General features: G+C 38.9%; 4 protein-coding genes across 4 annotated transcripts; 2 read left to right on the top strand and 2 right to left on the bottom strand.

Moving 5' to 3' along the window:
- Positions 1–1,008: 1,008 nt before the first annotated feature.
- Positions 1,009–28,213, bottom strand: SMC6 (structural maintenance of chromosomes 6). Its single transcript, XM_054383515.1, has 26 exons — positions 28,087–28,213; positions 26,557–26,667; positions 25,651–25,756; positions 24,364–24,500; positions 23,834–23,895; positions 22,215–22,295; positions 20,678–20,779; positions 20,388–20,507; positions 20,189–20,287; positions 18,891–19,037; positions 18,421–18,509; positions 17,812–17,976; positions 16,655–16,833; positions 15,404–15,605; positions 15,156–15,270; positions 12,180–12,340; positions 10,364–10,499; positions 9,497–9,577; positions 8,726–8,896; positions 7,952–8,089; positions 7,012–7,157; positions 6,218–6,343; positions 4,591–4,696; positions 4,018–4,170; positions 2,187–2,284; positions 1,009–1,117 (listed from the first exon to the last, which is right to left on the bottom strand). The coding sequence occupies exons 1-26, from the start codon at positions 28,211–28,213 to the stop codon at positions 1,009–1,011; spliced, it is 3,267 nt and encodes a 1,088-aa protein (XP_054239490.1).
- A 10,662-nt stretch (positions 28,214–38,875) lies between these two features.
- Positions 38,876–53,543, top strand: GEN1 (GEN1 Holliday junction 5' flap endonuclease). The gene is made up of 13 exons (XM_054383731.1): positions 38,876–39,036; positions 40,712–40,898; positions 42,101–42,277; positions 43,220–43,330; positions 45,858–45,931; positions 46,444–46,535; positions 47,297–47,447; positions 47,565–47,601; positions 47,690–47,770; positions 49,262–49,392; positions 51,153–51,214; positions 51,733–51,876; positions 52,096–53,543. Exons 1-13 carry the CDS (start codon positions 38,876–38,878, stop codon positions 53,541–53,543), a joined length of 2,856 nt encoding a protein of 951 aa, XP_054239706.1.
- An 18,497-nt stretch (positions 53,544–72,040) lies between these two features.
- On the top strand, positions 72,041–72,556 carry MSGN1 (mesogenin 1). The gene has a single exon (XM_054383819.1). It carries the CDS (start codon positions 72,041–72,043, stop codon positions 72,554–72,556), a length of 516 nt encoding a protein of 171 aa, XP_054239794.1.
- Positions 72,557–78,646: 6,090 nt separating this feature from the next.
- On the bottom strand, positions 78,647–99,819 carry LOC128968775 (uncharacterized). Its single transcript, XM_054383357.1, has 22 exons — positions 99,753–99,819; positions 93,609–93,694; positions 88,658–88,735; positions 88,312–88,426; positions 87,622–87,749; positions 86,822–86,965; positions 86,089–86,172; positions 85,328–85,495; positions 85,163–85,259; positions 84,843–85,066; positions 83,752–83,905; positions 83,468–83,676; positions 83,267–83,384; positions 82,903–83,108; positions 82,362–82,479; positions 81,711–81,880; positions 80,925–80,998; positions 80,718–80,845; positions 79,780–79,969; positions 79,219–79,360; positions 78,858–78,954; positions 78,647–78,720 (listed from the first exon to the last, which is right to left on the bottom strand). Exons 1-22 carry the CDS (start codon positions 99,817–99,819, stop codon positions 78,647–78,649), a joined length of 2,871 nt encoding a protein of 956 aa, XP_054239332.1.
- Between the last annotated feature and the right edge of the window lie 21,224 nt (positions 99,820–121,043).

Here is a 121,043-nt window from a genome sequence, read left to right as displayed (position 1 = left end):
TTTATAGAGGAATTTCTACTTGGTAAATGACCGTAGAAACTGCAGAACTGTCGTCTGAAAAACATCAATGGCTTTTGTATCCCCATAACATAACCAGAAAACTATGTCTGATGGCTAAACTCTAAAAAGTGACAGTTTTAGAAGAGCTCCAAACAATTTCAAGTTCCTGGAGAAAGGAGAATAGAAGAGAAAGTTAATTTGGAGCAGTTTGAGGAATCTTGTTGTTCTTTTTCTCTCTTATCCCCAGGAAATGCTTGTATGAAGTGCAGCAAGTTTCTTTTAACTGTCCCAATATAGTCTCAGGGCAGGGAGGGAGGAGACAGGGACACCCAACAAAACACAGACCTACAATGCTGAACAGAAGTTGCTGTATTATTTTCCAAAGTTTTTAGTCCACTTCACTGCTTTATTTTGGAAGGACTTCTATCATTTCAGTTTGTTAGCTTACAGACTTAATCTATACCAAGAACTTAGGTTAATGGAATGAAGAATCTAAGTTGATAAAGCTACATCTTGGTAGGTTTTGTAAGCTCCTGTCCAAAGAAACTAAAAACTCTTCCCTATAAACTCCTTATGAAGAAATAGAAGTATTTTTCCTGCCCACAGAATATACTGCAAATAAATAAATAAAATCAGAGCTAGGAAGGAATCAGCATTTTTAACTCATTACCACAAGTATCAGTTCTCTCACATTTATTAAAATATTTAAAATTATAAAAATATATATTTCAGCTTTTCCAGAAGAAAAAACAGAACAAGTGAATAAAAGAAAAAACCAAAAATTACTAGGTGGTAGTTGAAAATATTAACTGAACATGTGCTTAGTTTTGCTCTGTACATATACAATAATTCTTAGGAATAATTAAAAATATTTTTAAAAATACAGGAATATCTTCTTTTCCTGAGAGTATCTAAGAAAAGATCCTTTCATCCAGCATCAAGAAGTAATAAACTTTACACACATTACACATTTCCCCTCAATATTATACCATATTCACACACAGATAATTAGTCATCTTCCTCTTGGTCATTGTTATGTCGGAAATTCAGTGTTTTTTGGCCTCTTTCAGGGTCTTGCATTCGGAGGATTCGAATACGGGAAGTTGAAGGCAGGGAACTAAAAAGAAAATGTGTAGCATTTAAACAGTGTTTCTTCACAAATTTTAATATTTCCATTGAATTCTTTCCATTACATGTTTTTTATATAACACCATGTTTTTTCTTTGACAGTTTTAAAAACCAGTTACATGGGTTGAAGTTCTGGCTTCTCTGAACAGATACTGGAGCCAGGCTTCAGTAAAAGCTTGAGATAAAGACAAACGAAGATTCCAGTCGTGTGATTTCTAACAACGAAGTTATCTTAATTATAGAAAGGGAACTTCTAAGAGAAACTCCAAATGAAATAACGATCAAATAGGGTTCATATTTAATCAATCACATCATGCTAAGAATGAGCAAGGTCACTAAACATACATTTATACAGGCTTCACCATTTATTTTAAGTCTATTTTCTCTGAAGGTGCCTTGGGATTCTTGTTAAATTAAATGTTTGCTGAGCATGCAAACGTAACAAAGTGTTAAGAAAACCAAGCTGCACTTGAATTATTGCACTTTTAAACAGTAACCATACAGAAAATTCCCATGCTTATTGAACACAGTTTCAGAAATTCCCCACAAAGCATTTCCACCTTCAGTAAGAAGAGAATACTATTCTACTTCTTAAGGATTTTAGTAAAGGAAGACAATGAAGAATAAATCAGCTTCATTTTGAAGACTGTTAATTATCCTCTGCAGGCCTCGCTGACTACATTGTACTCCATCTAATGACAAACATCTTGAAATTACTGTAGTATTAATAGAAAAAATTGAAAAATGCAGTCTTCTGCTGATTTTGGGAGGGGAGAGTGAGATACAGGGCTAGAAGCTAGCAGGAACCTACTTGACATAATAAAACCTTTCGAAAAGCTGTTCTACTTAATACGAACTGATTCAAGTCCCACTGAACTACCATACTAACAAGCAAAATATTTCCAGAACCATCATCAATGAACTGCTTAATTGTTGTTCTACTGCTACAAACAGCAAAATTTCTCCTTGTCTCATATATAATTTCTTTCAAATTATACTCCTTGGAATAGAACTTCCTTGTAATGCTTGTACCAGGAAATAAAACTCAATAGTATTACCTCATGCTCTGTGGGGTAAGCAAAATGAACTGTCGATGCTGCTGAGTGTCAGCCACCTTTAGAATCATATCCATTGCAATTCTTCTGTTAACCATGTCCTGAAGACAAAAGATTTATCAAGTAGCAATACTGACCGTGTTACTTCACTGGTGCATTATTGCACAATTTAGGACAAAAGCTTAAGAATAAATTAATTGGAAAACAACTTATTAAAAAAAACTACCAAAATTAATTAATATATGGTAAAACTTGGCTAAAGGAAAGTTTAATAAAAACTAAGCTGGGGAAACATTAGGGTCAAATTCTAAAAGCTACAAATTATAGTCTGGGAAATTCTTAAACTGTAAATTTTAGCATACATGGGCAACAGAAAGTTACTATCAGAACAACCACATGCTCCTCACATAGATTTTTTTATCAGCTTCGATATGCACTTCATACTTCTTACATTATTGCTATGCTGAGATGAAATATATTTCAGTAGAATAATGATTCCTATAAAATCCTGCCTCAAAATGATCTGAAACATTTAAGGACTTCATGAAACCTAAAATATTATGTATCTTGGTATTATTATAAATGTTATTATTATCATTACTACTTTGAATACAACCTTATGCATTGGCTTACTGACAAAGAGATATAGGGAAGCTATTATTAGCAGGGGTTAAAGGAAGCTCTGCCTTTATATATTGCTGCACATCAAACCAGGTGTCTTTTCAAATAAGCTAATGGGGCCCTCTTGTGTTGGGTCTCCAGGATTACATCAAAACTAGCTACAGAATGTGGAGACGCTAAATTTTGTATTTACTGGCACAGCAGTGGATGGATAACTTGCGTGGAATTATTTATAGAATAGATGACATGGAAATTCTCTGCAGAGCCCACAGTTCTGACAACCCTCCCTTTTCTGGGCAGATGGACACAATTCTGCACAGCTAACCTGTAAAAGAGGGCCTAAGCTTTGAAGTTGTCTGAAAAATGACAGTGGGACCACCTTAGGTGCATGCCTTCCCTTCTGAAATTCCTTAAATACAAAGTATATTATCGTTTTTTTCCCTCCAGGTCTGTGATTTACAGTAAATATATCACTGATGGGAAGGAACACCAAAGGCAAAATGAAATAATCCAGTATCATCACCTCTGTCTCACAGAACCAAATATTTTCTCAAACCTTAACATATTGCATATATTAATAACAACATAAAATTAAAATGTATTTTAAAATTGATTAGTTGCCTATCCAGGGAAGTTGTAGAAAAAGATGAGGTTTATCAGTTTCAGCTGGGATTAGTATTCATTATTCATTGTTCTGCACTTCAGCATCCTGGAAAGGTGAAGTATACAACAAGTTTCAGAGTCACAAGAGTGAACTCAATTGTTACTTTTGCTCTGAAAAAAACTCACATTGATCTCAAAACTAATAGAAACCAAGTACATGCTAAGCCCTGGACTAGCACAGCAATACACATAGGCAACCTCTAACAAGCACAATTGCTTGCAAAACTACTAAGAAGTTGTATTGTATTATTTTTGAGCAGAGCTAAGTTAAGGTTTAAGCACGTAAAATAACAGATGCTCACAACCCTGGGTACCAACTCCAGGAAGAGAACAAGCCTCAAAAATTCCTAAGCAAAGCTATCAAAGTACCTAACAGAAACCAGTTTGTTTTGTAGGATTTGGGTTTGGGGTTTGAGGGGGGGTTTATTTATTTAATATTTACTATGAACTGTAATGCTTTAAAATCTAATCAAATGCAAATAACAACCCAACTCTTTCACTAATTTATACATGTAAGAATGGCAAATATAGTTTAAAGTTTAAACTATACCATGTAGACATCAAATTCATCCAAACATCTGAAAGGAGATTCAGTAACAGACCACAGAGAAAGAATGAAACAAACTGTCGAGAAGGAACGTTCACCTCCTGATAAGGATCTCACATCATTAAGGACAGCTTTATCTTCCTCTCGAGGCTGAACCTTGAAATAAAAGCATCAGAGCACATTTTAAGCCCAAGATGGAGACTTCTCAACAGAGTAATTTTTACAGCAAGCAGATTACATGTCAACAGATAGAGATCATGTGAGAGAAATTTAGGCATTTCACTGTCATTCTGGAATGAGATGACTCTTAACCATTAAATAACAGATTTCAAGGATCATTGAAACCTTCTTCAGCACAGTAACATACATTGAACAGACTGAATGACTCTACCAGGGCTTTTGCACTCAATTCTTTAATTTTACTAGCTATTAAAAACATAAAAGCATTTAATAAACACCAGCTAGTGTAGTTCACAATTCATTCTACCCTCTCCAATACACGTTCTAGCAGCTGCTATTAATATATACGTAACTCATTACATATTATGATAATTTAAATAATATAAAATAACTTACAGTTATTGAAAGTGTCTCATTCTTGTGATCAAAAAGTATTTGTCCAGAGCAAGCTCGAGTACGTAATAAATGCTCAAAGTAGATTTTGCATCGTAAAGAAAGGAGCCTTAAATGAGTTAAATCAAGTAAACAAACAAACAAACATTAGGTGAGTAAGTTTAAAGATAACATGAAAAAGTGACAACAGGGTTGTTTTGTTTTTAATCAACAGTTCCATACCAAGGAATCACAGGGGCTGGAAGGGACCTCAAAAGATCAACTAGTCCAACCCCCCTGCCAGAGCAGGATCACCTATACCAGGTCACACAGGAATGCATCCAGGCGGGTTCTGAGTATCTCCAGAGAGGGAGACTCCACAACCCTCCTGGGCAGCCTGCTCCATCATAAACTTAAATATTAATCCCTGATGCATTATTCACATTTCCCCAAATCAATTTCACTCTTGAGCAGGTGACATATTGGAGAGAACCACTGACACAAAGTGCCAAGGTAAGAAATCCAGAGGCACAGGCTTTGTATTTTCTCATAGTTTGTTCTAATAGCCTGGAAGCATTTTACACCATTCTTCCACAACTTCAACAGAAAATGACTACAATCCCCTTCTTTCCTACCCAGTATTAGCACTGCACAGTAAGGATAGTAAAGATTTTACACAGACTTTGCTAGACTCCATAAATTAAACAGAGTTGACTATTAGTTTCTCTCCTGCATGCCCTTCACACCGAACTCCAGCATACAATTCTCAATAGACAATATCTCACAGTTCCTTCAAGAACTGTGGTTGTTTAACAAATCTTAGAGTGGGATTCATACTCAAATTTGGGCACGAGAAAAAAAGATTCCATTTGACATATATCAGCACCATAAGGCAAGCATCATATTCTGCAGGTAAATCTTAACCTAGCTACTATTTCTGTTCCTCCACTTAAAAAGGGTGAGATTCTCCTGATCATTACTCTTTGTCATGATCATACTGGCATCCCCTCCCATAAGCAGAGTCAACACAACTATCCCTCAATTTCTGCTGAAGGGAATGATAAATGATAAAGGACTGCACTGGCATACAGACCATCAGTCCTTTCAAAGGCCATCTGTGGTAGGTATAGGACGTTCTACAAGAGTGAAAACTATCAAACTGCAGAAACGGAACCAAGATCCTGACATTTTTCAGCACGGAGAAGAGGAAAAAGAGTGTTGGGCCCCCAATAAAAGCAGGTGAGCACAGCATCACTAATTGCATTCAACAAAAACGAATGACAGTCCAGATGATTTCAATGGCAGTATGTTGCTGGTATCTTACTGACCAAAACCAGCACTGAAATGGAAGCAGAAGTGCCTTGGATTAAATCATCATGGTGGTGGCCTTTGGTGTGGGGAAAAACAAACAAACAAAACCCCCAAAAAACCAGCCTCCACTGACCACATTACTTCTCCAGCTGTCAGTCCAGGCTGCCTCAGTAGTGGATCTGGGAGCAAGATTGCGTTAGAAAAAATTGCTGTCAATACCACTTTAAAGATCCTGCTCTCACAGGTCTGTCCTATAAATTTCACCCTGGAGTATGGGCACATGCTTACATCTACATGTTAAGTTTATATGAAAAATTAAGTTACAGTAAAATTAACTCACCTTAAAAACTGCTTATATATTTTGAATCTCTGTGACATTATTTCGTCCAGCAGCCTAATAAATCTCTTTAAATGCTTTACTTTACTGCTTGCATCCTTATACCTTTCCTTTGCATCATGAAATTGCCTGTTTTAGTTAACAGAAAGTCTAGGATTAACATGCATTACAATAAAATCAAGCTATTGTTGTAAATGCTGAAAATCACTTTGATAAAACATTCAAATAAAAGCTTTCTTGTGAGGATTTACATTAAAGTTAGAAATACTTGATAAGTAAATCACTATTCACAAATGAAAATTGGCCAAAAATTAAATTTTACTTCTATTTTTAATTCTTTCAAAAGGGACTGCTTACACCAAGAACTACCTATGATGGAGCTCCCTATGCTCAAGAATATCCAAGGAGAGCAGTTCTTTGAGATACACCAAGATCAAAACCTCAAGTAATTGCCTAATTTCTGCATTAGTTATTCGAACTAGAAGTACACTTAACGCTCATTGCATCCTATGACAAGTTATGCTCACACCAAGTAATCACAACTGGGATACCTCTAAACACTAAGAGGGTATTTGATTATTGGTAGTTTCATGTAGTACAGAAACCATTTAAAATCACTAGAGAATATTTCAATACTGCTATGCCTGAGCAATGAGCATAGTATGTTTCCACACCTTTGCTGATGGTTTAAGTACTAGAAACACATGTAAACGCATTGTGTGTAAACAAGAAAACTCTTCTTTCCCCTATCTTTTTCATCTTACTTGAACTACTTCAGACATTAAAAGATGCCTTACTGTATTATTTCTTCTCTGTTTCCATGGCGATCACTTTCAGAATGTATCCTCTCCCTCAAGCGATTCATTTCTGCATCAAGACTCTTAACAGTCCTGCTGACCTCTATGCGCTCCGGGTAGATTTGCCTAGCTTGTGCCATTTTTCCCTAAAGTAATATTGGAAACCCAATTAGTGGTTTCTTTAAAAAAAAAAAAAAAAAAAAAAAAAAAAAAAAAAAAAATCAAATCTGCTTAGTTCTCCCAACAAAATTTTTGCACTACAGAAAAACAAGGTCTCTGCACAAGAACAATGGTTTTGCATCATTCTTTGGGTACTTATCACAAGAAATCTAGTTATCATCAACAATTTCACTACCTACCTATAAATTTCGTAAGTCTGTTCAGTGCTAAGAACTATAGCCACCTGAGATCTTTAATAATTCACAGTTATTTAGCTAATACAGAGAAATAAGGAACAAAATTCACCATATATAAACAGGACAGTCTTCCAAAAGTCTTTGACAATGTGATTTCAGAGTTCGTTAATAAAGCTTCATTAGATAAGTCTTCAAAAGATCAGGTATGAGGTCTGTACAAGCAAAAATCCAGCATCAAAAAACTAAACAGCATTATCTGATTTAACTCATAGCACAAATTTTAAGTCCCTTTAATCTTTTCATTGCAAAACACAGAAGAAATAGTCCTAACTGGATGACTCCTAAGTCACCTGTCAAGACAGAAAAGTTCCTCTGCCAGATAAAAAAAAAAAAAGCCTTGATGAACACACACAAAATTATTTTAAATTGCTTTAGACAGATAGCTTAGGATCATAGCTGAGACAATACTCAGTGTAGCTAGGTATTAATATGGTCTCTACATTGTACAAGCATAAGGAGTCATTATTAAATATTAGAAGGATCATGACCATTTGACTTCAATAAAGAAAAAAACCCACACCTACCTCTAACTCTTTTTCTCTGGCAGCTAGTAATTCTTTCTGTCTTTTTACACGAGCTAAGTGTTCTTTTTGTTTGCTTTGATACTGCTGCAAACAATGTTTACTGTTTTCCACTTCTGAATCAGCTTGATTTAATTCATCCTGTTTGGAATAAATCAATGCGTGAGCTGTTTGGGGTAGATTCCTAAGCACCTCTTCTAATTATGTTGGTTTTAACAGGGTCTAATTTATTTTGTTTTCATTAAGACTACTCCTCCTAAAGTCCAGAAGCTTGAACAGTTGTTTATCAGAAAGTTTATACATAATTCTGCTAAGGACATTAAAAATGCTTGTAATATTCTTTAGCAATTATATCTTGAGAGGATGTTTTAATCTTTGGGAAAAAGCCTTCCTTTCTCCTAAAACTCCATTTATTTTTTTATACTACATTCCAGTGAACACTTGTAATGGCGGTGTGAAATCAGCCAGAACTCCATTTGTGTGGGAAGATTCAGTGTCCTGTTATACCTATTACACAGATTACAGCAACTTCTATACTACATAAATGTTGATACAGTTGAAGCAGTATCGTAGGTTTCCAGAGAAATAAAGAGGTATATAGACAATTTTCTTCTTCAACCCTGTCTACACTTAAACAATATCATCTTCAAAATCCTGCCAAGCCTATTTCTTGACATGCTTTAGATGCAATGTTCCATTTCCATGGAATGTTCCATTCCCCTTACCACACAAATTAAAAACACAGATTAAAAATACAGAATGAATTTTTACTTGTACCTTAATTGGACCAGCAATTTCTTCTACTTGATGGATTTTTTCTTTCATTTCTTCCAACTTATTTTCAGCTATGTGGAGAATATTTTTCAGTTCTTCCATTTTTCTGCTTTGTTGTTGCATGTCATTTTGTACAGATTCCATCTTAACTTTATTTTCTTGAGCTTCATCTTCCTGTCAAAATACATTAAAAAGAACAACAAAAGGAGATACACATTTGCACATTACTGCACAAGATTTTTATTTCATCACTATCAGGGCATAAGATTACAAGCAACAATCTGTAACTCTAATAAGAATACAAGCAGCTCAGTGTAATTCTCACTAAAGCCCAAAACAAAACTGACAGATCTTATAGAAGACCATGTAATCAAATTACAAAAAAGTGGAATTTCCTCATTAACTGACTGAAAATTAAGAGGACTTTATATTTGGGAGCTGTGATGAAAAGACTAAAACACTGGGATTTTGTGAAGACTTTGCCTAGCTGCGAAAAATATGTAAATCAAAGCTTTTTCATGATCAAACATGGCAATCAAAGTAGCATTGAAAGACAAATACCAAGTCAAAGAACAGCAATTTGTCCATAGTAGTGGTCAGAAAGTACAAACAAAGAAAAATTCAAAAAACTGTCAGGGGATGAGTTGAATCTGATGACGGATATTCAGTATCAGCTTTCAAATCATAGTTTCAGCTGGAGCAAAGTATCATGGGGCATAAAGTTCATGTTATAACATGAGTAGGTTCCTATTTCTGTTGGTAATCTATTTTTACCAGTATACGGATGTCCACTGAATGGTGTTCTTCCATATTTTCAAGATCTACTATTTCTGCATTTGTTGTTCTTATTTTTATCTGAAAACAACAAGAAAATAAGCACTCTTAAGCTTATCTAAAGAGAAGACAGAAAGCAAGGTATTTGGTCTTGTTTTAGTTTCATTGGTGCCTACAAAAACCAGAACTCTTCCAACTTACTACTTTTTATAAAACATTCTGAAAGTCACAGTAGTAACTTGATTTAAAATGCATGTATTTCCATTCAACAACAGATTAAAACATTTTATTTTTCAGTCAAATGTTTATATTCAGCAATTTGAGACCCTGTGCTGTTTCGTATTTGTAATTTACTGAGTATAACCTTACATAATGTGTTGTCTTATACTGCCTAACTGTAAACCATAAATATCTTACCTAGAAGAACTGGAAAACAAAGTAAAAAAGACTAATAGTTGTAAAATGGTTCATAAAGAAATTAAATGTAAGGAAACATAAAGGTGAAATATTCAATATATTAATAAGAGTTGAGAATATAAATCAAAAGCATAAAATGAAACAGTTCTGGGAATGAAGATATAAGGCTCAACAAATAAAGGAGCGGGAAGCAGGGAAGGAAGAGCAGAGTATCAAACACTGCAACAACTTCCTATTTGTGTCATCAGAAAGCAGTAGATATTTGTGAGATTTAGCACTAAGGCAAAAAGGAAACAACTGCATATGTTAGTATTGACGTGGCCTCCACGCTCTGTCCTAAAAGATGAACAAAAGTAAGGATAAACATTAACAACTATTATCCACTCAAAATACATTGTACAAGTCAAAATGAAATAAGGAAAGACTAATTTCTAAAAACTAACACTGTACCTGTAGTGCTTTTTGTCGTCGCTGATGACTCTGAAGATGACCTTCATTCTGCCTAATATCATTTTCAATGGAGTCAACACGTTGTTGAGATGCTGCCAGCTGTGCCCTTTTGCTTTCAATTTCTTTCTCCAAGTGACTTTTTAAACAAAGTGATATTGAGATCCATTATGCAGATATTATTTATTACACACACTGAGAAATACACAAGAATTAAACGCATGGAAGATAAATGCACTCACCTAAAAAAAAAAAAAAAAAGTATCTTTGATATATGCATTGGATGATTTTAACAATCAATAAACACCAAAACTCTACAGCAGAACTCATGTAATAATGAGCAGTTAGATGCTTGATGGTCCTAGTTCAATGCCTAATTAACAGACCAGGCACACAGCTTGAACTATCCCTATAACCTGAAAGCAATTTTCACAAACAGGCCAAATCTTTGAACTAAATAGCAGTGTTACTTCTAAAAAAATACTACTGCATCGTTGAAGAAAAAAAGTAAAACACTTTGACTAGGGAAAAACACTTCCAATCAGAGAGAAGATACATTAATAGAGATATGAAAAACGTATTTTATATAGTCTCTCTTACACATTTCCTTCCACAAAGGTGCTCATATCCAGAGATTTCCATAATTCATTTTTCACTTTGTGGCACAACTATTTGAAATGCAAAAAACATCCAAACTATCGTTATTACTATTCATAGATGCCAAAACTTTGATAGCATCTTTCACCCCTACAAAAGAAAGGGGAAGCTTAACTAACATTACAATTAAAAAAAAAAAACACCCACAAGTATTTAATCCAAATTTTGTTACAGATATGAACTGATTAAGTCTGATCCCAGATTCAGTGTTTAATAAATTATGTATACTATTCAAAATAAATGTGTCATTGCTTTAGGCTGAGTTCTGAACAGGAGGGAAGTAAGATATTTTTCGTTTTTAACGGGTCTGCATCATTCTCCCATAGCAATATTGGTAAAGAAATACCTTTAATACTTTGAAAGTTAAGATAAAATTTGAGTGAAGTTCATTATATACTGACATGCACAAAGTACAGTCAATTAGCGTATTTAAAACCTTTTGGCTTTACAGAAATATTTTTTAATACTCAATTCAATCCATGCCGTCAGCTATTAATACTAAAATTAAAATATTTACTTAATAGGTCTGTAACATGAACGAAGCTTTAAAGTAAAACTATTCTGTTGTTACCAATTCACTTGGTGCAGTTCATATTTGTAAACTTTAAACTGTGTTTAGTTTTTTAAACTGCCATTTTGAAAGTAATGAGAAGAAAAAAAACTGCAAAATAAAAGGAGGGGACAGGGTGGGAGAGGGAAGTTTAATCAGAAACACCTATTAAGTTTGAAGTCAAAAGCCTGAGAAAACACAGATGAACGTTTGAAATCAGCAGCATGTCTCAGCATAACTTTTGTTTGAATCATCAGGCTTCCTTTGCAGTAACCTATGATACCACTGCTCTGGTATTAGATTTTTAAAGAAACAGCTTTGATTCACGCTTTTTCAGCAAGTGTGAAATAAAAAGGAAGGTAGCTACACCTCCTGGAGTATTCAACCCAGAAAAACCCTGCTTGTTGGGCAAGATTGACATGCCCCAAGCTGAAAAAGATCAAGGTACAATGAGGTTTGAGTTTTGTACCTATCACAGGAAAGCACTGAAATAAATGTTTTCCAGAATTCTCAGAAAGAAAGTGGAAATCTCTAAAGAAAATAGAGAGACCGGAGAGCAGAGTACATGCAACAAGTGCACGTTTTACAAATACAGCACCATGAGATACTAACCTTATTTCTGCTTCAAGATCTTGGCTTAGAAACTTGGGTCTGAGGTAATTAGAAGAATAATACCGTCTTTCAAAGACTTGATCACCGTCAGCAGTGAATGCTTCTTTACAGTTTTTGGGGGGCTGATTGCACTGCATTACTTCACGAGCTTTACGGCTACTCTGAAAAATACAATGGCTTTAGCATACCAACAGTAAAGCAACCATAACTACAGGTATCAATTTAAAATTTGTCTAAAAGTTCTCATCCAGAAATTATTTCAATTCCTAACAAAAGCTGAGAAATACAGTAATGAAAGAATGTGAAGAAAGGTCACGAATCTGCTTCCTTATTCAACTAAGACTAAATTTATTTTCTCAAAAGCCCACACATTTAGTTTACCTGCTCATTTCTTTTATTCCATTATAAATTCATCTGCATTCTGAGTTCTGTAGTCTGATCAGTCCCTTATAATTTGCCATGAGAGAGAAAAATTTAAAACAAACAAACAAAAAACCACTATGCAAAAAGTCACTTTGCAAAGGTATAGTTGATTACCAAATGTGGAATGCACACATAGGAAACCATCTTCCAAAGCAACCTGTGAAATATGTCAAACAGCATTCTGTTAAAGTTTGGGGAAATGTGCTGGTGAAAAACCACTGCCAGTGCCAAGCTAAATGATCACTAGTGCCTTTGTCCAGGGCAGTAACAACATTATGAAAATCAGTGGTAAGGTTAGGGCAGAAAGAACAAAGTCAGCTTTCCTGCCATGAGAAAACCCTGAAAGTTCAGCCATTAGGCATCTGATTCAGGAGCAGCCACACTTGATAAACAATCAGTCAGCCCTGTACTACACAAAGCATAAACTGCCTCTTTTCCAGCAGCAATGTCAAAGGACAAACTGGGACAAGTGGTTTTGGAGAAAAACAAGATCCACAAAAAGCAAGCATTATTAGTTCTGATGCTTACAAAACAGAACATCATCTTAAAAAACAAAAACATAAAACCCCACCAACCCTTGCACCACCTCTCCCCTGCAAAAAGCCCCCCCAAAATCCACAAAAAAACCCAGTAATAAAATGGAAACAAAGAAGCAAACACCACATTCCCACCCCCAAAAAAAAAAAAAAACACAATAAAAAAACCCAAATCACCATAAACATCTTAGTTTTAGCTTTGAACCTCTTACCTATAATCTTATCTCTAGGATATCTTCAGTAGTAATAGAAAATTTTAAAAAAATCAACTAAGACCAGAAATCATGGAAGGAGAGAAAACAGTTCATTAACATGTTTCTATTGCGATGAAAAAAATAGGTTGCTGTCAAAATAGTATGCAATCTTAATTCAATACCCATTGCTAGTACCTCATTAAAATCCTACTTAAACTAAAAAATAGTGATCATCAGCTATTTTCGGATTCTATACACAACCATGTTTCTTAGCACTCTCATCTCAAGTGCTTTAACACTGCAGAGTCCAAAGGGGCTCTGTTGTTGTGGTAGGTGAAAAACACATTAGGCAGTCACTGCTAACAGGTGGCTGATAATTTCATGTAAAAGTGAATAGCTGAATATCCAAAAGGGAACTTTTGAACTCTCCAAGCACAAGCCTGCTACAACTACAAATGGTACCAACAGTTAACAGGGGCAACCAGTAGGGACTGGTTGCAAATTTTGGTAACACCTGGACCACAGAAAACTAATGTATTCTGAATCTGCCGATTAATAAAGAGACATGAGACAGAGACACCACTGAGGACGCTGATCACATGCACATGGATTATTTAGACTAAGAAACTAGAACACCTAGAAGGCCCAGAAAGGTGTTGGTGAACATCCCAGAAACACACAGAGAAAGATCTGTAGAGAAATCCCAAGGAATGCCCAGGGACCTTGATCAGTAAAGCCCTAAGAAGTATCTCTGAGCAGATGCACAACAGGAGCTGACAAGATTTTCTGCCTGTCCTTCCCTGACCAGCACTGATCTCCCTGCTGTGGACAGAAGCTGAGATGGCACTGAGCAGTACAAAGAAAGAAGTGTGTGGAAGAGCGAAAGCGTAACCTTGATGATTCTTGAATAAATCCCACTACCTAAATCCAGTAGAGAATGTCAGCTTACTCTGTCTCATCTATGATAGAAAACAGTGTTTAAAATAAGATAGCAACAGCTTATTGAACGCCAAGAAGGCCTTACTGGGGAGCCCTCCAGTGGTTAAGTACATGTGTGTACTGCACTGCAACTGGTAACTGAGACAGCAGGGGTCTGCTGAGCCATCTGACTCCTTACCTGTCTTCAGATGTGGGGAAAACGGCAACTAAAATAACATTGTATTTTTCTACCTCTTTTTTCCATTACAGACACTGTCAATGGGGATGTATCAAGAAAGGTTTGTCCAGCAGGTCTAGGGAAGTCGTTCTACCTCTCTACTCTGCCCTGCTGAGACCACACCTGGAATACTGTGTTCAGTTTTGGGCTCCGCAGTTCAAGAGAGACAGAGAACTGCTGGAGAGAATCCAACAGAGAGTCACAAGGATGATTAGGGGACTTGAGCATCTCCCCTATGAAGAAAGGCTGAGATCCCTGGAGCTATTTAGTCTGGAGAAGACTGAGAGGGGATCTCATAAATGTCTACAAATATCTGAGGGGTGGGTGTCGAGTGGAGGGGGCCAGGCTCTTTTCGGTGGTTCACAGTGGTAAGACAAGGAACAATGGGTTCAGACTTGAACATAGAAGATTTCAGCTCAACATGAGGGTGACAGAGTACTGGAACAGGCTGCCCAGGAGGGTTGTGGAGTCTCCTTCTCTGGAGACTTTCAAAACCCACCTGGATGCATTCCTGTGCGGACTACCTGAGGTGATCCTGCTCTGGCAGGGGGTTGGACTCAACAATCTCTTGAGGTCCCTTCCAACCTCTGATATACTGTGATACTGAGTGCAGGTATTGTATATGCTCCATATATAGAGAAAAATCCTTTTCTTTGAAGTCCCTTACTTTGATCAGCAGGATTGTTTCTATACTCCTCACATCAATCAGACAATTGGCAACCATTGGATGATCTATTTCCAGTGCTGTGAGAACCGATGGGAATTCTGGATGATAAACTGCTCTGAAGAAAATGAGAATAAACATCATTCATAAAGGTCACATCTTTAACAACAATGACAAAAAAATTATAAATAGTTCTTTTCAACGAATTTGAAACATTAAGGTTATGCAATAAAATTCAAAACATAACTTACCTGTGTCTAACATCATAAACCTTATTCTGAAATTTATTTACAATTATTTGAGGTCTAATTCCACGTGGGTAATGTTTTGACATCAGCTGCTGTAGAGTCCTTTCATCACTATGATTATCACAGCAAAATGCCTGAACTAGGCTCTTTAAACAAGATTCAACAGCCAAAGTCAGTTCAGCATCTTTTGGATGAATGAAAGCACCTAAATAAACATAAGGGGCAAGGCATTAGGAGCTGGATTCTGTAACAAAACATACAGAACATGCATTTTTACCCCACAGTTTTGTTTTGTTATTTTTTTTTAATCTAAAATAAACCCCTCTCACAAAGGAGAAAAAAAAAAATTATTTAAAAGTTAACTACAAGATAGCCCCATAACAATCTACCCTGAGAACAGAGACACACAATTTCTCTTCCTATAGAGATTCCTATACATATTCAGAGGCCAGCATTTTCTTCCAAGAGCTTCAGCAAATCTTTAACACTAACTTTCATTTAGGTATCAATTTTATGGCAGCCCAGCAGGAGTATATCAAGGAAACGACTGGTTATGAAAAATTGAATGCCTTAAGGGTGAAGGCAGAGGAACAACTACGCTGCAAGTTCAACAAACATGAAGATTTCCATTTTATCACCTGCCTTCAGTAGCACATGCGTTTGCACATTCTTAGCCTGCAGTGAATGCCCAGTACTTGCTCTTTACATTTACTGAAGCCATTACTATCATTCACAAACGGAAACAGCGGTCACTATCGGAGCCGGTAAAAAACTAACAAAAACAGGCATTACAAGAAAATCTCACTTGGCTCTGTCTGAGTTGCTCCATGCAAAACATCCCAATTTTGATAAGCCCACAAGTCAGTAATTGGGCATTTTGAATGAAAAATTGTCCAAGAGTCTGATAGTAGCAAGGAAAAAGCAGTCAAAGCACAGTAACCTGATGTCTAGAGGATACAGGAAGTCAGGGAGGTGCACTGAAAGTTCACTTATGTAACCATATAAAACGCCTTAACAAAAACAGCTGGAAAATGAGATAAACCAGTAGATGTTAGCTAGCTCATGTGATAACAAGGACAGAAGCAAAAGAACCTACCAAGATATAGCCTTTAGTCCAGGAAGCACAGAAAAAAAAGATACGTCTGAAGCTCCTTAAAGAATAAATAGTTTTTCTAAAAAGATCACTGTTTACACTAATAGCCATGCAATGAATTCCATGGGGGGAGTTTGTCCTTTTATAGCAGGCATTCTTACCTAAAGGTCCAAGAGGTTTGTGTTTAAAATGCCCTTGCTTATAGGCTGTTTCCACTGCTTCAAGAAATGCTGGTACATGTGGGCCAAATCTTTTCAAGGTATTCGTTTTACTTTCCTTCATCTCTCTCAGTTGTTTGTGCTTGGCATCCAGGGCTTGTTTTACATCACAGTCTTCTCTCCTAAGAGAACAGACCATTTTTCAGTGCTAACAGCTTATGAAGCCTTAATTTGTTTAAAATAAATTCTCATTTTTCAAGTACTGAAAGGACAGTATATCAAGACCTCAATGTACAGCAAGCTACATACATGCAAAAATATTTTTTATAACTTGAAGAAATATGAGACATAAAAAGAAAGAAAATTACTGCATTGCAACAGTTTAAGACTTTTTTTTTTTGTTTGTAAGAATTTATTTTATTTCTAAATACTTCAATTTCACTGTCTTCTACGAAGGTCTCCAATAGAACACAAAGTAGTTTGGTTACAGTACTTGATTATAGACATCTAAACTAATACATCAAGTAAGTGCAATAAGCAAAAATGATCTCTTAAACATTAAATTACAACATTGTCATAATCCCCTCTTGTAATCGTTGTTCAAGTTTAGGTTTCCACATGAAAGCCAAAGACTGCTTTGTTTTTCTTAGCTCGGGTAGGGACTAAATGGTTATTTCAAGCATTTCCTTCAAAGTCTTTATAAATCTGTCTTTAATTATAGATACAATAATTACCCCTAACTATAGCTATTTCTCTATACTATGTTTCATGTATTGTGACATCAGCATGTATTTGTGAATTAAACAACATGAAAAAATTTAAATGGCACCCCCTGCCCATAGGTGGTAAGAGAATAAAGTCAAAGGATGGAAGGAAGAAAGAAGTGCATTAAACTGACAGTATGGCCTTATAACAGGCTTTAAATGAGTAATACATTTCACCTTTAATGACAAAACTCTTGATTTTTTCAGAATTTTCTAAATTAAATTAAGTCATGCTGGGTCAAAGACAAAAGTTTAAAGTTTAGCAAGACCTAAGATAAATTGGGATGGTGTGGGAAATGAAGTCTTGTACCTCAGGGAACACAGGTACATAAGAGACAACAACCTGTTATACCTTCAAACAAAAGAAAACAAATATATTTAAAAAGTGTAACTTACTTAAGTCTCGCATGTTCTTCTTTACATTTATATATACTCTGCTGAAACTGATCTATCTGTTGACCAATCATTATTTCTTCATCATGGAATGCCTTTAACTGTTCCCTTAAGCATGTAATTTTCCTCTGTCTTTCCAATTTTTCAGGCTCTGAAGCCTGATTAGCACTAGAAAAGATCATACTCCATTATTTTAAAACCATACTGGCAATTCACAAGTGACATGAACTTTGCATTATCTAAACACATTTATGCAAGAGAACATTCGTTATCTGTGCATTTACAAGATCTGCAAAGCATAAATACAAATATGATATTTTTAATTTGTAATGACACATAACTCTCCCCAGTTACATTCCTATTAGATTTAGTTTATGGCATATTTGTTTTCCAACACCATGGAAGCTAGACAATATATATTAAAAAGCTTTTCTGCCCAATTATCCAAAACCTTGATATACAAAGCAGGATTATAAATATTTAACTAGACTCTCCTAAGGTTTAAATAAATGTTTTCTGTTACTGCAGATTCTTTCATTAATCAGAAAAGCTCACTCCCTGCACATCTAGATCTTAATAAATATACACCATAATCACTGTATCTGTCTTTACCTGCTTTTCAGTTCTTCAATCCGTTTACGTAGCTGTTCATCATCTTTTCCTAAGCGTTTTAACTCAGTTTTGAAACGATTATAAACTACCTATGAAGGAAATAGGGTTCACTAGTTTAGTAGAAGCAAGAAATAATTCCAAAAAGAACTACAGTTTTGAGTAAACAAACACTGAACTGTATCAAAACTGATAAAGATAACTTCAAGCATGTGAAAAAGAAAGGTACACACAATTAACTTGAATTGTATTTATTTTTTCCTAAGCTTAGCACTGTGTAAGCCTGTGTAAATATTTAAAGCCCATGGCCCCCAAAAGAAAAATTATTCAGAAGTCAGGCAAGAAACTACACCTGTTTTGAACTGCACTATGGATTCAGAAAACCTATACAGAGATGGAGAAGTACATGTGTGTAGCATGGACAAGATTGAAGCTTTAAATTGGTATGAGCTTTTAAAGTTCTTTTTGCATACCTCAGCTTCATTGACTGCTTTTCTTCTTGTCTGCACATCAGCCTTCAATGAAATACACTGAGGATGCAGAGCTTGTGCTTCTTCACTTATTGTCATTAATTTCTCTTGAATTGCTTTGTATTTTCCTTCTGCCTCATACACTTTTACCTTAGGTGCAAAAAGGGAATGACACAAAATTAGTGAAGCACAAATTCATTCAAAAGCTCTTAATGCTACAGAATGTCTTTAAAAAAAACTCTGTTCAACATGTCTCATTTATTAGTTTGGGGGGGGGCGATTTTTTTTGTTTGTTTGGGTTTTGGTTTTTGGGGGGTTTTGCTTGTTTGTTTTTTGGTGCTTGCTTTTTTTGTTGTTGTTGTTGGGTTTTTTTTGTTACAATTAATAAAGTCATTGTTACTAGACACATGATAAACCGAAACTTAACAATTAAAAAAATAATTCCTAAGGAAATCAGGAAACCAAATTACTACAAAATCTGTGAAGTAAACAGCCATCTTTTTTTCCAGCTCACAGCTTTCTCAGACACAGGGCTCTAAATACAGTAAGGCCAAGTACCATGATATGGAAAGTGAAAATGGTATGTGGACAATGTTCTTTCAACACTAGACAGGCATATCCAGTCATAAACTAAGAACATTTCAATTATAAAACAAAAAATATATCTTTTGAAAAATATTTTTAAACACAATCAATTAAAAATGAGTGACAATGCAGAAAGTTTGGAAGTAGTATAAAGAGACTGTAAAGCTCAAAATAATTATGTCTGGTATTTCTTTGAAAAAGGGGTATTTAATTTGTGAATCAATGTCTGCAAAATTATTCTTCCTTGCTACATACAGAAGTACCATCCAAAAAGCCTGTTAAATTTCAAGATGCCTGCTGCAGCTGGACACTGATCTTCTCCACAAGCAATGATATCCAATGAAACCTACACAACAGATCTGGAAAAGATGCTCCAGTCTTACGAAAACAGGCACTCAGGAAGCACTCTCAGCAAAAAAATACCTGAAATTACTGTTCGCAAATTCCTAGTCAAAATAATATAACCCCTATCTGCAACCAAAGTCTCATCAGGAAAACCACACACACATATCCCTTCTAAACACCAATTACCCAATTAAATGTGGAATGTAAACATTACTTGTAAGTTTTAGTTGGCTGAAAGGTGTATAAATGGGAATGTTCTTAGATGTTTCTGAAAAGCTAAGATAGCCACAAGCTATTGAAGTCAGTTTAAACATTTTTATTCTTGAGTCACGGAGACAAAACTGGTGACATAAGGTTTAAAACATACATACCTGGCATTCTTCTACCTTCTGAACAGATTTCTCTGCATTTTCTTCTTCAGTTCTGATACCTTCTTTGATTGGCTGCATTTCTTTTTCCATCTCACCTACCTTAATAGAAGCATTTATTAGCATGTCAGAATGTCCACAGCAGTGAGACTAAGTTAAACTACGTTTCATATCAGAAAACATATTTTAACAAGACATTTACCACTGCCCATGCCATTTTATGTTTCAAATCTTCCAGACGATTTCTCATGTCATTCACGAACGCAATGCTTTTGTAACGCTCCTTCTTCTCACAATACAGCTGCTGAAGTTCTTGAAGACGCTTAAAAATGAAAGAGGTTCAATTGTGAGTGCAAAAAGCTATGATATAATATGAAATCTTGAAAATATTTTGTTTCATGTCACTGAGATCTAAACAAATCAAAACTGCATACTTTAAATTCTACAGTTATTGCAGTGCCCAGATCTGTACTAATAATTAATTTTACATACCTCTACTCCTTGTTCTATTTGTATACGTGTATTTTCTTTAGTTTTTATAATAGATGTATAATCTTCTTTCATTTGTTCCAGCTGAGTTGCCTTCATAAAAAACTAAAAAGAAATAAAAATATGCAGATATCACATTCGTAAGTTTATCTAAGTGAACTCATCTCAACCTGCTGAATGATACCCCCAAAGTAAAATAACTACTGTTTCTTTTCTGAGTGAGAAACTAAATTAGCAGTGCCCTCTTTTTTTTTTTTTTTTTTAGATGAAGGTCTTTAAAGAACAGAAACTTCTAAAAATGTGGATAACTATTACAGTCAGAATGTGTTCTAAGTCTGGCTGGGATGGTGTTAAGTTTCTTCATAGCAGCTGTTATATTGGTATGTGTTTTAGATGTGACCTAAACAACGCTGTTAACACACTGATGTTTTAGCTGTCACCAAACAGTGTTTGCGCAGCGTCTTGGCCTCCTCTGCTTCTCACCCAGCCCTCCCAGTGAATACACCAGCAGGGTGGGCAACAGGTTGGAAGGGCATACAACCAGGCAGATGACCCCAACTAACCAAAGAGATATACCATCCTATAAAACATTGTCATCATATAACCCCAGTAGGAAGCCTAGTTTCACACAGCTGCTTGCTCACTGCCTGCTGTGGGATGGGGAAAGAAAATTGCAAAGGTAAAAGTGAGAATACTACTCTGTCGAGATAAAGGCAGTTTAACAGGCAACACAAGCAATGTGAAACAAGCAATTCATTTACTACTTCCTACTGGCAGAGAGATGTTCAGCCATCTCCAGCAAAACAGGAATACATCATATATAATGGGAAGACAAATGCCTGCCTGCCTTCTTCCCCCAGCTTTTTATTTCTGTCCATGACATCGTATGGGAAGGAATATCCCTTTGGTCAGTTGAGGTCAGCTGTCCCAGTTTCTCCTCCCAAATTCTTGTATACCACCAGTCTACTCACTGGTGGGGTGAGAAGCAAAAAGGCCTTTACTCTTTAAGTGCTGCTGAGTAACAATGAAAATATCCCTCTATTAACAGCATTGGTTTTAGCACAGTCTGAACGTAGTCCCATACTAGCTACCATGAAGAAAAATAACTCTTATGTCAGCCAAGATCAGCACAATCATGCTTAGCAATAAAAAGGGAGATGAGAGGGTTTAGAGGGGGATTTACCCATCTATTGTTCAGGAACTGGCCAGGCATCCGTCTACCCATGGGAGGCAGTGATTGATTGCCTTTGCATCTCTTGTTTTGTTTTGCTTTCTGTCTTTTTCTAGCTTTTCCTTCATTTTTAAAAACAATCATTTTCTCAACCCACAGATTCTCTTTTACTCCTCTTCTCCAATTCCAAGCAGGGGGCAGCAGAGAAGGGAAGTGAGTAGCTGTGGAGTGCTTAGCTGACTTAACTCACAACAGGCCATTAAGAATTCTGGTGGGGTTTTTTTTTTTTGCCTTTCTTCCAAACTTGACCTCCAAGATTTTAAATCAGTAATTTAATGCTTAATTGAAATGTTAAAGGATTTTTCTTACTTTGTACTTGTCACCTTCATTTTTAGACTGTAAAAAGTGCTTACTCATCTCTTGGGTTAAAACAGACACAGGATTATCTACCTGTAAAAATAGATTAAGTAAAAAAGTTTTCAGAGAAACGCATAACCGTGAGACTGAGCAAACCACCTCCCTGTTGCAGTCCCAGCAATTCAGAACAACTAAGGAAGTGTTTCCAGAATAACTGACTTAGAGAAAGACAGTGTCTGTTCTTTTCCATTAATTTAACAAGATCGTCATTTGAAATTCTGTCCAATGATGTTTAAATTTTCATTACTTAATTGATCAAAGCATTGTATTAAATGTAGTAGGTTGCCCCATATATATTTATGGAAGTTTCCACAAAATAAAATCAATACATACTAACAGAAGTCTGTATTATTTGAAAGGTTGAACATTTTAACCTTCATGAGCACTATCTCATCTTCTCTTCATCACTTAATCAGTAAAAACACTCAAACTTCTGCAATGGCAGGAGCTGAAATAATGACTGAGCCAAAAAGAAAGCTCCAGGTATGAAAGAAACATATGCACGCTAAGACTTTTGTTAACAGCATACATGATGTTCAACAAGGGCAAGTGTAAACTCCTGCATCTGGGAAGGAACAACCCCACACATCAGAACAAGTTAGGAGTTCACTGTGGCACTGTGTTTCAGACTCAAAAGTGATTAACTCTTTTTCTTCAATCCCCACAGTTCACCTGCTGGAATGAAGGTTTGCAAAGAAGAACCCAGGAATGCTGGTACACAAGCTCACAAAGAGCCAGCAACGTACCCTCATGGTCAAGAAGGCCAATGGTATTCTGGGGTGCATTTAGAAGAGTGTGGCCAGCAGGTTGAAGGAGGTTCTTCTGCCCCTCTACTCTGCACTGGTGAAGCCACACCTGGAGGATTGTATCCAATTTGGGGTTCCCCACTTCATGAGAGTCAGGAAACTACCAGAGGCAGCCCAAGGGAGAGCCACCAGGATGATTAGGAAACTGGAGCATCTCTCTTATGGGAACCGGCAGAGAGACCTGGGCCTTTTTAGCCTGGAGTAGAGAAGACTGAGAAGAGATCTCAAGGCTGATCAATAGCTAAAGGGTGGAAGTCATGATGATGAGGCTTGACTCTCTTCAGTGGTAGCCAGTGATAGGACAAGGGGCAATGGTGGCAAACCAGAACACAGGAGATTTCATGTTAACTTAAGGATAAACCTCTTGACTTTAAGAGTAATAGACCACTGGAACAGGCTACCCAGAATAGTTGCAGATGCTCCTCCTCTGGAGACTTTCAAAACCTGCCTGGATGCATTCCCGTGCAACCTAATCCGGGCGTACCTGCCTCAGCAGATCCCTTCCAACATTTACCATTCTGTGATTCTAGCATTCATGGCTCATAGATGATATCAAATATTTACCTGTCCGGGACAGAATCTTATTCTACATTGTATCAGGTATAAAATTCAATTTACTTCTGTTATTGCATTTGATCTTGAAAGAACACAAAGAAGTGAAGCGCTCTCATTTAATGAAATGGAACTTTAATTTTGATTTGAAGAATTATAACATTACATGCTGAGGTCTTAAATTGCACAGAATTTAAACATCTGTTTAATTACCTGTATATTAAAGTGATCCAGTATTCCTATGAGTTCCTCTTTCTTTGAGGAAATTAAGGTCCCTGAAGGTAAAAAAAAAAAAAAAAAAAAAAAAGGAAAAATACCAGTAGGTCCAAAAGAAAGAGACATACAATGCCCTAGACTTTTGTTTGGTCTAGCAGTTCTTAGTAAAACGTTAGATTAGTTTCATAACAGATTTAGTTCTAAATGAGAAACATTGTTTGGTTGGGGTTTTTTTATATTTTTGATCTATTTGCATTTGTACAGAACTACTTTTAATTAAAATCCCTCCTTGCCTCCTAAGTCCTTGGTGACTGAAATTACATAAATCAGCAAATTCAACAAAAACTCAAAAAGACTTTAAGTTCAGCCTCACCGCTTTTGATGTGCCAAAAAGTTCTTAGTTTGGACATCACCCTTGAAAGATGAATCAAATGGGAGTAAAGGATGTTTTTCATCAAGGCATTTAAAGCAATGAAAAAATATTTTAAAAGCTAGTAAGACTGAGACCAAAACAAATGACCACCAACCAGATTTGCTTTTCAGTTTATAACTTCTGCTTCCATCCAGATTAATGTGCTGATTCACAATAATAGAGCTACCATACACTTCTGGTTTAAACGCATCTCTGCCTTGGTTTCGCAAGGTAATGGAAATGTCTGCAGAACTAAAATAATAGAAAAGACAATTAAAGTTAGTTCTAAATCTATTAAATAAATAGAAGAACACTCTAATTTTCCACAACAATTGTCACAACTGGAAGTCAGTCATAGTACCAGTCAGGACAAAACACGTTTATTTTGTTTGAGCCAAAACAGCATCAGAGACACTTGGTTAGAAAGCTACCACACACTGGCCTGTCTCCATTTTCATGCTACAAGTAAATCATGATCCAAAGTCAAATAGCTGTGAGAGTAGATTTCCCTCACCTTCCCTTTCCAACTGAGTGCCCCCATCTTTAGCCTGCAGAATAAAGCTGGTTTTTTCTGCTGTCCCCAAACCCGCTTCTGTAGAAACCAGTCGCTTAGCTACAACCATCCCTAACCAAAGTAATCTATAGCAGAATGCCTAAGGCATTCTCCTACCAAAGATGTGATGTTATTTCAGATCTGAATTCAAACTTTCTGTTTTTCAAGTGACTGCCAAACTACCAGGTTATTACACAGAAAGTATATATTGTCAAGAATTTTACTCCAAGCACCTCTGAAAGAAAAAGCTTGAAGCTCTGAGTTAGAGCTTTATGTAAATATAAACCCTTAAACTTTCCCTCCCATCTTTTTACTGATTCCCTAAACGTGTTATCCCCACTCCTGCACCAGACACAAATCCACCTCCTGCATGTTTAATAATCCACCTGTATGTCAGGGTCTTTATACTGTATATACATTCATGTTATAAGAAAGAAAAGGAATTAACCTCACTGCTCACAGAATAATGGTAACCAGTTTCCTGTATCGTTTTCTTTCTTCTGTAGGATATTCAAATACATAAGATATACAAGATTGGAGCAATATTCAGGACATATCACTATGATAGCTAGTTCAGAGGTGGTAGTGTATTAGTGGTAATTTACTGGTGGTATTTCTAATGTGTTTTTCGTTTGGGGTATTTTTTTGTCTAAATACGATCTCTTCAGTATTATCCTTTTATTCAAACCTGGTAGATCCAACAAGAGAATAGGGAATATAAAGGTGAAGAGGAAACTGATTGGTTAACCTGAACCAATGATCACTAAACAAGAGGAAACTGATTGGATAACCTGACCCATGATCACTAAACAAGATGTTCAACCTTAAAACTAGAAGAGTTTTACTTACGGCTCTCCATCTTGTACAAACATTTTTAATGAGGAACCTCTATTAGTTGCAGTGGCTTTTCCACCAAGTCCAACAATAAGAGCAGTTAACACTGAACTTTTTCCACCTGTAACAAAAGCATTGAAGTTTTTTAAAAAGAAGCTCTTGCAACTCTTTATCCAGCTGACGCATACTACATATTTTCATTTGACCGTTATATATTCATATACTTCAAATCACAATTCTGTCTTTATTGAACAAACAAAATAGCAGTAACTCTAGAAAAATATCTGCCACTTACAAAGTCCTCCCTGCCCCCCCCAAAAAAACCAAACAGGCTGAGTCAAACTTCCATTGCTTCTATTTATCAACCTGCATTCAGCAAGATGTGCTTACATCAGGAGGAAAGAATCTCCCCTTCCTTACAAGCATACAAAAATCATGTATATGACAACAAAAAAATCAAGGACATATTACCGTGTACATAACTATCTGAAAGGTTTTAAGCTCTCTTTCAAAATTTACATTTAATTTTGAAATTTTCCCTCCAAAAGAAGTGAGCTTGCATAAAGAAGTATCACTCCCTTCTTCTGTAACAGTTGCTATATGACATATACTTGGATGGTTGCTGTGCATTTAATAATGAACACATGAGTATCTTCAGTGTAAATACAAATTAATGTACAATCTAGTCATGAAAGATTTACATTCACATTATCTTTTGAAAATCTCCAAATTTAAGATCTAAATTTTTCACCACCTTTGACCTACTGGGATAGACCTGTGTGGTTCTCAAGTCTAAAAGTAAATCTGTCTCTGCTGATAAAAGATGGCTTGCAATTCTTTTTCAAATAAAATAAACACTCTTCTAAATTATTCACAAAAGTATTCTTTGTTAAAAAAAAAAAAAATACAATTAATACTTACTTCCATTGTTTCCAACAATAAAATTGAGATTTGGTCCAAACTGAAAAGGCCCCAACATTGAATGGCACATAAAGTTCTTCAGCTGGATACTTTCAATTATCCCAACTTCCCCTGCAGTCTAAAGGATTAGCAATTAAAAGTGGTTTTATGTATGCACTTTAAAAAAGATAAACTATATCTCATTAAATATGAGAATTAAAATGACGGCATGATATAAAACAAACATTACAAGCTGAAAGGGAATCACAACTGTTTCATAACACCATGAGAAGTTGCTTGGTACAGAGCATTTATATAATAAAATAAAACAGTTAATAAAGATGATCTCTCACCAATAGTAACTTTCAGTTCTCCCCATAACTAATTTCAGATCAATGCAATATATGACATTCAGATCATAGATTGTATAGTGTTGTCAGAGCAGTAATAAAAAGCATCATAGGAAGACTTTTTTGTTATTTGCATAAATACTGTTTGGGACAATTTTTAGCATAGCTTTGAACAAGGGAAGCTAAATAAAGAATAGGGAAATCAAACTGAAAATGGGACAGCCCACTGTTCTACTGGTGAAGTATTGTTTTGACAGGAAACTATAGCTTTATTGCCAGTGCTTCAACTGCACTGTATTCTAAGAAAGCAAAGTCCTTGTGAAAAATAAACCAATGACACAAAACAGCTCCTGTTCAAGAAAAAGTGCTTCTGCATTCCAAAAGTCAACCATCTCTTACAGAAAGGAACAGAGTATTTCAGTTGGAGAGGACCTACCACGATCATCTGGTACAACTGCCTGACCAGTTGAGGGCTGACCAAAAATTAAAGCATGTTATTAATGGCATTGTTTAAATACCTCTTAAACACTAACAAGCCTGGGACATCAACCACCTCTCTGGAAAGGCTATTCCAGTGTTTGACCATCCTCTCATTAAATAAGCTTTTCCTAATGTCCAGTCCAAATGCACAAGGCAGTATAATACACAGGACAGCATTTTTAATCTCAGAAATTATTTTTTAAAAATCCTCCATCAAATTAGAATTCAAACAGAAAAAAATGGTATTCCCATTTATAAGTTTCTTTTCCATCAAAATATGCATTTCAAACACTGGATTTTTTTTGAGTCATTTGAAAGTGTAAGCTATGCAAAACAAATAACTATTTGGTGCTTCCTTTAGTAAATAACTTGGTTTTAAAATATTTTCTCTACTGAACACTAAACCAAACATACCATACTTCATAGAACATTTGTCACCTTTCATTAACAAATTTATAGGTATTCATTCTATAAAATCAGAATGGTTATTTTATAATCAGTTGTTACAACCACACAACCTAAAGAAACAAGGTAAGAATGAACTCATGCCCAAGTCCTCATTATAGACATGACCTCTAGTTCCTTATGTATTGGTTCCACTGAAGTTTGCATGCAAGATATTTATTTCAACATCAACTAAAGGCATAGAATCTTTTTGTATCAACTTTTTATTAACTCCACTCCCAATTTTTTAAACAACTTACCGACAGTGAGATAGCACCACTATCAGCTGATGTCTGTGACTCCTCTTCTTCATTAGACTCATCACTATGTTCATCTGTGTATTCTTGTCTTTGCTTTTTATGGGACCTAGGCTTTGAAATACTTTCTTCCTTTCTCTTACCCATGAGTACTGAAAAACAAAAGCAATGAAAGATTGTAAATTTCAGTCTCTGTGATGGTTTGAAACTGTCTTTTTAATTTTTTCCTTGCAAAGTTCAGAACAGAGAAAGTGAAAGAGTTTAAATAAGTCACTATTGGGTGTAAGAAAGCAAAATACTGATTGTTCTAAACACTTCCATTGGATAGATAGAAATGTTTAAGAACTATTACCCAAAACAAAGTGGGCACTCTGCACATTCTGCGTTCGGCAGTGGGGGCAGTTGCTGCGCTGTCTGGCTGCTGTTTCTTCTTCTCTTCTGGCTGAAGATAACACGTACTGACCTTGGCAGCTAAGTTAACAACTTTCTGCTCTAACCAACTCTGCTTCTCTGTCCAGGGGGGTCTGGGGGGAAGCTCCTGGGAGAGAGAGAGGCCCCTTTGGGAGGGTCCCCTTGGGGGGAAGCAAAGGGAGATCGGTTGTGCTTTTCTGTTGATTGTATATATTTGTGAATGTTGTCAATTTTGTATGTTTGTACATATTCATTGCATTTCATCATAGATTGTAGACTCTGCTTGTAAATACAGCCTTCATTTGCTTCCAGACTGGGCTAGCCTGGTTACTTGTTGGTTGGGGGGGGAGGAATTTCAGCTCACACCGACACAGTCTCCTAGCTGAAAATATACCTAGAGATAAGAGCACAGACATATCAATCTCCTTGCTTTGGTAAAAAGAAACACTAAGTTCATAGCACAGGTTGTAACAAGTACTTTTCCAGAACTGAAATCTCCATGAATTTAAGCCTAAGCTCAGTATGAAAAAGTTGCATTAGAACAAAAGAAACACAACTTCATTATGCTAATCAAGGTAAATTTGTCTAGTAACAAAACCAAACAACTTTGATTTTGTTTTCCTTGGTACATTACATTTTGAGGTATTTGCTAGAATTATTTTTGGTTAGTACTGGAAACGAAGATTAAGTTGTAAAAAGTACATTAAAAAAAAAAAAGTTACAGCCATTCACAGTCCAGGAGGTTCCTCCAGTGTCCTGATGATAACTTCTTGATGTAAGCAGTGGATAAACCAACTAGGAGAGGAGCGCTGCCGAATCTTATGCTCACTGACAAATGGGGTCTGGTGGAATTAAAAGTTGAGGGCAGCCTTGGCTGCAGCAACCATGAGATGGTAGAGTTCAGGATCTTGTGCAGCAGGAACAGAGTATCAAGCAGCACCAAACCCCTGCACTTCAGCAGGGCCAACTTCAGTGTTTTTAAGCAATTGATAGGGGAAATCCCATGGGAAAGGGAACTAGAAGGCAAACGGGCCCAAGATAGTTGATTAACATTCAAGGACCACTGCTTCCAAGCTCAAGATCAGAGCACCACCATTGGTAGGAAATCAACAAAAGGAGCCAGGAGACCTGCATAGTTAAACAGAGAACTACTGGGAAAACTCTAGCGGAAGAAGAGAGTCTACAGATCATGGAAGGAGGTGCTGGTCCCTAGGGAGAAATATAAGACCATTGCCAGAGATTGTAAGGAGGCCACTAGGAAAGAGATAAGGCCTCCTTGGAATTAAACCTTGCAAGAGCGGTCAGGAAAAGAAAGAGCCTTTTTAAATACATTGCAGACAAATCTAACACTAGAGGCAATGTAGGCCCACTGCTGAATGAGGTGGATGCTTTGGTGACAGAGGATACAAAGAAGGCAGAGCTACTGAATGCTTTCTCTGTCTCTGCATATACTGCTAGAGACTGTATTCTGGAGCCTCAGACCCCTGAGGCCACAGAGCAAGACAGGATAGAGGAGGAGTTTGCATTGGTTGATGAGGACTGGGTTAGGTAGGGATCAATTAAGCAATCTGGACATCCATAAACCCATGAGTCCTGATGGGATGCACTCACATGTGCTGATGGAGCTGGCAGAACTCATTGCTAGGCCACTTTCCATCATCTTTGGTAAGTCGTGGGGAACAGGAGAGTTGCCTGAGGACTGGAGCAAAACAGATGTCACTCCAGTCCTCACATAGAGGGCAAGGAGGATCCAGGTAACCATAAACTGTTCAGCCTCATCTCCATTCTTGAAAAAGTGATGGAGCAACTTATCCTTGGTGTTGTCTCCAGGCATATCTATGATAAGAAAGTCACTGAGAGCAGTCAGCATGGTTTTACCAAGAGGAAGTCATGTTTAACCAATCCAATAGCCTTTTATGAAGACACAACCACATAGATAAATGATGGTAGTGGGATGGATGTGGTTTACCTTTATCTCAGGAAAGCATCTGACACTGTCTCCCACAGCATCCTCATACCTAAACTGAGTAAGTGTGGTCTGGATGACCAGGTAGTGAGGTAGTAGTGAACTGGTTGAAGGAAGGAAGTCAAGTGAGTTGTGGTCAATGGGACAGAGTCTAGTTGGAGGTCTGCATCTAGTGTAGTCCCTCAGGGGTCAGTATTGGGATCAGTACTATTCAATATATTCATCGATGACTTGGATGATCATAGAATCATAGAATCAAGAAGGTTGGAAGAGACCTCAAGGATCATCGAGTCCAACCTGTCACCCTAAACCTCATGCCTATCTAAACCATGGCACCAAGTGCCACGTCCAATCCCCTCTTGAACACCTCTAGGGATGGTGACTCCACCACCTCCCTGGGCAGCACATTCCAATGGCCAACCACTCTCTCCGTGAAGAACTTTCTCCTCACCTCCAGCCTAAACCTCTCCTGGCACAGCTTGAGACTATGCCTTCTTGTTCTGGTGCTGGTTGCCTGGGAGAAGAGACCAAACCCCTCCTGGCTACAACCTCCCTTCAGGTAGTTGTAGACAGCAATGAGGTCTCCCCTGAGCCTTCTCTTCTCCAGGCTAAACAGTCCCAGCTCCCTCAGCCTCTCCTCACAGGGCTTGTGCTCAAGGCCTCTCCCCAGCCTCGTTGCCCTTCTCTGGACATGCTCCAGCAATTCAACATCTTTCCTAAACTGAGGGGCCCAGAACTGGACACAGTACCCAAGGTGTGGCCTAACCAGTGCTGTGTACAGAGGTACAATGACCTCCCTGCTCCTGCTGGCCACACTATGCCTGATGCAGGCCAGGATGCCATTGGCTCTCTTGGCCACCTGGGCACACTGCTGGCTCATGTTCAGGCGGCTCTCAACCAGTACCCCCAGGTCCCTTTCTGCCTGGCTGCTCTCCAGCCACTCTGACCCCAGCCTGTAGCTCTGCATGGGGTTGTTGTGGCCGAAGTGCAGCACCCGGCACTTGGACTTGTTGAATGCCATCATGTTGGACTCTGCCCATCTGTCCAGCCTGTCAAGGTTCCTCTGCAGAGCCCTTCTACCTTCTAAGAGATCAACACCTGCTCCCAGCTTGGTGTCATCTGCAAATTTACTGATGATGGACTCAATCCCCTCATCCAGATCATCAATAAAGATATTGAACAGGATGGGGCCCAGCACTGATCCCTGGGGGACACCACTAGTGCCTGGCTGCCAGCTGGACGTGGCACCATTCACCACTACTCTCTGGGCTCGGCCCTCCAGCCAGTTCCTAACCCAGCGCAGAGTGCTGCTGTCCAAGCCACAGGCTGCCAGCTTGGCCAGGAGTTTGCTGTGGGGGACAGTGTCAAAGGCCTTGCTGAAGTCCAGGTAGACTACATCAACAGCCTTTCCTACGTCCACCAGGCGGGTCACCTGATCATAGAAGGAGATCAGGTTGATGAGGCAGGACCTGCCCTTCCTAAATCCATGTTGGCTGGGCCTGATTCCTTGGCTATCCTTCAGGTGCACAGTGATTGCCCCCAAGACAATCTGATGATGGTCATTGTCAGCAAGTCTGATGCAAACGGGGGAGGAGTGCCTGACACACCAAATGGGAGGTGTTCTCCACATCTACTCCAGTCTGTTGAGAGCCCACCTGGAGTACTATGTCCAGCTCTTCAGTCTTCAGCACAAGAAGGACATGAACCTGCTTAAGTGGGTCCAGAGAAAGACCACAAAAATGATCAGAGGGCTGGAACACTTCTCCTATGAAGACAGGCTGAGACAGTTGAGGTTGCTTAGCCTGGATAAACCTCTGGGAAGACTTTATTGAAGCCTTTCAGTACTTTAAAGAGAGCCTACATGAAAGATGGGGACAGCCTTTCTATCAGCCTTTAGGATCTGTGGCAACAGGACAGGGGGCGATGGTTTTAAACTAGAAGAGGGGAGATTTAAACTAGATATAAGAAAGAAATTTTTTACAACGAGGGTAGTGAAACACTGAAATAGATATCCCTGAGAGATGGTTGAAGCTCCATTGCTGGAAACTTTCAAGGGCAGACTGGATGGGGGATACGAGCAACCTGATCTAGTTAACCTGTTCACTGCAGGAGAGTTGGACTAGGTGACCTTTTAAGGTCCCTCCCAACCCAAAACATTCTGTGATTCTAACCTGTCATTTCCATTTTACATAACACAGTTCAGTATCATACACATAGACACCAAGAAGTAAATACATTATTTCAGTTAACATTACCTTTTGGTATGCTACTTTCGGTTTCCTACATTAACATGTCTTTATGCTTCAACCACTCAAACCAGGAAATAGTCACTTGCATGCTCTTGGAATTTATCCATCACCCAAATGTGAAGCCAAGTATTCATTCAATCTGCTGTTGCACGGAAATTCTTTCTAGAAAGAAGGGGAAACAAAAGATTTAGGTGTTGTAAGGTCTGAACTAAAGATTAGGGCTACAAGTTCCATCACTATGCCACCTGGAAATTTAAGAAAAAGAGCGTGAATGGAAAACAGAACAAAGATGGAAGAAAATTCACTCATGCAATCTAAACATGATGAAGGCAAAGGACAGTAGTCTGCACCCCAGAACTCTTGAAAAGCTAGAATTGCAAACTGAACTTAACTGGAACAACAAGCAAACTTTATTGAAGTAGCCTCACAAGTATGACAAATACCAGGGGATACAATACCTACGCTGAATATAGAAAAGCCTGAAGAAAAGAGAACTTGAGTGCAGCAACAAGGAATCCTAAAAAGACATCACAAGAAGCAAAGCTTTACAAGCCAAAGGAAGAAATTATCAACACTAAAAAAAAAAAAAAACCCAAACCAAAACCACCCATAGAAACTGATAGACACATTTAAATTCTACCTTTAGATAGTCTTGATGTTTTTTGATGGAAAAATTTCTTTTTTTACATCAACTACTCCCAAAACACTTTAAGCAAGACACCCCTAATTTTTCTTCATTACATTTTTAATTGAAAAAAATATTTTTTCAGTCTCAGTACCATTTACCATAACTTTAACAACAGTTTGGAAATTCATGACAAATGAAAAGCAACTGATATCTCTGAAGGCTATTAAAAGGTAATCTCCAAATGTGCTGTATAAAACTATTAAGACTATTACATGCTATAATAGCAAAGTATTTACCATTAAATTATTAACATTTAAGTATATTAAAGTATACTTTAACATTAAAGTATAGGAAAATAGAAGCTGCATCCACTGGAACCAACATGAACTGATGCCCACTCATAGAATCATAGAACTTTTGAAGTTGGAGGAGACCTTTGAGATCATCACATCCACCTGTTCACCTGGAGCTCACAATCCCACAACTACCACTATACCACCAACACTGATGCATTGCACACTACATTTGCTTAAAGAGATAGTGATAAATAAGTAAGAAACGTACTCTATCATCTTATAATAATGAAAGAAGGTAACAATCACTACGTGTTGTACAGAAAAGGAACGTCTCAGAGAACATAAATCAGAACCCCAGCTTCATACCCAGCAGTGGAGTTCCATATTTTTTTGGGGGCTATCCAAGGCAGATGTCCCATGCTAGACTACATGGCTCTGACACTCACGAATCCTCTCCAAACATGGAGCAAACTTCTAAGTCTATACCACCCCGTTCAGACACTGGAAAAGCACTATCTGACCAACAGCTACACAGAGGGCAGCTTCACTTCCTCGATAGGGAGGGACAAAGGAAAGAGGGGGCAGAAATCCGCCGACCCCCCCTGTCCCTCCCACCAGCTCGCGCCACCAATCTCATGGTTGTTTGTTGCTTGGCCAACACTTTCTCCAGACGACATGACATGGGAGGACCTACTGACCTCTCAGAGAAGCGAAACTGGTCCCTTCGCAGCTAGAAAGCCCGAGTTGCACCCACTCCCCGGTCTTTACCCGCTTCCCCACAGTCTTCACAGCGCGGGAACCCTCAGGCGGAGCAGCCATGCTGGGCAACGGGTGACAAAAACCAGCTCCGACTGATAACGGGTCCTCACAAACACACCTGCGAAAGCCACCCCGGCGCGGGCAGGATAGGCGCGGCGGGGCTCCCAGTTCGGCACTACCCTGAAAAAGCGCGCCGGGGCGGGGAGGGACAACACTGCTAACCTGCAACCGATCGACCTCCCTCTCTTCCTCCCACTTCCAGAGAGCAAAGGCGCGCCCAGCCACCGCGACACTGTCCGCCAGGACCCCACACAGGCAGCCTACCCTTAAAGGTGCCTCTCCTTAATGTCGCAGCTGCCGGGGCCGTCACAACCGCCACAGGCTCAGTCTGGGAAGGTCCCGAACCCGCGCGGTGGGAGGGTTGGGCCAGGCAGCAACACAGCCACTCCGGTGCGACGGAAGAGCAGCGGCGGGCGCAGCGCCTGCGTGCTCCCGCTCCCCGGTCCAAGGGGGCCGTTTCCGTGCGCCCGCCATTTTCGAGAGGGCGGAGCAGCGGCTGAGTGGCCTCGGGGCTCTTTTCCCTCCCCTTCTCTCTATTGTGGGGGCCTTGGGAGTTAGTGGCTAGGCCTATTCGGTCCTCTCTGGGCGTCTCAAGACTCAAACCTCAAACGGGATGTAAGTTTCTATTAATCCCTCCCTGAAGGCTGAATCCTATTCGTCGGGGGCTTCAAGGTACCACGGTCTCGGCTCCATAGGTGTTCGCTCACCGGCAGGAAGGATCGGCGTTACGAGAGAGCAGCCCTCTTTCTGCCCCAAATCTCAGTGGGCAGGGAGAGCCCTCCGAAAGGCTGCTTGTGTTACAGTGGCTGCGCGAAACGTCTGTCTCTTGTCAGTGGTGCGTTGTATTTCTAATTTACATCAAGGCGGGAATTTTAAGTGCTTGTGTTCAAGGTGCGGATGCGTCTTGTTATTACGCTTTCAGGCAATTTCTCGGTTGTCTTTTCATCGTGACGGGGGTGAGGGGAGGAAAGAGGTTTCAGGTGCTCAGGTTCATTGGCAAATGGGTGCTGGGGTATCGCAGTAGTGCAGAGGCAGTGAGGGAGTTGTTAAAACCGTGTTTCGTGCGGTTCCTCCCCCCGCCACCCCTTTTCCGCATTTTATTGTTTTTAAAGGCTTCTGTGTGTTTTGGCTGTAGAAAAACAACAACGATAAAAAACCCCACAATTTGTAAAACTTAAAAGCTATATATAGCATGATGTTTTCAGTCATTTCTGAGTATGTAAAAAAAAAAACCACCATGTTCAGTCTCATGTTTTTGGAAATTAATCACTCTGAGCAGGTTGGAGGCTTGTGATGGATGAAGCTTCTCAATGAAATCTGAGTAGACTGATCACTCTTGTTAAAAGTAGTAGATCTGTTTGTATACAAGATCCAGACCTAAATATTTCACAGAATGTGCTCAGAACAGCAAAGACTGGTAGGTCTTACAGGCTTTCACAACTCAACCTTACATACATGTTGAGTGGCGATAAGGAAAGCTGTTCAAATAACAATACTTTATTATCTCACAATGGGGGAAAAAAAAGGGGTTGTTTGTGGGGGGGGTTGGTAGTTTTCAGAATGTTTATAGTTATATTTTCCTTATTATTTGTAATCATACAGAGTGTTACGTGTATATAGGGCATTTGTCTTTGCCGTTAATAATGAATTACTGTGTGACATTCCGTAACAGTATTTAGAAACCAACTAATGGCTTTTAAACAAAATTGTACTGCTGCAGACTGACAGGAACCAAGTGATAGCATGAAAAAAGACATCTCTTTTTTTGCTAAGTGATCTCATATTAAACCTCACTGAAGCTGAATACCACACTTGTCTTTTGAGATCCCCTGTGCATGAAAGAAGGTGATTATCCTGAACTTCAAGAAATTATGTATTTGTATGCTGTATTTGTATTTTTTAATTCATTTTATGTACTTGAAGTGTAACAACCACAAAAGTAATATACTATACCCTGTATGCATACAACTAAAATCAGGTTGAGTGATTTTAACAAAGAAATAGATTAAAAAAACATAATTTCTTTTGAAAGTACATCTTAACATGAGAACTCAGTCTAAAACCAACCCTAGACTGATTAAACAACCCTGAACTGATTAGCTGCCTTGCTTTGCAAAAGTTATAAAGGATAAAACAACACACCATACAAAGACAAGCTTGCAATGATGTGGATAAATGTGGAAGATTGCTGAATTTAACATACCCATGTTCACTAGAGGCCACACGGTGGCTTAGCTCCTCATATATCTGAAGCTGATCTTGGAGCACAGGTAGCTCACTCATCTAGTCGTGGTTTATTCAAAGGGAGGTGCATTTTATCATGAGTATACAGTAGTTTCAGAATCAGTGAGAAATACAAAACATTCCAGTTTTTATTTGATTTTTGTTTTCTAATATTGAGGGAGAGGGAAGAGTAGATAAATAAGCATGAGACAAACTGCAGGAATGGATTGGTATTGTGAGGAGGGAAAAGCAGACTGTTAGAAACTTTTTATAGAAATGGCAAAGTATGAAAACAAAAATAATGAAAAAAGAGAAGGAAAAAAATTAAATTAGGTAATGGGGTAGCGTGGAGAATAGAACTATATAAGTAAAGTTAAATAAGAGACAAATAAATATACCATGTAACAGGTGTATGTTTCCAATTCACATCTGTTATAGGTAGTGCCAGTCACACAATACCAAAATTAAAATAGTAAAAACACACTGTCTGGTGTATTTCTGCAATCATAGTATTATAAATGTTGAAATGTTTGTTGAACAGGATCTCTGAAGGCCATCAATGCCGATCCCTTGCTTAGAGGGAGACTTCCACCAGTATTGGATTGATAATGATTCTGCAGACTGATAATGATGTTGATATTGAAAATCTCCAAAAATGAAGATTCTGCAACCTCTGTGCAACCAGTGCTACAGTACCCTCTGTCTTTCAGTGATCTGGATGAGGATATTGAATGTACCCTCATTAAGTTAGCAGATGACAGCAAATTGGGCAGGAGTGTTAATCTGCTCAAGGGTAGAAAGGCTCTTGACAGAGGGATCTGGAAAGGCTGGATTGATGAGCTGAAGCCAATGGTATGAAGTTTAACAAGGCAAGTGCCAAATCCTACACTTGAGTCACAACAACCCCATGCAACACCACAGCCTTGGGGAAAAGAGGCTGAAAAGCTGCCTGGTGGAAAAGAACCTGAGGGTGTGGGCCAGTAGCCAGCTGAATATGAGCCAGCAGTGTGCCCAGGTGGCCAAAAAGGCCAGTGTCAGAAATAGTGTGGCCTTCAGGACTAGGGAAGTGATTGTCCCCTTGTACTTGGCACTGATGAGGCTGCACTTCGAATACTGTGTTCAGTTTTGGGCCTCTCACTACAAAAAGGACATTGAGGTGTGTTTTGAGTTTAGGCCCAGCAACAGCCAAGCCCCACACAGCTGCCCCCTCCACCCCTTCCCCCTGGTAGGATAGAAAGGAGAAATTGTGAGCAAAATGCAGTACAAAGAATGAGGGAACAGCAGGAATAATAGTAATGAAATAATATATAAAGGGAATTACATAAAACACAGACCCTACCCAGCCAAAGCTTGATGTGCACCAGCAACCTCCTTATATAGCAGGGATGATGTTATATTCTATCAAATATCCCACTGGCTGGTTCAGCTGGCTGTCCTGGATGTGCCCCCCTCTGAACTTCTTGTACAGAAGATTAACCTTATCTTAGAGAGACCCAGGACAAGATGCTGGAGCATGTCCAAAGGGGAAGGAGAAAGGCAGGCTTAGGGAAGACCATACTGCTTTTGTAGTAAGGTGGGAATCAGTCTATTCCCAAATAAGTGAAATGAAGAAACAGTCTCAATATGTGCCAGGGGAGGATTAGGTTGGATATTACAAAAATTCTTCACTGAAAGGGTTGTGAGGCACTGGAACAGACTACTCGGGAAAGAAGTGAGGTCACTACCCCTGGAGGTATTTAAAAAACTTGTGGTGCTGAGGGACATAGCTTAGGGTGGATGTGGTAGTCTTAGGTTAGTGGTGGGACTTGGTAATCTGGAAGATCTCTTCCAATAAAAACAATCTGGTGATTTTTCTCCTGAGGTCCAACTGGAATTTCCCAAACCAGTATCTGGCTGTTGGCCCTTCTTACGTCATCTTGGAATACTAAGGAAAGTTTTAATTCTGTTATCACTGTAAATATTCCCTAAGTGGTTTTAAGCTATTTCTGTATGAACAAAAGCATTTTGATGTGAATCCTCCCATTTCTGATCAGGAAGTGATTTCCTTGAGAGGTGTGATTTTTCTGTGTTTTTAAATCAGACTTGGATCGTGTGTATGTAACAGGCACATGAGCCTGGGAAATTAATGATTTTTTTAATGTTATATTCTGAAAGCATTTCATTTTGCTTGGTCTTCACAGTTAAAACTTTCATGCTGACGATAAAGAAGCTAGAACAATGGGAGTGAATAATCTGTGGCAAATCCTCGAGCCTGTGAGACAACCTGTCAACTTGAGCAGTCTTAAGGGAAAAACACTTGCTGTTGATTTAAGTCTATGGGTTTGTGAAGCACAGACTGTTAAAAAGATGATGGGAGTAGTTACCAAGCCACATTTGAGGTATGGTATCCATATAAATTACTGCAGCCAGAAGTCTTCTAGATGTCTAAGTTCGGTGTGATATTTACTCCAAATTTAAGACTACCTCTGAAATTTGTATGATCATGTTGTTTTCATTCTGCTGTTAGCTAAATACATATAGGGTTTGAAGTCATACTGGCTGAATTCAGCCTAATGCTCAGGTGCAAATAGCAGCTCTTGAGCCCAGGCTATCTGTCTTGAGGCCTCAGCTGTAGATAAGGATGAGGTGGATGTAAGCAGAATCACATTTGGTTTATTGTGGTGTTGCGCTGTGTCATACAGAGATTATTGGGGAACACTAATGCTTTAATTCCTGTATATATTTTGGAGGCTGTGTGGTAGAAGGTAATATGGGTGTTTGAAATATTTATTACAGCAGTTTGAATACTAGTCAACTCAAAGCATACTGAGAGTCATGCATGCTCCAGCCTGTTCTGGCTTATGAATTAAAATTCTAGTTAGACCCCATGTTGAACTAAATATGTTTAAATTATTCTTCAGGTTTATGAACAGCCTTGAAGAATATGTATATTTTTAATTTAAATTAATCACATACTCAAGGGGTGGGCAAGTATAGGCAGCTGTAATTTTTAAAGAGCTGTTTTCTGCAAATGATGCTGAAAAAAATGAAAATATAAAAATTTTCATAAATGACATGTTACTGCTTAACTCAAGAATACTGAGTTCCTAGATGCTGTTAGTCATTCCTGTGGCTTCTGCTGAATCCGTCTGATACGAAATATCACCATCTTCTGAGAATAATTTATTAAAATGTTATGGATAATTAACTATAAAACTTGAAGCATGACCAAAGTCATCACCCTGATAGGATGTTCTGTGTGCAATAGGATCAAAGTGTCAGCCCAGATCTCTTACACAGTCCTTCCCAAAAAAGACAAAGAGATTTCTACTGAAAACTAGATATTTTCAGGCAGTTGGAAATGAAATTATTTTTTGCTAAGTATTGTAGAGAAACTTACTGCAAGTGATTTATTTTTACATAATTTGTGAACATAGACCTATTTTCAAAAAATCAGCTTGTCCTTTCTTTTTATCGATAGCAAATACACAAAATTAAATCAAAAGTAATGGTCTTTACATTGATCCTCTCAGTCGAGGATGTATCAATGTTTGGTCTACTCCTCTTGAAAGATTGATCCTGGAATTACTGGAAAAAGTCCACCCATCAGTGATGCTGGCTGCATATGAAATAAATTGGCATGGTAATGGTATCAATGTGTCTATCTAGTACCACATTCAGTCACATCAAGATCTGATGTACTTGTATTGATAGATTCAGAATTGAAAATTTATATAAATGAATCAATGTGAATATATATTTGGAAGCAGGCTTTAGATAGTGAATGGTTTTTATTACGCCTGATACATTTTCTTATATCTTTGCACCTAAAAAAAAGGATCTTTCTCATCATTACGTGGTATTTTCTTGGGAATTTTGTAAAGCTTTACAAGTTCATAATGAAACAACTTCAACTGAATATAGGGATATAGATATGAGTTTTGGTAGCATGGGGTGAGGAAATAATAGGAGGAAAGAAAGCTAAGATAGTTCCTACTGTAGGCTGAGGAAAACATCTGAAGAAATCAGGCTTTGCTAATTCTGCAGCTTGTGGAATGCCTTGCTTTATTGCAGAAACCTATTTTTTCGGTTGTCTTTCTTAACATCAATGGGAATTAAACTAGTGTTTGTCATGGAAGGAGAAGCCCCAAAGTTGAAAGCAGGCACCATAAGTAAGAGGAATGAGATGCGCTATGGACCTTCAAAGAAAGTTGGAGCTGCAAGAACAGGGAGATCATTATTTAAAGCCATTTTAAAAGAGGTAAGTACTTGAGGGCTCTATTTCAATGTTTTTTAATGCAATAGGAAGAAATTTTAACTAAATTACATAAATGAACTTGAAATAATTAATAGTCTTCTACATAACAAATCTCAGCAGTATTTTGAGTTTTGAGGGAGCACATGCCTTTGAGATTGGACTTTACAGCATCTGTTAACTAGTGGTGTAGAAGAGGGACAATGTCATTTTGAATATTTTGTTTGTCTCATATGTTCCTCTGCATGTTACTCTGTAGTGAGATAGTCATAATTGAGTGTTTGTTACAGAAATCAAATTTTCTTGTTCTTTTGTACATGTTAGTTATGTATATGTACGTGTTTGTATATGTTTGTATATATTTGTTATATATATGTTGCTTTTCTTCTTTTCCTCCCCTAGGTTGGGGTATAAATGAAAACAGGAATGTGTTGTATACCTATGCAAGCCAAGCTAGCATGTTTTTCAGACCGAACTGGTTTTTGACCTAAGTTTACAGTTTGGTCAACTAGCTGAATAGCTAAGAGGATACACTTGTTGAAAACTTACTTAATTAAGCTAAAAAGATTCTATAGTTGCCTTGGTCAAAACAACTCTGATTGCAAAGACCTCCTATTCAGTAATTTTCTTCATTTGCTGCTGCAGATAGTTAACCATTTTTGTCTATTCAGAATTTTATGAAATAGAATTTATAGAAGCTCATGGCTTCAGTGAGTTCAATGTATTACCAATTCATGTTTTATTCTTAAATTCTAAAATAAATTATTTTCTTCTAAAATTTTTAAGAAGTGCATATGAGTATGTATCAGTATGCCAGCAGGCACACAGTACACTTGTTATTCTCAGAATCTGACATCTATTGAAAGTTGTCTGTGCTAGCTTGTAGTGGTAGTGTTGCTACTCAAATGAGCAGCATTGCTTCACAAAGATGAACATTCCTTCGTTACTCTACTTTCGAAGTGTAAAGAAGGAGTAACAAGTAAGCATGCTCTAATCAATCAAGTTGTGTAGATAATACATTGATCTTGGATATTTCTTCATACTGACACAGTAAATTTTTTCTCCTTAAGTAGTGCTTGTATTTAGTATTCTAATGGCAGTGTCACAATAGCAGGGTTTGTATACGCTTATGCCTGAAAAAAGGCATGCGAATAAGCTGATTCAATTCAGCACTCAATCTCGCTTTCCTTTTGGATTCCTTCTTTTAGTGTCTCGAACTGCTGGAGTGTTTAGGTGTCCCTTGGGTTCAAGCAGCTGGGGAAGCAGAAGCAATGTGTGCCTACCTAAATGCAAAAGGACTTGTTGATGGCTGTATTACCAATGATGGAGATGTCTTCTTATATGGTGCTCAAACAGTTTATAGGAACTTTGCCATGAATGCTAAGGTAATGTACTTCATCCCATTCTCACCTTATCTTTAGACTCTTTACCCAGAATGAAAATAGAAGGAAGGGACTTGAAACAATTACTTAGATACTTGCCCTCTATTAGTTTGGTTTGTTTAGAGTACTACATTTAAGGCAAGAATTTTTCATTTGATTCATTGGGAAATCTGTGCTGGATGTGAGAGTAAAGCTACTGAACTGAAGAACACTTGTGATTTTACTATCTATTTGTGGTATTCTGTGATGTGTAATACACATCTACTAGCAAACTTTTTTTTCCCTCCTGAACTTCAGTGAGGGTAATTGCTTTCTATCATTTACCATAAGGACATCTAGGAGTAGTCAGCTTCCTAGATCTAATAACAGCAGTTGCACACTTGCATCTTCCAGATATGTTTTATTATTAAGATATTTATAATTAATATTAACTTAATGACCTTGAGGTGAAGCGGTCATTTGGTAGGAATGCAGTTTTCCAGAAATGGTGAAAGCAATCTTGATTTCCTGTCGTATTTTAGTGCCTCTACCTTTCAGAGCTTCAGGTGTTCCTTTAGCTCATGTCTAATGTACTAGGTAACGTTTTTTTCGTTTTACTCATGTAGTACATTAAACAGTCACTAGTACTGGATAATGTTAGTTTTGCTGCTTTTTCTACAAATAGTGACTTACCTAATTTTATTTCATTATTCCATGCCTATACTTAAAACATTAAATTCCAGAATTTTAGTTATTCATGTGGTATCTATGAATTACATTATGAATATTAATTGCTGCTGCTTTGTTGTTTTTTTTTTTCCCTGTTGGACCACTGTTATGGGATAGACCCATTTCCTGCAGATGTGGATGAAAAGGGGTGGTCAAACAATCACAACTGAATGTAACATAGGTCAGTTCCTTCTCTGATTTTACAGAAGTAATATGCACGGTAATTTTCTTTTACAGGATCCACATCTTGACTGTTACACAATGTCGTCTATTAAGGAGAAGCTTGGTTGTGACAGAGAGTCTTTGATTGGGCTGGCCATTCTTCTGGGCTGTGATTATATTCCAAAGGTAGGCATTATAATTTTTTATTACTGTAATGGTTTAGTGGAAGGGCTAACCTATCTGTTTCCCGAACACAAAAGTGAGGGTAAGAGTAACACACACCACTCAGGGCTGTGATAAAGAGATCAGAGTTTAATATAACATGAGACATCATAATCACAATACATAATTACCTTAGCTAATTATCTAATCAATAATACAATACATGATTACCTTATCTTAGCCTATATGCAGAAGCAGTGCAGTGAAATACACAGGGGGAAAAAAAGCCAGTGTAAAACAGGAAACCCAAACCAGCAGCTACTCAGCTCCCACTCGTTCTGCTGCCATGCCTCCTGAGAGCTGTGCCCACCCGAGAACCCGGAACCCAGAAGCAGCAACTGGAACAGGAAGACTTCCATGTTGCAATCGGAACTTCAAACCCCATAACATTTTGCTTTCATTTTTTTGAAGCTGGCATGATTGCAGTACGGTATGAGTAACAGCAGCAGGTACGACTCAATCCATGACAATTACCAACTTACACTGTCTTGAAAAACAGAAAAATACACCAGGGGGTGACATGTGCATGCTGACAAAATTGTAATCAGTGCATGATTACTGAGATCTAGTTGAAGAAGATGCTTAATTAGTCACTGTAAATTTTGTTTGTGAAGGCTTAGAGATAATCAAAATGGTTTGTTAACATTAATCTTTTTAAAACTGTTATGTATTATTCCAGACTTTTTCTGTAATGGAGGTGAAGACAAATGTTTAGCTGTCGATTACATTGAGCAAAGATGTGAGAACTCGGATGTTGGTGAGGATGCTTTGTAGCCACTGGTGTATAAGTACATCCTGGGCAGAGCAGCTGTAGAAAATGAGAGAAACAACTTTGTCTAGTTTGGAAGACTTTAGTAGTGATGATTTTGAAATGTAGTTATTAACAACTCCAGTCCCCTTTACTTGTATCATTTGTAAATATATGTTACATGAAGAAATAGAAGTCACTATTTGTAAGTTTGTCTTATGAATGAAGTGAGAGGGATCTCATTCATTATTACTACTGGTTTGTTTTTTTCTGTAAGCTCTTGAATATTTTTTGAAACTTTGAACAGAAGCTGTTGCCATGACTATGTTAAATGGAAAGGAAGTGGGATGAAACTTGATTTCCATACAGTTTCTCATACAGTTGCTCCCATTCAAGCTTTCAGTGGATATCTACTTACCTTTAAGTCCAATTTGATACAACTGTCACTTTAAACAACTGATACTGCTGAAAGAGCAATTAGCTCTCATTATTTTTTTTTCTGAAAGACTTACTTCTGATATACAAATCTTTAAATAGTTGTTTATTACAAAGTAAATGTATAAAGAGAGAGGGAGTAAAAGTAAGTAGTGACTAATCAGTAGTTACTGTAATGGAACTAGCATGTGGCAGAATGCCAGGTTATTGCATAGTCCTGAAGTGACATGATTATGTAATGTTGGATAGGTCTTTTGAGTAACTGCAGCTCAGCAAAATGGATCATGATAGAAACTTCTAAGAAAAGTTGAATTACAAGAATGTGTTTGGAATGGGCATTGGCAGAATAAGTGAGAATACCACTCTATAATTGCACTTACTTTCTTCAATATGTGTCAAAATGATGCTTTCATTGGAGAAACTGAACATTTGACATCCTGAGTGTCTGGATGTAGTTCAGTGAGAACTTCCAATTGGTTTTGGATGTACATTTATCTCATATGTTTGCGTATATTCAGTTCAGCTATTACAACTGAATAAAAATAAGCTATAAATTTATTTATAATAATAATGTAGAAACACACTCAATGTAATCTTTATATTCAGCTGTACTGGTTCTTGCCAAAATGGGATAAGGATTGAAAGAAGAACTGGAACAGGAGGTTGCTCGGAGCCCTGTCCAAACTGACCTTGAACATTCCCAGGAATGGGGCATCTACTACCTCTCTGGACAACTTGTTCCATTGTTTCAACACCTGCATTTTAAAGAACTTATTCCTGATAGAAAAAGTCTACCATCTTTTAGTTTAAAACCATTACCCGCTGTGCTGTCTCTTCTATCTCTTAAATTCCAACCTTTTGACTGTAAAATTCAGATCTGTCTCCATCTTTCCAGGACAATTCTAAAAAGCTTCAGCTCTCTGGCATTAGCTGGCAAGAATGTTACCAGTATTTTATATTGTTATCCTTTTACCCTGTTGCAGGTAGGAAGAAGGAAAACAAAGCAAACAAAACCTCTTTTCCTGTTGTTTTCTACTTCCTTCTTTCTCTACCTTGTTTTATCGGAGCTGCTGTTGAGCTTAAGAACACTTTGTGCAGCTTGTGTGTTTACACAGGTAGCACACCTGTAGTCTTTCACCTTCTCTAGAACTTTAGAACTTGGCCAAAAATTATTTTTTACCAATTTATTCTCAAAATCTGTGATAATTTTTGTAATTTCTCCATATAATGTTATGAAAGTAGTTTTTGTGAAAATCTGAATACATTCTGTTTGTCATTAAATACTGTTTCATATTTCTGTCTGTGCAGGGTGTTCCAGGAGTTGGGAAGGAACAGGCTTTAAAGTTAATTGAGACTTTGCGTGGTCAAAACTTACTGCAAAGGTAAAGTGAAAATTGATGTTGCATGCTGAAGTACTTTGATTTTATTTAAAGACTTTCTAGTGTGTATTTCAGCTCCAATAAAACTTTTGTAATACTTTAACTTGAAGAGAGGGGGGAGATTACCACATTCCTTACTTGGTTTGCTAAATGAATTATGTGTTTTGCCAGGCAAGCTTCTTAACTGTTTTAAACATTAACTGGCTTCTGGCTCTTGAGCTAGCAGATGCGTGTTGGTGTATTGGAAGGGAAGTCACAAGGACTGATGAGAGGCTTTTGCTTATTTTTAATTGGGTTGTGGATCAGAACACAAGATACTAAATGCTTACTTCATTTGTTATCACAATGTGTGTGATAAAAGTAGAAATCCAACAACAATACAATGTCCTGTGAAGAAATCTAATTCATACATTAGAAAATTCTGTTTCTATGATTTATAAAAGAATTACTTTTCAGTGTTTTAAGTATGAAAACTAAAAATATTTCTTAATCCTTTTTTAATATCATCCTTTTAGGTTTGAGCAATGGAAAGAACAATTTCAGTATGATAATAATCCACTTCTGGTTGTTAAAAGAGCAATTCACTGTTCTGAGTGCCATCATCCAGGTCAGTGTGAGAAGGGCTGAAAAACCTAATTTAGTTTTTGTTCTGGGGATGGTTTTTTTGTTTGTTTGGGTTTTGATTATTTATGGATAGCATTAAAAACTGCTTTTCTTGCCATTCAGCTTCTGGGCTATCTTCACATTTTCAATATTGTGTATGTGTATATTTTTGCAGCTAGGGACTGCCTTTCTGCAAATGTAAAGCTAGTTGATACCAGATTGAATGTGCCTTTTTAAGATTTTCAGTAAAAAAAATATGCTGTACTGACAAGCAACTACTTATTTAGTTGTCTGAATTGGTCTTGCATCAAGAGGACTGAATATGTTAGCATTGTTGGGTTTTGCTGCAGTGTTTTCTTAAAAACAAATTAATCTTAAGGAATCTCATTTTGGTAGCATCTTTGATCAGTGAACTTGTTCAAACTCATTGGCTGGAGAAAGAAAAGCTTATTTCAGCTATGTTCCTTACGTGCACATGCTGGGTTGTCAGGACTATTTTTGTAGTTTAGGGGTAATAAAGTTTTCAGCATAAGGTGTGAAACTGTTGGGGGAAAGGTCTTCCAAAAAAAAAATGAAAGGTTGCTTATATTTGTCAGTTTTCACTGTAGATACACAAATACAGCTAATGCACTCAGATCTGCTTACAGCTACTGTTCACATCAGATTCATGTTTTCCTGATCTTTGTATTTGGACTGTTAGCTTTGTGTGTCTGGAGATTTCAGAAACCTCTTTTCACCTCACACTTTGTGTGTCTGCTTCTATAGGATCTTACAAGGAACATGAGCACAGTGGATGTCAGTTCTGCAAAAGCTCTAGATACTGCAAACCCAATGACTCCAAACACTGCTGCCCTTGTGAATGGCATCAGTTAGAACGAGTGAAACAAGCCAATGCAGTGGAGGACAATATCAGAAAGTAGGAATGTCTTGAAAATTAAACTGCTTTGCCTTGTGTTCATGTGCAGGGTGAGCATTTGAATTCTGTATTTTTCCCATTTGTGTTCAGTTCCTAACATCTTACTTTTACCTGCAGAAAAGCTAACAGTTGTGAGGGGTTTCCATTTTCTCAGGTATTTAAACTTTTTTTTTTTTAATCAATTAATTGAAAATTCAGTTTTCTGCCCTCTCTTAAACTGCCTATTTTTTGTTTTATCCAAGGTTATCCAAGAATTTCTTGTAAACAAGAATAAATTGATCAACATAAAGGAATATCAAAGGCCAAATTTATTGTCTTTTCAGGTATATAACAAAATACTGATTTTTTTTTTTTTTGCTGTGATAGCTTTGATTTTTGTTGGTTATTTTACTGGAAATAAGAATTAAGGAATCTTGCTATAACTTCTACCTCATTTTTTTTGAAAGGCTAAAATTGAATACTTTGAAAAATTTTAGTTGATGTAAATAGTTTTGTAGAAAAGCGGAAGAAAGAGAAATCAGAAAAAAGTTCACCTGGTTTGTTTTTCCACTAGAGTGCATTGCTGAGTGCTACATTAACTTATAAAGTACTGTATCATTATATGGCTGTGGTGGGTTGGAAATTCCACCTCCAACATTAACTTTACCAGACTAGCTCATGATAGTGATTTATTTCCATTTTTCTACTTTTCTGCTCAAATTCTCTAATAAATTTTAAAGGCATAGCCTCAAACTACCACAATGGCATAATATATGCTTCAGAGGTGTTATCTTTTTGTTTTCATCCACCTTTCATAAAGGCATTAACATACAAAGCTGTTGCTTTTATTTGTACTTGCTTCATCATTGCGCTGGCACAGTCTTCTGGCAGGTCATGATTGTGGACTTTTTAATGTTCCCTTTCTTTTCAAAGATACTTCTTTGAGCGAGCCGGCTTCTGTATATAGCAAGCAGAAGTGGCTTTTGTTCTGTATCATGTAATTCTTTCAGTTGGAAAAGACCTCTAAGATCATCAGCCTTAAGACCACCATGTCCCAAAGTACCATGGCCAGTACCACGGCCAGATGTTTCTTCAACAACTCCAGGGATTGTGACTCCCTCACCTGCCTGGGCAATGTTGTGTGTTTTTCCAAAAACAGATAGCAGGCTTGTGTTTAGCACAATACTGCCAGCTTTCAACTTCAGTTTCAATTCGAAGTACACAGAGCTCAAAAGTAGTCTAGCTTACTCTCTTTCCATGGAAGAAAGGATAAATAACCTGTGAAGCTTCATTTTGGTTTGTGGTTGGGGTTTTTTGAGGGGATGAGTGTGATGTTAATATTGGCATATCAGCATTGTTTTCTAAGAATAATTTTTATTTGTTTAAAGGAGATCTTTTACAATGTTTCACTTTCCAAGATGGATGAGACTGTGAGAATTACATATAGCGTATTAGAACTCCCTTAAGCAGTGTACCTTTAATGAAGGTCTGGGTTCATCCTTCTCTCACATGCAAAATCTGTAATTTTCACAGCTCCTTGAATAGCTGATTTGAATCTGATAAGGTATTTGGCCACTGTCTTGCCTGTGCTGATGCCACTACACAACTGTTTCTTTGGCTTGTTATTGACAGCTGATGAATCTGCCCTGTTCTGAACTGTTCCTTCCCACTGCAGTGAGATGCTGTTGGGCATTACACTAATGTGTATAAAAGCATTCTAGATATTGCAAGTATTTCATGGTGTGTCCCTACTACACAGCTGTCTACGCATGACATCTAACAGAATAAGAAAGTTTTCAAGTTTGGGGTGTTGGTTTGTTTTTTTATACTAACAGATATTTGCAGCTGAGAAGATGGAATGGGCCAAACATTACGCTTGTAAGAAATTGTTAGCACTATTGACACGATATGATATGATCCAAAGAAAATCTGGATACACTGATTCAAAACAACTACAAGCGATACGGTAATGTACTTTGATTTCTTGGTCTTAATATGTTTACTTAGGCTGCTGTGTGAAAACCATGGATTTTTTTCCTTTTTAAGGAAATACAATGGTTTTCTTCAATCCCCGCTTCAAGCTTTAGGCTCATTTCGACTAGAGATAAAGATTTAGATCAGTACACCAATACTTACACTACTGGTGCACAAAGAAATGCATATAGCAATTTCCTTTATGTGAAAATGCCTGCATTTCCTTATGCTTGCTTTCTGTTTTGTATCTTTGGATCTGTAGGTGAGATTTAGCATTACAGGTTTGATCCTCCTCACAGGTTCTTAGTAAAAGTTTAATTGACTTCTGTGATTCAAAGTAGAGTCTAGGCTTGGAAATGAGCATCTGCATGCAGATTCAGTCGTGGTCTGGTTCTTTATTAAAGAGACAGTCATTAGACTATGTGTCTGATAAATCATTGGCTTATGGTTTTGTTCTGCTACCCCTTCTTCTCAAAAGAACATTTTCATTCACGACTGCTACATTTAGGAATATAGGGATAGCCAAGTATCCTGTTATAAAAGTTTGATGTGCAGGGATTAAAAAAAAAATGAAACAAAAAAAAAACTGAAAGATAAATATGCAACTGCTTTCCCCCAGAATTTTTCCTTGCCATCCAGATTTCTGCTACTCAGGGGTTTTCTATGCTAGGATTGGTGACTATGTATTCTATCAGCCCTCAATGTATGTTTTTTAATGATCTAATCTTTTACTTAAGTTACATAACCTTTTAGAATGTGCAGTGTCCGTTAACAAATCTCTGCTTAACTTCACTGTGTGAAGAAAATTGTTACTTAGGTAGTATAAAAGAGATTCATTTCCCAAATAAAACTCAAACTCCCTTCTCCTCTCTGAATTCTTACCTTGCAAGATGGTTATTAGGGTTTTTTCATGTTCCTTCCTGTTCACTGTTTCATAGAGATTAGTTTTGGGGGAACAGAGGAACAGTTAGTAGCAATGTGATCACTATCTCTTCTGGGCTGATGCAATTAGTCTGTGAAATTAATACTTCCAAAGAAGCTGTTGTTTTCAGTGTTATGATTCAAAAGAGAGGAGAGACCATTTGGGGTCTGCTTTTTAAACAGATTGGTTAGATAAATTACCAGCATTTATTTTGAATGAATAACTGACATCATCTGTTTATAAGACTTTCTAGTGTTTCAGGTGTTTCCAAGCCAGATCATGTGTGTTCTAGAAGTTTTCTTTTGTAAACAAGTGCTTAAAATGCAGTAATGATTTGGCAGGATCCTTTTCACACTTAGCAGCCTATTAAATCGGGGTGTAGATAATGTTTGTAGAAAAATCCCGTTGACTGTTCCTGCTCAGCTCATGTTTTATCTTCCTTCATGCTCGTACAAAAGATAAAAATGACCTTGTCTGGCCGCTCAGAAAGTCACTGTGTATGGCAACAGCCTTCTCTGTGACTGATGTTTACAGAAGACTGTCATGGTTGTCTGTTATGGAGTAGGTTTTTGACTTCCTGTTGTGCTCATCTGAGCTGTATAAGTGAAAACCAAATGTTTCAGTACTCAAATCTAGATCCAAAATTGTACTGGATAACTTATACAGGGAAGTAGTGTATTTCTAGGAAGGGGTATTCGTTTCACTATTAAAAGAATACTTTTTCCTCTGAATCATTACAAATTAGAGTACTGAAATATTTTTAGGTACCTGAGATTCTTAATTTCCTTTTTAAACAATATCATTTAATGGGCTTCTTTTTGTTCTTGCAGGATAGTCAAGACACGTGTTAAAAATGGAATTCCTTGTTTTGAAGTCGAGTGGCAAAAACCAGGTTGGTCTGGTTCCTATCTACATTATGGAACAAAACAGTTCATAGAAAAAGAGAAAAGCATGCTTTAAAGTGGGGAAGAGTTTGGCATCATTACGAGGCAATGAGATGTGCATGATACTAGGAAGAGTTCTATGAAAACAATAGAAAATATGCATTGAATTTCATATACTTTGAAAGTAAAAGTAAAAAAAAATCTACCTAGAAAACAAGGGACTCTTGTCTTCAGGTACTTCTTCTGGTGTGTTTGATTAAGACCTGGACTCTGTTTCATATCTTATTTCACTATAAACCTAAAGCTGGGACTGTTAGCTAGAAGTTTTTCTATGCTTACAGGCTTCTACCTTTAGTATACCTGGAAACTGACAGAAAGAACGCGACCTCCCTTGTAGCTAAATCTCAAAGATTGTACTGCTAACTTTTTTTACGTACCTTCTTTGTACTCACATCTTTCATTTTCTTGTTCTCTACTTTCATATGTGTGTATATACATGTCTAATGTACAGTCATTAATTTTTTAGAACATTATGTTGATGCAGAAGATCAGCCTGCAGAGTTGTTTGTAGTCACAGTAGAAGAGGAGTCTTTGTTTCAGGCAGCTTATCCTGATGTTGTTGCCCTTTATCAAGTGGAAAAGTCAGAAGTTCTGAAGAAGAAACAGAAAAGTAAGTCCAAAAGCTTGTTTCTTACAAACATATGGGTCTTGCAGGAATACAAGAAGCAAAAGCAACATTTATCTCATTGAGCAGTATCACGTTTTGTCAAGATCAGTGCATGATGTTTTTCAGGGATTGTTCTTTTCTCTTACTATTATATTCTTTAGCACTAGGAAATCTGAACTGTGCTTAATATGCCATTTTGATATGCCTTTTTGTATTTTTCAGACAGGAAAGACAGACCAAAAGAAAAGGAAGCATCAAATGTTTATGATGAAGTTAGCGACCTTCTGTCTCAAATGAATTTAAAATCTAGATGTGGAATTCTTCCTGTGCCAGACTCCTTGTCAGATATAAAACCTCCCCCTAAAGATCAGGTATGCCAGAGAAGTACTGAGTCAAAAGGTCTAGTGTTAGCTGAAGGTTGCTGTGTAACAACTGCTCAAATGCCAGCATCAGCAGCTGCTCTTCCTGTGAGCGCATCACCTTACTCGCTCATACACGGCATGCTGACTGACTCATCTGTATTGCCATCACAACTGACTAAAAATTCAAAGGTGTCGTCGTCTTCCTCTGTAACAGCTGGTCTTCAGCTTAGCAGTATTGACTGGAAAGGAACATTGATCAGTGCTTTACCAGCCCATGGGGGTGGTATCCATGATCCAGCGGCTGACTTAGCTGCATGTTTAAAACACAGGGATCCACTAGTCCATGAAATAGTAACAAGTAGCTCAGAATATTCTGATGCTGTGCAGTCTGATCAGCATCACTCTGATAGTACAGATGACTGGGTTTCAGATGATGCCATGGAACAACTTCAGAAGAGGTCTTTAAGTGAGCGAATATTTAAGAAGACTTCTGTTCCATCAAAGCCCTTGTTGTCTGAAGATGTAGTGCAAGTGGAGACTTTGGAATGTTTTAAACAAACAAAAGAAACATTGAGCTGTGATAAAGATGCCTCTTCCTCATGTCAGTTCAATAAACAAGTGCAGGGAAGTAAGAATGTGCTATCAGAAAACTGTGCAAGAGAATCCAGTGTAATTGTGTATCAAGATCAGCACAGAAAGGCTGACAACTTGGCCAAGATGATGCAAAAAGACCATGATATAAGTAGTTCAACATCTCTGGCCTTCAGTGGGCAACCAGAGACACTCCATCTTGGGAGTGGAAGGCTTCCAGTGTCTAAAAAGCCAGAAGCTGTTGGAAGTGGCTGTCATATTGAAAAAGCTTGTAGTCAGACTACTTGGAAAACTTCTAAAAAGAGCGTGTGTCAGAACAGATGTTCTTCTAGTGAAGACAGTGATGACGTGAATAAAAATCTAATCTGTGAGCAGCAGAAAGGGCAACTGAACCCTGGTCAGTTTAAAAAATGTTATAAGAAGAAAAGGAGTGGTGGTGTTCCTAGCCAAAGAACGAACAGTGACTCAGCCCTTGTAATTAAAGGGAAACAGAAAAAGACTGATTTAAAAAAATCTGGTAATAGCTTCTCATTGGAAGTATCTCCAAAACCGTCCACTGCAGGGGAAGTTAATTGTCCCCAAAGTCCAGAGCAACCATTTGAAAGGTTGAGTTCTGGTCCTACGCAACAAGCTGAAAGTGCTCTTCTGACTTGTGTATGGGCAGACAGTCCCCTTCCCCTGTCTGAAAGACTAAAAGGAAGAATAAAAATCAATTAGGTTCTCTATAAAATAGGTTATGATACCAATTAACTCTGAACCTTCAGCTTTTACCAAAGGTTTTTTTTTCTCAAAGTTTCTGCATTATACTCTTACCAGTTTTAAGTGAATATGGTCTTAAATGAGTAAGAAGTGCTGTGGAATGCTGCATAGTGGTGCTAAAATTTGAAACTAAAATGTCAGCAAAAATACTAAATAGCTGATTATAGGCAAGGGCCGGTTATTCTGGAGTGGTTCATAAGCATCAAGGTGCAGTGTACAAAGCAGCAGGAGGGTTTATTCATGAAATAAGAAGGTTGGGGTTTTTTTCCCAGACAATTGTAAGGTTTTTGTGTACTGCTGTTTCTGTGTACTCCTGCTTCTGCTTGTAAAAGCAGACTAACTAAAACGGTGCCTGCACAGCTTTTGCAGATTCTTAATCAAGCAAAGCGATACCATTCTTTCCAACTGATATTTTCCATTTTGCTCCACCAACTTAGTTCTGCTAGTTTTAAAATGACCCTTCAAATCCTGGTGTGCTGATTGCGTTGATTATATCAAAGGGACTCCGTATAGATGCACATCAGATGCACTTTGCAGGGCAGCTGAATTTGTATCTGTTGTGCCCTGTAATAAACTTTGCTTTGCATGTGTGCATCTTGCAAAGAATGGAATAAGCCAGGTAAGAATATTCTGGTTCTGTAGCTGTCATATCTAATATTTAAAGAAAATTGATGGCTGTTTTTAATCAAATAGTTATAGTATGGGACTTTTTTTTTTTCCTTAAAAATTATATGAAGCTCCATCTAACACTCACTTCTACTTATGACAGAATGAAGGTTAAGTTACAGAAAATCAAAATCTAATGAGTATATTGGAGAATCTTTGAATGATAGAACAAGTGGGAATAAAGTGGGAACAATTCTGCTTTTTGAAGGTGTTCTTCCTCCCCCTTTAGAAGCAATGTTTGTCCATACACACAGAACAAAAAGTTGTTTTCAACAGCTTATGAAAGTGCCTCATTGCTTGCATTTAATTGTTCATAACTTCTATGGACCAACCAGAAGGAAGGCCACTCTTACCAAGATACAAAGTTAACAATAGAAATTTAGAATATCAATGCCTTAATGAAAAGATCACTTCTTTCTTCATAAAAGCCAAGGCTTTAAAATTCAGGAAGGTAAATTCCAGATGTGTTTAAGGAGAAAATAAGTAGTCTATAGATAATCTGTAATTACCCAAATCAGTAATTTTTCCATCTGCCCACAGAAGAAAATAAAGTTTATTTATAGTTGATTTTCCAAATGAGAAATATATTATGGAAATTAAAAAAAGAAAAATACATTGGAAACATCTATTCCATTTTGTAGATAGTCTCTATTGTGAATACTCTTAACCACCCAACTGATGTGAGAGGGTAACTAGAAAATAGAATTGCTAAGGAGTGTAAGAGTAGCAGTTACCAAGGGACTGTAAATGGAGAGGCTTCTTACGGAGTGGTCAGCTAGGGACAAATCAGACCAATTTTTGTGGAAAAATGTTACTGGTTTTGCATGATTCTTTTCCTTTCTGCTGATTTTGAATACTGAAAGCTGGAATCAAGATCTTGTTTGAATTTACATTAATAAAAATGCCAACATCACGTGAACAGCCTCTCGTTTGTTCTCTCCCAGTGTATGGGAATGTGCTGTTTCAGTGGAAGGATCTTAAAATTGTACCCAGTGTGTGTGTGTTTCTGTGATTTAACATTTTCCTTGGAATTTGGGGCAACAGCAGTTTTCTGAGTCTTTGTTTTCCAAATCTGGCTGGAACAACTGCTTTAGTGGATGATTCACTGAAAATACCATGCCAAGATGTTTTGCAGATGATGCAAACCAGAAATGAGATATGATCGTAACATAATAAGAGGTGCAGAGGAGAAAACAAAAAAAAACCCAATCAAACAAAAAAGTCTGTTGTTGATTATCAATACAAATTAATCTGGTTTTCTAAGTACAGTTCAGGCATGAAAAGCAGAAATAATTCATTTTTTTCATTTTCAATGCAACTCAATTTTTGTTCAAGTTTTCTGCCTCTCCTTTAAAAGCAGCAATAGATAGGAAAATGACTGTGTAGGCTGCCCTGTCTCATTTGGGCTGTAGGTGCTGATTGCAGCAAATAAACATAACATTTATCACTGGGTGTGACTGTTGCTTGAATTAAACTTGTGATTTGTTACAGAAGGGGAATTACAATGTTTCGATTTCTTATCTTTCTGTAATATACTCAGTCTAAAGATTAGGGATGTTTTTTCTACTTTGGAACTGTTTTTACAGTACCAAAGCTGGCTACTTTGCAACCTCTTACACTTGCAAGGATGATGTTTAAATTAATTAAGTGGATGTAACGGATAACTTTCTTCTTTAGGAAACATTTCTGCAAGTTTATGTTAAACTGGCTGTAAGTATACATGAATGTGTGCATCAGCTTGATGACCCTGAATAATCCATTCTATGACTCTGTGATCTGTCCTAGTCAGCCCAAAGACTTACAGATATCGGAGTGCTTCATCTAAAGTAAAAATAATATACCTGCTTTGGAGGTGGGGCAAGGAAAGGATACATTGTTCTTCACATACTTTTCTGAAAGTGTTTCTGAAGAGCTGTACCAGACAGAGCATGTCACCTGGTCTGTCAGTCCTGATGCTGACATCCCTCTAGTTTGAATGACTGCTGCACAGATACAGAGCAGATCCTTAAGTTTCCACTTGTAAAATTCCACTTAGACATAGCGATTTTATTTAGCATAGCTTAATGAAGGAAACATTTATTGGGCATACCTTGTGATTTTTAACTCACTATTTGAGGTCCATGGTGTGTCAACCAGGAAAGGAAAATAAAATATTGTTTGCATAAAATATATACATAGGGAGCTACAGAAAAATATAATGTGGAAAAAACAACCCTCAATGTCTATACATCCTGCTTTCAAGCTACACATTCTCACTCTTTTTTCATCAGAAGATACTGAAGTACCAACATATGTGAACATGCTTAACGAAAGAAAAATTTCATTTTAATTGCTTTTACCAATTTCTACTTTATTGATAGAACTGAAACTCTATTAATCTTGTGCTAGTTAACAGACAAATTTCCTGCTTTGAGAAGAGAATTATTTAGCTTTGAGGATTTGCACAGGCTTGGATCTGTGCTTTCATGCTTGGAAATATCATGGTGAAAGAGACTGATGGCAGCTGCTACTCGAGACAAGATAGTCTTTTCATGTCTAAGAAGGTGTCAAACCTGCTGTATTATATCAGCAGATTAAAGGAAACTGCAGTTAGAATATTATTGATGGTTGTTATAAAACCAAGTGCTACTGACAAAACAGTAAAGTCGGTGCTAGATTTAGCACTTTTTCCTTCAGGAAACAAAGCACTTTAACTGCTTCAAGAAAACAAAATTACAGTGGGTGATGGAACCAGTCTTTGCACGGTTCTCTTGCTCGTGTCATGTAACTACTATCTGTGCAGAACTTAATAAGATTAATCACTAATAAAACTTTAAAAGTTCTTTAAACCCAAACCTTGTTGGAGACATTTTGTCACTTCAAAGACTGAACATAACTGGAAAAAGGGACATGCTTTTGAATATTTTGCTCCATGAAAACATCTGCTTACATTGAAATTCCTATTTTTGTACCCATATTTAAAACTAATTTGATACCTGACTAAAATACAGTGAAGAAAAAGATGCTAACCAGGGGTATTTTTAGTACTACACAGTAGGGAAGTAGCTGTACATTAGCATTTATGTTATTTTAGATTGCCATGTGTTCTGCTATGGCACCTCTCCCGCCGAGCCTGAAGCCAAGTTAGTTGTCTGGTAAAGGCTGTATCTGTGGCCAGCTATGGGTTTTCTGTAGGACATGGTGGGGAAACTCTGACCATGGTCTGCTTTGGATAAATTTGTGGCAAAACTTACTAGATGAATGCTTTGCACTGCCTTCCTCCAACCCAAAATTCCAGTGCTGCCCAGGCAGTGATGCCACATAACCACCGATAGGCGTGATAGCCAAACCCTAGAAACTGTTCAAGTTTTATCTACTGGAAAACCATGAAAATTGTGGCCTGATTTCAAGTCATGTTAAGGCTGTCTCCCAGTCCAACATGAATGGCAGGTGTCAGAGCAGCTCAAGCCATTAAGCCTCTCTGTCGCGCAGCCTGAATTTTTTGCACTGGTGAGCTAAATGTGCTGTTTGATCTGCAGCTGGGTGAAGGAGAGCCCTGTGTTCAGGCTTACAGTCCCCAAAGCCTGTCCTGGTTTGAGCTAGAGCAGAACTAATTCCACTCAGTGATTTGAATTTTCAGCTTAGTCTCTTCTAAGTAACTGCACTTTCTATACTTTCACAGAATGTTTGCTTCCAGCAGCAATAATACTCAATGTTTCTAGTTAGTACCAATGCTAAATCTTGTGTATCACATTGGGGGTGCAGAGTAAAAGGCTGCACCTGTGAGGAGGAGCAGATAGTTCAGGTGACCCTAAACTGACCAAGAAGGTACTCCATTTCATATAAAGCTGATGGATCATAAGGGTGAAGCTCTTCTTCAATGGCCAGTGTTCAAGGAGGACTCTGTTCTGCACTCAATTCCAATGCACTTATTTCTGAATCCAGCTCCTGAATTTGGTTCCTGTCTGCCACTGAGTCCAGTCTGGGACTTCTGCCACAGCATCAGCAATAATTGCTGTCAAGGGTGTGGGTTCAATATTGGGTTTGTATATATTTGTAAATATTTAATTTGATTGCTATTATTTTCATTAAAACTTGTTTAGGTTTTGGTTTGGTTTGGGTTTTTTCCCATCCATGAGTCTCTCTCCCTTACTCCCTTTTTCTTCCTTTTGGGAAGGGAGAGGGGTTCATAGTGAGTGTGTGTCACTCACTTAGTGCCTGTCCCAGCCCTAACCCTTGGCAATACCTAAGTTGTTTTTGTTTAAATGTGGGATGTATTCTCTACAAGAATTTTGCTTAGCAGAACAGGCTGCCTGACTCATGCATGCTTTTGAATGTCTAGAAATCTGAAAGTTTTCTGAGAGTGAGTCACCAGAACTACTGTTTAGTGGACTTAATTAGGCCTCTCATATTCTGTTGGACAAATCAGAAGAACATGGAATGTCTTTTTTGTAGAAATTCTTAGTAAAGAGAATTTCAGTTGGAAAAGGAGAAAATTGGTTCAGTGCCCTTCTTGGTCTGGATGAGTTTCTGCAAAATGTCCATACAAGTCTATTATGGGCAAGGAGCCTCACAGAAAGGTTCTTTGTCTATATCATGTGACTTCTTTTCCTTTGTTGTTCACTGATACCTTTTAATAACTGTCCAATTTCAACCAAATTTGATGGCTTCAAGACTGTAAACCTTGTATAATCAATTGCTCAAGGAAAAGAGAAAGATTTTTCATGTTTTCTGTACAGAAAGAAATTGACAGTGGCTCTGATGACAGCCAGCTGGTCAGTCAGCTTTATGTGTGCTTCCCTAAACTGTGACATGGGCTATTTTCACCACCAGGCAGCTCAAAAAAAGGAGGAGGACACAAGGGGGGACATGAGGATGTAAAGGTTGGTTTTGCCATGAGTAGTCACCAAAAACTTGAGAAAGCTGCTGCTGATATTGTGGGAAAATAGACAGCAGAAGAGCAGAAGATAGTAATGTGGGGTGTCATAGGACATATATTAATCTTGAATTCCCAAGTATTTGTGTTAGAAGTTGGAATAACCTGGGATAGTGCAAGGCATGCAGTTCAGCAGCTCTGCCTTTGTACAAACCTGTGACAAATTGCTGTACTCCCCATGTCAGCTCCTACCATAATTTTTAATAAGGCAGATACAGCCCAACATCTGCTTCTCCATTACCTTTTTAAGTTGAAAATACTGGCTTTTACAGCCTGGTTTCAGATGGTGGTTTTTTGAAAGTCATGAAATGTGTGGGGTCTGTAGGTGTTCTGACCACCAAGTCCAAGTGAAGGCGATGACATTGTTGCCACTTATTTCCAAACACAGATACACCTTTGTTCTGGTGTCTGCTGATGTGCCATCGTCAAAGGGGATATCAGTCCATTTTCTGGAGTTTTCTTTGTTTACCTTTCTAAAAATGCCAAATCCTACTGCTCACCAATTACTTAGAATTTGCAAGATAGACATTTGGTAAAAATTCTTGAAGTTGCTTGAATTTGTACACAGAATGGAAAAATTTATTCAGGAACATTGTATTTCTTCCAATAACAGAGGTGTGAATCTCACCAAAAAATAGCTTAGTGATAGGTTATTTGTTTTGTAAAATGCCATCAAATTAAGTTCAAGGTTTCCTTTTCCCTTCTTTTCTTTATTTCGTTTTTTTCCTTTTTTTTTTTTTTTTAATTATAAAAACTAATCCAAATATTTTGTGCTGGGAGGCCAGGAATTAGAGATGCAGAAGACATAAGTATCAAAGATCATAAATATCTTCCATCTGCCAGCACACTTTCAATGCAGAAGCCCAAGACCTGGAAATACTTTGATGTGTCAGTGAATGGGGAAGGCTGTAGTGTCCTCATGAGGTGACATCCATGTGGATACCTCTGTACTCTTGTATAGCCTATGAGTGTGAACTCATATAAACTTGTTACTTGCTCCTGGGAAAGAGACCTTGTCTTGTATATTGTATTTAACTGATCATACAATTCCAACTGTAACTCAAGTGGGTGACTGTGGTGGAAGGAGTGTTTCAGAGGGGGAATATATTAAAACTTTGACCAATACAAAACCCAATGAGGCACAAAGTGTCCCTTGTTCAGACAATTACCCGTGAAGACATTCTGGGGAGTCTTGCTAGATCCAGCCAATGACACCTTCTAAAGATGCCCCCAGTCAGCTCCCCTCAGACAACACTTTAACCAGCCTGAGAGCTTTCTGATCAAGGCTTTCTCCCTTTCAAAGATCCCAGTAAATCTCACTTAACAAAACCTCTCTGCAGTTCTTCGTTTAAGATTTCTTTTTTTTAACACTCCTGCTCTTCTAGTCAATTTAATCAAATATTCTATTACAATACTAAAACTATTTATAAGAAAGAACAACACAGCACCTTTTAAGAAACTATGTTTTCAGAATAATGACAGCCTAAAAAAGGATAATTATCTATCCATAGAATATGTAGTTGAAGAAGAGCACATTAAAAAATTCCCCTGAATGTAATTCAAGCTAAGAAGCCAGTTGATGATTATTAGTACATAAATCATAGTAGCTCATAGGTCAACCATTAAAAAGAGTGGCTTGTTTTAAAGGTTATTTCAGTAACCTACTGTCAGAGATCTCAGTTTAACTTTAGCAGCATTATGTACTCACATATTTTATTTATGGATCATTTAAAGAATTTGTTATGCAGATATTCTGATTAGTGGACTATTGGACCATTAGCCAAATAAATCTAAAGGCAATAAAACTCACAGGAAGATAAATAGCTTTCTTTTTCGTGTTCTTTTCGGCCAATTCAAGCTAATTTAAGCCTTTCACAGAATGGTGATAATGAAGGATTTGTCCTCAACAACGTTATGGCAGGTGATTTGCATTTGAAAGTTTGACACATTTATAAGCCTTTGATCTTTTCCCTCCAGTGCTTATGCTCCTGGCCAGACACCTAAATGCTCTTTTTACCAGGTGGAAGGCCTAGGAGCAAAAGTAGCTCTGAGAATTACCCTGAAAATATACATCAAAACAAAAATAAAAAAATACACAGTTTGTGTCCACAAAATATTCTATTACGGAATTGGAGTGGCCTTTATATAGTGCAAGACAAAATATATATGAACCTATGTTGCTAGAATTTCTTTTAAGCTAGAGAAAGTCCTCATGGAACATTCTAAAGGAATAGAGAGTGTGATCTAAAGCCCACTGAGCTGTAAATATTGCTGCTTCTGTAGATCTGAATTTTTTGTAGAAATAGAACATCTTACTATTGGACATTTGGAGAATTTGGGCATCTAACAAGCTCAGGAAAAGACTGTGATGGCCACTGGGCTACTTCTTAAATACTATGTAAAGTTTTGGGTTGTTATTTAAAATAAAATAAAAACAAAATAAAATAAAATAATAAAATAAAATAAAATAAAATAAAATAAAATAAAATAAAATTAAGAAAGACATGAACTCCCTGGCCAGGAGAGCTATCTTTGGGCTGGAAGAGGAACCCTTGAAAAAAGTCAGGGTATTACCAGCACAATGAGCATATGTGAGCAAAATCAAGCATTTAACTTAGGATATATAAAGGATGTTCTTAATATTTGACCTCAAAATACGAAGGGAGTCACAGGATTCAGGAGGAACAGGGCAGGCTTTTGAAACAGAACTATTGTATCCCTCATGAATGTCAATAAAATTCAGCGGATTTCTCTGCTGGATCATAATGGTTAATTCCATGTTTCTGAAGCAGGGGCTCATTTAATCTCAGACTTGATTCCTGAGGTAGGCTGGGTTCACTAATTTAAAAATGCCTGCATGAAATTCCTTCCTGTACCATGAGCAAATTTCTCTAAACTGAGCTTTTAATCTGAAAGACAAGGCTTCTTAAATTCCTTGGAGGAGGACAGCCTGTCTCATCTGGAGACACTCCCAAGGATGAAAGTGTCTGGCTCCAGGCTGTGTGTCGTATTTGGGAGGATTCAGCTCACAGACTCACCACCCCAGAATACTCAAGCTTTTTAAAGCTGTGTAATGAGTATTGATTAGCTATTGTCTGAAGTACATTGAAAGTAGCAGGGACTATGTCAATGTTAGCTTGCTTTCTACACACATCAATAGGGAATCCCCAAAAGTCATTTTGAAACCTTTTGTTGTTGTTTTTTCTTATTTATTGGTTTAGGGTTTTTTTGTGTGTGTGTTTCCCCACCACCACCACCCCCCCACCCCCCACCCCCCTCGTTCTCCCTTAAAAGATGCTCCTCTAATCTGAGAGTTAACTTCACATTGAATGTACTTGAAAATTCAGTTCCTGGTACATTTTGTTCTTCAAAAGAGAGTGCTATCCATCTGTGTTACTTTGCTTTCAACTCACCACGGAATGTCAGATAGCAGATAAGAGCAAGAGACTGATGAATGTGCATCCCAGCCTGACAGGGCAGGTCAATGTCAGGGAAATTTAAGTTTTCCCTACAACCCATTTGCCAGTATTTACTTTGGAAAATCACTTCTCTGGGGCTCAACTGACTTAAAGCAATATAACGTGGAGAATTTAGATTTCACAGGATCACAGGATGTTAGAGGTTGGAAGGGACTTCCGACGATGATCGAGTCCAACCCCCGTGTCAGAGCAGGACCATAGAGTCTAGGACAGGTCACGCAGGAACGCATTCAGATGGATCTTGAAAGTCTCCAGAGGAGACTCCATAACCCCCCTGAGCAGCCTCTTCCAGTGCTCTGTGACACTCACAGTGAAGAAGATCCTCCTCATGTAGAGGTGGAACCTCCTGTATTGTACAGCATGACAGGATGTTAGGGGTTGGAGGGGAATGTTAAGGGTTGGAAGGGAGATTTAGTTATTTTCTGAATATTGTTCACAGTATTTTGTAATAATAAATTAAACCACTGTGGTGGGCATCATATGGAAGATCTCTTCAGAGAGGTGATCTGTCCACTGACATGGTCCATGTCTAAAGAAAGGAAATATTTGGAAGAGCAGGAACAGAAGAAGGGATCTCTTCATGATCATGCAGATCAGTAGCAGGGCCAAGAATAGGGCATTTGTAACCTGATTTCCTATCCGGGTGATTGTGACTCCGACAGATTGTTTTTTTTTTTTTTTACTGTTCTCTCTGTTTTGCAGCAAAGTGGCCCCTAAAAGAGCAGAATTTTAACCAGGCCCAGCTGCCCTCAAGATTTGCATATCTGCTGTTGTAAGATCTACCTGCTTATTCATGCATGCACCGATTTTACACATCCCAATTACCATTAACTAAGCAGGAACTTAGCCAGGGTGCAAACCAGATGTCTGTGTCTCAACAGAGTGACAGGGTGGCCAGCAGTTAAGTAGGCTCTCAGAGTGAAGGCATACCAAGACTTTGATTAGTAACCCTTTTTTTCTCACTACTTCTTTTCTTTGTTTCACCTAATAGATTCACACACTCAACTTACTGGCCTATACAGAAGTTTTCCTAGTAAAAGCTCAGGGTTTTTTGCTCTCTCACATGTTTCAAAATATAAATTATTTAAGAGTAACAAATAAGACTTTTCTAAATAGTGATGGCCTGAAGTAAATGACTTCTTGCAAATTTACAACCATAGCTGAGCCACTGGCTGTAACTATATGCTATAACTATTTTAATGATTTATTTGATAGCCTTGTGCTTTGAACTTCCTGGAAAGCCTGTTTCAAGTAGATAACTCAATGTTTCCTGCTTCTAACATTAACTTTATCCCCACAATGTAGCAGGAAAACAGAAATACATGATTTACATGGGCAGTGGATGTTAAAAAAGTCGTCATGATCTACTATCAGTATCAAGAAGCACCAAAGAGAATGAGACTGATTATCAAAAAGATTAAACTTGGGCATGTGGGGGGTGTGGAGGATTGAGGGGGTGGGAGGGGGAGAAAAAAGGAAAGAAAATAAAAGATAAAGAGGAAAAGAAACAGTGTTTAGTCATAAATGGGAGAAACTAAAGGTATAAAAATTGAGGCAGAAAACTGAAGGCTGGTCGTGAGGCAAAGAACAGGAGCAGGATCTTTAGTGGTAGAGAATACAGACCTCTGCATCATGCCTCTGTTACCCAAATATAACTGTCCAAAAGTCTAATACAGCATGAAAAAATATTGGTGTCTTCTATCACCAGTACAGCAGGAACCTTATAATGCATCACTGAAAGTCAAAGTCTGGTAAGACTCAAAATTTGCTGTGTTTTTTGTGTCTCTCTCTCTCTCTCTCTTCCACTGTAAACTGTTGCAAAACGATTTGGTTGCTCTTCTTTTCACTCTCTCTCAGTTAGTTGCAGGCAGCAGTAAGGTTTCCACTGAGCCACTCATCTTCAGGCTGGGCAGACCCAGCCCTGGGTTTCTCCCAATACATGGTGTTCACCAGCTCCCTGACCGATTTGGTGACCCTTTTCTGGACTTGCTCCAGTCTGTCAACTGTGATGGTTTGAAACTGTCTTTTTAATTTTTCCTTGCAAAATTCAGAACAGAGAAAGTGAAAGAATTTAAATAAGTCACTATTGGGTGTAAGAAAGCAAAATAACGATTGTTCTAAACACTTCCATTGGATAGATAGAAATGTTTAAGAACTATTACCCAAAACAAAGTAGGCATTCTGCACATTCTGCGTTCGGCAGTGGGGGCAGTTGCTGGGCTGTCTGGCTGCTGTTTCTTCTTCTCTTCTGGCTGAAGATAACACACTGACCTTGGCAGCTAAGTTAACAACTTTCTGCTTAACAAACTCTGCTTCTCTGTCCAGGGGGGTCTGGGGGGGAAGCTCCTGGGAGAGGGAGGCCCCTTTGGGAGGGTCCCCTTGGGGGGAAGCAAAGGGAGATCGGTTGTGCTTTTTCTGTTGATTGTATATATTTGTGAATGTCGTGAATTTTGTGTATTTGTATATATTCATTGCATTTCATTGTAGATTTTAGACTCTGCTTGTAAATACAGCTTTTCATTTGCTTCCAGACTGGGCTAGCCTGGTTATTGTTGGGTGGGGGGGGAATTTCAGCTCACACCGACACATCAACCCACCAGGTTCCCCAGATCTTTTTCTAGAAAGCTACCTCCTGGCCCATCACCATAAGCCTGTGCTACTGTGTGGGGTTATCCCACATGGTGCGGGGGTTTGCATTTGCTTTTCTTGCACTTCCCAGTGCTGCTCACATCTTTTTCTCCAACTTTCCCAATTCCCTCTGAATGGCAGCTCTGCTCTCCAATGCACTAACCACTTTCCTCATTTCAGTATAATCTGAAAACCTCTGTATGTGCAACATTGTGTAAAAACAAATGGGAACAATTTTACTCAGGTATATTGATGGGACAGTTACAACGCTGAGGTTAATTTGTCAGGCAAAATTCATGGAATCATGCACAGCAAATGCAGAAATATCCCAAACTTAATACACTATTCATGTTCATCAGTAGACTGAAGAAAGACTTGTTTTTTGTGGGATTGACTGTGATAAAAATTAAGATCTATCAACTTGGTGAGAAATTTATGATTGCAATTTAAAATCAATGATTGTCACCTGCAGGTTAGCCACATGCTTGTGAAAGGTGTCTTGAACAGGCACACAGCACTTTATTTCATAATGTGAACTACTTAAGAGCTACATGAAATTTGTAATCCAACACTTGTATGTTGTCTCGCAACCAGACTATCAATCCATTTTGTAATTATTAAATTGAACTGAAGGATATACCCAAGTATAACTTCATTTAGCACTGAAATGAAACACGGTTTCTATTAGCAGCATGCAGCAATTCCACACATCAGTGCTAGGAGATGGGGGAGGAAGAAATGAGCAGATACTGATGAGGAGATTCAGTGGATGAAAAGCAACAGCCTGAGCTGAACTGTAATCACAGCAATTGAAAAACATCTCCCCTCACAAACACCCATCTTCTGCTATGCAGCTCAACTAGAAACAGTCACAACTGAGCCGTTAATGCAGTTTTCATGGCTTTTGGAATCTCTTGTAAGATTTACTGAGTTTGAGAAAATTCATTATGCTGCAAAATGAACTATTCAGAGCACAGGGCATGAAAGCCCATGGTAATAGCAGGAAAGCAAGAGTATAAACCCTTAGGTGCTATCCTATTTTTTTTAAAAGCCCTGTGAAACCACTATCATGAATGGCAGAAGCAATCAAGTTGTTCATGGGGAGAATAAGTGAAACTCTTGGAAATTAACTATATTGTAGTGAACACATACTTTTTGGTAGAAAAGGAGGCATTGCTTAAGATCTTGAAATATTTGCAGTAAGTAACCCTCCACTTCTCCCATGAAAACCTAAAATAGCCACATTTCAGTACAGCAGACAAAACTTTTTAAAACCAAATGTGAAAGCTGATACAATTAAGCTGCACTAATCAATAAGCAAGTAGTCCTACTAAAGCAGCTTCTATTATTTTGATAATATCTGTTACTTCTCAATTTCTGAGCAAAATAAACCTTGTTAGGCTCCCGTTCCATCCAGCCCTTTCCTTCTGGCTGCAGTAGCCAGTAGACATTAAAGACCAACCACATAGCAGAATCTCCTTTCAACTTCTGTTAACAGGGGTATTAAAAAGGCATTCCTAAATATCAGCTGAAAAACACTAGGTAATAAACTCCCTACTTAAAAGGTGGGTAGGTGTAAATTCCACACATAGGCCTTTTCATCTGGGAAGCCAGTTGCTTGGAGATCAGATGTTTTGAATGAATTGCAGAGCTGATGTCTCTTGTCAGTCGATGGACACTGCCACTATTTGGAGGATCAAATACTTACATTTTAGAATGTAAAGCAAATATATAGGTTCTGATCCCACCAAGGCAACACCACAGAGATGCTTTTTTCTTTGCAAAGCCCCAGTGAAATCAGTGGTGCTTACTTGACTGTTTCTACTCCATAAATGGGCTCTTAGTTTGGCATCTTGGAGTTGCACTCTTGAAAATATTGAAGGTTTTCGATATTTAAGTCAGGATTTTTTAAACAGTGCTAGAACTAACCTGATTGTAGTTTTACTACAAATGAATAACAAATGAATAATGTTCTCTGTTATGCTAGCCACAGGTTTGGGACTGCACCCAGATTAAACACGCTGCCACAAGTAGAAAAAGACGGATGACGACAACCAATTAAAACCAAACCAAACCAAAACAAAAAACCAAACCAAACCAAAACTATATAAATTGAGGGAAAGAGCAGAACCATTGTCTAGGGGCTAATGTGACTCTGGATAACAAATGTGGTGGTTCCTTTCCTTCCTTTATTGCCAGTTTGGGTGTAAACTGAGGCGTTCAACACTTCTGAAAAATAGTGTTGAACACCTGCTGCGTCTGCTGGAGTTACTGAGACCTGCAGCTGCTCACTCCACTTTTTATATATGAGGAGTCAGGGTGAGTGACTCCTCATCCATGTCTCTGTAAAGCAGGATGGCAACAGCCACTTCCCCAGCTAATACTTGGGAAACCTCTGGTTAAATAAGAGATGAAGTGCCTTTAAAACCTGTTGGGAGATGGGTATTTTTTCATGGTGCAAACTGCAAAATAAGGTGTTATCACCTAAGTGCTCTACAAGGATAATGGTATGATCTGCTGCTTGTCAATAAAGTAAGACTAGACTCCTGTCCTAATTGTAAGGGAGGTTGACTGTTATGGGATTAGTGTTGTTGAAACTCATTTAGCTGTGCCTACTCTGTTTCAGCCTGCATTCTTCCCATCCAATATGAATTTTTACTTATTGTCTGTTTCTCCTTCCAAATTCATAACTTGCTGGAAATATACTCTAATAATAATTATGAGGCCTTAAATAACTGTACAGAAAAAAATGCATACTTGTGGATGACTGTGGATGATTATCTAGACAATTTATTTTAAATTTAAAACCTGAATCACACATATAGAGAAGCTCTAAACATTTTCTATTCTATATATGCTTTTTTTTAAAAAAGAAGGAAATATTCTTGCTCCTTTCATGCCTTCATGCATTTCCTCCCCTCTGTAATGAATTCAGAAATTTGAGTAGAGAATCTTTCATTTTAAAGGAGATGAAGATTGAGATGTTAGCCTTTTTATTGCAGAACAAATTACTGAAATAAAAATCAAAACTATCAGTCAGGCAGAAAATGCTTTATCATTTTCTACGTATCAGTTCATATTTCTCTAGGGTTAGCCTCATACCTCACCACCCTTCAATGTTTTGACATTACTTACTGACAGACAAAAAGGGAATTCCTAAAATTTGTAAGAGGTAGAATAAAATAGAGATTGCAAACACTTTTTTCTTTTGGCATGGATTTACTTTCTAAGAAGATTCCACCTGAAATACTAAACTTTCTTAGCTCTTGAATGAGAGAGCATCAAATAGTCATAGGATACAGAAAAACAAACCTGATACCCAGCTTATAGCCTCACCTTCCTCTTTATAGTATGTTTAATGCCCTTTTATAAAACAGTGTTATGAACTGTTCTACCATTTTCAGTAGTTTTAACCTGTTATAATTGTCTCTACTTTATGAGATAGTTTCCTAATGAAGGATTCTCATACTTGCAGGTGGAAATGTAGCACTACCCACAACGGACTCAACCAAGAAGTGCTACACACCATTAGATTCTGCTGACTAACATAGGCTATGGATCACACAAGGACTGTGGAAACAAATGTCATGCAGCTTCCCAGCTTGGCCAGAGGTACACATCATACAAATACATCTTGGGAACCTGAAGGCTATGCATAAAAATGGGTGGCTGTTTTTCAAATCAGAACCTTTGCCTGCTTCTACACCAGAAGAACAAACAGGGCCACACACCCTTCTTTGGCTCTGAAGATGTGTTATGGCAAAGCTAGCTTTGGTATAGGTAACATTTTGCTCACCCCTGTGCTCTCAGTGGCATCTCCTGAAACATAGTCAGGAGATATTTGGGACTTAACTAGATAGGTCCAAGCTAAAATAGTGCTGGGGAGCACGATGGTAATAAAACAGACCAAGTACGAGCATAGTTCTAAGTTATCTATTAATATAGAAAATGCTATCATTTTTCTTACCCATGTAAGAAGAGCATAAGCTTATAAAATTCAGTGATTTTTCATGCAATTAGAGCAGTTTTCCACATACACTAATGTCCTGCCTTGGTTGCTCTAAACACTTACCCATAAGATATAAAAAAAGATATAGGTATTATAGGTATTGTTATAGTTTGCTTTCCTGTTCCCTGCCTAATCTCATTCAAATCCCTATATGTAAGAATGCAGAGATGAAATCTGTGTTCACCGATCATTTACAGCAGTGACATTTTGGACATGCACAAAATCTTTTTCCCCTTGGTGTCTTAGCAACACTTTCTATGATTTACCTGTAAATTAGGGTTATAAAGTAAATGACAACCTATAGATTAGGGCTATAAAAGAAATTGCAACATGCATTGTTTATAGTCAGCAAACAAATGACTTGTTGAAATTTTTACTTATAAATTAGACTGTAATTGATTAATATTTGGCTGTACTTGATCAGTATCTGGTCCAAAATCAAAACATTTGAGCAGAACAGTTATATAGATATATATCTATACATATATATGCTTAATGTATATTTTTAATATATTTGTATACTGACACACACATACAAGCACTTGCAAGCTCCTTTCTCCTGGCACATCCTGACAGAAGTCCTTCCTCTTCCACCCTTTCCTGATTTTTGTCTAGTTGCAGACTTTTAATTGTCTGAACAAAAGCAGAGAACATGCTGAATGGAAAAGGTACTATAACCAGAAATATGAGGAGGAAAAGAGAAAATGAATGGGAGAAAGATTTTAAATGGGACAAAAGATTTTAATGGGACATTTATGCTAAATTAGACCTTGTGTCTAACTTGTGGCCTTATGACCTTTGTCTTGTGTTTAATGAAGCTCATTTAGTAAACCAAAGACAGAGAAAATATTCTTGTTTTAATTTTAATTTGTAGTACACATTTGTAATTCTGAGGACTGTTTCAACACCCTTTCTTTAAGGAAGGAGTAAAGAAGAGCTCAGAATAAAACATTGTGACCCAAAGCAATTCTGACTGTGGGGAGCTGTGCCTCAAGTTTCTGTGTGGCGGAGATGCCATCATGCTCAAATTGTCAGCTTGAGTTAAAATGCAAAAATCTTTCACTTTTTTCTGCCTTTTTTTTCCTTATTCATCCCAGCATAAAATCAGTAATTCTCCCACAAGCTGCTTCCTAACACTTTGATTCCAAATTCATAAAAATTCATGAAAGCCTTCCTAGTGATTACAGTGAGTACTGGATTGTTTTTTTTCTTTGTTTGTTTGTTTCTTCTGAGTGATTGCAGTGAGGATTTCACAATCAGAAAGAAACAGTGTATTTCAGGAAGCCTCAGCTTGCTTGGCTATGTGCCATTCAGAGGCATTCCTCTTCTTTTTTTCAGAGTGGATTATGGTGGACATAGAAATCACTACACATAAGGAATCTTTAAAATAAATCCTGATTTTCTTTCTCTTCCACCTTAGAACCTTTTAATCATGTATTATACTTCCATTTTACTATAGACTGATACAAAGTCATAGATGACAGTTGAGTCCTTAGTAGAGCTGCAGAGCTCAGTAGTTTGGGCAGTTTTCCTGGCTCTCCTAATGAATTGCTCTGTGGTTTTGGGCAACTTAATCCTAGCCTCTGCATATTCATTTCCCTAGAGTAATAGAGATCATTAATCATCACTATAAGCAGTACTGAAGCCTAGGGATGAACAGTGGTCATTAATAATGCCACTAATTTATACAATATACTTTTTTCTTCTGAACTGCTTAGCAAGTAACTTCAATGTTGCATTGAGTCAGGGATGGAAAAAGTTTTTTTTTTTCTGGCAGAAGACTGGATTCCTAGAGGCAGACAATTTTACAGAAGTATCTTCTAGCCTTCTCTTACGCACATCTAATCTGTATATTACTCTGAATTAAATTTCTGTGCAAAATGTTTGTCTGAGCCCTAAGGTTATACACAGCTTATTTTATTTCCTGCAGGTTTTTTTTCCCAATACACACTTTTTTATTTATTTCTTTCTTTTCTTTTTTTTCTTTTTTTTTTTAATAGGACTTTGTTTAGCATTATAGATTTCCTTCTTGATTTCCCAGGCATGATTTAAAATACCAAATGAATCTATAAACTGCAGGGAATTCGTTGCTGTTTTTTTCCTCCTTTCTCTTATTGAAAACCAAAGTCACTCAAGAGAAGTTATAATTTAATGAGAAGAGAAATCCACAGAGCCCTAAAACACGTAGCTCCTAATAAACTGTCTTTGGCTTTCACAATTAAGATGCAGATAACGAGAGACTACTTCAGCGGCAGTCAGCAAGGGTCGAATCATCATTGCTGTAGTTCCATTGCCTTCAAATAGTTACACAAAAATCAGGGCTTGGGACCTTAAATTCAGCATTTGTTTTAGTGATCATTATCTTTCAATTCTACATCTGTAAAGTGTTTTGTAAAATTGTGAATTTTCTTTTTCCTCTCTCCACACTTATCCCCCCAGCGCAACATTACATGTAGATGCACAGCCTTAATTGGCTTAGTTGCAAGAAGATAATCTTTTTTTCCTCCTTTCTCACTGTTGCCTGTTAGCTTAAAGACTTTTTAGCTGAAGGTTGATAATTATCATTGAGAAGAAACTAGCACATCAGGAGTTCATTTTCCATCTTAGCACTTGTGGCGCTCCTTTGAACTCCTCTCACCAAACCCATGTTCCCACTCTGTCACTTTCCTCTCTCCATCATAAAAAGGTCTCAGCAGTCGGCAGTCCCAGCCTTTGCTGGCAGGCAGAGGACATTGCTGCTCCTGAGTGCTCCTCCAGCATGGAGAAACTACACGAGACGCTGATAAACATGGAAGATACTTTGGGTTCAGAGCACCCCATCTGCTTATCATCCTGGGACTGGAAAAACGCTGCTGGAGCTTTTGAGCTGCACCCCGTCTCATCTCCTCACAGCTTATCCCCAACGCCCTCCTTCGAATCCTACTCATCATCCCCTTGCCCAGTAGCAGCGGAGACCCCCTATGGCAGTAGCAGCAGCAGCCTCGTGGGCTATGGTCTGGTGGACTTTCCCCCTGCCTACCTGCCCAGCCCTGGGCAAGCTCGGCTGCCCAAGGGCACCAAGGTGCGGATGTCTGCTCAACGCAGGAGGAAGGCCAGCGAGAGGGAGAAGCTGCGGATGAGGACCCTGGCTGATGCGCTCCACACACTACGCAACTACCTGCCACCCATCTACAGCCAGAGGGGACAGCCCCTCACCAAAATACAAACCCTGAAGTACACCATCAAGTACATCAGCGAACTGACTGAGCTTCTCAACAGCATCAAGAGGGCATAGACCTCACCTGGAGCACCTGGCCTGGCACCCTCAGGGTCTTTACAAATGAAAACCCAGCAAAATTTCTTCCTCAAAGTATGATGGACGCAGCAAGGGAAGGAGAGCAAGGGTCACTGTTACACAGAGGACGTGATGTTGGAAGGTGATGTAGGATTGCCTAAACAACCTGAGCTGAAGGTTGCTAAGACAGAAGTCTTGCTTTTTAGTTTTTTAAAATGCTTTTTTTGTGTTTTTTGTTGTTTGTTTTAAATAATGATCTTCTGAGAAACATTAAAGCTAGTGTCATACAAAAGTAGGAAAAAAGAAAAAGCCATCTGATCTTCCTGGGATTTCTGTGTCACTCTTCTGACTGATCTTCTGTTCAATAAGGACTATAGTTAATCCCTAGGTTCTTTAAACGGAATTTTTGAACGGAAAACGACAACGCTGTAAGAATACTAAGTGTATTGATTTGTAGGCACTTTAACACTAGAATGGTGAAGAACATACATGTATATTTAGTTCAAGTATTGTCTATTTATCCATGTTTCCACTGTACCTAAAAATCAAGAAGCTAAGTAATAACTGAGAACATCTTTGCTTATAAACAAATAAACACCAGTGTCCTAGTCTGTATCTTGTATTATATATCTGACTAATAAATATGTAAAGTCTAGCAGTGACCACTAAATATTGGAAATGAAATATAAGCAAACTGACAGTTTGTATAGATAAATTGCTGTTAAATCCTATCTTCTTTATTAATATATACAGAAACATATGCTACTTCAGTAGTTAATATATAGAACTCCCTTGCTTCAATACCTGATAAATGATAGAAGATGTTTTTACATCAAATTGCTATAACAAATATGATTAGGCTGAGTTGTCGTCCTTCTCTCCCAGGGCTGAGTTGCATGGGGCTGGTTAAATGAGTTTAACCTTTTCTTCACTTAAGGCACAGACAGAGCAACAGCCAGGAAATAACAGGCTTATCTCACCAGGATGGATAGATCAGCATGTGTGTGTGGAACAGCTGATTCAGGTTTGTGGATAGATCCTGTAACAGACTGCCTGTTTTAGAAAAGCTAAAAAGGGTTTGATTTATTTTTTGTTTGATCCCCTTTTCTCCCCCCATTTCTGTTTGTTTGGAAAGAAATACAGTTGTCTTTGTACAGCCTAAACTCACTCAATGCTCTTCACACATGGTATACTGATGCAGTCAGTGTGATATCAGTGTTTCACCTAAGCAGCAACATTCAGGTATGCAGGTAGCACTGTCACTCAAGATGAACCACATTTAAGCATATGCCACATGCTTCTGTTTTATTTTAACCCATGTTAAATTACTCACAAGCTTTAGAGTTTAAACAAAAATAAGTAAAAAGAAAAATTAAAGCCTTATAAAATTGTCACAGTAGAAAAAATTTATGCATATGTGAGAGAGCAGCACTAAGGTCTACATAGTGTTCCTCAGTATAAGCCTGTGCATCTGATTCAAATGTGAGCAGATGAAAAGCTACACAGACAAGGTCAGTCTGGACTGTATTTGGAAAGGAAGGAAAATTTTTGTGTTGTCCAAGGAATCTTGCACAGAACCATAATGAGATCTTTTCTCAAAGTCATCACTGACATAAAGGTAAGCCACCAGCAGATGCAGAGGAAGATAGCCCTGTCAGTCAGCACGGGTAGTTGAAAACCATCATCATTCACACAAGTAGTAGTTGGGTATACTGTTTATGCTTGAGAAGACTATTAACCTTGTTCTTTAAATCTTCCATATCTGAAACTGCAGGTAATGACTACACTACTTAGCTCAGGAAGCATACAAGGTCATGGTTAAAGCAGAGGAACAAAGAAGGATCTACTTTTGCTGCTAGTTTTTCTATGACCTTGGCTGGTCATCCAGCACTGCTACCTCAGTTTACCCATCTACAAATGAAGACTCTGATAGCTAATGGCTTTGGAAAGCTGTTGCTCACAGACAAAGATGAGTAATGCAGGCAAAAAGAACATCACTGTAGGCTGTACCCTGACAATTTGAGAAGTGGTCCAGGGTCAGCATTTCCCACCATCCCAGAGAAAGCATCAGGTGAAGGTTGTGAATGTGCTAGGCTATAGTTTCTTAGGTGGCTGTAGAGTGCCTCTGTCTCCCTGCAAGTCCAAGGTGGAGCAACAGCTCTAAGTAACCACGAAAGCAAGGCTTCAGGTCGTGGAAGCACACTTTAGCGCTGGTGCCAGTGAACCAGACCATGTCTCTAGTTACTCCCTAGCCCTGGAATGCCAGGGGCAGCTGCCCTATCTTTAAATACTTTGAGCCCCACGACAATGTGGCTGCTTCGAAGCTGAGCTTAGGTAACTGTCTGCCCCTAAATCACTCTCTGCTACAACGCGCTGCACTCTTGCACTGTTTAATTTGTTTAATCCACTTTCAGGGTATCTCTTCCCACCTGCATGTGAGAGAGATTTAAAAAAAAAAAAAAAAGTGACTGAGATCAAATTATAGGTGAAACAGCTGGACACCACCAGCTATTCTCCTGAGCAGATCTTCATGTTCAAAGCTGTATTCTTACTTCTGCTCTGGGTGAACTGTTGATGGGATACAAGGTGTGATCACAGTGAAAGTGCTGCAAGTGGCAGAAGCCAGAGGAAAGAAGGGCTTTTGCCTCACAGCCACCCTAATGCTTTTATGAGGGAAGAAAAAACACAGAGCAGGCAGTTGCATATAACGGATTTTATACACAGTTATCTTTTCTGGTGACATCAGCAAAGCAGTTGGTGCTGCTGGAGAGAGGACGTGCCACTATCAACAGAATGAAAACAGGATCTAGGTTTCTTCTTATACTTCAGCCCCGAGGCTGTTCTGGTGCAGCTGGAAGTAGATGTGGCTGCTTTATTTGCACAAGAGAAAGAAGGAAGCCTTGGAGGTAAGATATTAATCCAAGCTTGAGGACACTTGCATGGCTTTACTCTCCAGGGCATACTTTCCACCTGAATTCAGGAGAGTGACAGCTTCTCTGCCCACCTTATAAAAACGGTGCAATGTGGTGCCTGCCAGCAGCAGTAATACCTACATATACACCCTGAAGATGACAAGGAGACCAAATTCCCTCATGCTTAAGCACCTCAGAGAGAATGTTTGCCAGTGGTTGAAGTTCACACATGGAAGAAACTCCCCAGGAAAGCCCTAGCTCTTCTAATCATAGAGCTCACCCCCACCCCAAAGCAGAGGGGAGCCTGGGGCCACCCTCCCCCACACACAGAGCTTTGAAATTCTATACTAAGGAGCACCATGTAGGTGTCAAGAGGTTTTATGGTTACACATTTGGGCTGCACATAGGTGTGCTTGTGGGGGAAGAAAGTCTCCTGTTAAAGGACTTCAGCTAGTTCCTTAGAGTTATCTGCTACTTACCCCAGCTCCACATCCCCTCATCCAAGGGGTGCCAGGAGACATTGCATGGCAGTAGTTAAAAAATAAAAAAACCCACAACAATATACATGCAACTCCAGCTGCTAAGGAGCGAGCATCTCACCGAGTTTTACTCTCCAACTCATTTGCCACACAACCACAAACATTGCTGCATTTAACAGATGGGAAAATGGTTGTGAAAAGAAGTCCCGTCTCCCCATAAAGAAGCTTGTGTTAACGAGCTCTAGAATTCACATCCACCTGAAACCCCTCCCTGATCAAGCCCCTGACTTTCTGCTACTTTATGCAACAGCATGAGCCAAGGTTTGCTCTGCTTATTACTATACCAAGCACTTTAAGAAGGCAGATTCAACTTATGCTTTAAAACATTTCTTGCAAAACACATACTTGTCAGGGCTTTGGGAAATCTAGCTGATGGTTTTTAGGTGTTTCTGGACTTGAACACACAAATGAAAGCAGAAACGGTATGAGAGTGACTAGTTAGTTTCAGACTTGTGTCAAAAGCCCAAACCCAAGGTTCTCAAATCATAAGATCATTGTCAGAACATGTTTTCATCTAGATATTGGTGTGTAGCATCTACTCTTTCACTGAAGGCTTTGAGATTTAAAACAAAAAGAAAAACAATATACCAAAAGAGAAAAGGAATTGGGTCAGAAAACATAAATCAATTTTCTTGATTCTTACAGTATTAATAGTAGTTTGTTGATGCTTCAAATCACCAAAGAAGCAGAGGGTTTTAAAATGCTAGACATGACATTGACTATGGGCTATGGTAAAAATTAGATCTCTGCATTGCTACCAGTGACCTGGTATAATGAGGTTACTTGTAGTGCTGACTTAATGCCATTTACTTGGATAGAAATTACTGTCTTGTGTTCTGTTACTGTTTCTATTTTCCTATAAAAAACAAATCTCATACTTCTTTTTTGCTTTAAACTTTTATCATTCACCTGTTGAAACTGCAGAAGACATTAAGCATAAACAAAGAAGATTGATCTGTTTTCTACTCGTGTTAACAGGGATATAAAAATAACATCCCAAATACCAGGAAGAAAAGCATGTGGTCATAAAATATCCACTTAAAAGGCAAAAAGGTGTTGATACAACACTTGAAAAGGATTTATATCTATCTATAAATATATATAAAACCAGGAAGGTAGTTCCTGAATTTTAGTATAAACAGACACCTCTGAGTTGTAGAGTTTTCCTGTCTTGTCTAAAAGATTTAACTGATATTCTAATGGGTTGTGTGTCTCACATGCTATTAGAAAATCTGATAAGAAGCTTTCTATAAATCTTAGTCTGACCACGGCAGGGAATCTCCTTGAATTTTCCTACATAATCAAGGTGGTAAAGGATCATCTTATCTATTCACACTTCTCATATTTCAAAATGGCGCTAAGCAGAGCTTTTTTGAATAGCTGAAGAATAGAGCCACCATTTACCTGGGCATCATCTTGCTTTTCAACACTCCTAAATCTCTGTCAACAGATTGAAAAAAACAAACCATACAAAAACTAATCTTATGAAAAGAAATTAAGGTGCCTTAGACAAGATTGCAAATATCAGATTTCTGTTCCTAAATGATGTTGTCCTTGAGTTTTTGTCTGAAGAAAGGCATCAGAAGTTAAGGAAGCCACAATACAATATTGAATTTGAACTGGTTTTACATCACTGTTCAGAGGAAAAAAAGAAAAAAACCCAACGCACCCAAGAATTTTAACTCCCATTAAAAAACCAAATAACCCCCCAAAACCCAAACCAACAAAATCCTGCTACAAACAAAACAAGCAAAAAACCCCCAACAACAAAAAAATCAAAACACCCCACTACAAACAAAAAAATCCAAACAAAACAGATAATCTGACAGGAGCTCCTGAGCATTATGATCTCCAGCAAGGAAGAATCCTCAGCACTTTGTGGGTAGAGTCCATATATTATCATCACTACTACTACAAGACTTCACTAAAAGATATCCATTTAGACTGATGCCTTACTCAGCTAAACAGTCACCAATGCTACCTGTGAGTGATTTCCCACCACCTAGGGAAAGCAGCTTGACATTGCAGAGCCCATTAAATCCAGTCTACAGCTCTGCTGTCAATAGCCACTACAGGTTCAAATACATTTGTTCTCATCTTTTTTCAAAACACCTATTTCTCTAACTGACCTTAAGCCCCTCACAATCTGTCAAATTGAAGCTCTAAAAACCTCAAAGTGATTTACAGTTGACTTCACACCTTTCTCCCTCTACCCTAGAACATACTCACAACTACAAAGTGACCAGGCAGAAGTTTGGCACATATTAGCTTAGCAGGCTAGGTCATATGCAAGTCACACAAGACTCTTCAACACTGCAGAAGAACATAAGAGAAGAACATACTAATTAAGTTAATGTCAAAGATCCATAACGGTTAGTTGACCCTTTTCACAGTGGACACTATCAATATGATTTCCCAGTAGATATTTTCAAGGTGCATTCACTTTTAAGTCTTGTCAGGCTGTGTTTGCTTAGACCACCTAACTGCGGCTTCATAAAATGAAGTTACTCTTGTTTAGTCTGTCAGAAGTCCATGTATTTACCTACAAGAAGAAAAAAAGCATGCAAAAGTCTGCTACATTACAACAGCAAGGTACTTGGCATTTCAATAGTGTAGTTCAAGATTGACACTAACCTCTGTTAGTAGTTTTCCTTCCTAAGAAGCACTGCTCCAGATGATACTTGCCCATGTAGATGTGGTTCTGCACTGCGGTCTAGTGAGACATTTCATCTTTCAGTTTCCTGTATAGCACATGCTAGGACTGGGAGCCTGTCATTTGACAGCTCATCAGGCTGTGTGCCATATTGCTGAGCAATGAGTCAGTAGTGACTTAAGGGCCCATTTTCTTACCAAATCTGCGTTTCCCAGGATTACATCTCCTTGAACAAAGCAAGCCTGAAGGTCGTTGCACACTGCTGCAGATCACCACACTGCAGTGGAAATACAGCTACAACACAAGAATATTTATATTATGCATAGGTGAGACTTACCTGGCAAGCATCTATTACATATACTGACCCCCAAAATCATCTGAACACTAAACAGATAATCTTTATATTTAGTGTTCTGTGCTATGCCTACCAGGAGGTGGCTAACAGCCCCAGGCAGCACTGGGCAGGTAAGACCTTACAGAGCATTTGCTGCCTGCACTGCTCCAGGCTTACATGTTGCAGCTGTCAATAACACATGACAGACCACAGAGACATCTCACCTGCTCTTGTAACAGAGTTGTGCCTTGTACAAAGGTGAACATTTTCACTTCAAATCTCTTCAGGTGCTGAGGAAATTTTACTCTAAGGCTATAATTAACTTCATGGAAGACAGTTCTATAGGAGTCCTTGCTGTTTTCACATCTTTTCAAGAAAGTAGAAGAAAATTTATTTAATCTAAACCTTGATCACTTCAAGCGGATCTTTAAACAAAGCAAGGAAGTGAAATACAAAGAAACTTCCCTTGCACCATGCAGGTGTGGAGAGCTTCCCCCCAGTTCCTTATGCCTGCCTTTGGCTGCAGTCAGCAGTGCTTCTTTTTCTTTCTTTCCAGATGGAAGCTGTTAGCTGGAAGCACTTCTGGCTACCCCCACAACTTGCTGCCTCCAGAAGTCAGTCACTGTGCTGACACTGGCAAGTACTCCACACCCTAGCATCATCTGCTCATCAGGACAAAACAATGCATTCAGTCTCACTTCTGTCCTCTTCCCCTTTCGTCCTATCTAAGTGTAATAGGCCTTGCTCTGAACAACTACTCAACAGAGGAAAGAAGCCCTCCTTACCCATTCAGAAGGATGTGCCACTGTGGAAGACTGTCCTGACTTTGGGAGTTAGTAGCCCAGCAGTCAGCCAGGTTTAGTTCCAGTCTTGTATCTTTTGGCTGAAGCAGTTCAATTTCAAAATACAATGCTTCCTTCAGATATTTTACCACAGGGTATTCTGATTCCTGGTAGGGCTCTGCATAAGATTTCTCTAGAAGAGAGTATTGGTGTTACACAGTTTTCCTTTTTGCAGAGAAAGTATTCACAAACTTTCTGCCTCACCCTTCTTTTCACCACCATTTACTTTAGCACGGTAATACTAAAACCTAGGACAATGTATGAACATAGAAAAATGGGGGTAGGATGGCATTAAAATAAGAACAGGCAGTGAAAGCAAAGGTCTTAGCTCTGAGAATCCCAAAGACAGACATTCCTCCTCCTACAAAAAACCACTGGAGTAAGACACTCACTCACAACTGTCTCTATAAAGGTACTTCGGGATAAAAACAAAATGTGAAAAATTCATTCAGTTATCCCTGCTTGCTAGTTACATTTCACAGCATGTAGTTTTTCTCTGACATAGGCTCAATTTTTTTTTCAGGGCTAACTCTGCTTAGCAGCACATAAGAATTTGATTGGAGAGAGAAGCTTACATCACACTCACTACACAAAACCTTTAGCATGCCTAGGCCAAGCAGGAAAGCCACACATCAATGGTGCTGAATCTCATCTACAGGTATTTGACTGTTTATGTTGCATTCTAGAATGGATAAGTTCTAGTAGAAGCCTTAAAGTAGGTTTCCACTCATCCTTGGAGATACTTAAAAGTTATCTGGGCACGGTCCTGGGCAACCTGTTCTCTGTGTTCCTACTTGAGGAGAGCAGATGAACAAGATGACATTTAGGAATCCCTTCCAATAGCAACATCTCAGTGACTCTATGGAGTCTAATCATGTTACCTCTGAAAAGCTTCATTGAAAGAGCAAGAGAGCCAAACCCTGGCTTAATACTGGGTGGTGGGTTCTTCTTAGATTCGTATTTGACATCAGCAGTCTGCTTGATTGCATACCAGCATACAAATCGCAGTCTAAGGGAAAAAGTTTAGCATTATTTTTTTCAGATACCAAAATACCTTAAACAATGTTTTTCTAAAGAATGACACTTACTGGTATAGTGGCGTATCAGTGCCAGGTCTGAAATAGAGTACATCATTTTCATATTTCATAGTTGTGCTGTTGAACTGAAGGAGGATAGGTTAGAGTTTACTTTGATTTTGACACAAAACCCACACCCCTTCACTTGACTGGCAGATTGCACTGAACAAAATACACTTAGGAATGAACAGAAATCACTGGCCAGCAGCACTGTACCTGCTGAACTAAAACAGATCATAGCTGACAGCTATGCCATAGCCAGGAAGAAACAGTTTTTTGGCTAGCAATAGCTGGAATAGGACAGAACACCTCAGAAAGGGAGTGTACTTGTCCTAAGAAAAAAAGAGATCAGCTGTTGATAGAATCAGTGTATAGCATAAGATGCAACATTGAGTATCATCTGATCCTTTTTTTAGTTAGCATGTTTTCTATTTATGCAGTGTGTAGACAACAGGAACAGGACCCACTAGTCTTGGGCCAGGTAGTCATAAGCAACACTTAACCAGGTTCTGCAAGGCATCAGCATCTCAACAGAATAAACTCGCATTCAAGGCCATCACCAAATTCAGGTGTCAAACTGAAGGCTATTTTCAGAAAGCACACCAAAAAAAACTTGTTTTTAACAAGTACAAATTTCTGCTCAATTGAATTTTGCATCCTCAGAAAAAGATGGTAGTTATACTACTTAAAAAGCTGTGGTAGTCTTTCAGCTTCTGCTCAAATCTGAAACTCTGCCAGTTCTAGTTCTAATCCTGCCCCAATGAAGAGTAAGGTTCACATGACTAAGCCTTCTTCTACCTTTCTACTTGTTCCACAAGTGTTCACATTGAACTTGAAGGTTGCAGTCTTCGCTGTCACTAAACTTGGTTTGCACCGTCTGTCCCTTAAGACAAGCAGACTGGTGTCCAGGTCAGCAACTCCTACCAGTTTTATTGCAGTAATAACCACAGTGCCATTGGGCAGGCACTCTGAAAGGAAAAAAAAAAAAAATACAATTTTAATACAAATCAGGACTTAACTCCTTTATAACGTAACCTACAACTAAGAGGTTCTGCATGGATTCAATAGCAAGTTTTTGGGCATCTGACAAGAACCAAGTTTTGAGTAAGACTGTCTTGAGTACCAACACCTGATTTCCTCAAGTTAACTGCCAGGGAAGCATGCACTACATGGACAAACATCAACCATAAAACCCCTTTCAAAAAGCTTCATAATTTTAGAGATGTGAGGGGAAGTAGTTCCCCATCTCCATCTCCACTCCTCTACTAGACAGAATAGTCACTTGAATCTAATTTTACTTGCCTTGTAGCATATTACTCTGAGAAATCCAACAGGCAAATAGGGTATCAACAAATATAAATTCTAGAAACATTTCAGACTGCATGGTCTTGTGCAACTTAATTATGCAACTCAAGAAGCATTAACAACTAGTCCCCAACGTGTAATTACGTATTAGCTCTGAAGAGGAAAATATGCAGGAAACCCAGAAGTCCCTCCTATTGGCAGAAATGATGCCATCCTTCAACGTCAAGCGGAGTGAAGCCTTTATTCCAGAGGTATTAAAATCCTAGAGATGACAATCACAAGTCAAAACAAGAGAATACAGGCACAGTGCTTACCTAGAGCACTAAAAAAAAAAAAAAAAGGGGGGGGGGCAGGTTATCACAAGCTAAATGTAATGATGATCAAAGTCAGATCAAAAGCTCACACAATGAGCTTTTCCAGGCATTTTGAAAAAAAAGTGCAATACAAAATCCCTTGCCATTAAAAGTAGCTCTGCCTTAAAATGCAGAATTTTTCATGTCTACTTCTACTAACGTTAACAAAGGGAAATGAAAGTGTTCTTCCAAGGGCAAAAAAAAAAAAATACTCCTGTATTAACCCTTTAAAGGCTCTTGAAATTTTATTTAATCTTCAAGGACATAGTATATCGTTTTCATACATCAGAACTAGAGCATGCCTTTTAATTGCTACTTGCCAGCATCCTTACCTCATAGTTCACATGGGAAGAAAGAAAAGGGACAGAGATTGCCAAGTGAGTGCCATTGTCCCTCAGGCTGTAGTTGTACTTTTTCACAGCCTCTGGGGTCAGGTGCCAGTCTGAGAGGAAAGGTTGCCAGTTTTGGTCCACATTCCCATGAGTAATAATGAGATGAAGGTTCCTGCCATCACAAAATCCTGTCGCGCTGGGCAGTACTGTAATATAGTCCAGAGTCAGCCAGCACATAACCTGCCACTGGAGCTTAGCAGGGTTTAGAACTAACAGTATCACTGGCTGAAGTTAGCAGCTAAATTCACAGCCAGATTAGTTGCAGCCAGGCTGGTATAGTTTTGCCCAAGTTCCACTAGTTTACCTGCATCTTCAACAGCTGTTACTGTTATGACTGGAACTGCAAAGGTCTCACTTGTTGGATGGATTATGAATGCAAGTGTGACATTCAGGATGTGTGCTCTCCTGCTTGCTCCCATGTACTAGGAAAATCATAGTTAGAAATGAAAATTACCAAGTGTTATCTGCTCTGTAGCATGATATGCTCCAGTGTCTTAGTACACACCTTTTTCTTAACACTTGTTGAATCAAGTGGGACTTGTATTATGTAGGCTTTGCTTCCATTAGGATATCTCATCTCATCTGTTAGGTATCCATGCTGAACAGCTTCAGGTACAGTAACAATTACCTCCTCAATGGTTAAGTTCACAAGTTCCACATCCGGGAGGAATGCTCCCACTGTCACATTCATTAGCCTTGCAGTCAGATTTGAATCTGAAAAGAAACACAACAACATTAAGCTCTTAACAATGCCAAAATCTCCAGTAAATTCAATATTAGGCTACTTACTGTTGGTTATAGTAAGTTCCACTTGTTCAAATGGTGTTTCTATTTCTTTGATGATGGTATATTTGGTTAGGCCACCTTTGTTATCTTCCCACTGATGTTCTAAGAACACGTTGATGGTGTATTTTGCCCCATGCAGTCCACTGCTCACAGAAGTCTAGAATTTCAAGTCAACAGTCTTTAGCATAATATAGTTTAACACTGAAGTGGTATTGTAGCTTTTTCACTGTGAGGGCAGTTGTAGGTCTGGAACAGGTTTCCCAGATCGGTTGTGGATGCCCTATCCCTGGAAGTTTAAGGTCAAGTTGAATGAGGCTTTGAGAAACCTGGTCTAATGGAAGATTATCCTACTTGCAGCCAGGGGGAGTGGATGTGTGGAACTAGATGATCTTTAAGGTCCCTTCCAAGCCAAATTATTCTATGATCTCAAGGTCATAGAGCTATAGCACCAAATAATTGTCTCAGTTTAGGAATCATGAACTCTTAAGTGGCCCTTGATGTATCCCTGCAAGTTTAGATTCTCTCAGAATACCCAGAAAGCTTACTGTGGAAAACTGTCCCTCATTCCCAAGTTTAAAGCAGCAGGGGACTATTTCACCAGCAAAAGGATGACTCCTGCAACTTCCTTTGAAGTTCATTCATAACATTTGCCCAGGATTCAGTTCACTCCAGGCAACCAGATTTGAATATATAGTCTCAGCCCATCCCAGTACCACATGATCTGGTGGACAAATGGGTTGTTCTCATGCTCTTAAATGGTCTGTGTAAAACACAACAGACCACTTGCATGCTTTACAGTCCAGTTAAGATTGTCCCCAAGGACTAGGACATCAGAGCTAAGAGGCAAAAGCTCCACATTAACCTCAGGCTGGAGACAAATCGATAGTTTTGTGCAGGGTTCTATTCATCTCTGCTTGTAATAAAAGAAGTTCTTCACAAAGCAGTGCTTACAAAAGCTATCTTTGGTCAGGTATTTTGAAATTTTTAATGTAGCTTTTTCTTCCCTCTCATCCCCATCCCTCACTTGAAAGGGACAGTAAGAAGAATTATTCCTACTCATAATAATAAAAGCATAAGTCTAACAAATCACTAACCTTGTAATAGCCACCTTCTGCACCTATTGGTATCTTCAGTGTAATTGCATTTAAATCATTTACTAACAGATATTTTCTGGAAGCCATTTCTTTGGCAGAGAGTTTGCGTAGATCCACACCAGCTTCAACAAGGACATCCTTAAAACCAGTTGCTCCAGCAGAGAGCAGTTGAATATATTTTGGAACAGTCCAGATGATTGTTGTATTAGTGTAGTCCACACCATCTTAGGGACAAGATATAAGAGCTGTCAGCTCATTACTTTAGTTGTAATTTGGTCACTGTGCAGTTAAGCACTGGAGTAAGCTGTTGCTTTTCTCACCTACAGGGCATGCCACAGCAGTATCCACCATCAGGATCATCCATAGCTGTTTGTAAAATATACTTGATCTCACTGCAGAAAAGGTAATTCCCTGATCCTGTAGGAAGAGATTTGGTTAGACCTACACAGCCTGGCATCTTGCTGGGACAGAATGAGCACACCAACCTCAACCAACTGAATTTGCCCAGCAGTGTATGGTATTCGCAGCAGAACCCTGGTGTCTGTGGTGTTGAGCCCATAGCCTGCACTCCAAGCATCACTCACAAGCAGAGCCTTTTTTTCTTCTGGCTGATGAAAGACTATTTGCCATATTGAGGCTTCTCCAGCTTTTGCCTGCCCAGAGGAATTCATCAACAGTTTAGACATGTTGTTCAAGGTAACAGATTCACTATACTGCAACAATTATTATATTGAACTGCACAATACTTTTGTTGCCTTATTTTAAATACTGCTAGTGGGATGCTTCTCCAGCTTTCCACTACCCACACATACAGAAAACTATCCATTCTAAGTAGCATTAGCTTTTACCAGGAAGAAAACCTGTAGTAGGCTGAGGGACTTGGGACTTCTTAGCCTACAGAACACTGAGGGGGCATCTTGCAAATCCTTGCAAAGATTTAAAGTGTGGGTATCAGGAGGATGGAGCCAATCATTCTTCAGTGGCACCCAGTGACAGGATGAAAGGTAACAGGAACAAACTTGAACATAATTTCATCTAAACATGAGGAGGAATTTCTTTACTTGGAGGGTAGTAGAGGACCAGAACAGCTGCCCACAGAGGTGGTAGAGTCACCCTCTCTGTAGTCATTCAAAACCCATCTAGATGCCATCCTGTGTAACCTGATTTATGTGAACCTGCTTGTCAGAGGGGCTGGACTAGATGATCTTCAGAGGTCCTTTCCAACACCTATCGCTCTGCAATTTACCTCTGGAAAGGCAGAAGTCCAGTCTGCAAGTTCATCTTGAATGAATTCTTTCACAATCTGTGGAACCTCCCTCCTGACAGAAACCTGAAGGCAAAAAGCCTCTGTAAGAGGATTGTTTGTAGCACTCATTTCCTTATCTTCAACACTCAAGTGTTTTCCTAGAGACAGTTTTCCTTCTGCCAAATAATAAATTATAGCAGAAGATGCCATCATGAATGGTGCATTATCTATATTCCTCTTGATTTCAGCTTTGTTTTATCTTCCATCTTTCTTTCCTTTTCTACTTCTAGTTAAGGCCAGGAATTACTCCCAGAATCCCATGGTTTTTTTCTCACCTCTTCTTTTTATTTTCTTTTTTCCCCAGAGGAGTCCCTTTCCTCTCTTCTCTGCATTTCTCCCCAGCAAATTAAGTAAGAAAACTTCCTTCAGAAATTATACATTTCTGTTATGTCCAACAAGATTTGGGGAGACAACATTCACAGAGTTAAATCCATTAGCTTAATCTTTTGAATACCCACAGCTTTATTAGTTATTAATGGTGGCAAGTAGGCTATAAGCCCATCACTAAACTCAAGAAGCATGCTGTGCATTCACTAGCAAACTGTTCCTAGTAGGGCTTTCCAAATCTGTTTCTAATACAGATTCCTAGCATCTAATCAGCTCCAAAGAGAGCATCATCCAGTACTTACCTCCATAAATTAAGTACCTTAACATAACTACTTCCAGTACTTACCTCCATGTAGTTACTTTCACATACTAACTCCCTTGGACTCCAAAGGCCATAATAACAACTTGCACTCTTCAGGTGAACTGTAGCATTTTTCATATTAGGAGTATGAGATGCTTTGATTTGTACAGTTACTATGAAAACATCTTTCTGCATGAACATAGAGAACACTTGCTGGTTAGAGTGACTTTCCCTAGTTAGGCACAGCCTATCCTCGTGAACTAAGTAAATTTCAAAACCCATTGCTCTGCACAGAAGAGCAATTCCATACTGAAGTGTTATTGCTTTCTACTTGATTAACTACATGAGTTACATGTATATAGGTGTGTAAGTACATAGCAACATAAATTCTTTGGGAAGAAGACTGGACTTTCAGAACTGGACAAAAAAAAGCTCCCAAAGATACAGCCAATCTTGTCTTCTTACAAGATAGCAGCAGTGACCACTCAACACAAGTGGCCAAAGGTTTTGATCTTTTACCCTTATGTGTCTCTGGCACTAAATATTAGACTGGAATGCAATACAGCTGTCAGAGAGAATTCCCTATTCTTAGCCAAAAGAAAATAGTTGCCATTCAAAGGCATATGTGGTATGCTTCTTCATGTGTTCATCTGTAGGCCACTGAAATATCAACACCAGGGAATATTCTCCGACCTCTGGATACGTTTGAGGAGAAGGAAATAATTTTCTGCTAACAGATTTTCTAGACGCAACACCTCGGTTAACACCTCTGAACAGTTTTGTGACCTATTTCATAAAGGTCATATAAAACAGCACTACAGTCAAAATGTCTACAACAGACTTACCTCTAAGTGAGAATGACAACTTAGTGCAGAAGCACGAAACTCAATAATATTCCAATTGCTGTAAGTTACTGTATAGCCACACCGCGATGCCATAGCCTCATCCAGCTCCCAGGCTATGCCAGACCGATCTATGGGTAATTAATGAACATCTGTATTAATGAGCCTAACTCTTGTTCTGCAGACTCCCTGCTTTGCAACACCAGTTGTTGGCTAAGCCCACAGAGAAGGCCCAACTAACTCTTCTAAAATTTCATTAAGTATTTATATGCCTACACCAAATGCCTTAACTGCAGGCAAAAAAGACTGAAAGCTACAACTACAAAATCAGTAATGTACTGCCAGCTTCAACTAGTGAATTTTCTGAACAGTATGTGCTATTACTGGGGAACATTTTTACCAGGAGGATAATGTTGGTGTATTTCCATGCCTAGAAACTACCATGTACAAGTCAACTTCAGTCCAAAGATAGCAATATCAAGTCTAGTCATGGCTAAGTTATCACAAAAGAGGTCTATAGGACTTCATGCAAAAATAAAGGAAGCATTTGACTGTAGCTACGGTGAGGTCCAATCTATTAAGCTCTAGGATCTTAGAATTATCTAGGAAATTCTAATATAGGAGGTCCTTTAAAGAATTTTAAGCATTTCACCATGTGTAATTCCCTCTCCAAGTTTTTCCAGATCAACTTACCAACAACAGAAAAAGACAAGTATTTGTCCTCAAAGTATTCTGCACTCAGTGTCATACGCAAAATGTTCCCCAAGCACTCTGAATTCATGGGTCCTGTGGTGCACATATTGAAAGGCTAATAAGTAGGAGATTAAGAGTAACATACAAACAGAAATCTGTTACTTCCAAGACTGCTTCTATAACACTTATAAATTCAGTGTAGTGACAGTAATATTATAGCATCTCTGGTCAGGTGTTACAATTTTTATTTATTTATTTTTTTAATTAGGTAATACTTCCAGGGGAAAAGTCAGCCCTAAAATTAGTATTTAAGTAATAACTGTGTCTTATCATCTGACAATGCTACCTGAAACAGCCCATCATGGAAACAGGATTTTGGAACAGGTTCAAAAGAATACTGAATTGACTGCCCTACTCTGAACACCTGAAATAGAATAAAACAGAACAAGATAGTCCTTAAAAGAAAAAAGGCAATCCCTAAATCAAAGAAATGCAACCAACCAAACCCCACAAGCAAACCACAAAGCCAAAAATCACCATACACATCTATTCAGTAGAGAAGCCACATCAGCTACCCATCAGCCTACTCTGTTAACCAGCTCAATCACCAATGCCAGAAGCCAGTTGTCTTCTGCTGTGAAAGGACCACACAGGAGGCAAAGAGGGTAGCTTGGGGAGCTCAAGTCCCAAGCTATCATGACAGCATAAACCAAGCTATGGCTGCTTAACCTCTTTAAGGCAAGAAGGAGGATCTATATGTAGGACCATAGAAGACATTCTGTTTGGCATACATTTCTAATAAATAGGGATTTGCTGTTTCAAACAGAAGTTTCTAGGGCATAGTGAGCTAATGTTAACTATACCTTTTATAGTAGTAGTACACTTCAAGCACTGAGACGGTCCTTCTTCCTAGCGAGTTTAGCACTATAGCCTTAAATTAAAAAGGCATACAACTCCCACCTCAGAGATGGTCATACTAGGGAACATCATACAGATGCTATTGAACATGACTTTGTTGGGCCCATATTCCAAGCTACAAACTCGGTTTGGTGCAGAAGCCATGTGATCGCTTCAAGTTGGATGAAAGCTCTTCCAGTGTCTTTTAACTTTGATCTGTGCTAAATGCTAACATGCTTGTATAGCACCTACGGAGAGTAGAGCAGACAGTCCTAGAAACACATCTCTGTATCTGCTGTTCTGTCACCTGCTCTGTTTTGTAATAAAGTTAAAGCAGACAGCAATTTTGGTTAAGAAAACTATTTCTTTGGCAAAGCATAGTATTTAAAGGACCATTGCATGATCAGTAACAGTAAGTATGCTCAAGAGAAAGAGAGCAACAACAAAGTCCTTATTAACTAATCAGTGCTTGTTACCTGAGTGAGGAAAAAAAAACATTTGCTTAATATGATGGCACATAAACCTAAAGAGTTGCCATGAGTTCTTGCACCATAAACAGCCACCTACATGTTTGGAGTTTCTCAGAGAAAATTGCAAGTATGGCTGCCACAAGAGCTTCAGATTCTTCTGAAATAGACACACAAACAAAACACCTATGAAAAACCTTGGAAACTGTTATCTGAAAGCAGTTCCCACCAGCATTACCTGGACTCTTGTCGGTCCATATTTCAAAGATCAATGTCCCTATTAGTAACAGCCTGTAAGAGAAGACAGGGATTAGCAGAAGCTGTGATACTAGCTTGCTAAAAAATTTCTGTGCTCATAAAGTTCTAGCCTGGATATTAAACTAGTCTTAAGTTTACAGCTTCAGGTTCAGAGTTAAAAGCTACAAAATGGGATTTCCTTCAATCACCCCTAGAAAGGTAGGGAAGGTAAGCCAGAAAAGTTAAAACACTTAATGCCTGAGGTAAAATCATTTATGCTTAGCAGCCATAAAGCTCTCACCTCTGCACCAGACTCAGCTCCATGGTGCATTTGTTCAGCTTCCACCTATGGTGCTTTTTCCTTTATAGTCACACACAAGCAAAAAACCTCCTTCACCAGCTCTGCATAGAAATCAGAGTACTTCTCAGAGTCTCGGGCTAAATAAAAAGACTGCCACCTTTATACTGATGAGACTAATTTTCAGCTGTTTACACTCCTATGAACCTGTAATTTATGTCACCTGTTCATTTGTTTTACTGATTAAATCTGCTCCAAATTAGGTCTCCAGGTCTCTCATTTTGATAGATGCCAGCTCCTAACTATCAGGTTGTCAGGGATACAGAAGGATAACTGGTGCTGCTCTAGTAAAGCACGTGACAATTAATTGTTTCAACAATCCAACACCCTGTGTTGGATACCCAGTGTCCACCAAAGCCACTCTATCATCCCCCTCTTCAGCTGGATAGGGGAGAAAAAACACAATGAAGGACTCATAAATTGAGATAAGGACAAGGAGATAGAATTCAGCAATTGCTATAATGGGTAAAGAACAACCAATCCTGTCATCTCCCTCTCCCAGCCACTATCAAAACCTTGCCACTCCTACTCAATAAATCCTTTCTTCTGTGGGGGATTTTGTATAGCATTCCCTGGACAGGTGAAATCTGTCAGAGGCAAATGTGTAAAATGCAGTCTTTAGGATTGGTGCAACAAAAAAGAAACTGTTGACTCTTAAGGTAAGTGATCAAAACTAACAGTAAAAGAGAACCTAGTTGGAGACTGATGGGTGTCACAAACTAGTTGAAGAACTGTCTTACTGGGTGACCTGTGAGATATCTGGACCAGAAATCATCCCCAAATATATGGAAAATTAATTCCAAAACTGTGGAGGAGTTAATCTGACCACAAACAGATCAGAGGAGAGGATGCTGCCTTTGCTGCATACTGGATCTGGGTACGAACCAGTGATGGCTTCCCATCATCATCAGTGTGGGTGCACCCTGGTCACTGTGAGTGATTTGTGGGACCATGATGTCCCTGGGTCTGCTGAGCTGAGCTGATGATGGTTAGAAGGTGGCCAGGCCAGTGTGCAAAAGGGATGGTGTGGTGTCCATTTACATTGCCCATAAATATTGAGCAGTGTTTGTGTATAATTATAGCAATATCAATATCAGAAACAATAATGGCCGTAATGTTTGTTTATGCAATAAAAGGTGCTAGAAATCAGTATTCCTTGTTCTGGTCATAATTCAGTTCAGCTGTCAGTCACTGTGCAAATCTCAACCCTCAGGGCCATATCCCCTCTGTGGCAAAGATGATTTCTCCTCTTTCATGGCTAAAATATTGCTTTAATTTCCCTATTTCCTTTGTGCCCATATATATTTTCTAGCAGCTTCAACAAGATTTAAGGAATATTCACCTTGTACATGTTGGTGCATGCAGAATCATAGAATATTTTGGGTTGGATGGGACATTTGAAGGTCATCTAGTTCAAGCCCCCGACAGTGAGCTAGGACGTTTTCAACTAGATCAGCTTGCTCAGAGCCCCATTCAATTAAAAATTGAAGCTTTTCTGGAATTGGGCTTCTATTGCCTCTCTGGGCAACCTGTTCCAGTGTTGCACCACGCTCACTGTAAAAAAAAAAAATCTTCCTTATATCTAGTCTAAATCTAATTAAAAACCACTACTCATGGCCCTGTCACAACAAGCCCTACTAGAAAAATTGTCTCCATCTTTCTTACAGACTCCCTTTAAGTATTAAAAGGCCACAATAAGGTCTCCCCAGAGCCTTCTCTTCTCCAGGCTGAACACCACCAGCTCTCTCAGCCTTTCTTCATAGGAGAGATACTCTGGACTCCATGATGATTTTTATGCCAATTTTTAATGCACAGTCAGCATCACCTGCACCCCTCTTTTTCTCTTTTGTATCAAGATTAACCTTGTATTGGAGATTCTTTTGTTCTAGGCTTATGCCTAGAACTGTTGCTGCCTTCTCTTTAATATTTTTGCCAATGATCTGGATGAGGGGATTGAGTGCACCCTCAGTAAGTCTGCAGGTAACACCAAGTCAGATGAGTGTGTTGACCTGCTTGAAGGCAGAGAGGCTGTACAGAGGGATCTGAATAGGCTGGATTGATAGGCTGAGGCCAGTGGTATGAAGATCAACAAGGCCAGCTGCTGGGTCCTTCGCTTAGGTCACAACCACCCCACACAAGGATACAGGCTTGGGGAAGAGTGGTTGGAAAGCTGTCCAGTGGAAAAAGACCTGGGAGTATTAGTTGATGGGTAGCTAAATATGAGACAGCAGTGTGCCCAAGAAGGCCAACATCATCCTGGCTTGTATGAGAAATAGAGTGGCCAGCAAGACTAGTGAAGTAATCATCTCCCAGTACTCTGCACTAGTAAGCTGCACCTTGAATACTGTATTCAGTTTTGGGCCCTTCACTACATGAGGGACATTTAGTTGCTGGAGAGTGTTCAAAGAAGAGCAATGAAGTGAAGGTCTGGAGCACAAATATTGTGAGGAACAGCTGAGGAAACTAAGGTTGTTTAACCTGCAGAAAAGGAGGCTGAGAGGAGACCTTCTTGCTCTCTACAGCTGCCTAAGTGGAAGCTGTAACAAGGTGGGTGTCAGCTTCTTCTCCCAAGTAGGAAGAGATAGAAAGAGAAGAAATAGCCTCAAGTTGACCCAGGGGAAGTTCAGGTTGGATATTAGGAAAAAATTCTTTATGGAAAAGGTTGTGAGGCACTGGCACAGACTGCCCAGTGAAATGGTGGAGTCACCATGCCTGGAGGTATTTAAAAGACTTCTAGACATAATGCTTAAGGACATTAATAACAGAATCATAGAACCATAAAGACCTTGTCACTCTCTACAGCTACCTGAAAGGAGGTTGTATCGAGGTGGCTGTTGGTCTCTTTTCCCTAGTATCAAGTGATAGAATGAGAGAAAATGGCCTCAAGGTGTTCCAGGAGATGGTTAGATTGGATATTAGGAAAATTTTCTTTACTAAATGAGTGGTCAGGCACTGGAAGGTGGTGGAGTCACTGTCTGTGGAGACATGGCACTTCAGACCATGGTTTAATGACTGTGATTGTGTTAAGTCAATGGTTGGATTTGATGATCTTAGAGGTCTTTTCTGACTGAAACAATTCTATGATTCGATCATAGAATCGTTTTGCTTGGGAAAAACCTCTAAGATCATCGAGTCCAACCATCACCTAACTCTAGCAAAGTCTGGTGAGCTAGTAATACTGGGTTAACGGTTGGACTTGACGATCTTAAAGGTTTCTTCCAACCAAAACCATTCTGTGATTCTGTGGTTTGCACATGTGAAGGGTACCGGGGCAGACCCGGAGGATATATTTGTCATTAACACTGATGTCCTCGAGAGGGAGCCTGAGACTCTCCTACCGCCGGCTCAGCCCGGGTCCTGGCCGCGGAACCTTCCCCGGAGCGCAGCCTGGGCAGCCACATTTGTTCACAGCTTGTTCTTAAACCTAACAAAGATTACACAGGGTGTTTTTAGAGAGACATATATACGTATGCTGCTCGGCACGGCTAACCTTATTAAACTTCTCCGACACCTTAAAGGGTATATATAAAAAACCCTGAATGTGGAAGGAAAAAAAAAAAAAAGCTCAACTTTGCCCTGCTCCAAGATGTTTCATTTTACTCCAGAAAGAGGTATTATCCCCAAGTGGTTTGTGCTGCTGTTGTTTCCTTCTGAAACTTTCTATCTGATGATTCTCTTAACTTTACAGGGAGTTTTCCTGAGAAGCACTACCCACCAAGGGCACTATAAAAAATAATGTATTATAATGGTACATAAAACCATGATCAAGCAGTCAGGACTTAAATTTTGGATAGCACACTGTGGCTTTATTTCACTGAGTAGTGTATTTTTACAATATTGCAAAAAGGTTATTACACTTTTCCAGAATTTAATTTTAGATACCATTAAGGAAAGAGTTTGAGATTGCCTCTAGCTTGCATCAACTCCACTTGACATTTAAAGCAGATCTACACTGTTGACAAGCACATCACAACAATTACATGGTTGTGGCATTACAACATCAATGTTGCTCATGTTTTGCCACCCCAAACAGATTCTAGCCATGTTTGCATTATCCTTCAACCTGCCAATACTCAGCATATGCAGGCAGAGGTTACAGGGCAAAGTAGTGTCCTGGACATGTCCTATTAATTTCTTGCAGTTTAAACAGGATCATGATAACTAGCAACAATATATTAGAATGGGAGGTGAACTGCAGTAATCCTATTACAAATCAGCCTTATCACAGTGGTACTGAAAGCATTCCTCATCTAACCCATGCAGACACTGTTTCCTCCTATTTCTGCCCTGCCCTCCCTCCCCCAAGTCAACTGTAGATTAATTCCTAGACACTGCAATGTTTCTAGGTTGTTGTGAAGATTTGGGTGTTTGGTGGTGTTTTTTGTTGGTGGTGTTGTTTTTGTTGCTGTGGTTTCTTTTAGTATGCAGTACATGTTGCCCTGAATCATAATTATGATTCTGGGTGATAAAATAACTCAGACAAATCAGAGATTATTTATATCCAGTCAAACTTAAATTACCAGCTGACTTAACTAAAAGGCAAGGAGAAGTCTTGTCTGTTGCAATTTTCATTTCTAAATAATACTGAAATCTAAATGGCTTTACCCAAATTCTGTGGCTAAAATGTCCAAGATGACAGAAAAAGTTTTCCTTCTGATTTTTCAGTCAGTGTCAGGGCAAGAAGAGGAAGAAATTATGTAGTGTTATGCACATTTTCAGAGCTAACAGCTATGAAGAACCATGAACAGGTATCACCATATCCTAACGTTACCAGCCTTTCAGCTGGTGAGTGATGCTTTTCCCACAGCAAGCAGTGACTGGGCAGTAAGGTCAGCTCATGGAGTGCCTTGACCCTTGGATGAAGGAAAAAGAGAGGTCTGTACAATCTAGCGTGGCAATTGGTTAAATGTACCTTGAAAGCTATTTTGACTGCAGGCAAAAACACATGACAAACTAAAGTCAAGTCATAGTTCCTCTAAGATTAGGTAATAGATAATTCTATGATAATGGGAATAATAAACCCTAGAGAGATATTGTGCAGTCTTACCCATATAAAGTGACCCTTGTAAAATGTTCACTGGGAAATGTATTACTGGTTACCAATGGAAATGTATTACTTGTTACTTACCTTCACCAAGTTGCAGTGCAGAATAATAGCTATTCAATCAACTATGTCTGTGTTTCCTTCTCCTCTCATGAATCTGTTCCTAGACAGTGTGTTTATGTGCTAGCCTAATTCAAATATTTTCCATATAAAAAATAAATGGTGACAATAAAAACACACAGTTCATTTCTAAGTGACATCTCCAAGAGTAGACACATTAGATAGAATGAGGCCATTAACTAAAACTCAGAAATTTAGGCTGGGCTGTCTCTATTGCAAGATATACCTCCTCTGGGGATACAAATTATTTCCTAAATCATTACCGACTTGATTTTCTGTTAGGCTCAATTCTGCTACAAGAGTACAGTAGAGATAAGATCCCCAGAGAGTCAGGAAACTCTGTCTCACAGCTATGGATGGTTTTCTGTGGGCTCCTTCATATGCAGGGTACGATGTTGTCAGCTGAGAATTAACAGATTATATCAGGGATCAGTACATTTAAAATGACAAATGTTCTGAGCTAAAGCTTTATAAGATGTACTGTGAGTTCCTTCTTCTCTGAATAGGGTACAGCAGGACATTTGAAACAAACCTCCCTTTAAGTGCTGGTCATGACCACACCATCTTGTGAAGCATAGTGTGTTTTTCACACAAAGCATACATGAAGCCATGCCTCCACCTCACCTTCTCCCCACTTGTGCTTTTTGAGTGTCATCTCCTTCAATGCGATGGTGCAAGAGCAGTGGATGTCCTCCCCTGAACCAAGACCATAACCTATGGAATGATGTATGAGATCTCCTATAACTGAAAATACCATTCTCCAAGTTTGTCTGCATCAATAAAACTGAGGCAAATTAAGCAAAGTTACACCAGGAAGTAATTTGGCCCTCGAAGTCCAGTAAGGATTTAAGAATAGGAATTTATGTGAAGCAGAAAGCAGTTTGTGGAAAAGTCTGGAACCAAATGCAAAGCAATTTAGATTACTGTGATAGCACAAAAGCGATTTGTGTCGACAATCTAAGACATCTGCCCATGGTCCAGACATCTGTGTGCAATGAATGCCATTTTTGAGCTAGCTCTTTCTTTATCATGCAGTGATGTCCATTAATAATTGCTGCTCCTGCACAACCCTGTCTTTGACTATAAGTAGTTATATATTGTTACTTGACAACTGTAATAAACAAAGAATTACTTGTTCTTAAATTGAAAATACAATCTGTGATCTAGTTCTATTTCAGCTATAGACAAACACATTTTCCTCTTCCCTCCCATTTTCTCTCTTTGTCTCTATTTAAAGATGCTATTGCACATTTATATCCATCAAAGTAATGGACAAATAAACTAGCTTCTGTCTTGCAGATGGGTCACACAGATATAATCCTTTTGTATTTTTAGTTAATCTTCAGTTTCAGTCCTCCTGAGATGCTGAAGAACCTGAAATACTCAGGCCCATGCTCAGAAGCCAGAATTCTTCTCTTCAGACATATTTCTTTCCTTTGGTTACTTACAGTACATCTCTGGATTTGTAACTGCTATTTCACTGATTTGGAATATTTTCTTTTCTCTATTTATATAAAGCCTCTGAGACCTTGCAACATCGTTTACTTATCTAGTAAGTTATTCTGTGGTGCTGTAAGAAGGAAGAAAATTTTATTAGGTGCAAGACCATACACCAGTACTGATTAGACTTTGTAGGAATGGAGATGACAAGTGAAAATGTGTGTAATCAACAGTGAATTAACAATTTTTTTCTGTGTGTTCAAGGAATTCCATGCCTTATTAGCAGTCAAAAAGAAGCAATATAGAACCAAGAGAAGAATAACCTTTCCAGAGTATCTTTATAAAAACGAACTTGCAAGTCGAATAGCAATTAGTTTAAATACAGTTGATGCTTGTTTATGTAAGCTTGTAATTTTTGATGCTGCTGTCTTAAATGAACAATAATCTGATCCTCTCTGATTTCAGTGAATTTTGGATTAAGCCCTCAAAGTTTGGAGGGTGAGGTTGTCTGTGTTCTCATCACACAGGAAACAGTGAAAACCTTTTTGTTTATTGATTGATTTATTTTGAAATTTGGAAGTGTATTCATTTACATCAATGTTTACTATCCTAAGTGATCCTGCTCTGGCAGGGGGGTTCGACCTGATGATCTCTTGAGGTCTCTTCCAACCTCTGATATACTGTGATACTGTTTATCTGCATTGCTTTGCAGATAGAGCTCCATATTGCCTGTGAGGAACAAGATAAGTTCTAATTCAGATGATATGTCTCCTCTCCCTGGAACTGGCAGCCATTCAGTATAGTTAAAGTTCTCACAGCACTTTTCATAATGGTTAGGGGACAACTTGGTCTTTTTGCTAGATTTCCTTCTGTAGAAACAGATTCTAATGATTAGAAGCCAAATGATGACTGACCTTTATGCAGGGTCACAAAATATTTTAATAGGGTCTGGAAATATTCCCATCTTGTACAATGGATTGTGTAAGGAACCAGTCAATTTCTTGTATATGGAGGCTACACCAGAGAGGTAAAATGGACTTAATGGAATTTGACTCCACAGCAGTCTGTGGAAGACTATGCTAAGGAAAAGCCATGCTGGCTCTTCCAAACTCTCCTTCCTTTTTTTACCTTTTTCATCTTGAGTGATGAGACAAAACAGGAATCATTGCACTGAATAAAAATATTATGCTGAGACTGGGGCAATTTACTTCAGCTTTTCTATATGATCATCTATATGATCATCATTAGCCACCAGCATCTGTGTCCACCGTTAATAATGTTTCACAGTACTGTTAGGAAAGATTAAACAAAACAAAAATGTTTGTGAACTGTTCATACACTAGAAAACGTATGTATCAAAAAAGCCATGTAACTATGGAAGATAATTTGTGGTTAACTGTAGTAGCATTATTTCAAATAATAAATCTAAATTTACACTGCCTTTGGGTAACTACAGGGAAAATTGTCCCTAGATTAAATACTTTACAAGAAAGAGAGGTCTGTGGACTAAGGAGACACTGCTCACATCTTTTTTGTGTTTTGTATGCTCCTATTGATTCCACAATAAATGTCATTGAGCATTCATCACTTCCAGTAAAAAAAAAAAAAAAAAGCATTATCTCCTGGTAATAAGTTTGACATTTGCTTTACTTTCAAATACAGATAATGAGCACAAATAATGAAATACTTAGCAAAAGTTCAGAAGAACTGAACTTCAGTCTGGAAAGAAGAAAATTTGAGAAGAAATTAAGTCTGGAAGAATCTAGGGGCTTTGTTTCAGCTTGCTTTGCTGTTGGGCTAATATCTCTTGAGGTTTTCTGGTATCATTTGGAGACTATAGACCAAATGTCTTTATGGTTGGACTCAATTTTAAAAAGGTCTTTTCCAAACGAAATGGTTCTGTGATCTCACTGCTCTTTACAGTAGGCTAAGTTCCCCTGCCAGACTTCCCTGTATGGAATGTACTCTGGTGTGTCAATGGTTAAGTTTGCCCCACATCCTGGAAGATGTCACATAGCAAGAGACTCCAGACTGTGGAGAAGAATAGGAGATATGCAACAACTGAACCATCAGTTACCATGGTAGCTGATGACAGTATGCAAATAATAATTATTTCAAAATTAATAGTGTGACAATAAGTAATGGCAAATTTTAATATAGATACTGATGTCATCTTGCCAAAAGGAATTACTGCATAGTAGTTACAACTGTCAGGGTGATCCTGAAATACAAGGATGGATGAGTGGTGTAGAAGTTACTTTTACCCAGCACTAACCAGAACAGCTATGAGACATTCAGGCATAACAATATACCCTCTCTGAACCCCATTTTGATTTGACCTTCACTTATATGTTAAGTTTTGCTTCTTAAATTCACTTTGATGACAGATTCTGAAATCGTTAGGACTTCAGAATTTAGTCCAATGAAAAAATTTATAAGTGGACACTCAGTAATTTCACTTGAAAGCTTAGTATTTTCTATTGAAAATGCCAACAATTCTTTCATCTCCATTTCAAAAGAAGTAGCAGAAACTTAAAAAAACCCAAATCTACCCCAAAATTTATCAAACAATTGAGTACGTGATTATGATCTTACTCTTATCAAGGGAAACTAGGAATTGTTCTTTTGAAGTCAGTGAAGATTAGTCAGGACAAGACTGGTGTCTTCTCTAGTTGTGATCTAGTTTTGAACAGGTTCTGGCAGTAATTTCATTATTGAGGTTGCAGGAGGGATGTAAAATTAGAGGTCCTTGAAGCTTTCAGGAGGGTTTTTAGTACAGCTTTGTTTATTATCTTATTTGGCTCCTTTCAGAATAGGCTACAATGAGACTATGCATTGCCCACAGTGACAGAGTTGCCTTAACGTTTCCCTCGCTCACCTCCCATGATCGGGTAGGCTTTTCTGTCTTCAGGAGGTAAGTTGCTGCTGCCACAGGGAGGCATCATTTTGACTCTTTATAAGGCTATACTGTGGTCAGAATTGGCTGACTGCACTACCATTAGAAGAAAACACATGTATTTTTGCAGTTCTCCTAAATCAATGTAAGCACAATGGATGCAAGGAAAAGATCTGGGTTGCTTTGATGTTGGGGTGGGACCATGTACAGGGAAGGTGTTACTGCTACTGATAACAGATTGTCAAACAATGTATTTTCAGCACAGTAGATGTTTTGACTTCTGCCAGTTATTGCAGAGACAGGCAGGATCTGGCAGCCTTGAACAGAAGGGAGCATGACTTACCCTTCTCTTGAACTTAGATGACACGTCTGTAGTCCAAATGCCCAATTGAGGCATCTGTAAAATGTGATTGTATCATGTCATGTGACTATTAGAGAAGCTTCCTGAAAATGGTGATTTAGTTGATTAATATCCTTGCCTGTTTATAAAACTACTACTGCTGAACTTCCAGGTTAATTTCTAAGCCTGAGCCTGTGATACTGCCCAGCAAGAGCAGGCCTGACTCTAAGAAGAGGAGAAAAACAGGGGGAAGAGCTAGAGAATTGTGGCTTGAATTTTTCATGGTATAATTGCCATATCTAAACAACATAAAAATATGTTCTTCTAGATTACATAGGTATTAGTGGCAAAACTTAGGAATAAAACCATGTTAGACTCAGTGATATGATTTTACATAAGTTGAAGGGTGGCCCTTTCAACATTATTTTTAAATTAAAGAGCAGTACTTCAACATCAATATAAGAGTAAACAATGATAATTTTGCATATTAGTCTGCTTGATGTCCCAGGACTACTCATAGATCTATGTGTAGCAAGTGAATCTTGTATGTTTGCAAAGCAGTTTGCTTTGAGCTGATTTGCAATCTCTTTACACCACAGGACTGGGAAGCAATGCTGATGTTGATTTTCTTTTGAGAAAGCACTATGTGCTTTGAATGTCTTCACCTCCTTAAAGCAATGTCTGTTGTTTTTTCCTCTTGCAAAGCACTAAGCACTGGCTGTTGTTCAAGAAAGTATTAATAAAACAGCAGATTCTGCTGCAACTATTTTAACTCAGGTATCTGGAAAAATCCAAGTGTTATAGGGATCCAAAAAATGTCATACACCTGCAGGCATTCAAAAGTTCGTATTCTGACACTCTGAAAGAACACTCAGAATTAATCCAAATTAATAAATATTTCACTGGGTTCTGCTCTATTTAAGCATTTGTACAAGAAGTGTCATTAAACCTAAGCTCATTATGGGATTCATGTATCTTCCCATTAAGCAATCAGGTTGCTCTATAGCTGATTTATAATTGGCCCACCTGTTTTTACTTTGGTTAGCCCAGTCTCATCAGATGTATTGCTTTCATTTATGTTCATTTAGTGTTTCCACATTCAAACTGGGCATATAAATAGATGTTTGTTGCTGAAGGAAGCAGTTCCTAAAGCACCTGACTCTAATCGATGTAAGAAAATAGATATATCAGTAAAAGAGCTTTTGATCAGGGTAACTATTCACGGCTTCCTTTATGTGAATGTTAAATGCTGTTACTTTGGAGGTTTTCCACGTTTGTTTGCAGTGGTACACTTAAAAAAATCTCAGGACTGGGAAGAAGTTTAGCGTCCATAAATCCATGTACTTAATACCTCATTATTACAGGCAATTCTCCATACAATCACTTTCTTCAGCTGATTGAAATCCACTTCAAAAGCAATGATTTTTTTCCCCCTATCCTCGCCCCACCCCCAACTTCAACTCTCTAATGAAAGAACATTCCAGATCTTTATTTTCCTGACATTTGGAAATGTTCTAGTTTTTATCCTGGTTGTCTTCTTGAGCAGTTTATATTGATTTATTCTTGTACCAGTACAGATATGGAGCCTAAATTCCTCTTATTCACCTCCTGGTTTTAGTTCTCATTTTCAAAAGGACAGCTCACACTCACCGTTACTCTTCGTTTTGTGGACTGAAGCATCCTAGTCTTTCTCATCCTATCTTACACTTGAGTCTGCTTTCCTTTGCACATCCTAGTAGCATCTTTTTCTGTACTATGGATGATCAGAATACAGATGAGTTTTCACCAGCACTGTGTATAATGATATGAATGTTTCTCTCTCTCTCTGTTGAAAATATCTTGGGGTTTCTATGGTCATGCTCTCTTGATGGCTCATAGCCAAACTGTGACCAATTACCTTAATGATATCTTTCTCTCTTCTTTCTAGTCAAAACTCTGAGCAGATGGATTCAGTAAAAGGCATATCTCCTTGCTGCATTTGGACTGCTGGATGTGAAATGGCTCCTACCTTTAAGCAGCACAAGACTGCATTATGTTATATGCCCTGTTAATAAAGCTATATGAAATACAGCCTATTTCTAAATGGGCACAGAAGCCCCAGAGAAGAGGTCCATGTAATGAAAAAAGTAATCCAATAATAATCACTATTTACCAGTACAGTCTGTGCCATATTTAAGCATTCTTTGCTGAGCATTGGACTTGGTATGAGTTCTAAGCTGAGGTTTCAAAGATGTAATGTTCTAGGTTCAGGGAGATTTTTGAAGTCACTATAGAGTACGTTGAGAATAATGCAATAGAACATACTGCTATTTGATGGAAAATTTTTTATAGTGGCCAGAGAAGACTTTGGCAAAGCAGGGCTTTACAGTTGATTGCAAAACTGGGTGAAATACCTCATTTAGTATGCTTTCTCCACTCAACCTCTATATTTTTAGTTTATAGATGTTGTGACGAGGATGGTTAATATTTCTTTTGAGAACAGAGCAGGCATTCCTTCTTGAACATCAATGTTTTTTCTTGGTTTGTCACTGAGAACTTCAGTGTCTCATCTGCAATGGGCTGTCTGGTAATTTTGTTGGTGTTGCCATTTTTTTAAGTTCTTCTTCCATAACTGTTAAATCACAAAAAGAAAAATCATGTAAATACCTTTTGTCTTCAACAGAAAGAAATTTCAGCAGGTACAAACTTGAACATAGAAGATTTCACCTCAACACGAGGAGAAACTTCTTCACAGTGAGGGTGATGGAGCACTGGAACAGGCTGCCCGGAGAGTTTGTGGAGTCTCTTTCTCTGGACACATTCAAAATCCACCTGGATGTATTGCTTTGGTAATCCTGCTTTGGCAGGGGGGGTTGGACTTGATCTCTGGAGGTCCCTTCCAACCCCTAATGTTCTGTGATTCTGTGATTATTTCTTTGCTCTTTAATCACATAGAATATAATTCACTTTACAATACTTTCAATATTTTGACTTTAGATTTTTAGCCTACGTCATTAGGCTTAAGCTTTCCAGGAGGAATATGAGCACCTCAAAAACAAAACAAAACAAAACAAAACAAAAAGCACAAACAAAAAACCCCAAACAGAAAAAAACCACACCCAACCCAAACAAAACCCCCAAAAACCCAAACCAAACCAAGCAACAACAAAAAAACACCAGAAACCCAAACCAAAACAACAAAACCACAACAGTTCTTTCACCAAGTACGTGTCTAAAATACTTGGAATAAATCACTTGTCACAAATCACTTGCCACTGATAGATGAAGGTCCTAACTGAATAGCTCCAACTGAAGATCTAGCCTTTGAAGGAAATTTAATGAGTGGATGTCACATAATTTAACTAAAATGCAATATTTCTAGAGTTGAAAGTCTTCTGTATTGACACTCTTTGGACCTTATATAGTCATTGCATCAATGGTATACCTCCACAGATTCTTCAGAATAGCAACTTATGAAACATTGACAAAGTTCTTATTTTTTAGTGCTCTTTTATTTTTTCCCCCCAGAAAACAGTAAGTAAGCACAGGATGGTAATGAAGATGTAGTAGTCCCCTCATGCTCTCCAAAGATTCTGTTTGACTAACCCAGATGCACAAGAATGATGTAACTTCTTTCATTATTCATGAGAAGAGCAAGGTGGAATGCTTTCAAATGTAAATACACTTACATCTCAATAATTAGTGCTATATGCCTGTATAGCAAGATTGATTCCTGGCACATTTTTCTCTTAAGTATTGAAGGAAATATTTGCAGTTCTATCTTTCAACCACAAAGCTGGTGACTGATGTCAAGTCAGAGAAATGGACAAGTCAAGGACTTCTACACTGAACAGAAATGCAAGGAAAAGACAAATCCCCAAAAGGAAAAGAAAAGAAACTAGAAGAAAAAGTATTGTCATTCTGAAGAGAACTAGCAAATAAAAAGGTATAAAAGTTAAGGTTTAAAAATTGAAACACTGCTATAGCTTTAAAATTTCTCTATTTATTTTTGTTTATCTTGCCTTTCAAATGCTGATTTTTGCTTCCTTCTATAGTCCTACTTCTTACCTAATCTTCAGGATATCTTCCTGTGTACTTGATGTATCACATCCACCCAAATGAACTTTTGTGTCTGGATAGTAACACTGAATAATGATAAAGCTGAAAACCAAGAAGAAAGATGGCAAAAATAGAAATACAAAGAGAAAGAAGACTAGAGAAAGAAGACCCCACCTTCTATTTCATTTTTCTAAGTACTGTCCCCCTGTAAACTTATAGGAGAAATAAAAAAATTGCATATGAACCTTCTTCACAATTCTTTACAGATATCCTTCTCCCACTGAAAGACCTTGTCTTTTACCTCAGTAAGTATGCTTTCCAATTATATTTTTTAAAGGTGTAGCACTGAAATGCCTTGTGTATTGATTGTAAGCAAGAATTCAGCTGTGACAAGCAAGACAGATTACAAATCCAGTGTGTAATTACTGTATTAGCAGCCTGTGTAATGATAGTTGCTATTTCTATATTGTGCTTCCAAACCCCTACTTTAGACCTACTCTGCTACAAATCAAACTCTAATTTCAGACTACTTTGAGTTAAGAAACATTCCACTGAACAGTGACTCAATAACTTGTAGTCCATCACCCTCAATTAAACAAGCCTCTGTATTAGTATATTTTCAGAATAAATGCAAAACATACTTTCCAGAAATTAGATGTGCTTAATGCACATGTTTATTGCCCTATTTTCCTAAGAAATGCCTTGACAATCAGGGAGTACCTGGCACTGACAAATTTGTTTCCTTTTGCTTGATTGAAGATTTGGTATTGTTCACATATTCCCAAAAATATTTACAGATGCTTTTAAATTCAAATGCTAGCAGTATTCTCCTCTGACTACTCATACTTCACTACCAAACTCAGCATTGAAAGTCAGTAACATATTTGGAGCTCTAAGTTCTGTTCCTAGTTCTTTAAAGGCTGTAGTGTTTCCTCAAGTTACCAGATCATGGTGCCTCACGAACCCTTTCAAACTCTTTATCTGTCTCTTGATGATACCTTCTTATTATTAGAAGTATATTATTTAGTGAATTAAAGGTTCAGTGTTGCATTATATGAAGTTATTTTCTCAGGCTATTTAAGTAGGGACATCCTATCATTTACAAAGTTTTTCTTCCTGACCTAAATAATAGAAGAAGTTGTAAATTCCAACCAATCTTAAATCAAAATTGCATAGACAGTCCCAAGATTAAGCACACAAAAAGCAAGTACAGGAGTGCTTTGTTTCTAATCTACCTCTCACCTGTGTCAGTGTGAAAATCTTCCTAATATTACAACAGAACTGAGCCTCTGTGGATGTACTGCAAACCTTGTGTAAAACTCAAGTGAATGAAACAATTTGCATCCAAACAGAGTGCAAATGAAACCCAGAATTCTGCACTCAGAACGGTGTCAGTCAATGGGAGAGTGAAAAGCTGCGGTTCATATGGGTCATTGTTCAGCAAATGACAACTCCCTGTGCTCACTGGTGTGGTGGCTGTGGATGTACATCAGCAAGTACTACAGGGACTGGAAGTGATGTTGCAGTCCCTGTCCCATGTATACTCCTGGAGTTTGGAGTGGGATTACAGCAGGCAGAGCAGATCAGATTCAGCTCTTGCTGACAGAAGAATTGCCATTCTAATTGCTTTTGGTTTGTTGTTGTTGGGTTGGGTTTTTTTGGTTTTGTTTTTTGTTTTTTTTTTTCTCCGCAAGAAAGTACCTTAGGCAGAGTTGCTCCCAATTTGTCCCACAGCTGCGCAGTTTAAATTATGAGCACTTGTGGAGGAAGAACATTGAGTTTGTTTGCCTTTAACAGAGTCCCCCTGGTGTAACTGCTGACAGAATTTGGTTGAATGAAGGCAATTCAGTGAAGGAAACAAACAGAGGGGGAAATGGCCAGCCCCTAGGGATGGCAGCATTACACAAACACAACAAACACACACAACAGTGCCCAGGGATTTGTTGCTTCCAGTTTAGATTAGCCAGTGGCAGCTTGACTTCGGAGACATTCACTGCATGCTTTAGAGAGCCATAAAATGGATGTGAGCCATTTTATTAGGGGGCCACAATCCCTTCTGACATAGCCATATGTTCACTAGTGCACTCTATCACTCCACTGGTGAAAACCTTCTCATCCTAAGAGGGACTTAAAAATACAGTCTTGTCATAAGCTAATTTATTACCAGCAGCTTTGAAGGAGTTAATATTTGTAAAAACCGGTCTGAACACTTTGTAATGATTCATCCCAGAATACGAATATTTTTGGCTGACCTTTGGTTGGAGCACAAGGTACTGTGAGCCAGCCTTGTATATGCTGCTTTCCCTAACAGTTTTCATCTCACAATCATTTTAATCTGGTGAGCAAGAGTTAACACCATTTTGCAATACCATAAAACACTGCAGTGCAATGAAGGTGATGGTGTCAGAGACTAGATTTCCCCTGATCTCTTTTCCCCACTGCCAGCAGCTAAGCTTATGCCCACCATAAAGTGCTGCCAGTAAGCTTTTCTGCATCAGGAAGCTAGAAATGATCTCTCTCTTTTTCCAGATGAGCAAGTCAAGCAAATTCCAAGGCATGTTTTCATATGAAGGTGCAAAAAACCTGCCAAAAACTTCAAGTCAGCCCTCTGTGTAAAAGCATGATCACAGCTTTGTGAAGCTGCTGTGGGTTAGTGGAAGCAAATGAAAAACTGCTTTGTAAGGGAAGATGCTCCTTCAGACAGCTCAGTGCTCATATGCTGCTTATGTGAAAAGAAACCATGATGCATCAAATACAAAAATAAATACAACTCCCAAATCTTGTGATGTTTCTTGATGCAGATAAAACAGACAAGATGTATAGGTCTGCAGAGCACTGGAAGGAGCAAACTGGCATTTCTAAATGTGCTGCCCCCAAGGGACTGGGTCTGCAGTCCAGAAAAGAGCAATCCAAGCTCATTCTGATGTAAGGAGCCTTAAGTTATGATAATGCAGGTTGCAGAATTGAGAGGCTCCTTGAGAAGCCAAGAGCACATTTCTGGCCCCTACGCGAGTCAGAGCAAGACCATGGGACACATACAGTGGCCACAACAGTGGCAAAGGATAGGGTCATCAGTGTCATCAGACAAGTTACCTTAAGCAATGAGCCCACCACATTCCCTTTTGCCATGACATATCTCACCAGGTGTTACAGGAACATGGGTACCCTTCTGATGAGGGCAGTTTCTAGTATTTCACATTCTTCCCTGTGATGACTTAGGTTGTGTAACTGTGATGGGCTGCTGTGCTGCAGTATCATTTCCAAAGTCAGTAACTATTTCTGCAGCATCTTTCAAATTTTATGCTGAAATCACCAAATGACCCACAAAGGTGACCTCATTTGTGTTCAGGAAGTATTCTCTTCACATTCTTGTATTTGAACAGTTCTGAGGAATTCACCTGGCACTCAATGTATTGCTTTCTCACAAACTTTCTGTAACTAAATGCCATTCCATGCAGGTCATTACTTTTGATCTTAATATATATATACTGCTGGTTGATTATGATATTTGAAGAAGCTTATAAAAAAGGCAAATTGCTGTGCACAACATTGAAGGGCTGATGTAATACAAGGACAAGGCCTATTTTGCAGTTATTAAAACTTCTGTGCTTAAAGAAACAGGAAGGTGATAAAGACTTTATTAATATAACTAAACACTGTAAGTCACAAGAAAAAGAACCTTTTCTGCATAGGAATTTTAACTTAAGAGAACACCAGTAAACACAACCAGAGAGAAATATACTATCCCAGCAAGCCCACTCTCCTCAGTCTTCACAAATGAGGGCACTTGTAAGACTTCAAAATGATTACCAGGAGCAGAAGACCATGGTGAGCATTTATGTTGACTCCACAACAAGAAGTATTTGAATTATTTTCCTTAAAACATGTAATGAATTCTAAAAAAAAAACCAAAACCAAACCAAACCAAACCAAACCAAAAAAAAAAAAAAACAAAAAAACAAACAAAAAAAACCACACCCAAAACACAAACAACACCCCTTCAAGAAGAAAATAGGAGAATTTTCTGACATTTGTGCATGTTTTTTTTTTCCCCCAAGGAAATATTGATTAGGAAAACAAAACAGAAACAAACAAGAAAAACAACACAACTAAAACACAGGTAGAAATTGTTACTGCACATATTTGATTTTTTCCCCCAAATCTTGGAGGTGGATATGACAAAGTCAATGATTTAGAGGACTTTTTAAATTAAAACTTTGGAAAAGCTTGCCAAAAGTGCAGAAAAAACTTTATTTTTTGTCCAAAGTTGTAATGCAGGGATAGACCTCCACAATCATCCCTGTGAATTTTCAGAATGATACCAATGAAACAAGAAAAATGTTACATTTCCAAAGGTTGGCACAGTTGTGCTTTGCAGTTACCTTCAGAGAGCCCTGGCTTCCCACTGCCCTCTGCCTTTCACTAAGGCAGGAATGAGCCCTGCTATAGACAACTGCTTTGGGATATAATATGGAGAAGAAATCACTTTCCTCTGCAGCATATAGGAGGGACACCCCGCATCTCTCTTCGTACAGCCGACAAATAACGCCATATATTTGCCACTTCAGCAACCGAGTAGTGGATAATCAATAACAGATCAATCCCGTTCGCGTTGCCATTATCTGCGTGGTAATTGGCAGCGTCGCTGCACAAAAGCGGGCAGGTAGAAGCTTAACAGCCCAGTTCGCGGAGGCCCGCGGCAGACGCAGAACTTGCTCCGCCGCGGTGCCGCAGCCCGGGGGCAGGAGGAGGTTGTCCCGAGCCTCAGCCTCAGCAGCATCCTCCGCTCCAGGCGGGCTGCCGCTCTTTCCGCGCCTTTCTCCGAGTCGTGGGAGAGAGGGGAACAGCCTGCTGGTGCCTGGTAGGTGGCTGCTGGAGGGAACGGAGCAGCCAGGTCCCCACGTGTGCTCTGGAGACGGGGTATGGGTGGGTGCGGGTTTCCCCGAGGGCACAGAGGGAGATTACACTAATAAAAGACCCAGTGGAACTCTCCGGGAGCAGTGAGACCCTACGGATGCGGTGCGGTAACGACAGACAAAGTGAGGGAACTCTCCGGGACCCCCGGGGGCAGTGCGGGGCGGGGCTCCCCGGGGCCATGGAGCAGGATCCCCTGGGCATGGAGCGGCACTTTTCGGGACGGCACTGAGCATGACCACCCGGGCACCAGCGTAACCCCCGGGAACGATATGGAACCCTCGAGTGTAGTGCTGGCCCCCCAGGTGCGGGACGGGACTTACAGGGAGCACGGAGCAGCACCCCCGAGTGCGGGACAGGACGCCCAGGCGCGGTGAGGGACCACTCGAAGGCAAGGCAATAGATCTCAAGGACGGTGCAGAATCCTGGAGGGGGAGCGGGACTCCCCGAGGGCGCTGCGGGACCCTCAGAGGCGGAGGCAGCGCGGCCCTGCTGTTGTTCACGCCCCGCCGGGACAGTGCTTGCCTGCTGCGGCGCCGGGACGGGAACGGGGCGCTGGGGCGGAGGCCCGGGGATGCCCGAGGCCGGGGTGGGGACTCGCCTGATCCCGCCCGCTCCGCTTTCGTTCCCTTCCCAGCCCTGGCTGCGCGGTGTGGCCCCGCGGTGCCGGGAGGAAGGCGGCCGGCGGCGGCTCGCAGCTCCAGGTAGGCAGTGCTGGTTCCCCAGCTCAGCGTGACGGCTCCGGGGCGGGCGGCTTCCCGGCTCCCTGGGGAAGGAGTGCAACCCGGCTCGGATCGGCTCGGATCGGCTCGGCGCGGGGCCGGAGGTGCGGTGGTTTCTCCTGGGGTTTTGCAGGACAAGCAGCCTTGGGAGGAGGAGGAGGCGGGGGAGGATGCAGCCCGGCGCCGGGGGAACCTCCGCGGGCTTCGTTGCTCCGCCAGAGTCTTGCCCTGAACTCTCCGCTCGGGACGTTCAGCTCCTCTCCCATCCCTCGAGGGAAGGTGGTTCTGGGGAGGCGGTGGTGATCAGGATGGGGAGCAGCGATGGGGACCTCCTCGGCGCCCATGTGGGGTCAGGCGCTGACAGGGCGGCCGCGCGGTTTTCCTGACGACTTCTCTGCGACCGTGCGGGAGCAGATCAATAGAGATGCCCCCGAGTCCCTTTCGCATTGCAGAGCTCTGACTTACCGTTTAAAAACGCATTTAGATTAAAAACTATACTGTATTTAAGGATCCGTGAGTCACGTCAGTAGACTCTACAGCTAAAGAAATGTGGGAGAAGTCCGTTCCCTCTGAGTGGCTGATTTAAAGTAGACTAAGTTGGGGTCAGTTTACATGGTTTTAAATTAGGTGGACTTTGAAGAGGCTTTCTCTTTTTGTAAAAAGTCTTCTATAAGGCAGCGAATATGCTCACTGCTCATTTTCTGGATTTTCTTGCCAGTGAGATAGCCGTGTGTCACTACTATTTCTCTTTTGCCTAATGCAAAGTACAACTGCTGGTTATTCTGGGAGCCGAACTCAGAGTGTCTACTGGGGAAGATAGACCTCAAGATCTGAGCAGCAGCAGCAGTAGTGTATTGATTCCATTAGCAGAATTTACAGATCTACTGACAGATCCCTTTTAACACAGTTGCTTTCCCAGAATTAAAGTTCTCCTCAGAGCATCCTTCGCTGGTCTAGGCCAATAGATGGCATAAGGTACTTGGGCTAACATCCTAAGAGGACAGAGGAGTCAAGAATACACTGTGTACACGAGCTAGGATTTTCAGAGGGTACATGTGTGTCAAATTCTGGGTTTCTGATCTGGGATACATTGGGAACATCTCATTTTCAGAGGCATGTCTTGCGCGCCACATTCCTAATATCCTCGGTCATGATGGTAACATTTTGCAAAATCCTTCTCTGCTCTAAGCAGTTAGGGTTAAATCGTCCACGGTTTTGGTAGGTTTTGATTGGTGTTGATGTCCTAAGCTCACTAAGAAGCAAAGGTGGTCATTCAATTTCATAAGGTGTATTTACTCTCTGCAACTGGGGGAAGTGGCCCGTTGCAGCAGTGTTGAAAGCAGTAATCATTTGTGATGAGAATGGAGGTTTCTTTATAAAGAGCTATATCCTCTCCTCCTTGCCTCCTACTTTTCTAGATTTCACTGCTCAAAAAGGAGGTAGTATTTGGAGGAGTGGCAGATGATTGGCTAATAAGGAAAAAACTTTCCAATTTCTGTATCTAAACTTTAGCTGAGGTAGCACTGTGGCTAGACATGATTTACATTCTGAAACTGTGTAAATTATTTGTGTGTAGATAGGTAGCTAAATGATGATAAAAGAGCCTTAACTGACAGTGATCATACCTAGCTTTTTATGGTGCTTTTTATCCACAGATTTCAAATAAAGTTCTTTTTATAAAGAGGTGCAATCTAATTATTTCACTTTTTTTTTTTTCTTCCAGTTGTAGGAATTGAAGAAGAATGGTTCAGAAATAGTATCTAAATTTCCTAAGTTCCACAGTTCTTTACTTATCTGTTAGATCTTTGTACAGGCTGAACAGATTTGTTTAGGTTGATCTTAAAATAAGAGAAATCTATATGTATTCATAGCAAAGGACATTAAAGGTCTTTTTGAAGAGACCTTCTTCCTTGAACACTGTATCTAAATGGCTGTGTCTTGTAATTCATCTCAGCACTAAGGCAGCCCACAGAAATGGTAGCAGCCTTTCAACTTCTTGTTTGTGAGTGTGGGCAAAAGAAAATCAATGAAGAGTGGTTTTCAGCTGAACAGGTACAAACTCTGGTATTATTCCTAGCATTATTCCTAAGACAGGTGAGGTCAGATGTTTTCCTAAAATGTCCTTTCTAGAAACAGAGCACTCCTGAAGGAGAAGTGTTCCTTTTGCTCATCCTCTCCAGGACTTAGCAGATTTCCCAGGGCAAGAAACATAGAACGATCATCTACCTGAGTAGATGATAAATCAGCATTAAGCCACCAATATGGCCTTACCAGTGCAATTACAGCTATAGGCAAAGTAAAATGAAGTATTAATACTCAGTGCCAAGACCATGAGCCAGATTCAGCCTCAATGCAGAACAAGGTTCAACAGTGTCTGAGCTGATCTGCAGAGGTACCTTAAACCTGTATGAAGAGTGGAGGCAGCCGGGCTTTCCCGGCTCAGCTTGGTGCATCTGCCAGAGGTGTGCTCTTTGTTCTGGCTGGGCCCCCAGCGAAGCCAGCGTTGGACACATCTGTGCTGGGATCACTGCCAGAGACTGCTGCCACTGATCCTGTGGTTGCCTGCTATTTGCATCCCTCCTCTCTGCCAGCTGAGCAAGCTGAGCCCCACATGGTCTCAGGTAAAATAAGTGCCAGGGAGTGTGTGTAAAAGGCAGATGCTCTACAGAATCTGGTGTGATCTAGGGTCAGAGTGAGAAGCAGACTGTATGCTGTTGGGCAGTATCTTTCCTAACAGCCTGTCCCTTCTTGGTTACTTGAAAATGGGTTGTGACTGTGCTTGCTCATTGTCTTTTCTCCCAGAATCTCTCTCTGGCTAAGCCCATTTGCTTGCAGCATGACTCCTGTCTAAAGGCTCTTGATTTAAAGAACTTGTTTACTTGCTACCAGGGCACATCTATTAAATAGATCTGCCTAAGGCTAATGACTAGAAACAAGGCTCAAGCCTCTAAACTCTCATCATTCTATGTCTTTCAAATTTCAGTTGTGGGATGTCTGCCAAGGACACATAATAAAACAGAGCTCATGAATAAATAAAATGTATTCCACTAACCTGTGGATATTTTCATCTTATCTTGCCTTTTGCCTTGTCTCTTTGTTCTTATTTCTTGCTCTTCATCTGTTTTTGTTTTTGTTTTTTTGTCTTTAATCCCGCTCTTCTTTTTAATTTATGATACCATCTTATTTTATTCCTGTTGCCCCTTTTCTGAAGGGGAAAACAGCCCCAGAAAAGCAGTCAGGATGCTATCTGATTGTCCTTGTCTGGTTCTCTGTAGAGGGCCAAATCATCAGCTGACAGGAACTGTCTTTGACCTGATCCAGTTAATAGTTCTGCACCAGTTAATGTCACATGATCATATGCTCCAAGGTATAACCCAGGTAGGTTTCTCTATTCTTTAGCATTTATTATTTTGTATACCTTATTTCCTACTGGGCCCTTTTATTTTTCCTGATTTACTGATGCTTCTTCCTTTTAGACTCTACTTGTCATTTTATTTGAAAATGTTCTATACTACCATGTCTTATAATTCGTAACTTCTCTGAAGTCCTACCAGTAGTGTGTTAAAGTGCCGTCATCTGTCACTTGCCCATTTTGTCTTAAGAGTTGTGTATGTGACAGCTGCTTGTAATGTTTTTCTTTTGTTTTTCATTCTTCTCTAGAAAAGATGGCTTCTAATACATGTATGTTACTTGGAGATGAAAATTGTGTTGACTGTGTTGGTCTTTAGTTTCTGAGGGAGCTCATTCCACAGTCAGGTTTTATTTTCAAGATAGATTTGTCTTCTGGAAAGATGAGATTTATCACTTATGTTAGAAGGTCCTGTTGTGGTCACTATTCTTGTACTGGAGCTTAGTTTTCTTTGGATTCAGGCCATTTGCTGTGTTACAGGTAAAGCCTGAGACATTGATTTTCATGTGCAGTTCTAAACGGAGCTAGGTTAAATCTGGAATAAGCATGGTGGTCTCTGTGGTTGAAGTGTTGCTAACATTGATATAAAAGATTGTGGGAGGCTTCACTTATTTTCACTGTTTAAAGTGTTTTCTTCATTGATACCTGTGTGATAAGAATTCCCAATGCCTTTGGTGTTAGCATGATTTTCTGTTCTCCATCCCTTTTTCCTCAAGCTTTCTGGCTCATCTTCTCTCCCTTCATACTAAAGCACCTTATGTATTTTGCCTTCCCACCCCTAACAGATGAGTGGGAACTGAGGTGGGAGGTTTTGATTTGCTGGCTCTTACAGCTGCTGTGGAATTACTGGGAGGAGGGCACAAGGGGAGGCCATTACATCTCAGCCTGTTGGACTCTATTCTGTTCAGAGCCACCATGGGTCTGAACTGCAGATATCAGCCTGACTTGTTGCTCTGTGCCATTGCCATCTCTTCCAGGTAGGCTTATATCTTGCAGGCTGCACTTGGTCAGAGGGAGCTGCCTGATTTTGATCTAGCAGCATTGATCCACATTTGGTGGCTGCAAGGCAGCATTGCACCATCCTTACGTTTGTGAATAGCAGCAAGAAATGCAGTTGTTGCCTCTGGACTTGCGAGGGCCTGTGCTGGCAAGGTGTGGGAGCTCTGGAGGTGTATTCCGCTGGAGCTGTGTGTGCTCTGAACAGGATTGTCTTGAAACAAGGTCTAATAAATGAACTTTTCTTTTTTTTCCTTCTTAGGAAATGTTTTGATCTTAAAAGCTTGCTATTGAAAACCAGAAAAGGCCACATGGACAAAATGGAGTGTGGCTAGTTTAAGAAGGACAGGTTATTTATCATCTGAAGCAGAGAAAATTTTGCTTCCCCTTTTTTTTCCTTCCTCTTTACTACATTTTTGTCCTTTGTTCATCAACCTGGGTAAGCAATTTAGATGTCAACCAGTATCTTAAAAACTGGTTAATTTTTATGTGTGTTTAACCATTCTGTCCCAGTGCTGCTCTAATGACAGGCTCAGAACTCAACCTGTGCAAAGGACTGCTTGTCTTCTCTTTTGGTCCTCACTAGAAGCGAAGCAAAGACAGAGGCTTTATAGACTCAGGAATGTTGAAGTAGACCATGTTGACCTGCTACGTGATGTTGAACATGTCACTTCTCAAGTCTCAGGTTTGGTTTCCAAAGTGTGGAGCTCAAGGCATCTGCCTCACAGCACTTTTAAGTTAATAAAGTGCTATGAGATTTATGGACAAAATCTGCCTTGGGTGTAATAGTCTTGTAAAACGTAGCATTAGCAATTTGCTGTCCCATATACAAGGCATTTTTTATTTCTCTGTTTTTGTGTTCTTTTTCTCTGACCCTAAGAAATTTATTGCTGCTGTTCATGTAACTACAGGCAGGTTACCTGTGGGAGTCAGCCACCACAGATTTTTTTCTATATTGGTTTTAATTTGCATGGGGGAGTTAACAGACTGGGCAGTTTAATAAAAACTAGAAACACTTCTGATAGCTCTGCTGCTTGCTTCTCTTCAGCCTCCTCTCCTCAAGCTGACATGAGCTGATGCTGCTTCCAGCAGTGTTAAGTTCTGCAAAGGCTTCAGCTCAGAAAGAAAAGATGTTGCAGAGGGCTAAGGGATTCTCACTGTTGACTTTAGTGAGAGAATGATCAGCCTCGTGGTTTGTGGGATGCAATGGTACATCTACACTAACACTTCAGTGTACAATTACTGACTACCAATATGTTTAAAAGGGAGGCAGTGGAGGATCTCCACTGATATGTCTCCAAAAGACTCCTTTTTATTGAAGTTTTTATTATATCTCTTATCCTTTTCTTTTTTAAATTGAAATTCTTCAGTAATCTGAATCATTCTAAATGTCGATTTAACTGTATTATGATTTCAAAGCTGCTTTGTAATTTTATGCACTCCATTTGTTGCCAGTTGGAAGAAAAACAGAGCTACAAGTTAAGTTTTGATTTTGAAAGTAAAGAACTCATTACTGCAACACAAGTTTCAGTCAGTCCTCTGTGTTTTAGCCCTAGCTAGTGACAAGCACTGAATGATGGTTTCAGCAGGACATTTTAGTGACAGACACCTTTTCCTTCAATAAGCAGCTGAAAAGGATGCTGTCTTGTGTATTCTTCTTAAGCTAAGAAAATCTGTGTGTCTTCCTGTCCACTGCAATGTTTGCACTGAAAAGGACAACCAGTATGGATCAATATTGCTCTTTTAATTCACCCATGAAATTGGTAAAAGCTTGAGCTGAGCAAGGTGGATAGCATGAATCTTTGCTGGTATTTTAGCTTGGTGCCATCAATCTGGAAACAGAGATGGCATTTGTGGTCTCACTTTTTGCAAGCTGTTCTTTGCAGGGAGTTGTGATTTTGTTTTGCTGTTTGCTGTGTGTTAATCCAGGCGAAGAGCAGTTTTTCCCTACATATTTGAATTAATTTGTTAGAGTGACAGAAAAGTATAAAATTAAGAACAAGTTAGCTCTTTGGGTCTCGTATTTGATGCTCAAATAAGTGTTGTTGTGGGACACATTGAAGCCTGTGAATCTTAAAACTGAGAAAAGCTTAATCTGCCAGTACTTACTGCTTAGACAAAGTGTTTATTCCTGGAGCTCCGGGATGCTCCATCTACCCCCTGACCACAAAGCCAGCCTTTTCTGAGTTCTAAAAGTACTAGAGGCAGGGGACATTTTTCCACCTTCTTAAGCTATCAGTTATACTTGGAGATGAGCAAAAGCTCCATTTTATGATAATAATTAAACACAAGTTAATTCATTAGCTTGTAAGAAGGCCAACATGACTTGAAAGAGTCTCTTTTTGCTGTATGTCTTGAATGGCACCTCTGAGAGCTCTGGGCTCTAAGCCTGAGACTTGGATCTCAGGCAATGAGAAATATTTCTTAGTGATAAATATCAGTCTTTCCAGTTGGTGTCAAGTGTTTACGTATTCATATACAAACTCAGAACTTTAAATATCTGTGGGAGATGTGGGAGACTGCTGCACAAATGAAGTGAGAGGCACAAATCATAATTTTTCTTTCTGAGGTTTTGCTGGGCACACACTGAAAAAATCAGAAAAAAAATGCAATTTCAGATGTCTTCTTCCTTGTAGTGAGTTGTGGGTTAGCATTGATGCTAAGGCCAAAGAGATTTTTGGTTAAAGTGGTGTTTAATGGTACTTTGCTTCAAGCAGCAGCTTATAAGGGGAAACTACCAACCTAAAACAAACCAAAAAGTATTGATCTTAAGTTAGTTTTTTCTAATGCACTGCATACACTTAATTAAGTCTAATTATTTCTCTGAAGGTATGTAGTCAGGGTCTGAGATCTTCCACTGGATCTATTGGTACAAACTGCTTCTATATTGTGGTGCCATCAAAATCCTCTGGGTTCATTGTGGTCAAGGTTTTATTTATGAATCTGTCCACGTGAAGTTTAGTCCAGACAAAAACCTATGAAATCCTTGTTGAAGTAAAAACTTTTTAAAGTCTTCTGCAAAACCTCTGCTGATTTTGTGAGATGAGGATTTGTGCAGCCATCTGTCTTGATTTTTCTTCTCTGGGCATTTGTATGGGTCACCTTAGACTTTAGAAAAATAATTTTGGAAGGATAAAGCGAGAGAATGAAAGACAGAAGGGGCTGTTTCTGGCTTCTGAAATTCCTTCTAATTTGGTTTGGCTTTATATTCTGTCCCAAACTTTCTGTCACTGGAAGACAATAGTAAAAATTGCACCTGACTAACTTTATAGGCCCCAACATTAGCTATATTGTTATGGGCTGTGCAAACATAAGCTAGAATCCAGACTGCACACATAATGCCTATAGTACCTTACAAGTCATACCAAAGTCTGGTATTATTTTGCATATGTAAATTCAGGTGTTAGTAGCTACTCAACACTTCTTGAAAAAACAGTGGGTGATAACAGGTGCTGAGATGATGTGCACTGGTAGGACTAGTGCTTTTTTGGTGAGAAATTTGTTTGCTAGCTGTTCATTTTTGCATACAAAGGCAATACCTCATCCATTTGTATAAATATGCAATTGAATACTGGTGTAGTTAGGCAATTTTATATCTTGGTCGGTCAGGTATTTATTTCACACTTTCTCCAACAAAGGTCCTTCCTTGCTGAATGCTTTGAAGGGGCAGTCAAATTGAAATAAGTGGGGGAAATACCTTTGTTTCCTGAGTTATGAAATGGCTAATACTACAGTGATATGCTGATATGATGCTGTTAAAAGGGATTTCAAAAGTTTTTGAAGAAACTCTATCTGGGCTGCAGTATCTTCATACAACAGTACAGGCTGGGGGCTGACTGAATGGAAAGCAGCTCTGTAGAGAATGAGATGGGCATTCTGCTAGGCAGCACACTGAACGTGAGGCAGCAGTGTGCCTTCACAATGAAGACTACCTGCATCCTGCGTTTCATTAGTAAGGCTGTAGCCAGCAAGTCCACAGAAGCAGTTACTCCTCTCTGCTTGGCTCTATGAAACTCCATCTGAAGGACTGTGTCCAGAGTGGGGTCTTCTGTTACAGGCATTGATTACTGAAGTGAATATTGCAGAAGGCCATCAAGGTGGTGGGGGTTGGAACGTACAAAGTACAAGGAGATGCTGATAAAGATGGGTTTGCTCACTCTAGAGGAAACCTTACTGTGGTCTGCAGTTACCTGATGGGTAACTTTTCTCAGAAATTAACAGGAATGGGATACAAACCAGTGAACCCAATCTGGAACAAAAGAGCAGGTGATTAGATTTTTAGGAGAAATATTTGTTTGCCAGAGGAGGGGTCCAACACTTGCCTAGATTGCCAAAGAATCTGGGAAATCCTGGAGATACTCAAAATTCAGTTGGCCCTGAATGGTCTGCTCTAACCATATCAGTTTTGAACATTGAACTGGACAAGATGACCTTCCAAAAAAAAAAAATTTCAACACAAATTAGTTTGTGATGCTACCTGAAAAGTTAAGGGGTGGAACAAAGTGATATTCTGTACAGGAATGGTGAGCATGTGTCCCAAAATATGAGTGCTCCAAGAAATTGAGTCTTCTAGAGGCCTAAGATGGGTAAAGGTTCACACAGTGGCTCTGAAGAGTATGTTCTCAGAACTTGATTTGCATATATTTCCATAGCAGCACTCTGTCTCCCACTCTGAGATGGCACCTGATGGACATAGCTGGCTTGCTTGACCTCTAGAATGCTGGACCAACTGCAACCATTTTTGCTGGAAGGCTGCATCTAACTGGCTTGGTGTACCCAGAGATTACTCCGGAAAGTCTCTCTTGCAGATACTCTCTCCAGCTGCCTCCACATATCCTTCCTTAGCTTGTGGCCTCATGTCATGAATGTTCACAGACTGTAAAAGTTACTTGGATGCTCTTAAAGTGACAGTTGGAGCAAAGCACACTGCAGGATTTACAGAGGGGAGATCTGGAGCTCTGCTGTTTGCAGTTTTTCAGTTGAAGGTTTCACCCAAAATATTCACAATAACAATTGCTTGTGTTCATGTTGCAAAAGAGACTCTACAAGTATCTTGGAGACTTTCACTGTGGTAAAGGAAATCTTTGTTTATCTCTGAGTTTAATAGACAGTTTTCAAAACATAAAAAAAAAGTAAAACCAATATATGAAAAAAATACTGTGTTACTTAAGCTATTCAGATTGTCAAGTAAAATTAGGTATATAGCAAAGGCAGAAACTGAACTGTTATGGAGATTTTGTAGACAGGCTGTTTCTTCTGTCCATCCTCAGTGACTTCATTCCATTCCAAAACTGCTGTAAGTATATATACATCCATGGGCCTGAGCTTTATCACAGTATGCTTAAATAGGTGTTACAAAAATAATTTTGAGAGAACAAGGGTATTTGAGCACTGGACTAGATTCCACAATGTCTCTGGACAGGCTTTATTGTGGGAAATTAAATAAACATCTGTCGAAAATTGTTTAGGAATAGCTGATCTTGCCTTGAGGTGGAGAATGAATTGGATTGTATTACTCTTCAAGATCCATTCCCAACCTAATTTCTGTAGTAGATAGTATATTACTAATGTAAACATTTTATTTATAAATAAAACCCCCCAAAGTGACTGAGATACATCCATAGCAATATTGTGGGAAGAGATTTTTTTAAGCATCTTATCCCAAAGCCAGGACTTTACAGAATAAAACTATAATGTATTCAAAAGCTGTGAATAGCTAGTTGGAGTTGTTTAGCACTGTGCCATCTGCAGCTGAATTGCCCTTTAAGCTATTTTGGTCCTGGGGCTGAGTGCTGGTGAAGGTTTGATTGGTAGCACAGGCAGAACTGATTTCACATGTCTCCTAACATTTTTTCCTGCTATGATGTGTTACAAAAGTTTTGGGGTTTATGTTCATAGATGATTCTTCCCACCATAAGGTAGAAAATCCCTTCTTTATGGGGTGCAGAAATTTGTCATTGTTCAGAACAACTTTTTCATTTGGTGTGATGAGACTTTGTTTCAAGAAATACCTTCTTGCTTGCTTCTAAAAAAAAAAAAAATGAAAAACCAACAAAACCAAAAGATTAGGAGAAGATAATCTAGGAGCAGTACTTGCAGCATTGGGAGTCCTAGGAACTGGGGGACAATTCTTTAGGCTCCAGAGTGTCTATACGCACACTAATTAGTTAAGAATGACTGGATTTCCTTTACAGTAAGGAAATGTAGGATGAACTAGTGAGTGGGAAGTTTTGACTCTCAGGTCAGTCTTCCTGGAAGTGAGTTAAATGTGAATTTTAACTCTCTGTTCTTCTTCCAAAAGAGAGATGAGTATTCTGCATGTCACCAAACTATATTCCTTTCTTTAATATGGAAGAGTTATGCTTCACTGTGGGTATAATTTGCCTCTCTGTGGAGGCTTGCAAATAATTAACACTCTTCTTGAACACTCAGCAAAGTCTTAAATGATTCATGGACCTATGTATTGGAGGAAAAAATATCATATCTAATTGTTTGTCCCTTTATGTTAGGCCTGGAGGGATTGGTGTGGTGGGATAGAATATACAGATTCTCACCTCTGCCATCATAGCCTCTCAATTCAACCACTAACTCTTGAAACTACACTGTAAGTGCAGGAACAATATTTAGAATTTCCACTGTAGCCAAATGTGCTTTATATAAAAATGAAGAAATCTTGGAAGATGTTGTCTTTCAGGAAAAATGAGCTTGCATAGGACCAGGAACAGGTCAGTTGAGTAGTTTTGCTGGATAACAGCAGCAACATCCATGTTAAACAGAGGCTACTGAACCTGCCACTGAGTCCATTTAGAAACTGTACTTTCTGTTTATGAGGGAACTCCTATAAATAATTTTTT

This window comes from Indicator indicator, chromosome 9 (assembly GCF_027791375.1).
Source record: "Indicator indicator isolate 239-I01 chromosome 9, UM_Iind_1.1, whole genome shotgun sequence".
Taxonomy (NCBI): domain Eukaryota; kingdom Metazoa; phylum Chordata; class Aves; order Piciformes; family Indicatoridae; genus Indicator; species Indicator indicator.
The sequence above is the reverse complement of the archived record's forward strand: the minus strand, read 5'-3'. Positions and strand labels throughout refer to the sequence as shown.

Coding starts and splice junctions, on each gene's coding strand:
- GEN1 (XM_054383731.1), top strand. CDS start 38,876: ATGGGAGTGAATAATCTGTGGCAAATCCTCGAGCCTGTGAGACAACCT. Junction 39,037..40,711: donor GTTACCAAGCCACATTTGAG/GTATGGTATCCA, acceptor GCTTTATTGCAG/AAACCTATTTTTTCGGTTGT. Junction 47,602..47,689: donor AGGGGTTTCCATTTTCTCAG/GTATTTAAACTT, acceptor GTTTTATCCAAG/GTTATCCAAGAATTTCTTGT.
- LOC128968775 (XM_054383357.1), bottom strand. CDS start 99,819: ATGATGCCTCCCTGTGGCAGCAGCAACTTACCTCCTGAAGACAGAAAA. Junction 86,173..86,821: donor GTGAAAGTAACTACATGGAG/GTAAGTACTGGA, acceptor TTTTGCCTTCAG/GTTTCTGTCAGGAGGGAGGT. Junction 78,955..79,218: donor CAACTCTGTTACAAGAGCAG/GTGAGATGTCTC, acceptor CTTGTGTTGTAG/CTGTATTTCCACTGCAGTGT.
- MSGN1 (XM_054383819.1), top strand. CDS start 72,041: ATGGAGAAACTACACGAGACGCTGATAAACATGGAAGATACTTTGGGT.
- SMC6 (XM_054383515.1), bottom strand. CDS start 28,213: ATGGGTAAGAGAAAGGAAGAAAGTATTTCAAAGCCTAGGTCCCATAAA. Junction 8,090..8,725: donor AAATTGCTGGTCCAATTAAG/GTACAAGTAAAA, acceptor TATTCCAAACAG/GATGAATTAAATCAAGCTGA. Junction 1,118..2,186: donor CTTACCCCACAGAGCATGAG/GTAATACTATTG, acceptor TTTTCTTTTTAG/TTCCCTGCCTTCAACTTCCC.